This window comes from Carassius auratus, chromosome 36 (genome assembly GCF_003368295.1).
Source record: "Carassius auratus strain Wakin chromosome 36, ASM336829v1, whole genome shotgun sequence".
NCBI classification, from domain to species: Eukaryota; Metazoa; Chordata; class Actinopteri; order Cypriniformes; family Cyprinidae; genus Carassius; species Carassius auratus.
The window spans coordinates 20517453-20636879 of NC_039278.1; the positions used below are offsets into that span (position 1 = coordinate 20517453).

The following is a 119427-nucleotide window of genomic DNA, read 5'->3' on the forward strand; positions in this document are numbered from 1 at the left end:
AGGGCTCTATTGGTTCCATTGTTTTAGTTAGAAGTTCCCCCCTGCTCGGAATGCCTCCAGGCCCATATGCACCTGTATATCCTGCACACTCAGACTATGCCACTGGGGAGACAGATGTGCACTTTAGGTACTTTAGGTACTGTTATCATAATCATTACAACCTTAAAGCTTTCCTTGGGGAAGAATATGACAATCCAAATGATTATTAATGTACTTATTCATACGTACGCTTATCCATGCGTACGTTATCCAGACATTTATCTACACGTACGTTATCCAGACACAAAGTTTAAAAAATCACAAATTTCACCTCTTCTGGCATAACTTACTGCCTAACAGTGCGTTTTTAAATGCTGTTTAAATATTGAATGTGGAAAGCATGTGAATTCTGACCCATTTGGCCTTCCATAGAACACACCCTGAGCAGCTCTGACATCACTGTAGTTCAGTGAGAGACTCCGAGAAAGTGAAACTAACTTGATCAACAACATGGACACCTAAGACCATCGAACTCTTTAAACAACTGAATATTGAGTCGTTCAGAGACCCTTGTGAACACATCTGATACTCACAGGTAAGTGATAGAAATATAAGAGAGATTGTCTTGAACAGGTTTCTAATGGCAGTGGTCTGGTTTAGTAGGGTTTATGTCAGACTGGAATGAGTTGAACAGAAGCAGGGTTAAGCGTGTCAAATACTTAGATACTTTAGATGTTTACTGCACTGAAATGATATCAGAATTGTATTAACAGTATGTCATTAGATCGGACAAAGTTTGTTGTTTCTGTCATTTTGTCACGCAACATAAAGACAAACAGGTAAAACAGGAAGTAAATGACCTGCAGACAAACAGAACACAAACCTGCTTCACTGCAGCTGAAAATCACTTTAACATTACACAAGAACTTATGATCATATACTATATTTTGTGGAAAGATTCATCTAATTTTGGATAAGGAGATATATATGTTTGTTGGAAAATATAAAGCTTGTACTTTGTACTTTCTTTAAACAGCAGGTCATAGTTCAGATTGCTCAGTAAGTTTACGAGTCTCTCACTTTGTTTCAAACGAATGATTGTGTTTCCATCACTATCAGTTCTCACATTTTAACCAGTTAAACTATCATTTTTATTTAAAAGGCTTTAAGAGGGAAAGAACAATGGCAGAATCTTCACTAACAGCAAGAAAAACCAGGAGACAGAGTATTGAACATGAATATCCATTTAAGTCAATAACCCAGAAAAACACTTTGACTTTTAATTTATAATATTGAACATGTACAGTTCAGGAATGTAAAGTAGATCAAATAATTTATATTATACATATATTTATTTATTTAGGTAAGTGGTTATGTAATGAGCTTCACATTTAGGTTCTGATCAGCTTGTCTGGGTTCATTTTACAATAATAACCAGCTGACTGTACATGATCTCTTTATATTTGTCTCTAAACACTCTTTACATTCAACCAGCTTCATGAGGTGCATCATGGGATTCTTCATAAACAGTATTGAAGGAGTTCACACTAATCCTAAATAATGTCTCTTTCCAGTAATGTCATCCTCCATGAGTTCACTGTCTGAGGAGATTCAGTGCTCTGTATGTCTGGATGTGTTCACTGATCCAGTCTCGACTCCATGTGGACACAACTTCTGCAAGATCTGTCTGAATAAGTGCTGGGACAACAGCCAGACCTGCAGCTGTCCATACTGTAAAGAAACATTCAAGCAAAGACCTGATCTCAAGATTAATACCACACTCCGAGAGCTCGTAGATCACTATAAGAAGAAAAGTCCTGAGAAAACAACTGAAGTTCTGTGTGACATCTGTGAGGAAAGAAAGCTGAAAGCGCTGAAGTCGTGTCTGGTGTGTCAGAGCTCTTACTGTGAAACTCACCTGGAGCCTCATTTGAGAGTGACACGTTTGAAGAAACACAAACTGATGGATCCTGTGAGTAATCTGGAGGACTATATATGTCAGAAACACGAGAGACCTCTGGATCTGTTCTGTAGAGATGATCAGACATGTGTGTGTTCAATCTGCTCTGTGAAAGACCACAAGAACCACAACACTGTTCCTATAGAAGAGGAGAGTCAAGAGAAGAAGGTAGACGTTATTATTCTTTTAAAGGACTGATATCATGAGGAATCAGATTTTATTTCATATTGTGAGTTTGATCTGTTTTATGATAAATGTGTCTGTGTTGTTCTCTCTATAGACTGAACTGATGAAGACACAGAAAGACGTGCAGCTGATGATCCAGAACAGAATCAAGAAGATTCAAGACATCAAACACTCAGCAGAAGTCAGAAAAGTCAGTTTAAAATAATAGAATAAAAGTAGATAGTTAAGTTTGTGGAAAGACTGTTGGCTTTGAAAAGGCCTAGCTATAATGTTTAAGTAGTTTTAAGAAACTTAAAAATTTCAGTTTAAAGTAGTTTGAAAGTTTTGAAGGCAAAAAAATAAATAGATAAATAGACAGATAGACAAATATCTTTATATAAATAATGATTACCAAGTTACTATCATTTCATTAACATGTTTCCAGCATTATTATCATGTCACTAGCATGTTTCAAGCATGATAAGAAAGTGACTAGCATGTCATTAGCAAATTTCCAGCATGATTAGCAAGCAACTAGCATGTCGTTAGCATGACTAGCAAGTGACTAGCATGTCATTAGCATGATTAGCAAAGTGACTAACATATTTTTAGTATGATTAGCAAGTGACTAGCATGTTGTTAGCATTACTAACAAGTGGCTAGGATGTTGTTAGCATGACTAACAAGTGGCTAGCTTGTTGTTAGCATTACTAGCAAGTGACTAGCATTTCATTAGCATGATTAACAAGTGACTACCCTTACGAAAATTAACCATGGTTTTACTACAAATAAAACCAAAAAAACATGGTTACTGTAGTTAAACCATGGTAACCACAAATTAACCATGGTTTTGCTATATTAACCATAGTTTTACCATGGTATTTGTAGTAAATCTGTGGTTTTACAAATGGCAGTCAATACGCCAAAAAAACATTGGTTACTACAGTTTTACTATAATAAAACCATGGTTATTTTTCGTAAGGGTAGAATGTAATTAGCATGATAAGCAAGTGAATAGCATGTTGTTAGCATGATTGTCAAGTGACTAGCATGTTGCTAGCATGACTAGCAAAATGATTAGCATACTGTTAACATGACTAACAAGTGACAAGCATGTCATTAACATGATTAACAAGTGACTAGCATGTATTCTCAGTAGAGAGTTTTTAAGCTTTGCTATGGCAGTAGACAGCTAAAATACACCTTAAGTCTTATTGTATCAAATGTTAACCCCCTAAATGAAAGTCTATGGGGTTTTAGGTAGTTTTAATAGTCTGGTTTATGAAATCCATAAATCCAGTCTGCAACAGAAAAGGGAGAGAAAAGTCAGGAGAGTGTAATAACGGCCCGCCACATAGAGCTGCCTTGACCTGGGTAAAAGCCTGCTGACACGGCTCCGTCCACTGGACCGTATCTGGCACCTCCTTTTTAGTGAGGTCAGTCAAGGGGCTGGTGAGGTCCGAATAATTAGGAATAAACCGCCTATAATATCCTGCCAGCCCCAAGAACTGCCTCACCTCCTTTTTGGTCATGGGACGTGGGCAGGTCGCAATAGCGGCTGTCTTATCAATTTGGGGACGCACCTGTCCATGCCCCAAGTGGAAGCCCAGATACCTTACTTCCACTCGCCCAATCGCACACTTCTTTGGGTTGGTCGTGAGGCCCGCTCCTCTCAACGACCTCAGAACAGCCCTCAGATGCTGCATATGCCGCTGCCAATCATTACTGAATATAATGATATCATCCAGGTAGGCAGCCGCATATGCAGCATGGGGCCGCAAGATTCTATCCATGAGGCGCTGAAAGGTTGCAGGCGCCCCGAACAAGCCAAAGGGAAGAGTAACAAATTGGTGTAAACCAAACGGCGTTGTGAAAGCTGTTTTTTCTCGGGATAATGGAGACAAGGGGATCTGCCAATAACCCTTCGTTAAGTCCAATGTCGAATAAAAGCGAGCCGTGCCTAACCGATCAAGCAACTCGTCAACCCGCGGCATTGGATACGCGTCGAACTTCGACACAGCATTCACCTTGCAATAATCCACACAGAACCGGACTGAGCCGTCCGCTTTCGGAACTAAAACTATCGGGCTCGCCCAGTTACTGTTGGATTCTTCTATTACCCCCATGTCAAGCATAGCGCCTAATTCAGCCTGAACTACTTTTTTCTTGTGCTCAGGCAAGCGACACGGCCGGCTGCGAACTACCACGCCTGGCTCGGTCTCGATATGGTGCTGAATTAGGTTAGTACGGCCCGGTAGGGGCGAAAAGACATCGGCAAAATCTGCCTGTAACTTCGTTAAATCAGTGAGTTGGCACGGCGAGAGGTGATCTCCACCTGGAGCCAGGGCGAGGGATTGTGGTCTGAGATTCGCCTCTGGCCCGAGATCATCCTCCCCCCCCAATCACCGTTGCCAACATCACTGATTCCGCCTCATTCCATTTTTTAAGGAGATTGAGATGGTAAACCTGATGCGGAGCTCGAAGGGGGAAAACCCTGTGGAGGCTTGTGGGACCTCTCGCACTGCGAATAACAAGGGCTCTAGCCACCTATCCCAATTTTTGGCGTCTTCCTGAACGAACTTACGGATCATGGATTTAAGAGTGCGATTAAATCGTTCGACCAGGCCGTCCGTTTGTGGGTGATAGACGATCGTTCGAATCGACTTAATGCCCAACAATCTGTATAGTTCGCGTAGCGTACGTGACATAAACGCCGTGCCTTGATCAGTAAGGATTTCTTTCGGAACCCCCACCCGGGAGATAAGACGGAACAGGGCATCTACAACACTTTTAGCGGAAATGTTGCGGAGGGCCACTGCTTCAGGATATCGTGTTGCATAATCAACTATGACTAATGCAAAGCGATGTCCTCGTGCCGATCGCTCTAATGGCCCGATGAGGTCCATACCAATTCTTTCGAAGGGGGCCTGCATTAATGGGAGAGGGCACAATGGCGCTTTTGGGGCGGCCGGTGGGTTCACCAACTGACATTCCGGACAAGACGCGCACCACCTTTACACGTTGTCATGAATGCCCGGCCAGAAGAATCGGGTCATGAGGCGATTTAGTGTGGCTGCCTGTCCCAACTGGCCTGCCATAGGATTAGAATGAGCTGCATGGAAAAGCATTTCCCTGCGGCTCTTTGGAACTAACAACTGGGTTGTATTTACTTTTGTTTGAGCGTCTTGGGTCACTAGATACAACCGGTCTTTTAAAATGGCAAAATAGGGATAGGAGAGCGGAAGGGCCGGTCGGAGAGGCTGGCCATCGATGGTGCGGACCTGCTGGAACGCATGTCTTAGCGTCTCATCCTGAGACTGCTCCAGGGGAAAGTCATCGTGCTCCGAGAGAGTTAGTCTCCCGATTCCGCTCGGTTCCCCTGAAGCCGGCCTCAGCAGTCCTGGCTCAGTTTCCCCCACCTGCACCCGCGTGGTCTCCTTCCGTGCCTTATTTCCCCAAGAGGCATCCGCACATAACGACACCAATAAAACCGTAAACGCGGGCCAATTCGTCCCCAAAATTACTGGATGCCGGAGGTGGGGACTAACCGCCACCTCCACACTATGTTTTTGTCCCCGAAATTGAATCCAAATTGGGACGACCGGATATTCCACCACATCCCCGTGTACACACCGCACCTTAACCACGTGGCTTGTATCCAACGCCCCCGGTTGAACCAGGCTTTGATGGATTGAGGTTTGGTTGCATCCTGAATCCACCAAGGCCGGATATGTACCCCCCTTGATACTCATGGGTATTTGGTACTCGCCAGCCTGACCGGGGGTGGCCCGTGGGTCGTCCGGGACCCGGACCATCATCTCCACCTCCATCACTGGACACCTGTCCACGAAATGCTCCGGGTCCCCGCAACGCCAAAATGACAGCCCAGACCTACCCGCTGCCCCAATGGCAGGGAGTGGAGAGGGGAATTGGCGTGGAGAGAGCGGAGAGACGGAAGTACTGTCCCCTCCCGCAGCCCCGAGGCCCGCCCCCCTGGGTGGGGCCCTTGTATTCGCAAAGCGGCCTTGGTCCGTCCCGCTCCGCCCCCGGGGCGGGACACGAGGAGGGCCAGGTGGACGGGACCTAGGGAGAGGGACAGGGTGAGAGAGAGAAGGGGGAGAGAGAGAAGGGGAGTGAGAGTTAGTAGGTGGGGGTGTGCCGACCCCTGGGCACGCCACCATGTGGTCCTCCGCCAGGTGGATGGCCGATTCCAGCGACGCGGGGCGGTGGCACTGGACCCACTCGGCCGTCTTCTTGGGGAGCCGAGTGATGAACTGCTCCAGCACCACCAGATCGACGACACGCTCCACGTCACTTCCCTCGGCCAGTAGCCACTTGCAGCAGGAGTCCCGGAGCTGTTGGGCCAGGAGTCCCGGAGCTGTTGGGCCAACACGAAGGGTCTGCCGGCCTCGCCCAAGTCCAGGGAGCGGAAGCCTTGCCGGTGTTGTTCGGGCAATCGGCCGACCCGCTGGAGGATGGCCCTCTTCAGGTCGTCGAAGACCAGGAGGTTCGCCACCGGAAGTTGTTGTGCGGCCACCTGGGCCTCGCCGGAGAGCAGGGGAATGAGGCGCACCGGCCGCTGCTCACGGGGCCACCCGCAGGCTTCGGCCGCCTTCTCAAAAAGTTCCAGGAAGGCCTCCGGATCATCCTGGGCCCCCATCTTGTGCAGTGGCAGGTGCATGGCGGGCAGCCCGGCGGCCTCAGCGCGAACCTCCCGATCGAACCAGTCCCGGAACCTCTCGCGGTCCTCCTGCTGGGCCTGGACGATGGCCTGGAACCGTCGCTCCTGATTGGTCCTCAGATCCAGCAGCGCCTGGTGTTGCTCGTGGTGGAGGACCGCGAGGGAAGAGATGATGTCCGCAAGCGGCGTGGAGGACGGGCTTTGCATGGCGGCGGCGTCGGTCCGTCTTCCTTCCCGGGTTTCGGCACCAGTGTTGTGAGTTTGTGTGGGTAAGGAAGAGGACAAGGGGTCGGCTGGACTGCTGACGTATATTTATTTAACATAAAATAAAACAAACGTTTTCTAACACCATATGGTGACTTCTATTTTGCTGCGTTCACTCGGTGCTTTCGCTTTCCGGCTTCCGGTTTCCGGTCTCGGCTTCCGTCAGCAGTCCCACTCTCTCTCACTTGCTTCCATCTCTCCTGGCGTTTTATACCCTCTCCACGCCAATTACTAGAACAAGAAACAGGTGATAATAATTTCTGCCCAAACTACTCACTCACCGCTCGTCTCCTGATCCTCTCTCCCGCTGCAGACTTCGCTAAACCACGCCCCCCCTGCCACAATCCATAAGACCAGTCTGAAGCTCTGACCCGAGTTTGCCGGTTTTAGCTTGAAAGCTCTAGGAGGAGATACATTTTAAAATTTAGTCTCAGAAGAGGATTTCAGTAAGATCAACTTACTTTTTCAATAAATAATGAATGTAAATGTTTTTATTAAAGAAAATAAAGAGGCAAGAACTGACAGACATAACAATAACAAAATAAACAAACAATCAAACGAATGACAGATGAATATCAGACTCAAATATCCAGCAACAGCCAATAAAACAAGAACTAAAATGTCCAGGGCTTGTTCTGCGCTCGTCCAGGGTGCAGAGTGAAGTTTAATACTTCATTTGAGGGATTCTGAAAACACATGTAGCCTATGTATGTGAACAAAAATGTATGAGCAATAGTTACACAGATTCTTCTGTTAGCAAACACTGCTAATAATTTGTTTCCTGTCCTGGTTGAGCAGAGAAACACAGAGAAGGAGAAAGCAGTCCGTGTGGAGCTCTTGACTGATCTCATCCGCTCCATTGAGAGACATCAGACTGAACTGCTGGAGATGATGGAGGAGCAGCAGAAAGCAGCAGAGAAACAGGAGCAAGAGCTGATTGAAGAGCTGGAGCAGGAGATCACTGAGCTAAAGATGAGAAACACTGAGCTGGAGCAGCTCTCACACACTGAAGATCACCTCCACCTCCTACAGGTCAGTCAACATGATCTCTCTGATCAATCATAATGCAGGATATGACATGCTGAAGGATTTCTCCTCTCTCCTGCTGTAGATTCACTCATCCCTGTGCAGCTCTAGAAACACCAGGAACTGGCCTGAGATCAGTATGAAGACTCATGAGAGTCTGGAGACTCTGAGGAGAGCTCTGACTCAACTGAAGGACACTATAGATGAGAAACTCACACTAACTGGTACATCAATACACACTGATCAGATAGAAACATGATAGTGTACTCTGTTCTTTAAATATAAGCTTCAGATCTGATTGTTTTCTTGTCATTAGTCTCTACAGAGCTGAAGTGGATGCAGCAGTATGCAGGTACAGTGTGCTGTCTGCACTACACTAGTTTACATTCATACACTCACTGCTTCATTACTGCACTACAATCTGATTAAACACTGGGTTAACTAAAAACATCAGCATCACAGAATATCTTTATTCTCTGTTTTCTCAGTGGATGTGACTCTGGATCCTGATACAGCTCAACCTAATCTCATTCTGTCTGATGATGGAAAACAAGTGAGAGATGTAGACATTAGACAGAAACTCCCAGACAAACCAGAGAGATTTGATCCATGTCCCTGTGTCTTGGGAAAGGAGGGATTCTCCTCAGGGAGATTTTATTTTGAGGTGCAGGTGAAGGGAAAGACTGATTGGGTTTTAGGAGTGGCCAGAGAATCTATTAACAGGAAGGGACCGATCACACTGAGTCCCAGAGATGGATACTGGACTGTGATTCTGATGAATGGAGATGAATATAAAGCCTGTGCTAGTCCTCTCATCTCTCTGTCTCTGAGAGTGAAGCCACAGCGGGTCGGTGTGTTTGTGGATTATGAGGAGGGTCTGGTCTCCTTTTATGATGTGGAGTCCAGCTCTCATATCTACTCTTTCACTGCTCAGTCTTTCACTGAAAAACTCTATCCATTATTTTTTCCCATCCTTAAACTATGGAGGTAAAAAATCAATTCCACTGATCATCACACCTGTCAGTTATAATAAATGAATTTACTCAATTATCAAATGCAAGATTAAAATAATACATTTTATCATAAAAAATATGGAAACATTATGTGCTGCTATTTGTAATAATTTGCTTATCAGTTTTTAAAATCTAAAATGATCTTATCACATATTTTTTATGTATATATAATTATTGTTCAGTAAATTATATTTTGTTCAACTTTCATAAATATTCCTGCTATTTTTCTACCTGACAATGTGAAATTGCCATCTATGCAAAGTTGGTGCAATAAAATAACGTCATAGTTAACAATTACTTGTTTACACAGTTGGAAGCAGCAGGGGATGTGGATGGACAGATGTAACCTTGGGCCAGAGCCTCCTTGATGTATTCCTCCATGGCCTTCTCCTCCAGGATGGAAAGTGGATAGATCCTTCCTTTTGGCACTGGCTCACCCGGAAACAGATCAATGGCGTAGTCCCATGGCCAGTATGGAGGCAGTTTAGAGTCGCTCTTAGGGCAGATGATGTCGCTGAAGGGGGCGTAACACGAGGGAATATCCACTGACCGTTTCTCCATCAGGCTCTCAATGGAATTGGCGCAGACAGAAAGCTTTTCAGGTGAAGAGGATGGAACAGGAAATCCGGATAGGCATTCCAGGAAACAGTTGTCGCCCCACTTCAGGACTTCACCAGATTTCCAGGAGATGACTGGGTTGTGCTGCTCCAACCACGGGTGCACAAGGATCATGTCAGCGGTGGACTCCTCCAGAACCAGCAGATGATTCTTCTTTTTGTGGAGTATACCGATTTGCAATGTAAGTGGGCCGACCCGACGGCGGACCTGTCTTCTGCTTAGCGGTCGTCCAGTTATGGAGTGGATTTGATAAGCAGACGGCGTCACCGTGTTTGTAAGGTTAAGCTGATGGCACTGGAGATGAAGTTGCTGGAGATGAAGAATCAAGGAGTGCCTAAACTGGAATAGAAACATCAGCAGCAGTAAGTTTTACAATGGTGGTGAGTGGCTTCATTTGATTTGCGGAAGGGATAATGGCACTCACCATGGGATGAGGAGGATGAATGGGGCATGTGGAGAGAATATGCCTCGGAGATCCACAGTACAAACACAAGTTCCGGGCGAAGTTGTGTGGAAGCTGGCCCTGGTGTTCTTCGAGACACGAATGCATGCGCGTGGCGAAGCGGATGGAGAGTTGGATGAAGCATTCAAGCCCGATGGTATCCTTGTATGCAGCGAGATGCAACCGCACTTGTGGATCCAAACTGAAGGTAGGTGGTGATGAGGGCTTGTTCGTTCCACCCACTTACGGCAGCAAGAGTCCTGAACTTCAGAGCATAATCATTAACAGACATCTTGCCTTGTTTTAAATTATATAGTTTCTCACCAATCAACGAATCCCACACAGGTTTTCCAAAGACTTCTCTGAAGTGGTCTACAAAACTGGGGTAAGACTGAATGACAGGGTTATTTTGAGTCCACATAAAATCCGCCTATTGAGGAGCTTTACCTTGCAGTTGAGAGATGAGAAACACCACTTTGGATCTTTCGGTGGGGTATAAGTGCGGCTGCATCTCCAGGACCAGCGAAAATTGGAAAAGCAATCCCCTGCATTCCTCCGCCGAGCCAGAGAAGGTCGCTGGTTTGGCCATGGGACTGGTATGTACTGCCGGTGAAGAAGTGGTGAAGTTGTTACCGGAAGTGTCCGTAGGTAGTGGAGGTGATGGAGTGGCGGTGAGAGTTCACCGTAAGGCATCGACGAGGTCCTGGAAGGGGTCTGGTTGGCTCATGCTTGTGTAAGACGGTCTTGGTCCGGTCTTCTGTTACAGGACACAAGGGTCGGAGACAAGAGATGGCAGGTAATGGTTTTATTTACACAAGCAGATTTAAGATGAATGGCTACTGGGATACTGGGAAGGCATACTGTCCTTGGAGTTGAACTGAATGGTGATCCGAAAGGCGATGGTGGAGATGGTGATGAAGACAAGGGAAACACACATTCATGGTAGAGACAGGAGGGAACTTGGAGACGTTACCTAGAGACAGGTAAGTACAATGCTAGGAGTCCTTGAAGTAAGCAGGTAGGAGAGTCCTTGAACGGGACTAATAGATCGGTAGGGGTGTTGATGCTAATCCACCACGGGACTCCGGTAAGAAGTGTGACAGGAGACAGGGCACTGTTCCACTCTTTATCTGAAGTGTTTTAGGGTTCACAGCAGATGGCACAACATTACTCTAATTAGACTGGATATTGTACAAGTTATGGCCACAAAGTGTTAAATGTGGTCTTTCTGAAATAAACAGAATAAACAAACATCAGTTTACATCTGCTAAATATAAATTACAGACATGTAAACGAACTAACAACTTGCTACTGTCACATTATACATTAATCAACATTAACGGTAGTGAGCATACACATTTGAATCACGGTATATCTTAAATATAACAACATTATAAACAATGTAAAGTTCGCTTACACAAGCTGAATATTTAAACACAACAACGAAATTAACATAGCTGACCTATAATCAGGAATGATTAAATAAACTTACATTCAATCACGCACATTAACACCTGATGAAAATGGCGGAGCAATCGGCTATTGAAAATGAAAGTGAAACCGGAATAGCGGAACTCACATAAACTAGCGGCACACATTCATAATAATAGTCCTTCCACTATAAACACACATAGGGAATTTAGAACAGCCGCCCCCAGATTAGCATAGCTAATATGTCTAATGATAAATTCCCTAGTTGTTGGAGTCCGCTTCACCTCCGTCCGGAAGTGTCGGAAGTCTGACAAGTTTGGCCACAGGTCGTAGGTATAGGCGATCATTGACCTGTACTTGAGCTGACCTGACGTGTCCATCAGCACTGGGTATCAGTTTGACAACCCGACCAATTGGCCATTGGGCTCTGGGAAGCTGCGGGTCGATTATCATGACCACCGTGTTCTCAGCTAGATCTTGAGTTACCGCTGCCATTTCTGGCGAGTCTGGAGACCCGGTAGGTAGTGTCGTGTAAAGTAAGACCAGAAATGATCGATGATAGTCTGGGAATGACGCCAGCGACGCTTGGACAAGGGCTCAGGGGTGTAGACCACCTGGGGAAGCGAGGCGTCTCGCCGCCCCATGAGAAGCATATTTGGGGTAATTGGATCCAAGTCTGCCACGTCGGATGAAACGTATCCCAAGGGCTTGCTGTTCAGGATACCCTCTACTTCGATCAGTACAGTCTGTAGGACATCCTCAGGCACAGACTGACTCCCAATGACTACTCGCAGAGCAGACTTTACAGATCGGATCTCCCTTTCCCATGCGCCTCCGAAGTGGGGTGCAGCGGGAGGATTCATCTTAAAAGTGATCTGATAACTAGCCAGCTGCTCCTGCAGTCTGGGCTCCATCTCCTTGAAAGCTTCTCTCAGTTCGGTCTCGGCTCCCCGGAAGTTAGTACCCTGATCTGATATGATCTCAGATGGGGTTCCTCTGCGTGCTATGAAGCGCCTTAATGCCAGTAAGAATGCATCAGTGTCAATGCTGCTGAGCAGGTCAAGGTGAATGCATCTGGTTGTCAGGCACTTGAAGATGACACCCCATCGCTTCTCCGTCCGACGGCCAATCTTAACCATGAATGGCCCGAAGCAGTCGACTCCAGTAGAGAAGAAGGGGGGTTGGTACAATCTTAGGCGAGCTGAGGGTAAGTCAGACATAATAGGTAGAGTCGGCTTAGCTCTCCACTTCTGACATTCTATGCACTCTCTCTGGTGTCGTTTGATGGCTTGCCTGCCCCTTAGGATCCAGAAATGGCGACGTAGCTCTGCGAAGACCCTATCAGGTCCTGGATGGAGTAGACGCTCATCGAAGTGCTTAACGATGAGTTTGTCACCTGATGATGGGGATCTAGAACCACTGGGTGTATCTCGGTTTTGCTGAAGCCATCCAAGCGGCGTAGCCTACCTCCCACACGAATTAGACAGAACTCAGGGTCGAACTCGGGTGCAAGCGTGTTCAGACGGCTGGCTGTGGGCACCTGGTTCCCTGATTTTAAAGCCTTGAATTCCTCTGGGAAAGACTCCTCCTGACATTGACTCAAGATAAGAGCTTCTGCACGCCTGTATTCTAAGGATGCTTTACTAGTATCTTGGGCGGCCGCCCCATGGAGGGACCGGTAGGTCGCGTCGACTAAGGCACTCCAAGAGGTATACTGAGATGCATCAGGCATGTCTGGATTTCGATCGTCTGTGATTAATCCACAGAAAACAGCTTTCCTTGTTTCTGAGGTATCCTTTCGGGCCTCTGCAAGGGGCTTGACTGGCCAATGATCTGGCGGTTCACGGAGGAATCCTGGGCCTCGACTCCACATGTCAGAGTTAGCCAGCTCCTTGAGCGTTCTCCCTCTGGTAATATCGTCCGCCGGGTTATTTGAGGAGTCAACGTATCGCCAAGAGTGGAGCTCAGTCAACTCTTGTATTTCTGCCACTCTTGTCCCGACGAACACTTTGTATCTACAGGACTCAGACTGGATCCAGGTCAGTACTGTAGTTGAGTCAGTCCATAATGTCACTGTCTCTATGGCAATAGTTAGCTCCTGTTTGAGAAACTGTGCAAGCTGAGCGCTAGTCAATGCTGCACACAGCTCGAGACGTGGCATGGACAGTTGACGCTTGGGGGCTACCCTAGAGCGAGCCATGACAAAGGTAGTGTGGATCTTACCGTGTTGCTCTGCACGGAGATAAGCCACCGACCCATAGGCAACCTCGGATGCATCGCCAAACACATGAAGGCTTAATTTTGATTTCTCCACATCAAAGTCAGCAGGAAGATAGCACCTTGGAAGCGTGAGCTTATAGAGATCAGGCAGCTCCTTCTCCCATACGGTCCACTTCTCCAGCAGGTCTGCAGGAAGATTCGGATCATCCCAATCTCTCGGTTTGTTCCAGAGTCTCTGAACGAGAACCTTGGCATGGGTGGTGAAAGGAATGGAGAATCCTAGAGGGTCATATTGCGTTGCCAAGACCTTATAAATATACCTCATGGTCGGATGATCCTCTGCTAGTGTACGATGCCTGTAACCCAGGCTGTCTTCTAGGCAGTGCCACATTAAGCCAAGAGCCGGCTCCAATGGGTCTGAATGATTTTGCCGTAACCACAATTCGATGCTCTCTGAACGAGCCTTAGATGGGAGGTGCTGGACAACAGAAGGGATATTAGTGGCCCACTGTCTGATTTCAAAGCCCCCGGAGGCTAAGAGAGGCCTCATCTTGTCAATTAGTCGCTTGGCTTCCTCATCAGTGGGAAGGCTCTGTAGGCAGTTGTCCACGTAGAAGCTCCGCTCTATGGACTGCAACACTTCCTCATTCCCGAACTGCTGGCAGCGAACATGCATCTGCAGCGCAAAGGTGGCGCAGCAGGGGCTGCAGGTCGTCCCGAAAGGCAAGACTTGCCATTCATAGATGTCTGGCGGGTCCTTTCTGCGCATGTTCCTCCAGATGAACCTCAGAAGGGGTCTATCCTCTGGTAGGAGTCTCACTTGGTGGAACATACCACGTATATCCCCACTGATGGCGACCGCGTACTGCCGGAACCGCACAAGTACTCCTAGCAGTGAGGCACCGAGGGTAGGACCTGGAAGCAACTGTTGGTTCAGAGACACACCTTGGTAGGCAAAGGAACAATTGAAGACCAACCTGTATTTGCCATTATGCTGCACGAGGTGGTGTGGTATGAACCATGACTCCTCGTCTACCTGCTGGCCTTCTGATGGTACCCTGACAACATACCCTGAATCAAGGAGCTTCTGTATTTCAGCTTCGTACAACTTAGCCCTCTCAGGGTCTCTACTCAGGTGTTTCTCAGTGTTCCTGAGGCTGGACAAAACAGATTCCATAGTCCCCTTCAGCGGTGGAGCGTTTGGCGCACGAAGGAGTGGAGTAGCGTAGCGCCGGACTCCGTCAACTTCTACTCGTCGCGTCTTGGTCTCCAACATGTCTGCAGCCATCTGATCCTGTTTAGACCGAGTTATCACTTTCTCGCTGCGAGATGGAAGGACATCAAGCTGCCAGAGTCGTTCAACATGCTGATAGACAGGATCTCGCAGTGGTGTAAGAGAAGTGAACAAACACTGAGATGAAGGTATCTGATGTGGGAGCAATCCATCTGGTCCCTGGAGGACCCAACCGAGCTGCGTGCGTACAGCGACTGGTCCGCCCGCTGGTCCCAATCTGATGGGCTCCTTTGGGGTAATTAATGTAGGATAATCAGACCCAATTAAAATTAAGGGTTGGACCCTAGCAAAAGATGGAATGGGTATCCCTCTGAGATGGTGATAACATCGCTGGAGCCTCTTGATAGGGTAGGTTTGCTCGGTAAGCGTGAGGAGAGGCGCGGTGAAGATACCTGTAAGGCTGTGCTTCTCCTCTGGCCTTGACTGTGGGGAAAGCAGCAAGTCAATTGACTGCCCCTTCAATTCTGTGATGTCATGTCGGATGGTACGAAGGGCCATAATCTCTTCTCTTCCATCAATACCAAGTTGCTGGACAGCTGCAGGAAGGATGATACTCCGCTGAGCCCCATCATCCAAGATAGCGTAAGTTGAAATAGACCTCTTGCCTCTCCACAGAAGCACTGGAACTACTTTCAAGTACACACGACTCGTGAAACTAGGAGAAGTGAGATATGCACGCTCGTGAGAAGTTGTCAGCAGTACACTGCTAGGACCATCCTGGGCAATGGAATGCAGCACTCCGAGATGTATATTACCACAATCCCTGCAGGGCTTCTTCAGAGTACATTCCTCCCATTTATGACTTGTGCGTCCACATTTCCAGCATCTTTTCCCATCCTTTATCCACTTCAGAATCTGATCAGGTGAGCACTCAGTGATTTTGCTACACTGTGACAGGTAATGCTCCTGACTCTTACAGAACAGACACAAACGCTTCAGTCTCCTGGCCGATGACTGAGAATTAGCAGCATTGGTATGGACAGACTGCCCTGTGCTAGCTTCCATGGGCTGTTCACTTCCATGATAGACTGCAGTGGATCGAGTCTGGGGCTTGGGTACAGACTGGCGGTCCTTACGTGAGACCTGTACTCTCTCTGTCTGGTAGCGCTGCACCATCTTGGTAGATAAACGCTGCGCTTCCGCCTTGACCTTCAACTAGTCAGCAAGGTCATGCAGGTTATATGGATTTAGGCTGTCAGTGTGCAATCGGCCTCGTAAATGTAAATGCTCTATAAAGCTGTCTCGGTAGTGTTTGGGCAACTTACTGAGTAATCTATCGACATGCCCTGTACAAGAGAGCTCTCGGCCCTGTGGCCCCTCGAGTGACATCAGCATACCAACTAGTAAGTCAACATTGAGTGCAAAACTCTGAAAGGCCTTTGCATCACCAACTCTAATATCAGGTGAGTTCAGCAGGGCTGCGATCTCGCTCTGAGCCAGTTGATGAGGCTGGCCATACTGTCGTTGCAATGCTATCATAGCTGCCATATAGGGCGCAGGATGATGTCGGCATGCTTGGGCAATTAACCTAGCTTCCTCAAGAACCAACTGCTCCATCAGTACCCTGTATTTATAGTGCTCTGTAAGCTCGGTGTGAGGATTGAGAAGATTATCCAAGGCCATCTTCAGGTCTGTGAACTCCCTCTCACTATCGTTCACAAGCTTAGGCAAGGCTGGAATGGGAACTGGTTGTAGCTGGGGTGTAACTGGCAGAGGCTGGTAAACTGGAAAAGGAGGTGGTGGCTGGCGAACCACTAAAGGGGGATGCCCAGGCTGCAAAGGAGTGTGGACGGGAGGCTGAGCAGGGTGATACCCAGCAGTCTGTAGAGGAGGGCGATACGGGTCAGAGACAGCGAACGACTGCCGTGTGGCTTGGCTCGGCATGTGAGCCTGTAACTGATATACAGGGGGCACTAAAGGCCTATACGCTGTAGTGGTCAAAGGCAGCTTCACTGAAGTAACAGTATGTGGCAGTGATGAGGTAAGCTGACATGTAGAATCTACTGTGCTGAACAGAACCCCCTGCTGTGGCGTTACATGTGGTACAGATAAGGGGAGAGCACCACGATATGTCGAAGTAGTACCATATGCAGCAGGAAGGGTGCCTTGTGTTACGTGCCACAAAACTGACTGCTGAGAAATATCAATGTGGGCTGTCTGAGCTTGAAATGACTGGCCTAAATGCGGAAGCGGGACAGATGAGACTGCAGTAGCCTTTGGTCTGACTACAGGTGGTGACGTAGTTTGGGCTCGTACATCTACCTGGAATATGGGTGATGCAGCACCACTACTGAATGAATCACACTCGGATGGGCTGTGATACCCTGGAGGAGCTACTGAAGAGCTAAGATGACCGACAGATCTCTCAACATCCAACTGATGACTCATAGCGGATACTTCTCCATACTGCACCAGCGATAGATCACCCATGGGCAGCTGCTCCACAGTCGAGACTGGCTCAGCCTGTCCACTGAGGTCGAACTGTGCTGCTGGAGAATCCATCCTTGGTAGGTGGTATGAAGTTTCGTGAAGAACAGGGTCTGGTATGAGAGACTTCGGCAAAGCTACATCATAAGCTTGCAGACGTGTGGAAAGCTGACGTGCTCTCGCCTGTGTGCGAACACCGTGTGTCGTATCAGGGGAATGAAGTAGGCTCTGTTGCTCCATATCACCGAAGTGAATATAGCATCCGGCTCGAAGGACCAAAATGAACGGGACTAATAGATCGGTAGGGGTGTTGATGCTAATCCACCACGGGACTCCGGTAAGAAGTGTGACAGGAGACAGGGCACTGTTCCACTCTTTATCTGAAGTGTTTTAGGGTTCACAGCAGATGGCACAACATTACTCTAATTATACTGGATATTGTACAAGTTATGGCCACAAAGTGTTAAATGTGGTCTTTCTGAAATAAACAGAATAAACAAACATCAGTTTACATCTGCTAAATATAAATTACAGACATGTAAACGAACTAACAACTTGCTACTGTCACATTATACATTAATCAACATTAACGGTAGTGAGCATGCACATTTGAATCACGGTATATCTTAAATATAACAACATTATAAACAATGTAAAGTTCGCTTACACAAGCTGAATATTTAAACACAACAACGAAATTAACATAGCTGACCTATAATCAGGAATGATTAAATAAACTTACATTCAATCACGCACATTAACACCTGATGAAAATGGCGGAGCAATCGGCTATTGAAAATGAAAGTGAAACCGGAATAGCGGAACTCACATAAACTAGCGGCACACATTCATAATAATAGTCCTTCCACTATAAACACACATAGGGAATTTAGAACAGTCCTCTATGTGCAAACGAGACCGGACATTGGTGAAGCGTGAGTGAGTTTTATGAGAACTATTTTTTGGATTGGTGTGAGATAAAGATATGATGATAAAATGATAAAATTCTGTTGAAACTCCATCTAAAGTAATTATTGTAGGCAAAGAAGTTGAGAAGGTTCGTTCAAGATTCAAGATCTTTATTGTCATATGTACAACAGTACAATGAATTTTTTCCTTTGCTCACTCCCCTCGAGAATGGCAGGGCAAAACAAAGTCTATAAAAAATATAGAAAATACAATAAATGAAGTAAAAATATAAATAATAAGAGCTTAAAAAACTAAAGAGATGAAAGAAAGGAAAAGAGAACCCATATGTTAATAAAAGAAAGAAAAGTCAATAAAAAAAATTCTTCACAGAATAAATGTGCAGTGCAAGAAGCAATAAAATGACAAATTGTAAAGTGTCATGTGGTGATAAAGTGTCATGTGGTGATAAAGTGTCATGTGGTGATAAAGTGTCACTGTAAAGTCTAGTGTTTAAATTGTCAGTTAGATGTGTTATGAGTTTATGATGGTCCAGCAGGGTGCAGAGTGCCATTAAACAGGCTGAGTTTATCCTGATGAGACAGGTGGAAGTGGTAATGGGTTTTGACTATTTATCAGTCTAATGGCCTAGGGGTACAAACCACTGATGCACGGGTCAATGTATAAACAACCCGCACCCGACCGATGTTTTCATCAGCTGCTAAGATGAAGGTCTCGCCATGAATGCCAGAGAGAAATGCACATTTCATACGGATTACATAATCATATAGTAGCCTATTTATTTTGGTTTGAATATTTTCATTTAAAAGTAGACATTTCAAGCTTTCTGTAATATATTGCATACATTTATTTTTAAACCCACCGAATAAAAGATTAAGACACTACCTTACCCAAAATATCACCCAAGATTTCTACAGCTTTTTTCTTAGCTATTTCAGAATCTGGAAAAAAACGCTCGTCACTTCTGCTGCCCAAACTTTGTCAGTCTGTGGGTCATTTGGTTTATTGAAAAACAATTGCACTGATTTGCATGTTTCTTGATGATGTGCTTTTTGTATATGGTACTCACATGCACCATGTCGCTTCACCTCGTATTCTCCACCATGTCACACAGAAAAACTGCTTTTGCATTATAGGCAAAAAGCTCTCTTTTTTGCGTATGTTTTGAGTATGTTGCGGTCCATTCACTATTAAAAGTGCATCTTCTCTTTTTTGTTGGCCACGTCTGTTTAACCTGACCGAACAGCGGGCGCTCTCCAATTTGAGATTGTCTTTGTCTATCTTGGGTGATTCATCCCACACTTTGTATTTAGATTTGGAACTGCTCCCCTCAGGCAGGTGATACAGAGCGCCCAAGTGGAGGACTGAGAAAGCTTCTAGGTCTTTTGTTTCAAATGCAGTCCTGAGTGTAAATACTTATCTGAAATATAAAGGTGTACCGTTGTTTTTTAAATAGTGTATGAAGAACTATGTAGTGTACTGTAAATGCTCGAGGTTGTTTATGGTTGATCATTATGGCCAGTAAAGGGACAAATAAAGACATTACAACAACTACAACAACAATCTTATAAAACTATGAACAGGTTTAGTGCTTCCTTTTCAGTTTCTTTCTTGTATACTGACTGAGTTGCCTCTACATTTGATCAGCTTGAAGGACCAGGTTGCTCTTTATGGTCCATTTAAAAATGCTGGCCTGAGTTTGTGGATACAATAATGTTGCAAACCTGGAGTGAGAATCTTTGAGAATGTTTGAGTTTCTCTTTCACTTTTATGTTCTTGACCAAATCACTGAACCTCATATTGCACCAGGATGACTGTACTGTAAATCACTGTGATGTCTTCTTTCAACGTACTGAATTTGTGTGAAAAATTTGAATCCGATGCAAATTATGTATTGGAATATAATTCAAATTTTCTTAACCGTAAAGCAGCCACACATTAAAGCAATTTCTCTCTTTGTTCCTCCTGTCAGCAGTTCCACATAACAATAAAAAATCCAGCATCCTTGTGTTTTTTCATATACAGACCAGAATTTATATTTATATAATACTTGCGGTTAAGTAGAAATAAATGAGCAGAATCAGATTCATAACAGCTGAGTCTTTATTTTTGGAATTCAAGAGAAAATATAATTCATAAACAAGAATACTCATTCAGAGGAACATCACTAACAGTAGAATGAAATGAAAATACAGAAACGATTAGAATACAAAATCTGAATAGCTGCTCTTTTGGTCACTATAAGGCTGTAGTTTACTAAAGGTATAAACATGCATATCAACAAAATAGAATATACATAGAATTCAATAGGAGGTGCATCAGATTTAAAACCACTGTGTACACATTTTATTAAAATGTGAATATATGAACAATATCACACTCATAGTTGTGGATATCACTCTATATCAGTATAGCTGTAAACACAAGGCTGCAGTTAATCAGTGATGTTTATGTAGAGCAATATCTCAAGGCTATGAGTGTGATATTGCATTTATACAACATTTGATGGCACAAACTCTGTACTGTACAGTGTCATCATGTCTTCAGTCTCTTTGTCCTGATCCTTGATTCTGGAGCTTGTATTTTATCAATAGTATGTATAACATAATGGTTGTAATTTTGTAACCATCTATCAACAGCATGCATTGACATCTGCCTCTTCTCAGCCTGAGAGAGCTCTGAAAATATGACATTAAAATGTTAATGTGAGTTCAGAACAAAGATGCATTTTACATGTGCAAACTATTTTGTTAAATTTTGACAATGCTTCAATGATTTCTCTGTGGAACAAAAACACTCAGTTTCATCTGCTCCATTAGAATGACTTACCAAATGATGATTTTATGTCTTGCAAACTTTCCTGAACACCATCTATGATTATACTTTCCCATCTGTTGAACTCTCTCTGCAGAAGTGCTGTAATCGGCTCAGGAACTGAAAGACATGTCATCACTGCTCACACCACAGAATAATTCTCACCACAAACTGATGGAAATCCTGAATATCCACTTTTGGTTTTAATGTTTTTTTGTTTTGATTTGTTTTGTTTTGTTTTTGAGAACTGACAAGAATTACTTTTTTTAGTATAATTATTTTAAAACATAATTTAAAAATCTCACTTACTGTTGTCCTGAGGTGGAATAATGACTTCTTTTAGGGAATGAGGAGGTTTATTCTGAACTACAAATGAAACATAGTGTTGAGCATTTTAATCTATACAAATGAGAGAACATGAAAGTGAGTGAAAACTTACGGTTAAGAGGATTATTCATACTGCCACATTCATCCCAGTTTAGACATTCTTCCATGATATCCGTGCATAACTTTTCTATCTTCCTTCTTATCTCTTCAGTTTTTCTCTTAAACCCTTCATCTAGAAAGAGACAGACATCCTTCAGTCTGATCTCCATGTTCAGATCCTCCTGTTTGTCAGTTTTCTTATCACAGTTTTTCCTCGTGTTGAAGCAAAACAGACTGTTTTCTGCTGCCATCTCATCAATCTTCTGCAGCAGCTATGTGACTTGATCGCGATTGTTCTTGTCTGTGTTGTCAAAGACGTGGTATCTGTTTCTGCATTTCTCAATCAGCCACTGAAGAGCTTCACCTTCACTCTCAATGTGCTGCTCGACTGAGATGTCTTTAAATCTGTCACCCCAGGTGAACAGAACTATAGTGTGTTTCCAGACGTCATCTCCCAGGATAGACATATTTTGCTCAGTGATCCTCTTTTGTTCTTCCTGAAATGACGTATCTGCTGGGATCACGAGCAGCATGGAATGAGGGAACTTCTTACACTCTGAAACGCTTCCAAAGATTGCAGATCTAATGAAATCTGGGTTGAGTTCCGATGCAAAGTACTTCCACCAGCCTGGAGTATCCAAAACCGTCATCTTCCTTCCATCTACATCTCCAAAGCCTCTCTTACCCTCTCCGGTTCTTCCTCCTGTGGCAAATTCATCCCGGTTCAAGATGGTGTTTCCAGCTGAACTCTTTCCACCAAGAACCCATCCCAGCAAAACAACTCTGATCTCCTCAAGACGACGCACATACGCTGAAATAAAAGGACAGTCGTGATACAAAACTAAAGAAACTTCACCTATGGGACTGTTTACCCATAGTATTCAAAGACAGTTCTTGAACCTTGGGCCAACTTTTAGAGTAGAGAATTTTTTTATTTTTTTTTATTTAAAATAGTTAATAATTAAAGAAGAGTTATTTTTACAGTGTTTGTTCATCTGCAATACAGATGTTCCCTTTCAGTCAGTCACTCTCAATGTCACATCGGTGACCGACAAATTTGGATATCGCTTCGATAGAGCCAATGCACATTGGCATGCAATTATTGATTTCAGAGACAGCATATCTCCTATTCTAAGAAAATAATTTTACAATGTTATTTTTAATGATCAAGAACCATGTGCAAAGTAACAACTCTGTAGGATAGGGGTCTCCAAACTAGATCCTGGAGGTCCAATGCCCTGAAACGTTTAGCTTCAACTGACCGTAACACACCTATCTGGAAGTTTCTATTGTGTCTAGTAAGAGTTTGATTTGCTGGTTCAAGTGTGTATAATTAGGGAGCTAAACTCTAAAGGATCTTCCCAACTGTGGGATATTTTAACCCAATGATGCGAACCTGGCTTCTCTACCTTCAGGGGGGCTTAGTCCTTTTGCTTCTGCCACGATCTGGGGCTCATTCTGGCAGTCAGATGAGAACCCCGTCCAGAAGTAGTGTGGGTGGTTTGAGGATTACAGTGGTGGCACACCATGCAGGGAACCAACCCTCTGGGGACCATCACTCCTCTTGCTCCTTCGATCCAGTGGAGCAACCCATGGAATGTGCTGGGCCATATTCAAAGAGCGTACCAGCGGTATCCAGTAGATCTCCTCCCAACCAGATTTCGATCTCAGCATAGGAGGGAGAGCTGTCGGATGAAGATTCGGCCATGCTGCACCCTCCAAGATGGTGGTAAAGCCTGAATCAGATCTGGAGATGGCAGCTATGCTTTCCCAGGCCGCCGAGAGGGTAGAGCTCAAGTGGAAATCTCCACCACATCCCGAGCCCTCGAGGCTGGAAGACTGGTTTCTCGGGGTGGCTCGCGCTGGTTCTCAGCATCCCGCCCCAGTGCCTTTCTTCCTGGAAGTGCATGATGAGCTTACCAAGTCGTGGACAGCCAGAAACTGGCTGGTGGGCTCCTCCTCCCTCACCACCCTTGTCTGCAGTGCAGTGCACACTCTGAGTGACATCTCTGGCTGTGTCTGGCAGACATGAGGGACACAGACAAGGTTCGGTTCCTAAATGCCCCTGTGCCCTAGACCGGCAACTCTTCAGCGATGCGGTCGAGACCTTTGCCCAGCGGTTCTCGGCTGCCCAGAAACAGACTGAGGCAATCTAACACATCCTCCCTAGGCCCCCGCAATCTGCCCCCACTCCTGCGCTGCAACAGCCTCCAGTAAAGCAGTGGCATGGAGACGGGAACCCGGCGGACCGTCCCACTTGTCCAGACCCCTGCGAAACTTGGCGGCAAACGGAAGAGCAAGAGTCCTTGAGACAGGAGACCCAGAGATGGAGGGATCTGCTCTTTGGGGGATGGCAAAACACACCACTCCCTCCCCCTGAGGAGGGCCGGGTGGATAATCTTTTGTTTCCTTTTTTCCTGCCATTGGCCTCACGGCCACACTCTGGCCTGCTCACAAAACACCCAACTTGGGTCCCTGTGTTCCACCCCGGTGCCCTCTGCGGGTATGGCTGTGGTTCTAGTAGTCCCGCTTGTACAGTTTCTAAGTGCCTGGTCAGTGCTACCCAGCCCATCTCAGAGGCTTCTGCAGACCATCAGCATCAGCTATGCAATTCAGTTCACCCGGTATCCCCCCAAGTGGGTGTCCGCTTCACTACAATAAAAGTAGCTGATGGCCCTGTTCTGTGGGCAGAGATCACAGTCCTACTGTCGAAGAACGTAATAGAGCTGGTCCCTCCAGCCAATATGAGGATGGGGTTTTACAGCCCTTAATTCATTATACCCAAGAAAGGTGGTGGATTACAGCCAATCTTGGATCGGTGAGCTTTGAACAGGGCCGCTCATCAGCTACCGTTCAAGAAGTTGATGCAGAAATGCATCTTAGTTCGTCCACGAGATTGGTTTGAAGTGATCAACCTGAAGGACGCATACTTCCATGTGTCGATCCTTTCACGCCACAGACTTTTTCTGCAGTTTGCATTCGAAGGATGGGCATATCAGTACAAGGTCTTGTCCCTCCCCGTGTCTTCATGAAAATCACAGAGGTGGCTTTTATTCCCCTCAGAGAGCAACGTATTTGCATTCTAGCACAGTCTCAAGATCAGTTGTGCGAGCACAGGGACCTGGTGCTCCGGCACCTCAGCCTGTTGGGCCTTCAGGTCAACTGGGAAGAGAGCAAAATCTCCTCGATGCAGAGGATCTCTTTTTTCGGTATGAGGTTGAATTCATTCAAACAGACAGCACGCTTCACTGAGGAACATGTGTGGTCAGTGCTAGCCTGCTTGCATATGTTCAAGGGCAGGACAGTGGTCCCACTGAAACTTTTTCAGATGCTCCTTGGGCATATGGTGGCAGCAGTTGCACTTACACCAGTCTGCCTGTTACATATGAGACCGCTACAGCACTGGCTTTATGGCCAATACCCGAGGTGGGCCAGGAAGGGCAGCACTCACTGGGTGAAAGTTACAGTCAAACCTCACCCTGTGGTCAGATTTTGTGTTCCTCCGGGCAGGGGTGCCCCTAGAGCAGGTCTCCAGGCATACTGTGGTTTACACAGATGCCTCCACCACCAGCTGGTGCAGACTCAGGAGTTTGGATGGGCCCTCAGCTGCACAGGCACATCAATGGCCTGGAGTTGTTAGCAGTGTGCCTTGCCTTGAACCATTTCAGACGTCCCTTACGAGGTAATTTTAATTCTATGCAAAAGAAACTTTTGTGGTCAATAGTGTCGAATGCAGCACTAATATCCAATAGCACAACCACGATCAGATGATAAGAGCAGGTAATTTGTAACTCTAAGGAGAGCAGTCTCAGTACCATTACATGTTCTAAATCTTGACTGGAAATCCTCACATATACCATTTTTCTCTAAGAAGAAATATAATTGTGATGATACTACCTTTTCTAGTATCTTGAAGAGAAAAGGGAGATTCAAGATCGGCCTATAATTAACTAGTTCTTTGAGGTCATTTTGTGTTTTATTCTTTTTTTTTATTTTATTTATTTTTTTGATGAGAGGCTTAATAACAGACAGTTTGAAGGTTTTGGGGACATATCCTAAAGACAATGAGGAATTAGTAATAGTCAGAAGAGGACCTATGACTTCTGGAAGCACCTCTTTTAGAAGCTTATATGGAATAGTGTTTATACAATTATTCCTCTTCCTATAGTAGATAATGAGTGGAACTGTTCCTCGGGGGATATATAGTGCACTGTCTGATGAGATACTGTAGCTGATGGCTGCATGGTAACAATTTTATCTCTAATAGTATCGATCTTAGAAGTAAAGTAGTTCATAAAGTCATTATTGCTGTGATGTTTTTTGTTTAGCCACTGTATTGAATAAATACCTGGAGTTATGTTTTTTTTTTCTAAAAGAGACAAAAATGTATCAGATCTAGCAGTTTTTAATGCTTTTCTGTAGGTTTCTTTCCCACCAAGCAATACAAAATACCTTTAGTTTTGTTTTCCTCCAGCTGCGCTTCATGCTCATTTTACCTCAGTGTCCAACTTAACCTTCCTTAAGTGTAAAGGAACAACTGTATTTAAAATGATAGAAAAGAGAGAGTCCATAGTTTTTGTCACATCATAAAGTTGTTCTGAGGATTTGGATATGTCAAGGAATTGGGATACTACAGCAGAGCCATTTCGAGCTAAAGTTTCTTTCATTGAAAACTCTGCTCCTACTTGCACTGGCCTCCATCAAGAGGGTAGGGAACCTGCACACATTTTTGGTCAATGTGTACTCGATGGCGCCGCACATGGCTGCTTCAGTGCTTGGCTCTCCAGTGTTTGTGCTGTTTTTGTTCGCTTTTCCTGTTTTTTGTTTAACAAACACGATCAGTTTCACCAGGGATGAACTGCTGAACATTCGGCAGAACACACCACAAGATGTTTTTCAGGATTTAAATTATTCAGACGTTTTACTGAACGTTGTTATCGGAAGAGCGGTGGCGCTGGTCAAGCGCTTCAGGACGCGCAGACGGGGGAAGCGAGCGGGAGCGCTCGTCAGACTCAGGAAGCGCGGATTTCGAACGCCGTTGCCTAGCATCCATCTCGCAAATCTTCGCTCTCTACCCAACAAAACAGACGAACTCCTTCTGCTCTCTCGGACAAATAAGGATTTCTCTCACTCTGCTGCTCTGTGTTTCACGGAAACCTGGCTGAATGACGCCATACCGGACAGCGCGCTCCATCTGCCGGGCTTTCAGCTGTTCAGAGCGGATCGCGAATCAGAATCAACTGGGAAATCGCGCGGCGGCGGGACATGCTTTTACATCAATGAACGGTGGTGTACAGATGTAACTGTGTTAAAGAAGATGTGCTGTCCTGATCTAGAAATGCAGTTTGTCAACTGCAAGCCGTTCTATTCGCCGCGGGAGTTTCATTCGTTCATTCTGGTCAGTGTTTACATCCCTCCGCAAGCGCATGTGAGCTCAGCTTTACAGAAACTTGCTGATCAGATCACAGACACAGAACAACAACACTCGGACTCTGCTTTAATCATTCTTGGGGACTTTAACAAAGCCAATCTCTCCCGTGAACTGCCAAAATACAGACAGCATGTTACGTGTCCCACCAGAGACAGTAATATATTGGATCACTGTTACACCACAATAAAGGACGCATATCACTCTGTTCCACGAGCAGTTTTGGGACGTTCTGATCACTGTCTGGTTCATCTTATACCGTCCTACAAGCAAAAACTTAAATGTGCTAAACCTGTAGTAAGGACTGTGAAGAGATGGACCAGCGAAACAGAGCCGGATTTACAATCTTGTTTTGACCTCACTGATTGGAGTGTTTTTGAAGCTACCACCGATCTGGACGAACTCACAGAGACCATAACATCCTATATTAGTTTCTGTGAGGATATATGCATTCCTACCAGGACTTATTTAACATTCAACAATGATAAGCCATGGTTTACAGTAAAACTCAGACATCTTTGTCAGGCCAAAGAGGATGCCTACAGAAATGGGAACAGGGTCTTGTACAATCAGGTCAGGAACACACTGAACAAAGAGATCAGAGCGGCAAAAAAGACCTACGCTAAAAAGTTGGAAGACCAGTTTACCTCCAACGACTCAACTTCAGTGTGGAGAGGTCTAAGAGCCATCACAAACTACAAGACACCATCCCCTTGCACTTAGGCTAATCAACGACTTGCTAACGACCTGAACGAGTTTTATTGCAGATTTGAAACCCCCAACACTCATTCTGACCATCTCCCTACACAACCATTAACACATCCTGCAATCCCACCCTCCTCACATCTGTGAAGATGATGTGTGCCAGGTCTTCAAGAAGAACAAAAGAAGAAAAGCACCAGGCCCAGATGGTGTTACACCAGCCTGTCTGAAAATCTGTGCTGACCAGCTAGTCCCCATCTTTTCACAGATCTTCAACAGATCCCTGGAGTTGTGTGAAGTGCCTTCCTGCTTCAAACGCTCCACCATCATCCCCATCCCAAAGAAACCCTAGATAGCAGAACTTAACGACTACAGACCTGTGGCTCTAACGTCTCTTGTCATGAAGTCATCTGAAAAACTGGTTCTGGCTTATCTGAAGGACATCACTGGACCCTTACTGGACCCCCTGCAGTTTGCTTACCAAGCAAACAGATCCATGGATGATGCAATCAACATGGGATTGCACTTCATCCTGCAACATCTGGACAAAACAGGGACTTATGTGAGGATCCTATTTGTGGACTTTAGTTCGGCATTCAACACCATCATCCCAACAGCCCTTCAGACCAAACTGACCCAGCTCTCTGTTCCTAGCTCTATCTGTCAGTGGATCACCAGCTTTCTGACAGATAGGGAACAGTTAGTGAGACTGGGGAAAAAAACATCAAACAGCTGCTCCACCAACACTGGTGCCCATCAGGGATGTGTTCTCTCCCCTCTGCTTTTCTCCCTGTACACCAACGACTGCACCTCTAAAGACCCCTCTGTCAAGCTCCTAAAGTTTGCAGATGACACTACAGTCATCGGCCTCATCCAGGACGGTGATGAGTCTGCTTACAGACAAGAGGTTGAGCAGCTGTCTGTCTGGTGCAGTCTTAACAACCTGGAGTTGAACACGCTCAAAACAGTGGAGATGAAAGTGCAGGAAACCCACCTGCACTTTCCCCACTCACCATCATGAACAGCACTGTGACTACAGTGGAGTCATTCAGATTCCTGGGAACCACCATCTCTCAGGACCTGAAGTGGGACAATCACATTGACTCCATTGTGAAAAAGGCCCAGCAAAGGTTGTATTTCCTTCGCCAGCTGAGGAAGTTTAACTTGCCACAGGAGCTGCTGAAACAGTTCTACTCAGCCGTCATTGAGTCTGTCCTCTGTACTTCAATAACTGTCTGGTTTGGTTCAGCAACAAAATCAGACATCAGAAGACTACAGAGAACTGTTCGGACTGCTGAAAGGATTATTGGTGCTCCCCTGCCCACCCTTCAAGAACTGTATACATCCAGAGTGAGGAAAAGGGCTCAGAAAATCACTCTGGATCCCTCACAGCCAAGTCACCCCATCTTTTAACTTTTGCCATCTGGCCGGCAAACACCAGAACAGCAAGGCACAAGAACAGTTTCTTTCCCCAGGCAATCTACCTCATGAACAGTTAAATGTTCCCTACTTAATGTTCCCGGCTTATAAACGTGCAATATCCTTATATTTATTTGTTAACCCTCCATCCTAGAACATTCCTGCATCTCACTCAATCCTATCCCATTATCATTTATAGCACAATTGTTTATACACTTATTTATTTGCCAATTTGTAAATCTCTCGACCTGATCTCTCTCTCTCTCTCTCTTTTTTTTTTTTTTTGTCTGTGTGTTTTTGTCTCTGTGTACTGGAAGCTTATGTCACTAAAACAAATTCCTTGTATGCGTAAGCATACTTGGCAATAAAGCTCTTTCTGATTCTGATTCTGATTCTGATGATTCATGACTAGAGTCTGGACCGACTAACTCCAAGGTAATCAGAAGAGAAGGGAAATACTGTCTCCAAGCAAAGGATGTCCCACTGGATTGTGGATGCCATATCACTCAACTAGAAGTGTTGCATCCTCCTGGGTGTTGGCTTGTGGCGCCTCGCTGACAGATATTTGTAGAGCTGTGGGCTTCACTAGATTCTATAGCCTTCATGTAGAGCTGGTATCCTCCTGTGTTCTTACCTAGTGTAGTGTAAACGAGAGGCCCCGGTTAGTTGCTAAAACTGCTCCAAAGTGTCCGTACTGTTGCCCCTTTTGATGTTCTTCATCATCCTAGGCAGCTGGATGCGGCAGAACATCATGCACCGGGACTTCATGATTAATCCGTGAGAATCGTGGAAGGCTGGGTTCCATATTGAAGCCCAAGCAGTATTCGTATGTGTATAGTCCATGGTATAGCCTTAGAGGCCGTGTTTCTCTGGTAGACTTCTGCCTTCCCAAGAGTGTTTTGATCACCTCAGATTTCTCCATAAACACCTAAATGGATGCTCTGTGTATTTGCTTCCGAAAACTCCTTCTGGAAGGATAGGGCTTCCACAGCATCCCTGTTCTGAGTGGAATACGTTTTCTCAGTGTTATCCATTCTCACTCAGTGAGGTAGTGCTTTGACAGTGGTGAGTGGAAATACATGTTTCGAGCCCCAGTCTACACCAAATAGGGATGCAGGTGGCTCGCACAGGGCACTGGAAGGGGTAGCACCCATGGCGATTTGGTAGGGATCCCAATTCGTCGGTAACTGACGAGACTTTGAGACTGACCGACTGAAAGGGAACATCTCAGTTAGATATGGTAACCCTCGTTCCCTGAAGGAGGGAACAGAGACGTCATTTCCGGTTGTCACGTTTGCTGTACCGCCGCTGAACAGCTGGGTCACCGGCTCGGCCCCTCAGCGAAAACCTGTATTCACTCGAAGTGGATTGTTCTCTCCAGTCGATATCACAATTCTTTGGTCATTGACGTGAAATCTCCATTCTCTCCTTCAGGGTAAGAGGGTTACCATACGTAACCAAGACATTTCCTATCAGATGTCAAATAGACATTTTGAAGATGTCTTTAAGACATTTATGATGTAAAATGGACATCTTGGAGACGTCTATCAGATATCTGCACACAGCAGATGCTTTCAAGATGAAGAAATCTTTAAAAGACATCTTGCAGACGTATTTATGATATCTGGGTGTTTTAATGTATTTAAAAGAATAAATATGAAAGAAAGAAGAACAGTAAAATAGCAAGGTGTAATCAATTTGAACTATTTACAAATATATATATATATATTTAAATATGCATACATTAACATTTGCAAAAGACAGTTCATTGGTCAAAGATTTCCATCACGAGTTAACAGACCACAACAACAAAAAAGTTGTGCAGTACAGAGGTGGCCAGTCAATTAGACTGCTGTCACTTTAAGAGCTGTAAACATCTGATGTACTTTGCAGGCACATATCATTTTATCTCTCAACAGTTCCAACCGTAAATTTAAATGTAAACCCTGTGTGTTTCTGACAGTATTAAAGCAACCAGATGTGAAATATAACTTATTTACCATCATATCGCACACCCCTACCATAACCGCACCTTCATCTTACCTTTTTCTTGAACTTTTGAACTTTTGTACTTTTGCACACATCTAATAAACTTATCCTTTTATCTCTCAACTGTTCCAGCCGTGTTAATATGTAAACCCCTGTGTGTCTGACAGTATTAGTGAAATCAGATGTGAAAGATAACTTGTTTATTGTCAAACTGCAATCTCCTCCCATTACCGAACCTTCATCTTACCTTTTTCTTGAACTTTGGACCGCTCCTTCTGTACTCTGGATTTTCTAGAATTTGCTCTGGTCTGAATTTCCTCCCACTGCTCATTGACTTTCTTTAATTTTTCCTGGTCAATGTTAAAGTGCTTGACTTTATTCTTGTTGACAATTCCTTCAATTTTCTTGAACAGCTCTTTTACTTGGGTTCGATCATGATGGTTTGAGTTATTAAAAACATGATATTTATGTTCACATTTTTCAATAAGCCTCTTGAGCGCTGAGCCCTCCTCCTGAATACGCTGCTCTATGTGTTTGGGTTTAATTAAATCTCCTCTTGTGAAGATGACGAGGGTGTAAGTCCAGACATTGGGTCCCAGCAGCTCCACATAGTCCTCCAGAAACCTCCTGTCAGCATCAGTAAATGCAGAATCAGCCCGAATCACAATCAGAACTGCATGAGGTCCGGGTGAAATCATGGAAATCCTGCGGACCAGCTGCTGTTTGGAGATATTGGATAAATCATTCAGACTGAAGGTTTTACACCAGCCAGGCGTTTCAACAAGACTGATTCTCCTGCCATCAATAAACCCCTCTCTCTTCACATCCTCATCTCCTTCAGCTTCTGTTTCACTGCTTTCCAATATAGTGTTGATCACCGATGTTTTCCCAGAGTATTGCCTTCCGATCAAAACTGCTCTTAACTCTGAGACAAAATGAGAAAATAAAAGTAAAATAAATAAACAAATACATAAAATTAAGAACTGGAAGTTTACCAGAAATATTACAGTCCAACTTTGGGTCAAATATGAAATAACCCAACTGTTGAGATAAATTTTTACTTCAAATCTTTAACTCAAAGGTTAGGTAAGTCCATATTTGACAAATATTATATATTATATATATATATATATATATATATATATTATATATATATATATATATATATTATATATATATATATATATATATATATATATATATATATATATATATATATATATATACATGCAAATATACTCACCCGTTTGATTATTTTCTTGTTGTTTGGACATTTTCCCTTGCACTAACAGGTCTAGATGCATGAAAGAGAATTAAAAAAAGAATATTTAAAAATCATAGGACAAGACCAAAGAGGTACAAATTATGAATAATTTTAAATTAAAGAGAACAAAGTGAATAATAGGCAAGGGGTGTAGAATTTAGTTGAGATTACATCAATATCCAGCAACTACTAAATTGTTCCAAGCCATAAATTTGAACAAAACATTAAATATATGTGTATGTGTTTTGTGTTCAGCGCTTCTCCTGTTTGCTCTTTTTATATTGACGATCACTCTATATAGACTCTAAAATTTGGAGTAACTCAATAATCTGTTTTTAAATCTCTTATTTAAGGAGAGAACTATAGTTAGTCAGACATCACTTGTAATGATTTTCTGTATAGGCTGTAGAGTTTAGTTTAGTGATGATATGACATGTTCTTAACAAAATCAGCCACTACATTGTCCATATAATCCCAATAATTTTGATCAATCAATTAAATATCTGTTGTCTGCTGTTACGTCCTCAACAATGCCACGATCAATCCTAACATCTTTGATAATATGCATAAAGAAACAAACAAAAAGAGTCTAAATAAAACCGGGGGGAAAAATTACTTTCATTTTTGAATCGATTAATTCTGTAAATATATCAGCTGGTTGATGGATTTTCTTCTTTTTATTTAGTCTATGTAATATTTGTTATTATATATTTGTTATCTTTATATTATTAGGCATCATTAAAAATAAAACAGACAGTATTACATCCTACCTGCTTATCTTTTCTTTTGCAAAGAGCTCAGATCAAATCTCCTAAAGCGCTGCTTTCTGCTGTCTAAGGTCAATGCTGATGAATTTATAAAATCGTAGGATCATGTTCAGGGTAAACTAAAAGGTGTGGTGTGGGATAAAATGCCAGCTTACATAAGTATGATTCATATAATAGAACACTAGAGGAGTGAAAGCGCCCCTCTTTGGTCACATGAGAAATCACAGAAATGACAAATGATTGTTCCTTTCATCTTTTCAGCCAACTATTGTCAGTTATTTCCAAGTTAATACATCTTTTTTTATGTAATTTATAATTTGTGACCTTACTTTTTTTCGTGCTCATTCATTTTATATGTTCATTTCCACTGGTGTTATTTATTTGGTGCTCATTACACTGATCATTTCTGCCCTTAATGAAGAAAAAAGTAAAAGTTTTCTGTGAATTCGCCTAAAATGCTTAATGTTTTTCAAAACCCATATTTTTTTTTTTTTTTTTTTTTTTTGAAAAGCAAAATTACATTATTACATTACAGTAACATGTTAATATTTCTGTTTTTAACAGCGTTGTATATCTCCGGCATGTTCTACCCTCGCGCGAGTGTGACGTCATCACGCCCGAAGTTCTCGATCACACGAACACTTCAAAGTTCAAACCTCGGCTTCCTGCAGAACAACGCTTTGCAGATTCAGACCTGCTTCCTCTCGCTCGCTCAAACACACTGTGATTCTCACCTCCTCGTCAGTTCTCAGTCGTTTCTCTTGGTTTATCACGTCTCTTCTCTTTGGTGTGTGTGTGTGTGTGTGTGTGTGTGTGTGTGTCTGTCTGTCTGTTTCTGCTGACAAGGGTACTTTCATTGTTTTTTATTTTTTAGTTATCGGGCGAATCCCGTGAATGAGAACATATGCAGGTCACATTTAACACCAAAAATAACACAAGTTATAATATTTTTAAATGTAGCAAATGATGCCTAAACCTTCATTTAGGTTATGTTAGGTTTTACTTTCCTGTTTTTCTCCATCACAGTGAGGAACAGGGAGAAGACAACAGACAGCAGCTCTTTCAGACAAACGGGTGAGAAAACAGGGAGGGGTACAGAAATGTTCAAAAATGTTTGATCATCAGATTATTATACATCTTTAAAAGTATGCTGTGATTTTTTTATGAGTTTTATTTAATGAGGATTACTCAATTAAAAATTTTCAAATGTATTTCAATATATATATTGCAGTTTCAGATGAGCAGGTAAGAATAAAACATTTCTGATAGGGAATAGTTTTTGATATGACAAACTAAATGTACAATTTTCTTTACTGTACACAATATACTAGGGAGCTATTTGGTGTGTAACAGTGTTGTAACGTCCGTTTCAGAATGAACCTAATGTTGGAGACAAACTGAGCACAGAAAACAGAGAAGATTCAGAAATCATCACTTGCTTAAATCCTGCACATCCTGATCCCAAGTTTATAAAAGTACAGACGAGAGCAAACTATGTGCTACACTTTCAGCAAACATGGTTTCAGATGTTCCTATGAATGCATTACTGTACCACATTAAAAGGGGTTTTATGCTTTTATTGTGCAAAAATCCTCTCAAAGAAGACAATGCTTGTCTCTAAGATGGATCCTGTCTTTGTGAGTACTGGTTTTAGAAACTGGAAAAAGGCAGTTGAAAAGTTTACAGCCCATGCTAAAAGCCAATCCCACTGCCATGCAACAACTGTGTATGCTCAGGAAACTGCCATTTCTTGTGTTCAGTCTGTCTTGAAAGACAAAAGAGATGGAGATGCCTTTCAAAGTCTTTTTGAGCAAGCAAATGTGATTGTGGATTCTCTAAATCTAGAGTCTATCAAAGTTCCAGAACCAAGGCGACTTCCTAAGCGTTTTAGCACAGATCCAAGCACATACAAGCCAAAAACTGCAAGAGAGTATTACAGAGTTGAGTTTTATCAGGAGCTTGATGTCATTTTCATCAGGAAGATCTGCTGACCTTACAGAAACTAGAGGACACTCTGCTCACTGGACAAACTGATTCAGTGTGTTGTGAGTATCCTGAGATCAGTTCAGTTACCAATGTTTAGGCATAACTACCAATTTGGATCCAGTTTGGAGGCAGCAAACATTCTTAAAGGTTTGTCAGTGGAAGTCCGTGGCCTTTTCAGTGAAGTGGAAACTCTGGTCAGGTTGCTTCTGGTTGTGTGTTAGGAATCAGGACAGCATTTAGTAAAATTGAAACAATTTGGAAATCTTTAGGATAAGCAATGCACATGGATTATATAAAACTAGTTACTGTCAGTACATCATAGTGAAATGAAATTGTTAATGAAAAGTCTATTCAGTGACTAACATGGAGTGTCCAAATATATTCACAGTTACAATTTAAATAAAATAATACAGTGATAATATATGCTAATTTTAATCTGAGCACATATTAATTTACTGGTAATAGTTAATCAACACATCTCTAAAGAAAGAAATAACTAGATTAGACCTCATTTCTGAAAACTAGATAATTGTATGATCAGCAGATGTCTATTATTTCAGAGTTCAGGTTTTGTTTTGTTCATGTCATACAGATGCTTATTACAAGAGCAGTTTCTTGTAGGCTACGCTACATGTTCAGATTAATAGTCTATATATTGATAAATAATTAATATGTTTATACATTTGCCTATTTGAAAATGTTTTGAATCTGGTCTACCCAGACACATTTTAATGTTCAAGTGTTATGTCTATTAAAATAAGTCTGTAACTATATAGTAGTCTACTTTTCATGAGTTGATATCTACAGAACTGAAGCCTTATGATCACAGTCGTAGAAGCTAATGTTTGGAAATTATGTTTAAAGTTTTCAAGTCCATCATTATTAGTAGCACGCAAGCACCCAATAATCACCTTCGTGCTTTGTTACAGAGTTTTAACCTTCTGTCAATTTTATGATAAAATACAAACAATAAACGTCTGTTTAACGCTTTTGTAATTTGTAGTGAAATAATTCGTTCAGTAGCTGCATATGAATCAGTGATATTTTCCTCTTTAATATTTGCATCACGAAATAAACATGAATTTTTGAATATATGTTGAAAAAAAAATCTGAACAATTTAATACAAACAAATTTCTAATGAATCGATAAATCAGAGTTAGTTCAAAAAAGTTAAAAGAATTATGGATGCCACATACTTTTTTAAACTTCACAATATAACATAATTTTATTATCGTAATTTTTACTTTATTCTTAAAATATTATGATGTTAATCTTATTTACTCGGTTATTTTTCAGCGTGGCACAAAAATGCTGCATTATATGCTATTGCATGCAAACACAATTTTAGCACAGCAGCCAAAGAACAAACAAACAATAATAAAAAATAAAAAAAAACCGAGGCGGGATATTTGTCTTCTGAGTCAATGTTGCAAAAATGAATTTGACGGACTTGCCATCTCCTCATTGTACGTGCCTTTAGAGAGAAATGCATCTTTAGGATTACATAATGAAAGTGTTTTTGTTTGTTGAGTTATTTCGTTTTAAAATAGTAATTTAAAACGCAAAAAGCATTCTATAGATATATTTATCATGTCGGTGAAGCGCTCCTGCTCAAGACCAAGACAGAAATCGCATCCTGGGCCGGTTTCCTGATAACGATTGATCTTAGCACTTAAGAGTCTTTTCTACAAGTAATTTCACAGCCATCCGTTATTGTTTCACGTGCGTTTCCTAACAATGCACTTAACACAGTCGCACGTAGCTGTGCTTTAAGTGCTGCTTAGAAGTCGCTGTCCGTTTGTCAAGTGCTGAAATCTCACCTTATAGAATGGCTCTTCATTGTAATAAACGATCCTTTATTGACGTAAACTTAATGCTGCGTTCCAGACAGACAACTTGGATATAATAACTATAATACAATACAATATTATAGTGTATAATATTATGCTTATTATGTTAGGTTAAAAAAATGTAAGCCTGAATGCACTGTAAATCGCTTTGGATAAAAGAGTCTGCTAAATGCATACTTTTATTAAAATGTATTTATTTATATACAGGAGTAGGCTATAGAGACAGAGAGAGAGAGATGTTATTTCAGGGTCCAATACTTAGCTGGTTTTCGTGCACTTCAGCAAGTAATTGACATACCCCTCCCCGCCCGCCCCACCCAGTCTTTGAAGAACTTCTTTTTTTGTGTATTTCTGTTCTTTCTGTCTTTATTAATTATTTAATTGATCAATGAATAAAAAATAAAGAAAACTAGTCATAAAGTGTACAATAAAGCACAATCAAATCCTTATATTATAATCACATTGCTCTTGAATCAAGTTAAAAGGTGTAATCTGCAGATTGTCATGTGATCACATAAATCTGTCTTCGATGCACTTAGGGCTTTATGATTACTCCAGAGCACTCGTAGATCTACGATGATTTTCAAGTGCTACTTAAGTTAAGATGCTTTTGGGAAACAGACCGTAATATTAAGATCAGTCGTACGATCGTTTTTACGAACTTCTTAGGCTTACGAAACTTTTGGGAAACGCAACCCTGATTGTTTTCCTTATTTTACATAAAGCATAAGGTTTTATTTGATATTGTGAGTGCACACAAATACAAGTAGACCCTTTGCAGTTCTCTGAATGATGCATAGGCTACTCTTACATTTATGACGTCGTATTTTTTAATTTTTACTGTCATTAAAAAATTAAAAATAAATGCGAGCTGACGCCTCCATGTCCTGCAAAGCGCTCACTCTCCGCACAAACGATTGGATATGTGCCTAACAGCGCTTATTTATCTAGGTTAAATGTTTAAATTAGTGCTGTGGAATGCATGAACTGTGTATTATGTCTGTATTAAGTCGTGTTGTTTTGAGAAGAATACAATTGATCAAACATAATTCTCAACTCACTGTCTTCCGTTTGCTCGTTCCTTTAACAAACAAAAACTTGAATTAACCAAACACAAAATGTTACAAACATATTTCTAAATTAACTTAAGAAACAAAAATAAATACTAGATTAGATTAGATTAGAAAGCAGAGTTCAGTAAGGAGACAGCTGTAGGGAAAAAGCTGTTCCTGAATCTGCTGGTCCTTGTCTGGAGGCTCCTGAAGCAGGAGTTTAAACAGTCGGTGGTCAGGGTGAGAGGAGTCCTGAGAATACTGCAAGCTCGACGTAGACAGCGTTTTCTCTAGATGTCCTCAAGAGCAGGAAGTGATGTCCCTGTGATGCGTTTGGCAGTTTTCACCACCCTCTGCAGTGCCTTGCGTTCAGCCACTGAGCAGTTCCCATACCAGACTGTGATGCAACTGGTCAGGATGCTCTCGATCGCACACCAGTAGAAGTTCACCAGGATGGTTGAAGACAGCTGGTTCTTCTTCAGTGTCCTGAGGAAGAAGAGGCGCTGGTGAGCCTTCTTGACCAGGCTGGAGGTGTTTGTGGTCCAGGACAGGTCCTCCGAAATGGTGGTTCCCAGGAACTTGAAGCTGGAGACACTTTCAACAACCATCCCGTTAGTGTGGATGGGATCGTGCGTGCTTCCTTTCTTCTTCCTGAAGTCTACAATGAGCTCCTTTGTTTTACTGGTGTTAAGGGACAGGTTGTTGTCAGTGCACCATGTGGGCAGGTGCTGTACCTCCTCCCTGTAGACAGTGTCATCGTTGTCTCTGATGAGGCCAATCACCGTGGGTGTAAAGGGAGTAGAGGAATGGGCTCAGCACACAGCCCTGTGGTACTCCGGTGTTAACTGTGATCATAAGATGTAGGACAAGGGCTGGGCCCATGCAGAGGAGACAGATGTGTACTTTAGGTACTGTTATAATGATCATTACAACCTTAAAGCCTTCCTTGGGGAAGAATAGGACAATCCAAATTATTATTAATGTACTTATTCATGCGTACGTTATCCAGACGTTTATCCACATGTACGTTATCCAGACACAAAGTTAAAAAAAATCACAAATTTCACCTCTTCTGGCACAACTTACTGCCTAACAGTGCTTATTTAAATGCTGTTTAAATATTGAATGTGGAAAGCATGCGAATTCTGACCCATTTGGCTTTCCATAGAACACACCCTGAGCAGCTCTTACATCACTGTAGTTCAGTGAGAGACTCCGAGAAAGTGAAACTAACTTGATCAACAACATGGACGCCAGAAACCATCGAACTCTTTAAACAACAGAATATTGAGTCGTTCAGAGACACTTGTGAACACATCTGATACTCACAGGTAAGTAATAGAAATATAAGAGAGATTGTCCTGAACAGTTTTCTAATGACAGTGGTCTGGTTTAGTAGGGTTTATGTCAGACTGGAATGAGTTGAACAGAAGCAGGGTTAAGCGTGTCAAATACTCAGATACTTTAGATGTTTACTGCGCTGAAATAATATCAGAATTGTATTAACAGTATGTCAATAGACTGAACAAAGTTTGTTGTTTCTGTCATTTTGTCACGCGACATAAAGACAAACAGATAAAACAGGAAGTAAATGACCTGCAGACAAACTGAACACAAACCTGCTTCACTGCAGCTGAAAATCACTTTACCATTACACAATAACTTATGATCATATACTATATTTTGTGGAAAGATTAATCTAATTTTGGATAAGGAGATATATATGTTTTTTGGAAAATATAAAGCTTGTACTTTGTACTTTCTTTAAACAGCAGGTCATAGTTCAGATTGCTCAGTAAGTTTACGAGTCTCTCACTTTGTTTCAAACGAATGATTGAGTTTCCATCACTATCAGTTCTCACATTTTAACCAGTTAAACTATCATTTTTCTTTAAAAGGTTTTAAGAGGAAAAGAACAATGGCCGAATCTTCACTAACAGCAAGAAAAACCAGGAGAGGGAGTATTGAAGATTATCCTCCATGTAAGTCAATAACCCAGAAAAACACTTTGACTTTTCTTTTATAATATTGAATATGTACAGTTCAGGAATGTAAAGCAGATCAAATAATTTCATCTTAACAAGAATTATTAATTATTTATTTAGGTAAGTGGTTATGTAATGAGCTTCACATTTAATAATTTTACAATAATAACCAGCTGACTGTACATGATCTCTTTATATTTGTCTCTAAACACTCTTTACATTCACCAGCTTCATGAGGTGCATCATGGGATTCTTCATAAACAGTATTGAAGGAGTTCACACTAATCCTAAATAATGTCTCTTTCCAGTAATGTCATCCTCCATGAGTCCACTGTCTAAGGATATTCAGTGCTCTGTATGTCTGGATGTGTTCACTGATCCAGTCTCGACTCCATGTGGACACAACTTCTGCAAGATCTGTCTGAATAAGTGCTGGGACAACAGCCAGACCTGCAGCTGTCCATACTGTAAAGAAACATTCAAGCAAAGACCTGATCTCAAGATTAATACCACACTCCGAGAGCTCGTAGATCACTGTAAGAAGAAAAGTCTTGAGAAAACAACTGAAGTTCTGTGTGACTTCTGTGAGGAAAGAAAGCTGAAAGCGCTGAAGTCGTGTCTGGTGTGTCAGAGCTCTTACTGTGAAACTCACCTGGAGCCTCATTTGAGAGTGACACGTTTGAAGAAACACAAACTGATGGATCCTGTGAGTAATCTGGAGGACTATATATGTCAGAAACACGAGAGACCTCTGGATCTGTTCTGTAGAGATGATCAGACATGTGTGTGTTCATTCTGCACCGAGACAGACCACAAGAACCACAACACTGTTCCTATAGAAGAGGAGAGTCAAGAGAAGAAGGTAGACGTTATTATTCTTTTAAAGGACTGATATCATGAGGAATCAGATTTTATTTCATATTGTGAGTTTAATCTGTGTTATGATAAATGTGTCTGTGTTGTTCTCTCTATAGACTGAACTGATGAAGACACAGAAAGACGTGCAGCTGATGATCCAGAACAGAATCAAGAAGATTGAAGACATCAAACACTCAGCAGAAGTCAGAAAAGTGAGTTTAAAATAATAGAATTAAAAATATATAAATATTTACTATTGCAACAAACTTCAATGTTTAGAAACATTGAGAAGACATAACAATAACAAAATAAAGAAACAATCAAACGAATGACAGATGACTATCAGACTAAAATATACAGCAACAGCCAATAAAACAAGAACTAAAATGTCCAGGGCTTGTTCTGCTCTCGTCCAGGGTGCAGAGTGAAGTTTAATTCTGCATTTGAGGGATTCTGAAAACACATGTAGCCTTTGTGTGTGAATAAAAACGTATGAGCAATAGTTACACAGATTCTTCTGTTAGCAAACACTGCTAATAATGTGTTGCTTGTCCTGGTTGAGCAGAGAAACACAGAGAGGGAGAAAGCAGTCCGTGTGGAGCTCTTCACTGATCTCATCCGCTCCATTGAGAGACATCAGACTGAACTGCTGGAGATGATGGAGGAGCAGCAGAAAGCAGCAGAGAAACAGGAGCAAGAGCTGATTGAAGAGCTGGAGCAGGAGATCACTGAGCTAAAGATGAGAAACACTGAGCTGGAGCAGCTCTCACACACTGAAGATCACCTCCACCTCCTACAGGTCAGTCAACATGATCTCTCTGATCAATCATAATGCAGGATATGACATGCTGAAGGATTTCTCCTCTCTCCTGCTGTAGATTCACTCATCCCTGTGCAGCTCTAGAAACACCAGGAACTGGCCTGAGATCAGTATGAAGACTCATGAGAGTCTGGAGACTCTGAGGAGAGCTCTGACTCAACTGAAGGACACTATAGATGAGAAACTCACACTAACTGGTACATCAATACACACTGATCAGATAGAAACATGATAGTGTACTCTATTCTTTAAATATAAGCTTCAGATCTCATTGTTTTCTTGTCATGTGTCTCTACAGAGCTGAAGTGGATGCAGCAGTATGCAGGTACAGTGTGCTGTCTGCACTACACTAGTTTACATTCATACACTCACTGCTTCATTACTGCACTACAATCTGATTAAACACTGGGTTAACTAAAAACATCAGCATCACAGAATATCTGTATTCTCTGTTTTCTCAGTGGACGTGACTCTGGATCCTGATACAGCTCATCCATATCTCATTCTGTCTGATGATGGAAAACAAGTGAGACATGGAGACATTGATCAGAAACTCACAGACAAACCAGAGAGATTTGATACATGTGTTGACGTCTTGGGAAAGGAGGGATTCTCCTCAGGGAGATTTTATTTTGAGGTGCAGGTGAAGGGAAAGACTAAATGGACTTTAGGAGTGGCCAGAGAATCCATTAACAGGAAGGGAAAGATCACACTGAGTCCCAGAGATGGATACTGGACTGTGATTCTGAGGAATGGAGATGAATATGAAGCCTGTGAGGATCCTCTCGTCTCTCTGTCTCTGAGAGTGAAGCCGCAGCGGATCGGTGTGTTTGTGGATTATGAGGAGGGTCTGGTCTCCTTTTTATGATGTGGAGTCCAGCTCTCATATCTACTCTTTCACTGCTCAGTCTTTCACTGAAAAACTCTATCCATTATTTAGTCCATGCCTTAATGATGGAGGTAAAAACTCAAGTCCACTGATCATCACACCTGTCCGTTATAATAAATGAATTTACTCAGTTATCAAATGAAAATGAAAGATTAAAATAATACATTTTGTAATAAAAACCTGGAAACATTATGTGCTGCTATTTCTTATCATTTGCTTTTCAGTTTTTAAAATCTAAATGATCTAATCACATATTTTTTATGTATATATAATTCTTGTTCAGTAAATGATATTTTGTTCAACTTTTCATAAATATTCCTGCTATTTTTCTTCCTGATAATGTGAAATTGCCATCTGTGCAAAGTTGGTGCAATAAAATAATGTAATAGTTAACAATCACTTGTTTACACCGATAGATAGATAGATAGATAGATAGATAGATATATTATGTACCATAATTCTTAACTGTAGCATTTGTTATAATAAGACTAGTCTCTAAATCTTTACCAGGACAGTAATAAATATACAGGACCCATATAAGGAAATTCCGCTCCATCTAACGTCACACAGAGCCATACTCGAAAAAAAACTTTCAGAAACTTGTGACAAACCGGAAGGAGTACTTTTGGAACAAAATACTCCTTCAAACGTACAACTTAATTTTTGAAACTTTGTCCATGTTTAGCATGGGAATCCAACTCTTTAACAGTGTAAAAAACTCAGTATGCATGAAATAGCAGTTCACCCCCCTTTAAATGACACACTATAGGGAAAAACAGACAGATCAGCCCGGGGACATGACATTACCCCCCTCCCCAGGAGCGCCCCCTGGCGCTCCAGGGAAGGAACCACCACGCTGCCGGTTGAAGTCCTCGATCAGCGACCGATCCAGAATATCCCGAGCCGGGACCCAACTCCTCTCATCCGGACCATATCCCTCCCAGTCCACCAGATACTGAAATACCCGACCTCGACGTCTGACATTCAGCAACCTCCTGACAGTGAAGGCAGGGGAACCATCCACTAGACGGGCAGGGGGAGGGGGAGGGTTAGTAGCAGATGGGTTAAGGCAAGAATGAAACACAGGCTTGACCCGAGAAACATGAAAGACTGGGTGTACCCGACCAAGTATGGGAGGTAACTTGAGCTTTACCGCCACCGGACTCAATACCTTGGTGATCTGATATGGCCCCATGAACCTGGGGGCTAACTTGCTAAAAGCCACCCGGAGAGGAAGGTCCTTGGTTGATAGCCATACTCTCTGACCACATACGTAGGGGGGGGGGGGGGCAGGAATATGGTGACGGTCAGCCGCTGCTTTGGTTCGTCTGGAAACCCGAGCCAAGGTTTCCTCAGCCCTCCTCCAGGTGCGGTGACACCTGCGGACGAAGGCTAAGGCAGACGGAACAGCAGCATCGGGCTCCTCTGAGGGGAACATAGGAGGTTGAAAACCAATCAAGCACTGGAATGGAGACATACCTGTGGCCGCCACTGGCAAGGAGTTATGGGCATATTCAATCCAGGATAACTGTTGGCTCCAAGAACTCGGATTATGGGACGTCAGGCAGCGGAGAGCTTGTTCCAGAACCTGGTTTGCCCGCTCAGACTGCCCGTTGGTCTGAGGGTGAAAACCTGACGACAGACTCGTAGAGGCCCTGATCTGTCGACAGAACTCCTTCCAGAACCGGAAGACAAAATGTGGCCCCCTATCAGAAACCACGTCCACCGGAAGGCCATGAATCCGGAAGATGTGGTCAAACACCACTTGAGCTGTCTCCTTAGCTGAAGGCAGTTTGGGAAGGGGGATGAAATGGGCTGCTTTAGAGAAGCGATCAACCACCGTCAATACTACGGTGTTACCCCTCGATGGTGGAAGACCAGTGAAAAAGTCAAGGGCTATGTGTGACCAGGGGCGGGAGGGGATGGGTAAGGGGTGTAGCAGACCAACAGGAGGCTGATTAGAACTCTTGTTCTGGGCGCAAATCGGGCAGGCAAACACAAACTGCCTGACGTCCTGGGCCATGGATGGCAACCAAAATCGCTGGCGGATGGCAGCCAGAGATCTCCGAACCCCAGGATGACAGACTAACTTGGATGAATGCCCCCACTGGAGGACTTTAGGGCGCAGCACAGCCGCCACGAAAAGTCTACCCTCTGGGCACTCCCTTGGCACCTCTCTCTCTCGTATGGCTTCCAGCACTCTCCTCTCCACGTCCCAGGAGAGGGACCCCACCACAATTTCTTTAGGGATAATGGTTTCAGTTGATGCACCGGTTCTCTAAGTATCCCTGTAAAGACGGGAGAGGGCATAAGGTTTTATATTTTTGAAGCCTGGGCGATACGAGAGAGAGAAGTTGAACCCGCAAAAGAAGAGTGCCCATCGGGCCTGGCGTGAACTCACCCTCTTGGCCGAACGGACGTATTCCAAATTCTTATGGTCCGTCCAAACCAAGAAGGGCTGTGCCGACCCCTCAAACCAGTGACGCCACTCACCCAAGGCCAGTCTGACCGCCAACAGCTCCCGGTTCCCTACGTCATAATTCCGTTCTGCTGGGCTCAGGCGGTGAGAGTAGTAGGCACAGGGATGTACCTTCCCATCTCTGGGGGATCTCTGAGAAAGGAACGCACCTACTCCAATCTCAGAAGCATCAACCTCCACAATAAACTGACGTTCAGGGTATGGAAATGAAAGAACAGGAGCAGAAATGAATAGGGACTTTAGGTCATTAAAGGCCTCGTGAGCCTTCAAATTCCACCTAAACGGTACCTTAGTGGAGGTAAGAGCTGTCAAGGGTGCAGCAACCTGACTAAAGTTTCTGATGAAAGGCCTGTAGAAGTTGGCAAATCCCAGAAACCGCTGCAGTGCCTAGCGTGAGTCTGGAGGTGGCCACTCGGCTACGGCCCTAACCTTAGCGGGATCTGCTTTGATTCCCTCCGCCAAAATGATATAGCCCAGGAAGGGAACTGACTTGGAGTGGAAAAGGCACTTCTCCGCTTTAACATATAGCTGGTTCTCCAGCAGCTGTTGTAGCACCTGGCGCACGTGTTGTTAGATTATTATTATCTTGTTATTGGTTATCATCACCTGCTCTGCATCATGATAATCACTCCTTCTCTATTTAGTCTCCTCATGTGTGCTGTCTGTTGTCAGATCGTCGTGTTCAATTCAATTCAATTCAAGTTTATTTGTATAGCGCTTTTTACAATACAAATCGTTACAAAGCAACTTTACAGAAAATTATGTTTCTACAATATTTAGTAGTAGCTAGTAGTTTGTGCACTTTTGACAGGATTTAAAAAAAATAAAAAAAATAATAATAATATTACAAGACGTAGTCAGCTAGACGATGAACTATCAATATTATTAATTAATAGTTATTATATGATGCAGTCACACAATGCTCGTTTTCACTCAATATCCTGTTAATCTTGAGTACCTATAGAGTAGTACTGCATCCTTCATAACTCCAAAAAGTCTTTAGTTTTATTATATTCATAAGAGAAAGATAGTCTGTACCGATTTTTCCCGGAAAAACACGAGCGCCTAGAGGCGTGACGTGTGGGCGGAGCTAAAGAATCACGAGCGCCAGTAGGATTTTGTGTTGAGCGCGTCTGGAAGCTTTTTTTTTTTTTTAAGCTGTACATGTGGAAAGTGCAGTTTGATAACAACATCGCATGTTGTTTACTTGATGTGCTTACGCACTGATAGCTAAGTTAACAACACAGAGATATTTGAAGCAGTTTTACTCATGCAGTTTGATGACAACATCGCATGTTGTTTACTTGATGTGCTTACACGCCAATAGCTAAGTTAATAACACAGAGATATTTGAAGCAGTTTTACTCACCGCCTGCGGTTCCAACACACGATCGTGACCCTTTTTCGTTGGGATTGCATTATCCTTAAGAAATAAACGATGTGCAAATCCAACGTCAACCTGGGCTTTGTTTGTAAAACAAGCATCTTCGAAATGCAGGGAACAAACACAAACACTTTCACAACTCCGTTGATGCTCTGTAAAAATAAACTCCATCCACTGGTCCCTTAATGCTCTTTTGGTAATCTGTGCAGGGTTGTCTTGCCCTGGCAACCAAAAACACACTCCTTTTGTGACATTTGTTGACGCTCTCGCTCTGATCAGTGAAGTCTGTTGTGCTCTCAGTGCTCTGCTATACGGGAGCGCGCGCTCTTCCGGCAGAAGTGCCTCAGGACCCATATAAGGAAATTCCACTCCATCTAACGTCACACAGAGCCATACTCGAAAAAAACTTTCCGAAACTTGTTACAAACCGGAAGGAGTATTTTTGGAACAGAAATACTCCTTCAAACGTACAACTTAATTTTTGAAACTTTGTCCATGTTTAGCATGGGAATCCAACTCTTTAACAGTGTAAAAAACTCAGTATGCATGAAATAGCAGTTCACCCCCCCTTTAAGGAAGAACCTTGGCAGTTCATTGTTGAGCTGAAAAAAAAAAGTTTAAGTGAAACAGAAATGTTATAGAGGTTTTAGTTTATGACAACATTTTTATTATAGAAAATATTTTATAAAACATGTTAAACTTATATCTTAAACTGATATCTTAAAAAATGAGCTTTCAGGATTTGTTTAGGTGCAGTATCTAACTTTGTCCATCAGATGTCAGCAAAGCTCAAGACTATTTTTTGTCATATTAGTGAAGTGTTTAATGGTTGTGGAGTAATTAAATGCACAATGTCTATTACAATAACACACACAGTGTATGTAATGTGTTTGTGTACACTATATATATGTATACACACGTGCACAAACTCAGACTTACCTCATTTATCATATAAAGTCCAGCACAGCAGGATCATCATGTAACAGGTTCGGCAAGGCTAGGATTTCTCAGAAGATAATAAAAGAAAAAAAGACCAGAAAAACATTTCAGTTATTTCAATGTCAAATAAATAAATACTTACATCGTGCTGCTCTGTGAACCCTTTGAGATTTTAAGAGAACTCATGTAAGTTATACTGGATGCTCTGAGAGAAAATTATATATAAAAAATGGTTTAATGTAAGTTATGTGTAAATTACACATGGGTGTGTAAGTATTTAAAAAGACATAAACAAAAACAAATAGTTCAGAAAAGTAAAAGAAGAGAGTTACAATGACTTAGTAGTAAAGCTGACTAAAAATGATTGTTTGTGCTCTTGTGATTGTAGTCGCCATTTCGTACCACAAATTTAATAAATCTAAATATTACTCTTGTACTGATTGTTAAAATTAGCGTGTTGAGCCATATTTAATTCAATAATATTTTTCAGGGGAAACTATCCACCTTCAAATGATATAACATTTAGTCTATTTCAATAAAACTGTTTTTAGTTATTGCAGTATTTAAGTTATACAACGATATATATTTAAAATCACACAAAGGCAGATAAAGGTGCAATCTGAAGGGGAAAATATATTTTTCTGTTCTTTTCAGTGAACTATGGTCAGTTATTTCCAAGTTAATGATAATTTTTATATGTGACCTTAACTGTTTTGTGTGCTCATTCATTTTATATGTTCATTTCCACTGCTGTTATTTATTTGGTGCTCATAACACTGAACATTTCTGCCCTTAATGAAGAAAAAAGTCAAAGTTTTCTGTGAATTCCCCTAAAACGTTTTTCAAAACCCATATTTTTCTGAAAAACAAAATTACATTATTAATCTTTATTAATTATTTTAGCAAAGTTTTATAGGCTACTCATGAAACAAAAATAACTCAAAAGAAAACATCATAAATGATATTTTTAAATAAAATGTTTTGATCTTTTCATAAATTGATTTTTTAATATATTTAATACAGTGTTCCATAAGAATGAGTCTTAGTTAAAACTCCTAACTGATCATGCTTGACTGTAACAAAGCTGCTCATTGTTTCAAAACCTTTATATTTTTTAAATGTTATCTTTTTTTTTTTTTTTTTTTTAATTTTTTTTTACATGTAACGTTAATCCAAATAATGTAATGCAATTGAAACATTTGGTTTAATTACCAAATTCTTTTTTACATTTAAAAATATAACTGCAGGATAACTGCAGTGTCCATACCATGCATTACATCTCAACAGTGTAAGGTGTAGAATTTATTTTGTCATTGTGGAAAAAACAAAGAAACAAAAACATTCTGTTTAAACTCTGTGTTACAGAAAGTCAAAGTCTGGCCAGAAGTTACATCTCAGTGACTTGGTGACCGCATCTCTCTGAAAACACAAAGCATCACTTTCCTGTAGCTTTTCTTTCTATGCATCAAGATGTGTTCTTCATTGTGTCTGACGATTTTTGACTAAAGTTTGTTTGTGGGTGGATGTGTGGATTTATGTTCATACTTTATAGATGGACATTTACAACAGTGAGGTGATATAGGATATTTCATTTAAGCCATTCGTGGACAAATCTCCCCTTTATATTAATTTAATTAGGCCATAGCCTACAGGATAACAAGCGTTATGACCGCACACATAAGGCTAGCCACAAAGAACCGGTTAAAGTAGTGATTATGAATGTGACTAAATTAGCAAGGAGACATTTAATTGTTTAGTAATAAACTGGTGTTTTCTGTGTCGCTGCTGAGATGAAGTTGACCATGTGGACTCGCCACCAGAGAGAAATGCACATTTCATATGGATTACATAATCAGAGTAGCCTATTTATTTTGGTTTGAATATTTCCGTTTAAAAGTAGACATTTCAAGCTTCCTGTAATGTATAGTCTATATTTCTCAAATCTGTGAGACACAAGCAGAGTTTCGTCGCCCTCCAGTTCATGTGCAATGCAAGCATGCTGGAGCCTTATTACATTATCTGCTATATATTTGCTTCTTATTTATTAAATACGGGCAATTGATTGATAAAACATTGATCAAAATTAAGATACAATTTATACAAAACGAAAAATCTTTTAATTAAACTTAATGACGTCCTCAAAATCATGTTTTGCCAAAAACAGCGCCGTTACTCCCCAGTTTTCTTTGCTGCCTCCATCTCTACTCTCTTAGAAAAAAAAGGGTTCATTGGGTTCTATATAGAACCATAGGGTTCTTAACTCAACTACAAAGAACCTTTTATGCTAAAAAAGGTTATATAATGACAAGAAAGAACCCTTTTGGGACAAAGGTTCTTTAGGCTATTATTCATTCATATATTACATTATTCTGCAACATTTTGTATTTGTAATTACATTATTGTTTGTAGTAACTGATTTTTGGAGAAAAACTGAAATGACACTCTTCGTGTGATATTAATTAACTACATAAAATGATATAAATATATACATTTTCTAACCCCCATATCTTGAATTTTGTGATCTTTCACATGAATTCATAAATGCATTTGAATACACCGAATAATGAAGTGAAAGAACGCACTCAAAATGCACACGCTGCCACACGCACTAGTATGAGTTCATCATGTAACTTTACATTAGCCTAGATTCGTGCAATTTTTAGGCACGATCTGTTTAGTTTTTGAATACACTTGATAATGTTAAAAGGTACATCATTAAAACAAAAATACGCGTTCACATATCACACCTACACACGCGTGGAAAACGTAGGCCTAATTAGAACTAGCTACTAAATTAGTTAAAAATGCCTATCCATATACAGCTATGATTCCCGAACCCCAAACTGACTCAAATGATTCGCGAACCAGCTCCGAACTCCCGAGATGACTCAAATGATTGACGATCCGAACTCCCAAACTGACTCAAATGATTCGCGAACCTGCTTTGAACTCCCGAACTGATTCAAATGATTCGCAATCCCGCTATGAACTCCCGAACTGATTCAAATGATTCGCGAAACCGCTATGAACTCCCGAACTGATTCAAATGATTCGTGAACCCTCTACGAACTCCTGCACTGGGGTGCGTTTCCCAAAAGCATCGTTAGCCAACTATGGTCGCAAGCTCCGTCATTACCAACGTAGTTCAACGATTCGGTGTTTCCCGAAACCATAGTTCAAACGAACATTCGCAAACTGCATCACAAACTTCTGTCGTTGGAATGACAGCTCTCCACCTGTGGTTAGAGGCATAGTTCGTCATTAGTTTGCTGTGTCGACATCACTGATTGCGCCGCACCTGGGCTGTGTTCTATTCAGAGTTATCGACCCTGTGCCCTATTCCTTTAGAAGATTTCACCATTCACTTTGAGTGACTTAAAAGACTTAAAGTTGTGGTTTAAGTTTATCACATAAATCGCCTTTTTATTATTATTACAAATTCAGTTTGAAACTTTATAGAAGCGTGGCCCTCGCGGTTATTCTCCCTTCGAAGTGCCCTCTGAAAGCATTAATCTTGCCGATTAGAACGCAGCCATTGTTTAGTTTGTGCAAAGAAACGGTGAGTTTGTCAAGTGGGTTATCTTTGTTTAATTTTAATTTTAAAACATTCCAAAATACATATGTCTCATATAACAATATTGGTAAAACAGTGTGTTAGAGGTTTTCACTTATATAAAATGTTAGCACTCAGATTACAGTAGGCCTATTTTTATAGTAAATTAATTTTTAATTTTAAATGAATGTACCTAAATAAAGTAACAAAAATGTTTATAAATAAGTGAGTGATTTTGTTGTTTTTACAGAATTAGAATATAGAATACTCTCTACAAATGTGTTTGTGTGTGAATACATACACAAATATTTAACAGAAATTATGTCAGCTTAAACAAATGGTTTAAACTGCAGTGGTGGCTGGATGCTACACAGGTGTCAGGACGTATGGGCGAAGAAGACATGTCTCCAGCAGCCAGCTATCACCAAAGCCATGCACCCTCTTCAGATACCTGCAAACTGCAGAAGTGTCCCAGACAAAACAGCCATGTGTGCTTCCATCACCCACCCATCAGGCCGTCACCCACCACCTCCATACATTTCCAACAGCATAATAATGCAGTGTAGCTAACAACTGAATTTGAACTGATACCCCATCAGTCTTGTTTGCTTCCCTCTTACGTGCCACAGACCGCTGTTTTGTCACACTTGCGAAGTCCCTCCACTTATTCCTGACTTTCTCTGGGCTTTGTCCATATCCATAGCCAGCATCATTTATTTTTTGAGTGATTTCTGCCCAGATTTTATTTTTGTCAGCTTTTGTAATGCTATTTTTCAGCTTTGAAAATAGCTGGACTTTACTATTTTCCACCACCTTCTCGAAAAGAACTGCAATTTCAAGCATTTAAAATTTCGTGTCATTTTCATTAACACGTCAGAATGGCAAGAAGACATAAATATAAAGATTGAGCAAAATAAGCAATCCACAACAGTTCATCACAGTTTTTCAAAACCCATCTTTTTTCAATTGTGGATAAGTAGCCTATCAATAATATTACATAAGAAATAGTATTTATCTGAAATTGTGAAATTATTGACAGTGGGATCAGAAAAAAGCATATTTTTAACTCCGTGTGTGTATAATGTATTGCAGAACAAATTAATGATTCGTTATTACACTGAAAAAAATGTTATGTTGAATTTACTTAATTGTATTACATCAAGGGGTTGCACAAAATAAATGTATCTAAATCCAGATATATTTTTTAAGTTGAGTAAACTTATATTTTATAAGTTGAGTTTACTTATATTTTATAAATTGGATGTACTTATATTTTATACAATGAGTTTATTAATCTCTTTCAGTAGTTTCAGATTAATTATATTCATAATTTTAGCTAAACTATTTTGAGTAAGATTTACTCAAATTAATTGTGCAACCAAATCAATTTAATCGTTTAATTTCTACATATTAAAATTAATTTTAATCCAGTATTTTTTTTAAATCTATTTTATCTTTCAATAATATTCAGACAAATAAAGCAAATCCAATATTTTCAACTCTAACTTTACTTTTCTTATCCAAGAGATTTTTGCTCTCCCACACAAGAGTGTCTGTAATGTAACTCAATATTCACCATTTCTCAGAGACCTCAATACATGGTACACCACACACAATGGTGGTAACAATCAGTGAATAGTGTTTGAGTATAAATGGGTCATTTTGAGTAGAAAATGAACTTCAGGCGTCACTTCCCTGTTGTTTTCATGATGGCCATAGCCAGGCTTTGAAAATTAGTGAGGTCCAGGGGGGTTCTATAATAACCCCTATAAATACAACTAATTATATAGTCTAACACTTGAAAAGAGACAGAAATGTAGATAATTTTGGAGGGATGCTCATTTTTAAATCATACCCTATTTATTGCAAAAAGGTGCGCTTTTTTTCAGGTCAGAGCAACTGTCCCTCAAAGGCAGACACTATAAACATATGAACATCATTTACACTAGTGCAGTGGACAGTAAAGTGCATAGAAAATATTTCAGAAGATACCTACAGATGTTTTGCCGCTGGTTTTGGCAGCTCTCCAGCTCTGACAAAGGCAATGGCTTGCTTGGAGGGTCGGGAGCACTTGGCCCACTCAACTCCTGTAGCAATGGCTTCCGCAATGGCCTTCAGTACCTGGTTATGCCTCCACCTGTACCTTCCCTCTCCCAGTGCCTTTGAGCAGCAACTCAAAATGTGCTCTAGGGTTCCGCGCTTAGAACACAGTGAGCATGCTGGAGACTCCACTTTGCCCCATATGTGAAGGTTTGATGGACTGGGAAGCACATCATATACCGCTTCAATGAGAAAACTGATCTGCTGTGGCTCTGCCTTCCACAGCTCCACCCATGTCCCTTTCCTTTCGATCTCGGTCTCCCATCGTGTCCAGGCACCCTGTTGCCTCATTCCTACTGTCCTGCAGGTTCGCTCTTCCTCAACCACTGCTCTCACCTCCTCCTGGACTAGGCAGGGCTTATTCTTCCCTTTGATGGTGTCAATGTGGGGAGTTGAAAAGCAACCCAGTTCAGCCCTCCCTATTGTTACCACCCCCACCAGCCTCTTGTGGTGTAATCTTGCCTCTGCTTGTTGAACAGCCTCGTCAGCCTTCCACTTTCGACCAGTCCTCACTTCAATCCCAGCCATTGCTGCTTTTGGGTCACTAGACTCTATATAGCAACACTTCCCTAGCCTTTGTAACCTTGAACTCCTCTTCCAAGGACTTAAGCGGCAGTTGCAATTTGTTGCAGTGCCCATAGAGTGCAATGCAACTTAGACTTATTGGAAGCCCCAGCCATCTTCTGAGGTGGCTACTGACCTTCCTCTCTAATGTTTCCACGGTCGAGATTGGCACTTCATAGACTTGTAATGGCCACAGGATTCTGGGAAGAATGCCATGTTGGTACAGCCAAGCTTTGAACTTCCCTAGCCATCTGTCCAGCTCAGTGCAGGTTGGCTGGATGGATGAGGAGTCCATCAAGGTGCTGTCAAACTCCTTGCCTAAGCTCTTCACCGACTTCTCTGTGATTGTCTGAATTTTTTCACCAGCTACGCTGAACCGGAAGTTATCATCCACCTTTCCTCTTCTCAGCACCATTGATCTTGACTTGGCTGGTTTACAATGCATCCTTGCCCACTCCATTAGTTTTTTGAGACCCTTAACAATCCACCGGCAGCCTGGGACTGATTCTATGGTGACCGTGAGGTCATCCATAAATGCTCTGATTGGTGGTATAAATGCTCTACTTCTTGGAGTTCTCCTTCGGAATCCAGAGCCCTTCCGCAACTCTCCACTGTTCAGGGATCCTGCCCCTCCTCCAGATAACACGCAGGATTTTCCACAGGCGCAGCAGGAGTTTAGGACAGTTCTTGTACACTTTGTACGAAGTGCCGCTTGGTCCTGAAGCGGAACTAGCTTGCGCTTTCCCGACAACCTCTCGAACCTCCTTCAGCTGCAGCTCTGATGTTGAATTGCACACTTGGCCCAGGAGGGTCTATCAGAGTGCTGCACTCCCCCAACTCTTGCTCTCTTACTGGGTCGCTGTATGTTTCCTTCAGGTGGTGATCAATCTCCTCCTGAGAGCAAACCAGTTTGCCGCTACGCTTCTGTGCTAGCAGCTCCTTAGTGAACTTAAAGGGGTTGGCAATGAATGCGGCTCTCTTTTGGGCTCTTTCACAACGGTGCCTCCGATGCCACTCTGCTTGACGGAGGATCCTGATCTTGTTTTTCGCAGGATGCTCATCAAATGACCCAGGCCAATGCAATCCTCCTTTCCTGCCTGCCTGTATTGTCGCTTCAGGGTCTTCGTCTCCTGTCTGATGTTATGGATTCTCACCTCGCGTTGGTTATTTGACTGAGATCCTCTGGAGCCTCCTTAATTCACCTCTTCACCGAACTGTTCGGATGCAATGCTGATGATGATCGTTGTCATGGCATGTAGTTTCCTGTCAACTTCTCCCCTTGTGGTGGTCTCCAGGATTCGATCGACATCACTATCAAACTGATTCCACAATGAGGTTATGTTAGACGCAGGCCACTTGATCCACCTCCTTTCAGACTTGATGCTAGAGGGAGTCATTTGCAACACTTGGAGGTTCCGGGCACTGTGGCTCCTCCTGCGTCTTCAGTGTCCTGAGGAAGAAGAGGCGCTGGTAAGTGTTCTTGGCCAGACTGGAGGTGTGTGTGGTCAAGGACAGGTCCTCCGAGATGGTAGTCCCAGGAACTTGAAGCTGGAAACATGTTCAACAACCATCCCGTTAATGTGGATGGGATCGTGTGTGCTTCCTTTCTTCTTCCTGAAGTCTACGATGAGTTCCTTTGTCTTGCTGGTGTTAAGGAGCGGGTTATTGTCAGCGCACCATGTGGGCAGGTACTGTACCTCCTCCCAGTAGGCAGTGTCATCGTTGTTTCTGATGAGGCCAATCACCGTGGTGTCATCTGCAAACTTGATGATGGAGTTGGATCCATGCACAGGCTTGCAGTCGTGGGTGTAGAGGGAGTAGATGAATGGGCTCAGCACACAGCCCTGTGGTACTCTGGTGTTAAGTGTGATCATAAGATGTTGGACAAGGGCCGGCCCCATGCAGGGCTCTATTGGTTCCCTTGTTTTAATTAGAATTTCCCCCCAGCTCGGAATGCTTCCAAACTGCCCAGGCCCATATGTACCTGCATATCCTGCACACCCAGACTATGCCACTGGGGAGACCGATGTGTACTTTATGTACTGTTATCATGATCATTACCACTTTAAAGCCTTCCTTGGGGAAGAATAGGACCATCCAAATGATTATTAATATACTTATTTATATGTACGCTTATCCACACGTACATTATCCAGACATTTATCCACACGTACATTATCCAGACGTTTATTCACACGTACGTTATCCAGACACAAACTAAAACAAAATGCACAAATTTCACCTCATCTGGCATAACTTATCACCTAACAGTGCTTATTTGAACGGTGTTTAAATATTGAAATGGTGGTGAAAAGCATGCGAATTCTGAACCATTTGGCTTTCCATAGAATATACCCTGAGCAGCTCTGACATCACTGTAGTTCAGTGAGAGACTACAAGAAAGTGAAACTTACTTGATCAACAACATGGACGCCAGAAACCATCGAACTCTTTAAACAACAGAATATTGAGTCATTCAGAGACCCTTGTGAACACATCTGATACTCACAGGTAAGTGATAGAAATATAAGAGAGATTGTCCTGAGCAGGTTTCTAATGGCTGTGGTCTGGTTTAGTAGGGTTTATGTTAGACTGGAATGAGTTGAACAGAAGTAGGTTTAAGCGTGTCAAATACTCAGATACTTTAGTTGTTTACTGCACTAAAATGATATCAGAATTGTATTAACAGTATGTCAATAGACTGAACAAAGTTTGTTGTTTCTGTCATTTTGTCACGCGACATAAAGACAAACAGATAAAACAGGAAGTAAATGACCTGCAGACAAACTGAACACAAACCTGCTTCACTGCAGCTGAAAATCACTTTTACATTACACAATAACTTATGATCATATAATATATTTTGTGGAAAGATTAATCTAATTTTTGATAAGGAGATGTATATGTTTGTTGGGAAATATAAAGCTTGTACGTTGTACTTTCTTTAAACAGCAGGTCATAGTTCAGATTGTTCAGTAAGTTTACGAGTCTCTCACTTTGTTTCAAACGAATGATTGTGTTTCCATCACTATCAGTTCTCACATTTTAACCAGTTAAACTATAATTTTTCTTTAAAATGCTTTAAGAGGGAAAGAACAATGGCAGAATCTTCACTAACAGCAAGAAAAGACAGGAGACGGAGTAAAGAATATGATCCTCCATGTAAGTCAATAACCCAGAAAAACACTTTGACTTTTCTTTTATAATATTGAATATGTACAGTTCAGGAATGTAAAGTAGATCAAATAATTTAATCTTCACAAGAATAAATCTTGTACATATATTTATTTATTTATTTAGGTAAGTGGTTATGTAATTAGCTTCACATTTAGGTTCTGATCAGCTTGTCTGGGTTCATTTTACAATAATAACCAGCTGACTGTACATGATCTCTTTATCAATCAATCAATCACCTTTATTTATATAGTGCTTTAAACAAAATACATTGCGCCAAAGCACTGAACAACATTCATTTGGAAAACAGTGTCTCAATAATGCAAAATGATAGTTAAAGGCAGTTCATCATTGAATTCAGTTATTTCATCTCGGTTCAGTTGAAATAGTGTCTGTTTTAATTTGCAATCAAGTCAATGATATCGCTGTAGATGAAGTGACCCCAACTAAGCAAGCCAGAGGCGACAGCGGCAAGGAACCGAAACTCCATCGGTGACAGAATGGAGAAAAAAACCTTGGGAGAAACCAGGCTCAGTTGGGGGGCCAGTTCTCCTCTGACCAGACGAAACCAGTAGTTCAATTCCAGGCTGCAGCAAAGTCAGATTGTGCAGAAGAATCATCTGTTTCCTGTGGTCTTGTCCTGGTGCTCATCTGAGACAAGGTCTTTACAGGGGCTCTGTATCTGGGGCTCTAGTTGTCCTGGTCTCCGCTGTCTTTCAGGGCAGTAGAGGTCCTTTCTAGGTGCTGATCCACCATCTGGTCTGGATACGTACTGGATCCGGGTGACTGCAGTGACCCTCTGATCTGGACACAGACTGGATCTGGTGGCCACGGTGACCTCGGAACAAGAGAGAAACAGACAAATATTAGCGTAGATGCCATTCTTCTAATGATGTAGAAAGTACGGTGTTATGTGAAGTGTTCCGGTTCCAGTTTACCTAATTAATGCAGCCTAAAAATCCTTTAACGGATTTGGATATTAAAAGCATATTAGTATGTTATGTGTATGCCAGGTTAAAGAGATGGGTCTTTAATCTAGATTTAAACTGCAAGAGTGTGTCTGCCTCCCAAACAATGTTAGGTAGGTTATTCCAGAGTTTAGGCGCCAAATAGGAAAAGGATCTGCCGCCCGCAGTTGATTTTGATATTCTAGGTATTATCAAATTGCCTGAGTTTTGAGAACGTAGCGGACGTAGAGGAGTATAATGTAAAAGGAGCTCATCCAAATACTGAGGTGCTAAACCATTCAGGGCTTTATAAGTAATAAGCAATATTTTAAAATCTATACGATGTTTGATAGGGAGCCAGTGCAGTGTGGACAGGACCGGGCTAATATGGTCATACTTCCTGGTTCTAGTAAGAACTCTTGCTGCTGCATTTTGGACTAGCTGTAGTTTGTTTACCAAGCGTGCAGAACAACCACCCAATAAAGCATTAAAATAGTCTAACCTTGAAGTCATAAATGCATGGATTAACATTTCTGCATTTGACATTGAGAGAATAGGCCGTAATTTAGATATATTTTTGAGATGGAAAAATGCAGTTTTACAAATGCTAAAAACGTGGCTTTCTAAGGAAAGATTGCGTTCAAGTAGCACACCTAGGTTCCTAACTGATGACGAAGAATTGACAGAGCAACCATCAAGTCTTAGACAGTGTTCTAGGTTATTACAAGCAGAGTTTTTAGGCCCTATGATTAACACCTCTGTTTTTTTCTGAATTTAGCAGTAAGAAATTACTCGTCATCCAATTTTTTATATCGACTATGCATTCCATTAGTTTTTCAAATTGGTGTGTTTCACCGGGCTGCGAGGAAATATAGAGCTGCGTATCATCAGCATAACAGTGAAAGCTAACACCATGTTTCCTGATGATATCTCCCAAGGATAACATATAAAGCGTGAAGAGTAGCGGCCCTAGAACTGAGCCTTGAGGTACTCCATACTGCACTTGTGATCGATATGATACATCTTCATTCACTGCTACGAACTGATGGCGGTCGTATAAGTACGATTTAAACCATGCTAATGCACTTCCACTGATGCCAACAAAGTGTTCAAGTCTATGCAAAAGAATGTTGTGGTCAATTGTGTCAAACGCAGCACTAAGATACAATAAAACTAATAGATACACCCACGATAAAGATACACCCACGATCAGATGATAAGAGCAGATCATTTGTAACTCTAAGGAGAGCAGTTTCAGTACTATGATACGGTCTAAATCCTGACTGGAAATCCTCACATATACCATTTTTCTCTAAGAAGGAATATAATTGTGAGGATACCACCTTTTCTAGTATCTTGGACAGAAAAGGGAGATTCGAGATCGGTCTATAATTAACTAGTTCTCTGGGGTCAAGTTGTGGCTTTTTTATGAGAGGCTTAATAACAGCCAGTTTGAAGGTTTTGGGGACATATCCTAATGACAATGAGGAATTAATAATAGTCAGAAGAGGACCTATGACTTCTGGAAGCACCTCTTTTAAGAGCTTAGATGGTATAGGGTCTAACATACATGTTGCAAGTTTAGATGATTTAACAAGTTTATACAATTCTTCCTCTCCTATAGTAGAGAATGAGTGGAACTGTTCCTCAGGGGATCTATAGTGCACTGTCTGATGTGATACTGTAGCTGACGGTTGAATGGTTGCAATTTTATCTCTAATAGTATCGATTTTAGAAGTAAAGTAGTTCATAAAGTCATTACTGCTGTGGTGTCGGGAAATGTCAACACTTGTTGAGGCTTTATTTTTGAGTTTCTTCAGCACTCTTTGTCTCTAAACACTCTTTACATTCAACCAGCTTCATGAGGTGCATCATGGGATTATTCATAAACCGTATTGAAGGAGTTCACATTAATCCTAAATAATGTCTCTTTCCAGTCATGTTATCCTCCATGAGTTCACTGTCTGAGGAGATTCAGTGCTCTGTATGTCTGGATGTGTTCACTGATCCAGTCTCGACTCCATGTGGACACAACTTCTGCAAGATCTGTCTGAATAAGTGCTGGGACAAGAGCCAGACCTACAGCTGTCCATACTGTAAAGAAACATTTAAGCAAAGACCTGATCTCAAGATTAATACCACACTCCGAGAGCTCGTAGATCACTGTAAGAAGAAAAGTCTTGAGAAAACAACTGAAGTTCTGTGTGACATCTGTGAGGAAAGAAAGCTGAAAGCGCTGAAGTCGTGTCTGGTGTGTCAGAGCTCTTACTGTGAAACTCACCTGGAGCCTCATTTGAGAGTGACACGTTTGAAGAAACACAAACTGATGGATCCTGTGAGTAATCTGGAGGACTATATATGTCAGAAACACGAGAGACCTCTGGATCTGTTCTGTAGAGATGATCAGACGTGTGTGTGTTCATTCTGCACTGAGACAGACCACAAGAACCACAACACTGTTCCTATAGAAGAGGAGAGTCAAGAGAAGAAGGTAGACGTTATTATTCTGTTAAAGGACTGATATCATGAGGAATCAGATTTTATTTCATATTGTGAGTTTGATCTGTGTTATGATAAATGTGTCTGTGTTGTTCTCTCTATAGACTGAACTGATGAAGACACAGAAAGACGTGCAGCTGATGATCCAGAACAGAATCAAGAAGATTCAAGACATCAAACACTCAGCAGAAGTCAGAAAAGTGAGTTTAAAATAAAAGAATAAAAAATATATAAATATTTACTATTGCAACCAACTTCAATGTTTAGAAACATTGAGAAGACATAACAATAACAAAATAAACAAACAATCAAACGAATGACAGATGACTATCAGACTAAAATATACAGCAACAGCCAATAAAACAAGAACTAAAATGTCCAGGGCTTGTTCTGCTCTCGTCCAGGGTGCAGAGTGAAGTTTAATACTTCTTTTGAGGGATTCTGAAAACACATGTAGCCTATGTATGTGAACAAAAATGTATGAGCAATAATTACACAGATTCTTCTGTTAGCAAACACTGCTAATAATTTGTTGCCTGTCCTGGTTGAGCAGAGAAACACAGAGAAGGAGAAAGCAGTCCGTGTGGAGCTCTTCACTGATCTCATCCGCTCCATTGAGAGACATCAGACTGAACTGCTGGAGATGATGGAGGAGCAGCAGAAAGCAGCAGAGAAACAGGAGCAAGGGCTGATTGAAGAGCTGGAGCAGGAGATCACTGAGCTAAAGATGAGGAACACTGAGCTGGAGCAGCTCTCACACACTGAAGATCACCTCCACCTCCTACAGGTCAGTCAACATGATCTCTCTGATCAATCATAATGCAGGATATGACATGCTGAAGGATTTCTCCTCTCTCCTGCTGTAGATTCACTCATCCCTGTGCAGCTCTACAAACACCAGGAACTGGCCTGAGATCAGTATGAAGACTCATGAGAGTCTGGAGACTCTGAGGAGAGCTCTGACTCAACTGAAGGACACTATAGATGAGAAACTCACACTAACTGGTACATCAATACACACTGATCAGATAGAAACATGATAGTGTACTCTGTTCTTTAAATATAAGCTTCAGATCTGATTGTTTTATTGTCATTAGTCTCTACTGAGCTGAAGTGGATGCAGCAGTATGCAGGTACAGTGTGCTGTCTGCACTACACTAGTTTACATTCATACACTCACTGCTTCATTACTGCACTACAATCTGATTAAACACTGAGTTAACTAAAAACATCAGCATCACAGAATATCTGTATTCTCTGTTTTCTCAGTGGACGTGACTCTGGATCCTGATACAGCTCATCCTGATCTCATTCTGTCTGATGATGGAAAACAAGTGAGAGATGAAGACATTACACAGAAACTCCCAGACAAACCAGAGAGATTTGATTACTGTGTCTATGTCCTGGGAAAGGAGGGATTCTCCTCAGGGAGATTTTATTTTGAGGTGCAGGTGAAGGGAAAGACTGATTGGGATTTAGGAGTGGCCAGAGAATCCATTAACAGGAAGGGACGGATCAAACTGAGACCCAGAGATGGATACTGGACTGTGGCTCTGAGGAATGGAGATGAATATAAAGCCAGTGATGATCCTTCTGTCTCTCTGTCTCTGAGAGTGAAGCCGCAGCGGGTCGGTGTGTTTGTGGATTATGAAGAGGGTCTGGTCTCCTTTTATGATGTGGAGTCCAGCTCTCATATCTACTCTTTCACTGCTCAGTCTTTCACTGAAAAACTATATCCATTATTTAGCCCATGCACTAATGATGGAGGTAAAAACTCAAGCCCACTGATCATCGCACCTGTCAGTTATAATAAATAAATTTACTAAAGTATCAAATGCAAGATTAAAATACATTTTATAATAAAAAAAAAATCTGGAAACATTGTGCTGCTATTTTTTATAATTTGTTTTTAAAATCTAAATGATCTTATCACATATTTTTTCATGTATATATAATTCTTATTCAGTAAATTATATTTTGTTCAACTTTTCATGAATATTCCTGCTATTTTTCTTCCTGATAATGTGAAATTGCCATCTATGCAAAGTTGGTGCAATAAAATAATGTCATAGTTAACAATTACGTCCATAGGCTTACTGTTAATTTATGTCCAATAGTTCAGAGGAGAGCAATAAAAGCGTTAGTCGATAGGCTGAGTGGTACGTCAATCAAACTGTTGACTGGTGCACGAATGCCTCCTCAAGAATCTCAAATTGGAGGAGACTTCGGTCTCTGCAGAGCAAAAGTGGGCGTTTATCACCATGTGGGTGTTTTGAAACTGTTGGGTGTTTCTGAATCATGCAATCTAAACGATCCCCCTTACCCAACACCACCCCTAAACCTAACGTCACTATTACATCAACTAATCAGGTATCATGGTGTAAAAACACCTTGATCTCGTAACTCCCATTACTTTCCTGCAGAGACCTGTACTTGCTTGGAGAGCGCGCGCGCGCTGTTCAGTCAGGTTAAGCAGACGTGGCCATGACAAAGAGATGATTCACTTTTAATAGCGAATGGACCGCAAAATACTCTTGGTTAAGACCTGTAGATGGCGAAGCAGAGAGAGTGTTTTGCATTTTATGCAAAAGCATTTTTTCTGTGGGACATGGTTGAGAATACAACGTGAAGCGACATGTTGCATGTGAGTACCACAGAAAAAAAGCAAATCATCAAGAAACATGCAAATCAGTGCAATCGTTTTTCAATAAACAAAATAAAAAAAATATAAATAGGTTACTCTCTGATTATGTAATCCATATTGTTACGTGCTAGCTTTATTTTTCTTTAAAGTCTAGGGGAACTAGGCATAGCAGTAACAAAGTTTTGGAGAGAGAGAGCACAGGTCCTTCTTATCTCTAGTCCCAGTAACACACATCCCAAAACTAGTAAACTTAGAAAAAGTATTTATTGAATCAAAAGAAAAAGGATAAGCTAGCACGTAACAAGTGGGGGCTCGTTCTTTCATGTGAAAGTGTACCGCGTTGTATTGTAAGTATCTGCTCGTTTTTTTTCCATTCTGTTTGGCTGTTTTCTTTTTGGTGAGGAAAGGCTCCTGTGGTAGTGAGAATTATGGAATTTGATTTGTTGTCATTTACTCTTTCTCCTACCATAGACGTTTTTGAGGGCTGCAGAAGGGCAGATTTGCTGTTGATTGCAGACTTCTTTAATGTTGAGGTTCCAAGGCAGGGTACAAAAAAAGTAATTAAAGATTACTTGCGGGGGAAAGTTGGTTGATGATGGAGTTTTACCAGATTACTCTGCTGTCAGTACTGAGGAACAACCTGGGAACACAGCAGAGGCTGTGTCAGGTGAGGTTTTTCCTCAGCTGGCAGCTGAGTCTCTGAGTGAAGCTATGTCAAGCTGAAGGAGTTAGATCTTGAGATAAAAAGGCAGGATTGTGAAGAGCAAAAAATCAGGCTTCGTATTATAGAGGCACAACAGAAAGGGACATTAAGATGCGTCAATTATTATGCGTCGATTTGCGTGCTCAGGAGTTGAATCAAAAAGCGATTCCTATGCCTCGCTCTAGACTCCCTTCTGCTGTATCGCCCGTCGCTTCACCTGCTGTTTTTGTACTTCAAGTTACGGATAATGCGACTTCTGATACAGATTTTGATGTTGGCAGGTATCTTAAACTTGTACCACCGTTTAGAGAAGCGGAAGTGGATTCGTATTTTGTTGCTTTTGAACGGATTGCTACAAAATTGCAGTGGCCGAAAGATGTGTGGGCTCTACTATTGCAGTGCAGTCTTTCTGGTAAAGCGCAAGAGGTTTGCTCTCCTTTACCAATAGATCAGTCCCTTGATTATGATATAGTGAAATCTGTCGTTTTACGAGCGTTCGAGTTAGTGCCTGAGGCATACCGTCAAAAATTTTGGTCACATTTGAAAACAGCCAAACAGACATTTGTTGAGTTCGCAAGGGAGAAGAAAACCCTTTTCGAGAAATGGTGTCTTTCCAGTGGGATCATGACTTTTGATCAGCTTCAAGAGCTGCTCTTGCTGGAGGACTTCAAACGCTCTATTCCAGAGAATGTTGTTGTCCATTTAAATGAGCAGAAAGTTGCAAACCTTTTCGATGCTGCGGTTTTTGCCGATGAGTTTGTGTTGACCCATCGGACTGTGTTTTCCCCCGCACGTCGTGTTAATGTGCTCCCATCCACTTACGAAGTATCTGATAGGGAAGCAACACGGGTTTTCTCATGCATTGGCAAAGGTGAGACTCAAGTGCACGCCGTAGGAATGCTTCAATTGATAAACGAGTTTGTTTTTACTGTCTCGACAGCAGTCATTTAATTTCTGACTGTAAGGCGTGGAAGCAAAAGAACTTTTCCAAATCTAAAAGTGTTGCACTCGTACACCCCGTATGTGAGGAAAGCCATATGACCGCTCTGTCCTATCAACCTTTCTTACTGACTGGTTCAGTGTCTTTCTCAGTTGACTCTGAGTGTAAACCTGTCACCATTTTGCGAGACACTGGGTCAGTTCAGTCGTTTATCTTAGAAGAATTATTGCCTCGGTCTACCGAGTCTACTTATTCTGGTACAGACGTGCTTATACGTGGAATTGGAATGCAGTGTATAAATGTTCCTCTTCACAATGTCTACTTGAAATCAGACCTTGTAACCGGTACTGTAAAACTTGGTGTACGTTCTCAGTTACCTGTCGAGGGAGTGGGTGTGATTTTAGGAAATGACTTAGCTGGCGGCGAAGTTTTTCCCCGACCAATTGTGGTCCATACCCCTAAATTGTGTGATCAACCTGACCTAGACCGTCAATTTCCTGCAGCTTTCCCTGTGTGCGCTGTGACACGTGCCCAGTCGGCTAAATTCGGAGACATGGTGGATCTCTCAGAATCGTTTTTGGTGTCGCATGATGAACTTGTGGAGGATAAGAAGGTAGAGGCAGAAGTTTGCCCTATTTCAGAGAACGCAGTTACAGTTCCTTTAAAAGTTGGTAGGGAACAATTGGCTGTTGCACAGAAGTTAGACCTTTCATTGGTGAAATGCATTGAAGCTGCTGTCCCCCTGAGCCAAGTGTCTAATGCTAAGGTAGTTTATTTCTTTGAAGATACAGTGCTCATGCGTAAGTGGAGGCATGAAACTCACAAGGATTCACATGAATCGAACCAAATTGTATTGCCAGCTGATTATCGAGAGCAGGTGTTAAAACTGGGTCATGAACATGTGCTATCAGGGCATTTGGGTGTCACAAAAACCTTTCGTCGAGTTTCCCGGTACTTTTATTGGCCTGGATTAAAATCAGATGTGTCTAAGTTTTGTAGATCGTGTCCTGTATGCCAATTGGCTGGGAAGCCCAATACAAATATACCAGTTGCCCCTTTGCAGCCAATACCAGTTACGAGAGAACCTTTTGAGCGACTCCTTGTCGATTGAGTTGGTCCTGTACCAAAATCCAAGTCAGGACACGAATACATTTTGACCATCATGTGTACCTTGCTGAATTAGGGATTAAACATCAGCTCTCAAGTGCGTACCACCCTGAGTCGCAGGGCGCACTTGAAAGATTTCATCAAACTATCCATGTTGCGCTCTTATTTCTTAGCCAGAGGGAAGGATTGGGCTGAGGGTCTTCCATACCTTCTGTTTGCTGTCCGTGAAGCAGTGCAAGAGAGTATTGGGTTTAGCCCCGCTGACCTTGTTTTTGGGCACACTGTGCGTGGTCCTTTGAAGTTGCTAAGTGAGCAATTATTAGCTAAAGCCTCATCTCCTGTGACTTGACTATGTCAGCACTGTTCGTGAGTGATTGCATAAGGCCTGCGAACTTGCTTGAGAACACTTGGTTATAGCCCAGTCAAAAATGAAGACCCGCTATGATAAGAGAAGCATGAGTCGTAGTTTTCAACGGGGAGATAGTGTTCTTGTTCTCTTACCTGATCCGGGTTCTGTGATCCAAGCTAAATTCTCAGGTCCTTATGAAGTCAAAGAGAAGCTCAGTGACACCAATTATGTCATTCACACTCCTGATCGCAGGCGAAAGACCCGTGTATGCCATATAAATATGTTGAAGCAGTATATTGTGCGTGGTGAGAAATGTGTTTCTTCCCTTGTTCCATCTGTGGCTGTTGCTACTGCTGGTGTGATTCCAGAGGATGAACCTGTTGGGAAGGATGTGCAAGTTGTAGCTAAATGGCTTCAAAACTCTGCCATATTGAGTGACCTGCAGAGCTTTCTTGTACACCTGACAAAAGAACAGAGTGAGCAGATTATTCGAATGGTTCAGGACTATCCTTCAATCTTTTCTGACGTGCCCGGTAGAACAACCATGTTAAAACATGATATTGTGTGTGAATCTCTTCCAGTTAAGCAACATCCTTATAGAGTAAACTCTAAAAAGCGTGACATAATGAGATCTGAGGTGGAGTACATGCTGCAGCATAGAATAGCAGTGCACAGTCAAAGTCCATGGAGTTCGCCCTGTTTGTTAGTGCCCAAATCCGACGGCTCTTATCGTTTCTGTACCGACTATCGTAAGGTTAATTCCTTAACGAAACCTGACTCTTTCCCTCTGCCTAGACTGGAAGACTGTGTTGATAGGGTAGGCTCTGCTAGGTTTGTTACTAAATTAGACCTGTTAAAGGTTTATTGGCAAGTCCCCCTAACTTCAAGGGCATCTGAGATCTCTGCGTTTGTCACCCCTGAACACTTCCTGCAATATGAGGTGTTAGCTTTCGGCAGGAGAAAAGCCCCTGCCACCTTCCAGCACCTTATGCAGGTGGTTTTTACAGGAGTGCCAAATTGCGATGCGTACTTAGATGAATTGGTCATCTATTCAAAAACTTGGGAAGATCACGTCAAAACTTTGAAGTTAGTATTCAGTCGCCTGGCGGCTGCCTCCTTAACCTTAAGTCCTTGCCAAATGTGAGATAGGAAAAGCTGTGGTAACCTACCTGGGGAAACAAGTTGGCCAGGGTTGTGTCAAGCCAGTTGAGGCCAAGGTTGCTGCCATACTTGAGTTTCCTACACCCCGTAACAAGCGTGAGTTACGCCGATTCTTGGGTATGAGTGGGTACTATCGGGGATTTTGTTGTAATTTCTCCACTGTTGTGTCACCCCTCACAGACCTTCTCAGTACTACAAAGACTTTTAAGTGGAACCCTGAGTGTGATCATGCTTTTAAGGCCGCAAAAGATCTTCTTTGCTATGCTCCAGTGTTGTCTGCCCCTAACTTTGATCTGCCTTTCAAACTCCAAGTGGATGCCAGTGGTACTGGTGCTGGGGGAGTTCTGCTGCAGGAGGACTCCCATGGAATTGACCACCCTATCTGCTACTTCTACAAAAAGTTCTCGAAATGCCAGCAACGCTATAGCACAATTGAAAAAGAGGCCCTTGCTTTGCTTCTAGCTCTTCAGCATTTCAAGGTTTATTTGGGAAGTAGTGCCATACCTATCAACGTGTACACTGACCATAACCCACTGATTTTTCTCTCCCGCATGTCCAACTCCTACCAGCGTTTGATGCGCTGGGCCTTAATTATCCAGGAGTATAACCTTAACCTCCAACACATCCGTGGAAAAGACAATGTGGTGGCGGATGCACTTTCTAGAACTGCAGATGTGGAGACTTAAGTGGGTTGGTTAACCAAGTCAGGTTTGAACTGCACTTCTATTGGTGTTCTAGGAGTAGTTTATTTTACAATCTGTGGGTTGTAAAAATTTAATGTTGGGGGTGTTGCGTCCTAAGACGTATTTTATTTGTAATCATTTAATGTGCTTTGTGGTGTGTTTTTTGTTTCTCCTCATGTCTACTGCCACCATGTTCATGCTGGTGACTGGGATCACCTGTCGTTGATTTGCTGCCCATTAACCTCAGCTCCATTGATTGGCTGCAGTCGGGAGAATGTCAGCATATAAAGCCAGCACCATCTCACAACAACGAGAGAGAGAGAGAGGGTTGCAGATGCCAGCTTGCCACATGGACTTCTTCTCCTCTTGTTTCAGATAGCTTCATCCTGTTATGTTGTTGAAACCTGTTAACTATTGGGGCAATTGTAGATATAGTTGGAGACTTATGGTTTTGTTTAGAACTTAAGATTTTCTTTTAAGGAAACCTGTAGGGAGGTGGGTGCCATTTTGGTTTGAATCTGCTTTTCTCCTGGTTATGGGTAGTTAGGGAGAAAGGGACATTTATTTGTTATTTATTTACTCTTTGTTTCAATGTTTAGGTAAGTTATGGTTAAAACTGAGTTAGAAACCTTTGTTTTTTGTTGGCCTTTGCCCCCTCCTGAAGTTTGTTTCCTCTTATCCTTTTTCTTTTGATTCAATAAATACTTTTTCTAAGTTTACTACTTTTGGGATATGTGTTTCTGGGACTAGAGATAAGAAGGACCTGTGCTCTCTCTCTCTCCAAAACTTTGTTACTGCTATGCCTAGTTCCCCTAGACTTTAAGAAAAATAAAGCTAGCACGTAACAGTTATGATCATCAACTGTTCTTAATGGACATCAATAAGCTGGATTTAACTGGTTTGTCTTCATTCTACAAGTCAATGTTGAGAGGGTGGACTCTTTTAAACATTTGCAGAGATCTAAACGGTGAACAGAGTCAGTGGTTATTGGAAGAATCCTTGATCTTTAACCCAAAAAATCAATGTGGATGTTCTAAAATCAGCGTCTGTAAGGAATGCTTTATGGTCTGCAAATATTGTAAAAATGAGACACTTAATGTCTGATGATGGATGGATCTCGGCAGATACTCTGGCTACCAAGCTTGGAATAAGATCAGTCCGAGTTGTGCAAAGGCTGTTGAACCATCTCTCTATATATTTATACATATTAGGCTATAGTATATATTTATTTCATGTTCAAAGGAAAATTAGCCTAAACTGCTTAAGAATGCCTTCTTCAAACATTAAACGAAAAAAATAAAAAATAAAAATCCTCTAACAAAATAGACCCATTTTAAATATTTAGCAAAATAAATAATAAAAAATAAACGGAATTAAAAAAATATATATATTGTAGAATAGTCTGAGCAGGAATACGCATGTCGTTCATTGATGAGGGCTTCAGATGAATTCATCTCTGCGCATTTATGCGACCGTCATTACTGAAAGGCCTCTCCAATGGTGCGCTGGGAGCTGGAATGGAGAGTAACCTACATGGCGTGTTACTTTGCTTCATCTCGGAATCTCTTGATATCGCCTTTTCCACCTCTGGATCTCTCGCTATCTCGGAATGGAGTTACACGTCGCTGTCCATGGTTTCATCAGCATCCTCCCATTCCGCAAAGTCTATTTTATTTCATTTTAGTCTATTATAAATAAAGGTTTATCTGATTTTAGTAATCTTATTTTGCTAGATATTTCCACTTTGCGGGAGTCCCGCAAATAACTTTAGTTTCCCGCAATCCGCACACAATAATATCCCACGTCCGCATTCACCGATCAAATATTGTCCCGCGACGCACTCGGTTGCACTGGGTCCCGCAGGAATGCAGGTCTCTGAGTGTTGAATGCACATGCACCAATGGCTGGAAAAAATAGGCCCTTTTTGCGCTGCGTCATCAGGCCCAATTTGGTCTTAATCCGGCCCTGAAGGTGGTGCATTGCCATTGAGACTTGACTGTTCACAGCTGAGCAGACATTTCACTCGCTGCTTCAGAGTCACATTTGCGTATGATGTAGGCTACTGCTGGAATTCCTGATTGGTTGACAGCAAATGTCAAATATTAAACGGAACGATAAAATAACGTTATTAACCGGTTTATGTCCATTTCAAATTTTCGATTCTGTTCGGAACTAAAAAAAAATAATTTCGTTCGTTTCCGGTTTTCGTTTTCGTTCCTTGAACCGGTTCAGAGCCCTGATTATAATATAAGGATTTGATTGTGTTTTATTGCACACTTTATAACTCGTTTTCTTTGCTTTTTTAATTACTGTATAAATTACTTAATTAAAAAAGGAAGGTAAATTAGAAATACACATTTAAATTAAATGACTGAAAAAAAAAGACTATATAACTCAACAATAACTTGTTGAAGTGCACAAATCCCAGCTATGTATTGGACCCAGAAATAACGTATCTCTCTCTCTCTCTCTCTCTCTCTATACTCTATATAAATGAATAAATGTAAGTAAATTTATGCATTTAGCAGATGCTTTTATCCAAAGCGACTTACAGTGCATTAGGGCTAACATTTTTTCCCTAACATAATATATAAGTATGCAAAGTATATTGTATATTATTATGTAAATTATAATATTGTACACTATAATATAATATTGTTTTATGGTTATTATATCCAAGTTGTCTGTCTGGAACGCAGTATTAGGTTAACTTCAATAAATAATTGTATTCTACAATGAAGAATCATTCTATAATGTGACATTTCAGCACTTGACAAACGGACAGCGACTCCTGAGCAGCACTTAAAGCACAGCTAAGTGCGACTGTGTTAAGTGCATTGTTAGGAAACACAGGTGAAACAATAACGCACGATTGTAAGATTACTCGTAGAAAAGGCTCTTCAGGTCTAAGATCAATAGTTATTGAGAAACGCAGCCCAGAATAAAGAATGGCTTGACAGAAACCGCACTGAGGCAGAGACTGAAAAGCTTTCTTTTGTGTAAGCATAAATTTTGCAACCTACCAGTGAAACACTTAGTTTATCTCGTAAATATTAATTAAATTTTCACCTGAACTCACAACTACCTACTAACCAGCCTAGGCCGGGTTTCTCGATAACGATTGATCTCAGCGATTAAGAGCGTTTTCTCGAATAACCCCAATAACGCTCATTCTTAACGTGCTAAGAAGACTCGAAAGAAATATCTTACCAAAGTTGTTAATGTTCCTAAGTGTGTTCCCCGAAGTGTCCCTTAGGAAGCTTCTTAACACGCTGTCTCTTACGTCCGACGTAACAAGAGCGCTGTCCCGAGTGAGGGTGCTGAATTAGTTGGCATCGATTGCTCATGAATCGATTTTCCACTTCACGCGAAGGTGCAATACAGCGTTAAGAAAGACAACACGTTCTATGCAAATGATACATTCCTCAAATTATAACAGTAACATTTATTTTAACATCGTTTAAGTTATCAGTAGAATATAGACTATACATTTAATTATCAAATGGTCAGTAATATGTTCACACGATATGTTGTGACAGTTAGACGAACCGGGGATCCCTCGCTAATCATCCACCCTCATTATCCCGTTGTGCCACTTGTGCCGCTTTTTGACATGGGTTTAACGACTTATAAAATTATATAATACACTTTTATATTAATGTATTGATTGCAATTTGTTTATGTTTTTAATAAAAAAACAAACTATCTACAATGAACAGAGAGAGAGCGAATTAGATACAAAATATGCTGGGGAGGCAACGTAAAAAAGGGCACCAAGCTTCTAGTCAGAGAACTTAAAGTATTGCTGGACCTTGCCACCGGGTCAGATATCACACCCCTGTGGTCCACTATAACCTGCACGTTATTGCCGCGTATCCCTTTCGTGATATGTATGCCTGATCAATCACTGATGGATTGGCGATAGGGATGAGTGTGCCACCAGGATGTAATCCCCGGCATGGCGCAGAAGGGCGTTAGTGACAGTGTGAACGCACCTCCACACCTAGGTCTTGATTAGACCGTAGCCCTCTCCCACGACCTCGATTAAGCTCCCTGTAGCAAAAAAATAAATAAAATAAAAATAAAAGTAGCGCTGGGCTTCAGGGCTTAAAGCAGAATTCCGCCGCGTTATCCTGATAAGCGCAGGTCTGGGAAGGTCCAGCAGCTACATAATGAGTTGTCTTGGGAGGCGATTTTTTTTTAATATAGCCACGTCGGGCAAAATGTGAAAAGGGCTTAAGTTTTGCCGAATAAAAATATTGACATGGACTCTGTCCGGCTCCGTCTTTGATTCAATACAAGGACACGTTGGATCGCTGCTATGGTCGCTTACTGGACACCACCATGCTTACCCATTTATAGATCTTAGCCATTTAGAGCCAAATTGTTTGCCAGATTTTAATTATCAAAAAATTGATTGCCAATTCGCTTTAATTACATTACGAAAAAGCCTAATTACCATATTAGTTCTGATCACACAGATCTAGTCAACTTCATAAATATGCCTGTATCCATTGCGAACATAATTTATTATGAATCTTAAAAATAACAGAAAATCATTGTTGAGCCACAACATTGACAACATACCATAGTTTGACTTGTACTGCACTGCGCTGGTTTCTAAAGACTGCTGTACAGAGTCTTGAGCTCAAACAACCTTACGAAAGTGTGACTTACAGAAAATATACTTACGAACGTGTCGGGAATCGTGCCATAAAGTTAAGAGAGAGGTTAAGGAATAGGTTAAGAACTGCTTAGCGATAAGAACGTTTTGGGGAACCGGGCCCTGACTTTTGAACGAATTGCATGAATGAACGCTAGAAGTGTCTAACTCATTAAAACAGTGAAATGCATACTGGCGGTTTCAATACTTCATTTCTTTCTTTTGATAATCTCTACTATGTTAGAATTTTATGAATGATGATTATACACAAATGTCATAACGTTATGAGGTGTATACTCTCTTAACATGTTTTTATAACAGATTCGAGGTAAATGTAGCAGCAGGGTAGAAAAGTCAGCAGAGAGAGAGAATGAGCAGGTGATCAGGTAAAGAAGATGCCATTAATCAATAAAATTAAATAGGAAACAGTATAGAAAAACAGCAGCTTTGTAAAGTTAGGTTTTACATTCCTGCTTTTCTCCATCACAGTGAGGAACAGGGAGAAGACAACAGACAGCAGCTCTTTCAGACAAACGGGTAAGAAAACAGAGAAATGTTCAAAAATGTTTGATAATCAGATTATTATACATCTTTAAAAGTATGCTGTGATTTTTATGAGTTTTATTTAATGAGGATTACTTGGTCAATTAAAATAGAATTTTAAATAGAGAATTTTAAATAGATATTAAGAACAGATTGTATACAGTGCGGTTTAATAATTTGTTAGTTTTTGGTGTTTTAGTTGTCTTAGTGGTTTTGTTCTTATATGAGATGATTCAGATCCAATGTGAAAGTAGCAGCAGATTAAACCAATCAAAAGAAGGACAGGAAGAACATCTGATCAGGTAATGACATACAAACACTAATGAAAAGTTCATTCAGTCAATAAAACTGGCTAAAACTGTAATATGTGTACATCACAGTGAGGGACAGGGTGAGGACAATAGTCAAACAGCAGTTTCAGATGAGCAGGTAAGAATAAAACATTTCTGATAGGGAACAGTTTTTGATATGACAAACTAAATGTACAATTTTCTTTACTGTACACAATATACTAGGGAGCTATTTGGTGTGTAACAGTGTTGTAATGTCCGTTTCAGAATGAGCCTAATGTTAGAGACCAGCTGAGCACAGAAAACAGAGACAGAGAAGATTCAGAAATCATCACTTGCTTAATTCCTGCACATCCTGATCCCAAGTTTATAAAAGTACAGACGAGAGCAAACTATGTGCTACACTTTCAGAAAAAAATGGTTTCAGATGTTCCCATGACTGCATTACAGTACCACATTAAAAGGGGTTTTATGCTTTTATTGTTCAAAAATCCTCTCAAAGAAGACAATGCTTGTCTCTAAGATGGATCCTGTCTTTGTGAGTACTGGTTTTAGAAACTGGAGAAAGGCAGATGAAAAGTTTACAGCCCATGCTAAAAGCCAATCCCACTGCCATGCGACAACTGTGTATGCTCAGGAAACAAACAGCATTGCATCACAGCTTTCCTTACTTGTTTCTAAATGTCAAACAGTAATGCTCCTAGTGCTCCACCGCCAATGGCTTGCACCAACAATTTCTCAACGGCCAGATCTTACTGGGTCTTGTGTTGGCAGGAGCTGTGACTGGAGAATTGAAGTGTTTGAATGCTTCTCTCCAAAGACACAGACTATCTCTGGCATGAAAGCTGCCATTTCTTGTGTTCAGTCTGTCTTGAAAGACAAAAGAGATGGAGATGCCTTTCAAAGTGTTTTTGAGCAAGCAAATGTGATTGTGGATTCTCTAAATCTAGAGCCTATCAAAGTTCCAGAACCAAGGTGACTTCCTAAGCGTTTTAGCACAGATGCAAGCACATACAAGCCAAAACCTGCAACAGAGTATTACAGAGTTGAGTTTTATCAGGAGCTTGATGTCATTTTCATCAGGAAGATCTGCTGACCTTACAGAAACTAGAGGACACTCTGCTCACTGGACAAACTGATTCAGTGTGTTGTGAGTATCCTGAGATCAACAGACAGTTGCTTGCAGTTCAGTTTCCAATGTTTAGGCATAATTGGATCCAGTTTGGAGGCAGCAAACATTCTTAAATGTTTGTCAGTGGAAGTCCGTGGCCTTTTCAGTGAAGTGGAAACTCTGGTCAGGTTGCTTCTGGTTGTACCAGTGTCATCTTCTGGAGCAGAAAGGAGCTTTAGCGGCCTTAGAAGGTTAAAAACTTGGCTACGCTCAAGTACGTCACAAGAGACCGAATCATGTGGCAGTTTGTCATGTCCACCAAGACAACTTGGATCTCTTAGACATCAAGTTGGTTTGCCAAGAATTTGTTGTTGGTTGTGAGAGACGCAAGCAGATATTTGGAGCTTTAATTTAAACTGTGTAATCATTATCACTGTTCTGTGCCTTTGAGTAAGTGGTGTATCTAAATTTCATGTTTACAGTTGTTCAAGAGCCGATGTGTTTCCCTTTAAAAAAAATTTAAATGCATTTAAGGTGGAATGTAAAAAACATATAGATGGATAGATAAATAGATAGATAGATATGATATAAGATATAAGATAGATATTCCAACATGACAATGCCAGACCACATACTGCATCAATTAAAACATCTTCTGCGTAGAAGAAGGATCCGGTACTGAAATGACCAGCCTGCAGTCCAGATCTTTCACTCATAGAAAACATTTGATGCATCATAAAGAGGAAGATGTGACAAAGAAGACCTAAGACAGTTGAGCAACTAGAAGCCTGTTTTAGACAAGAATGGGACAACATTCCTATTCCTAAACTTGAGACACTTGTCTCCTCAGTCCCCAGACGTTTGCAGACTGTTATAAAAAGAAGAGGGGATGCCACACAGTGCTAAACATGGCCTTGTCCCAATTTTTTTGAGATTAGTTGATATAATACAATTTTAAATCAACTTATTTTTCCCTTAAAATTATACATTTTCTCAGTTTAAACATTTGATATGTCATCAATGTTGTATTCTGGATAAAATATTGAAATTTGAAACTTCCACATCATTGCATTCTGTTGTTATTCACAATTTGTACAGTGTCTCAACTTTTTTGGAATCGGGTTTATAGTTGTGAGAAAGGAGTAAATTGTTTCATGAATTGTGTGTCAGGAATCAAATCAAATTGAAACAACTGGGAAATTTTTGGGATAAGCAATGCACATGGATTATATAAAACTATACTGTCAGTACATCACAGTGAAATGAAATTGGTATATGTTTATTTTCAGAGGTGTGGAAATAGATTTTTAAAAATAAGCTTTAAATAGTCCTTTTCCTTATAATGTGGCTCTCTCTAGTGGACAACATTAATATATATATATATATAAGCACTTTTTATAAATAACTTTTCTTTTCAAGCAATATCACCTAAACATATATTGAAAATCAAAGTCTATTCAGTGACTAACATGGAGTGTCCAAATATATTCACAGTTACAGTTTAAATAAAATAATACAGTGATAATATATGCTAATTTTAATCTGAGCACATATGAATTTACTGGTAATAGTTAATCAGCACATCTCTAAAGAAAGAAATCACTAGATTAGACCTCATTTCTGAAAACTAGATAATTGTATGATCAACAGATGTCTATTATTTCAGAGTTCAGGTTTTGTTTTGTTCATGTCATACAGATGGTTATTACAAGAGCAGTGTCTTGTAGGCTACGCTACATGTTCAGATTAATAGTCTATATATTGATAAATAATTAATACGTTTATACATGCCTATTTGAAAATGTTTTTCATGTGTTGATATCTACAGAACTGAAGCCTTATGATCACAGTCGTAGAAGCTAATGCTTGGAAATTATGTTTAAAGTTTTCAAGTCCATCATTATTAGTAGCACGCAAGCACCCAATAATCACCTTCGTGCTTTGTTACAAAGTTTTAGCCTTCTGTCAATTTTATGATAAAATACAAACAATAAACGTTTGTTTAACGCTTTTTAATTTGCAGTGAGATAATTCGTTCAGCAGCTCCATATGAATCAATTATATTTTCCTCTTTAATATTTGCAGCACGAAATAAACATGAATATTTTAATGCATGTTGAAAAAAAATCGGAAGAATTATGCCTCAGACTTTTTTTAACTTCATAACATAACATGATTTCATTATTGTAATTTTGACTTTATTCTTAAAATATTATTACGTTAATCTTTAGTTTTTCGGTTATTTTTCAGCGTGGCACAAAAATGCTGCCTTATATGCTATTGAATGCAAACACAATTTTAGCACAGCGGCACAAAAATAAACAAACAAACAGTGTTGGGTGTAACGCGTTACAGTAATAATATTACTTTTTTCAGTAACTAGTAGTGTAAGGCATTACTCGTCTGAAAATGGTAATATTATTACAGTTTTCCCAAGCTAGTTACTTGCGTTACATTTGCCAGTAGCACCTTCATCACACACACAAGGCACACAACACAGAGAACAGAAGGGAAGGGAAGGAGGGCGTGAATGGAATGGAACAGTGATTGGTCTGGGTTTGGCACGAGGTATCATTTACCATGACTGATTGGTCGACAGCCGGCAGCAGAGCGGCACGCTCAGACAGATGGGGAAAAATGGAAGCGTCAACAACGGCAAGCTCTTTTTCAGAGGAAGGTTCCCAGCAACAGAAAGCTAGTTTCGACGGGTGGAATTCAGCAATTATTTTATAGGAGTCCTCCGATCACGATCGGCCGCTTAATGCGCATCTCAGTTCTCTAATCAGCGGTTTATTCCATCAGGTGCGTGAACCATATGTTCATACAACCGTGCCAATAAACGCTGAAAATGAACTGGATTTGCGCATCTTCTCAGTTAATAACGGCTCTGTGTAGTAACAGCTGCTCTATGTGAAATCACGCACCTGATGGAATTAACCGCTGATTAGAGAACAGGTGTACTGACGAGCAGTAATATAAGTGAGTTGTGTAAACAGTGATTTATGTGACTTCAATTATTTCTTATTAAACTGAAATCGAAAAGTAAAAAGTATTTTTTTGGAAAAACCACATCCTAGTGTTAGTCTTCATATGCTGATGAATAGTGTTAACACGGATATAGAAAAATAAGGAGTGCAAGAGATTGATTCCTAATGTCAGTTTATTTTTAATTAATACTATAGTAGTTCGGTTCCCTTTACATCTTTAACTACCCGTTAATTTATCAATTGAATGGGTGACCTATCCTCATTAATAGAGCAAACATTTGTCCCCCCTGAGAGAATTGGCATGAGCCGCCACTGATAAAGACCCTAAAGAACACTCCCCCTTTGTATGTTCTCCCTCCATCTGATGCATCTCAGGCAATCATAGAGTAATTAAGAAAAAAAGATGTAACTAGTAATATAACTAGTAATATAACTAGTTACTTTCTCCAGGGAGTAATAAAGTAAAGTAAGGCATTACTATTTTTGAGAGTAATATGTAATATGTAATATATTACTTTTTTGAGTAACTAGCCCCAACACTGCAAACAAACAATAAATAAATAAATAATAAAAAAAAAGGAAAAAAAGAAGTCAATTTTACAAAAATGAATTTGACGAAGGATAACATAATGAAAGAGTTTTTGTTTGTTGAGTTATTTCGTTTTAAATAGTAATAGTAAAAAACAAAAACAAAGCGCTCCTCCTCAAGACCAAGAAGACAGAAAGTGCATCCTGGGCCGGTTTCTCGATAACGATTAATCTTCGAGCTTAAGAGCGTTTTCTACGAGTAATTTTAAGATTGTTCGTTATTGTTTCACTTGCGTTTCCCAACAATGCACTTAACACAGTCGCACGTAGCTGTGCTTTAAGTTCTGCTTAGGAGTCGCTGTCCGTTTGTCCAGTGCTGAAATGTCACATTATAGAACTCTTCATTGTAGTACACGATCGTTTATTGCCATTAACTTAATGGTGTGTTCCAGACAGACAACATGGATATAATAACTATAATACAATACAATATTATATTATATTATAGTGTATAATATTATACTTTACATAAGAGACCTGCGCGGGAGGGATTTTCCGTCCCGCTCCCGCCCACTCCCGCAGCATTACAATGAGTCCGTGCTGCTTCAGCACCACATACATAACGCTCACGGACTGCAGACGCACTGCAGACGGATTATATGTGAAACAGTCGTGAAAACCCTCTCCGGTGGTGCGCTAGCTGTAAATGCAAAGTAAATGGCGTGTTACTTTGCTTAATCTCGGAAATTCGTCTTTTGCACCACTGGAGGACATCATCCGGTCTGTGTGCTTCTAATCCATCCAATTTGACCTTTAAATATCTCGCCATTTCGGAATCGAATTACACGTCGCTGTATATGGTATCATCAGCATCCTCTCATTCTGCAAAGTCTATTTTATTTTATTTTATTTTAAATAAAGGTTTATTTGTTTCTAGTTATTTTATTTTGTTAGATATTTCCACTTTGCGGGAATCCCGCAAATAATTTTATTTTCCCGCAACCCGCACATAATAGCTAATATCTTGCTGCCCGCGTCCGCATTCATCCGTCAAATATTGTCGTTCCGCGGGAGTGCAGGGGGGTATTCCAGAAAGCTTGGTTAACTTACCATTTGATAAACTATAACCTCTGGGTTGATTTACCCCAAACAGGCATACCATGAGTATGTCGGTTCCAAAACACCTGAGAAGAGTTAGTTTAATCAACCTCTGACTGGTTACCCAGAGTTAATGCGCGTGCACAGTGCATGTATAAAGACATTTTCAATGGATCGCCGATTTCACGAGTCACCATGGAAACTCAAAGCGAAAAAAAGAGAGCGGCGTATTTCACAGAGGCGGAGTTGGAAGTTTTAATGCATGCTTATGAGGAGTTTAAGCCAATAATATTAAAAAGAAGCAATACAGCTGCATCGGCTAAAGCAAGAGAGTTGGCTTGGCAAAAAATAACGGACAGAGTAAATGCGTGAGTGTATTAAATTACAAATTTGGTATTGGCTCCCGTTTTATTGAAATGCAAAATAATGAAGTATGACTTATACATCCTTTTGAATATGTTAAATCACTATGAAAGCATTTACTTTTCCTGCCATTTATTTCTTTAGCTTGAAATAATAATGTATATTTCTTATTTAATAAGGTGTAATCCTTCTGGAGCCACAAGAACTTTAAGCCAAGTCAAAATGAAACACAAAAACATTCTGCAAAAAGGTAATATTTGATTACACAATTACTGAACTATTATTATAACAGGATTTAGTATATTCATTCTGTCATGCAGCTAACAGAAAGAAGACTGAAGCCCGTCTAACTGGCGGGGGGCCACCACCACCTCCCCTCACCCCATCTGAGGAGCTGGCTCTGTCCCTTAATAAAGGGCGACCAGTGGTTGCTGGCATTCCAGGGGGCAGTTCATCACACATACTATGCACCACAAGTGATGGTGAAAAAAGGGTGACATGTAAGTTTACCTCTATGATTTGTTTTTATTTTTTGTCCTGATAAATTACTATCTCTGTCACTTAAGGCTTTTTGAACAAGATTAATTTTTTATGTAGGCTTACTTTATTTAACTGCATATGATGTATTATTTTCTTTGATAATATTGAGAATTTAACGGGTTGTGTGTTCTTATAGATACTGATGGACGGATTGTATTATTGGACTCTCCAGAAAGAACACAGTCTGTCACAGTTGTAAGTGATTTGTTTTTTTTTTTTTTTGCCAAATAATGTATACTTGAATATTTGTCTTGTAGGATGAAGATGATGATGACGATGAAGAGACCACATCTGCTGTGACAGAAGTGGACAATGCTGGTAGATCCACTGAGGTATGATGCATACCATTATGATGTGTGGCCCCTTTTTGCATTAGAGTAACAAACTGTCATTGTCCTTTCTCAGTACATACCTAGGGATTTGCCCACAGATGAGGGTCCTTCAGCCTCAGCACACAATCTAAGCAGGGTAAGAATTTGTGTCCATGTGTCCATATTTGAATTTTATTGTCTGACCAAACAATCTCATTTATTACATTTTTCCACCTTAGTTGCCAGCAAAGGAGCTGTATAAGGTCCATCTTCAAAAACAAATAAGAAAAAGTGACATGGAGATGGACCTTATACAGCTTCAAATGGAAGAGAAAAGGCTCCTCATTAAAAAAGCAGCACTTGAAATAGAATTACTTGAGAATTGCCTTAAGGTGAGAACTTGTCTGAATATTAATCTGTTGCATGTTAAAAGTGGTCTGTCTGTCTGTCTGTCTGTGTCTGTCTCTATCTATCAATCTATCTGTATGTATGTATGTATGTATGTATGTATGTATGTGTAAAGCAATATAAAAAAAAAACATTTTAATGAATTTTACTTTTATTGTTTTTCAGGAAATGAAGAAATAAACTGCCTGGCAGACCAGTGCAAAAAAAAACTAATAAAAGTAATTTTGACAAATCCTGTCTCTCAAAAGTCTTCCGTCTCTGTTGGCCTCTAAAATCTGTCGGTGTTCCTCTGGGCCATCTTCCTCAATACAAGGAGGGTGGCTCTCTCCTCTTATAGTGGCAATATTGTGAAGCACAACACAAGCCACAATAATGTCGCATGCCCTCTCTGGACTAACCCGGAGCCCACGCAGACACTGAAACCGAGATTTGAGGATCCCTATAGTCATCTCCACCTTGGCCCGTGTTCGGCTGTGAGCCAGGTTAAACTGTGTCTGTGGTCCAGGCTCAGGTTCAGGGTAGGGTGTCATTAAATAGGGCAGACAAGGGTATCCTCTGTCCCCCAGCAAGTAACCATTGTACTGTCCTGTAATGATTGAAGTGTACAACACAAATATAGTAAAAACGAAAAAACAAAAATTGTATAAAGCAAATCATACCCTGCTGAAATGTCTGGCATAATAATGACTCGCGGAAAATTCTGGCATCATGCACAGATCCTGGCCATTTTGCCTCGACATTGGTGATGATTTGGGTTGCCTCACATATTACCTATAGTTAGTGGAAAAAGTAATGACTTTGATGATTTTAAGAAGGGGAAAAAATCAAGTTGTTACCTGCACATTGATACTATGAATAGATTTCATATTAACATAGTCTCCCTCATTTATTGATGGAGCTTTGAATGTGAGTGCCATCAATGCACCCAATTACATTTGGAAACCCTGAAACAGAAAGTTTTGGAAGTATGAAGTGTGTGCATAATGAATACATGTATAGATATTAATAATATGACTACATATTAAATATGCGTTATATATTTTACTACAAAGGACAAACCTGCCACTCTGTGGAATTCGTCTTTAATAACAAGCAAAGGTTTATGGCCAGGGAACTGTACAAACGTGGGTAACAACTGTTTAAGTGCCAGACACACTGTACGAACGGCTCTACACACAGTTGCCTTTCCCACATGCTCTGAATCGCCCACACTGTACAAAAAATGTCCAGACGCAAAAAACCTAAGTGCTAAGCGCAGAGCCGCGGTTTGTCACATTTGCGATATGCGGTTTTAAAAGACGTGTTAAATAAACTAATGAATCTTTTGAAAAACGATAACGCTCTTTTAAATATTCATTAGGGTATGCAAACACATCAATACACGGTCTTATAACCCTCTCCCGACGAAAAAAACCTTGTATAATTTGTGCTTCTACGTCCACAGGATCCTCGTCAAAAGGGCACGCCATGCTCACCAACCTTCTGAAACGAAGTTACACTGAAACATAACCTGCTCTCGAGCAGGTTATCTTCAGAGAATCAGTTGCTATGGTTACATACATACCCAGAAAGTTACCTCTGTTTTTGGAACCGAACGTTGAGGTTATCCACGAACTTACCCTTAAACATACCGAGGTATGTCACATAACCTGCTTTTTGGAATACCCCCCAGGTCTCTACTCTACATAATAAATATACTTTATATATTTATATATTATGTTAGGTTAAAAATGTTAGCCAGAATGCACTGTAAATCTCTTTGGAAAAAAAACATCTGCTAAATGCATGCATTTATTAAAATGTATTTATTTATATAGAGAAAGAGAGAGAGACTTATTTCCAGGTCCAATACTTAGCTGGTTTTCGTGCACTTCAGCAAGTCATTGACATATCAACTTGAATCAAGTTAAAGGTGTAATCTGCCGAGTGTCCTGCAGGTGACTGCATAAATCCATCTTCTAGTGATGCACTTAGGGCTTTACGATTACTCCAGAGCACTCGTAGATGTACTATGATTTTCAAGTGCTACTTAAGTTACGTAAAAACGTAAAAATACGCTTTTGGGAAACAGATCGTAATATTAAAGATCAGTCGTTCGATCGTTTTTACGAACTTAGGCTTACGAAACTTTTGGGAAACTCAACCCTGATTGTTTTCCTTATTTTACAAAAGCATAAGATTTTGTTGATGTTGTGAGTGCACACAAATGCAATTAGACCATTTGCAGTTCCGAATGATGCATAGGCTACTCTTACATTTATTAGCAAAAATGACATCATATTTTTAACTGTCATTAAAAAAAAAAAAAAAAAAAAAATGCAAGCTGACGCCTCCATGTCCTGCAAAGCGCTCACTCTCCTCACAAACGATGCGATATGTACGGTGGCCGAGACAGCTCAACACACAGCAACTTAAGAAAACACATAGGCTACAAATTGAAAAAAACATTAGCAAATTGAGAAATTATCTTCATGGGTTTGACAACACAAGTGTTGCAAATCATCACAACACCTGCATAAACGAAACGAGCTGCGAATCATCACAACACCTGCATAAACGAAACGAGCTGCGAATCATCACAACACCTGCATAATAAAACACATAGGCTACAAATTGAAAAAAACATTAGCAAATTGAGAAATTATCTTCATCAGTTTGACAACACAAGTGTTGCAAATCATCATGACACATGCATATAACGAAACGCGCTGCAAATCATCACAACACCTACATAAAGGAAACGAGCTGCAAATCATCACAACACCTGCATATAACGAACCCGACTTAGGAACCGACTTAGATTTGTTTATCGTAAAGTGGCTACTTGTCAGTGGAGTTGTTGGTGAACTGAACTTTTTTTTTTTTTTTTTTTTAATGGTGTTAACCATGATTCCTTTATCTTTTGGATATTATTAGCATAAAATAAGCTGAATAATTACATGATTACATGTAAAACTTTACTTAAGATGGCAACTTTAATATTCTCAACTAAATCTAATTTCAAGGTTAATAAAAATAAATTTGCAATGCTTCATTAATTGTTTCTTAATGTGTATGTGCTTTGAGGATTTGCAGCATTACTTAAAGGAGCGTTGCGTAGGTTCTGAAATTTCTAACCGTTAGAGGAACTGCAGCCAGTCTCATGCTGGTTCTCAGTGCGCACGCTCTTACTAGCACAACCACATCCACCAGGGTTGCCGCAGCAACCACTAACACCGGTCGCTCTCTCTTTTTGCCACACTAGATAGTTTTTTTTTTTTTTTTTTTTTTTACTTACGATGAGTGTCCGTGGTTGTCTGAATTGTGCTGCCGGAGGCTGGTCGCTTCTTTCCATCCACAGAGTCCATCTGAAAACACTATTGCCGCTGCTTTCTATAATGGATGGCGTGCCATATGGTTGTAAGCCCAAGTAGACGAGAACGCGCATGACATCACATTTTGTGAATTTTCGCACCAATTCGGGCCCGACTCCTCCACACACAATTCAGCCTACAGGCTGATAGAGGAAACCGTGGTGAACAGTCTAGGTGTCATTCTTTGTTTTACATCATGGTTAGCTCATACATGTACAAATGAAAACTCTATCTTAAAGATTTTTTAGGTAAAAACCTCCACATAGCTCCTTTAATTTACATGTGTTGTGATGATTTGCAGCGCGTTTCATTATATGCATGTGTTGTGAAGTATTTGCAGTGCGTTTCATTGTATGCATGTGTTGTGATGATTTGCAGTGCGTTTTGCAATATGCATGTGTTGTGAAGTATTTGCAGCGCATTTCGTTATATGCATGTGTTGTGATGATTTTGTCATGATTCTGCCTTCATGTCCTGACTTTCCTCTAGTCTTGAGGCAGGATCATGACAGACCCGTGTTTTGTGTACAAGCACATGGCCTTGTCTTTGGGCCATGTGCTTGTGTTGTCTCGTTCCCTTGCCCCCTAGTTATCCTAGTTGTCGTGATTGCCTTACCTGTGCCACCTGTTGTGTCTTGATTAGTTTTCCTATTTATATCCCCTAGTGTGCTCTGTCTTTTGTCGGTTCATTGTTTCCACATATGTGTTTCTACATGTTAGCTTGTGAGATATTGTACCATTGTTACCCATTGAAGAAGTCTTTGTATTTCCTGTGAGTGTTTTGTCTGTAGTTAGTGTTCTAGTGTTTAGAGTTTATTTATCGTGTCAACCCAGTCCTGTTAAGTTATTTAGTCTCTGCCCTAGTCGTTGTTTTCCCCCTCGTGGGTTTTCTTTTCCCCTTTTTGTATTTAATAAACCATTGTGTTGTACTTCCTGTCTGCGATTTGAGTTCATCCCTACCCTCCACATAACAGATTTGCAGGGCGTTTCGTTGTATGCAAGTGTTGTGAGGATTTGTAGCCCATTTCGTTATATGCATGTGTTGTGATGATTTGCAACACTTGTGTTGTCAAACTGACGAAGATGTTTTCTTCACTTGCTGATGTTTTTTCAATTTGCATGTGTTTTCTTAAGTTGCAGCGTGTTGAGCTGTCTCGGCCACCGTAGATATGCGCCTAAGGGCGCTCAATTATCTAGGTTAAATGTTTAAATTAGTGCTATGGAATGCTTGAACTGTGTATTATGTCTTTTTATTTTAGGCAAGTCATGTTGGTTTGAGAAGAATACAATTAATCAAACATAATGCTCAACTCACTGCTGTTTCCTCGTTAGATTCAACTTAATTGTCATTGCATGTAAGGTATACAAGGCAAAGAAATACAGTTAGCATTTAACCAGAATTACAATAAGCAATAAACACAGAATATGTATACTATGAACATACTAATCAAGATGGATTATATAAAAGTGTATGTACATTATAGGCACAAACTATGAACATGTGGACATCATTTACACTAGTGCAATGGACAGTAAAGTGCATGGAAAATATTACATTTTGCAAACGGATTACTCAGTGTTTCTGGATGAACATACAGTAGTGCAAGTAATAAGTTTACTTTTTTTTTTTATTTTATTTTTTGTAAATCAGATGTATTGAGGAGGAGTCTGTGTGTGTGGTGTGTGTGATGGGGTGGGGGGGGGGTCAGAGGGTAGAATTCAGTAAGGAGACAGCTGTGTGGAAAAAGCTGTTCCTGAATCTGCTGGTCCTTACCCAGAGGCTCCTGATATGCCTCCCGGAGGGCAGGATGTTAAACAGTCTGTGGTCAGGGTGAGAGGAGTCCTTGAGAATGCTGCAAGCTCGAAGTAGACAGTGTTTCCTCTGGGAGTCCTCAGTAGCAGGAAGTGATGTCCCTGTGCAGTGCCTTGCAGCAACTGAGCAATTCCCATACCAGACTGTGATGCAACTGGTCAGGATGCTCTCGATCGCACACCGGTAGAAGTTCACCAAGATGGCTGAAGACAGCTGGTTCTTCATCAGTGTTCTGATGAAGAAGAGGCGCTGGTGAGCCTTCATGACCAGGCTGGAGGTGTTTGTGGTCCAGGACAAGTCATCCAAGATGGTGGTTGCCAGTAACTTCAAGCTGGAGACAACCATCCCGTTAGTGTGGATGGGGTCATGCTTGCTTCCTTTCTTCTTCCTGAAGTCTACAATGAGCTCCTTTGTCTTGCTGGCGTTAAGGAGCAGGTTATTGTCAGCGCACCATGTGGCCAGGTGCTGTACCTCCTCCCTGTAGGCAGTGTCATCATTGTTTCTGATGAGGCCAATCACCGTGGTGTCATCTACAAACTTGATGATGGAGTTGGATCCATACACATGCTTGCAGTCGTGGGCGTAAAGGGAGTAATGGAATGGGCTTAGCACACAGCCCTGTGGTACTCGGGCGTTAAGTGTGATCATAAGATATTGAACAGGGGCTGGGCCCATGCAGGGCTCTATTGGTTCCCTTGTTTTAATTAGAAGTTCCCCCCAACTCGGCATGCCTCCAAACTGCCTGGGCCCATATGCACCTGCATATCCTGCACACCCAGACTATGCCACTGGGGAGACAGATGTGTCCTTTAGGTACTGTTATCATGATCATTTCCACCTTAAAGCCTTCCTTGGGGCAAAATAGGACAAAACCAAATTATTATGAATGTACTTATTCACACGTACACTTATCCACGCGTACGTTATCCAGATGTTTATCCACACATAGGTTATCCAGATCCAAAGTAAAAAAACAATGCACAAATTACACCTCATATAAATCACACCTCATAAGTGCATGTTACAATATCATATTAATGAGCTATTCCGAACACCATATGGTGGCATCTGGCATAATTTATTGCCTAACGGTGCTTATTTAACGCCTGGCGGCGTTATGAAAACGGCGTTTAAATATTGATATGGTGGTGAAAAGCACACTAATTCTGACCCATTTGGCTTTCCATAGAATACACCCTGAGCAGCTCTGACATCACTGTAGTTCAGTGACAGACTCAGAGAAAGAGAAACTAACTTGATCAACAACATGGACACCTAAAACTATCGAACTCTTTAAACAAAAGAATATCGATTCGTTCAGAGACCCTTGTGAACACATCTGATACTCACAGGTAAGTGATAGAAGTATAAGAGAGATTGTCCTGAACAGGTTTCTAATGGCAGTGGTCTGGTTTAGTAGGGTTTATGTCAGACTGGAATGAGTTGAACAGAAGCAGGTTTAAGCGTGTAAAATACTTTAGATGTTTACTGCGCTGAAATGATATCAGAATTGTATTAACAGTATGTCATTAGATTGAACAAAGTTTGGTGTTTCTGTCATTTTGTCACGCGACATAAAGACAAACAGATAAAACAGGAAGTAAATGACCTGCAGACAAACTAAACACAAACCTGCTTCACTGCAGCTGAAAATCACTTTTACATTACACAATAACTTAGGATCATATAATATATTTTGTGTAAAGATTGAATATATATATATATGATAGAATATGAAATATGAAAAATATGAAAATATAAAGCTTGTACTTTGTACTTTCTTTGAAAACAGCAGGTCATAGTTCAGATTGCTCAGTAAGTTTACGAGTCTCTCACTTTGTTTCAAATGAATGATTGTGTTTCCATCACTATCAGTTCTACCAGAAAGACTCGGAGAAGATATTGTAACAATTCATCCATTTATTTATGACCCAGCATCTATATGGTTGTATTTGGCGTAGGCCCCATCCTTAAATAGCTGTCCGAAGGTACAGATTCAGTATTTCCTGCCTGAAGATGAAGGCAGGGGTGCAGCCGACCCCCAAAAACTAGTGGAAGAATAATTCCATTGGAATAGAGCCTACCCACAGAAAGGAAAAATTAATATACTTACCGGCTGTCTATCTTGACGTACCTAAAATAAAAAGAAGAAATAAAATAGATAGCAATCAACAAGCATGATAGACATGAAAACTTCAGTACTCGTGGTTTGACAGTTTATAATAGGGTTCCATTTATTATTATTATTTTTTAAATAACATGTGACAAGTCACGCTGAGAGAAGTGTAAGTCAGAGATAGAAAGACCACGGACAGGATCAAAACGTTTAGATGCTGAAGTGAATTCGCCTGGGCGAAAAATCCATAGAAAGCAGTTAAGAACACTGCTTCTAGCAGAATATTAGAGTATATGGAAAAAAGGCCATTGCAAAGGGAAAGGATTAATCTATGCAAGAGAGGCAGAGAGAAAGGCAACCTTTTGTCGGGGGAATTCGTAGAGGATTTAGCGAAGCCTTTGAGCAGTAATCGAGCGGAAGAATCAGTGAAGAGACTTGGAAAATCGGGATTAAAATATTTAGCATAAAATTGAATTTCAGCGAGCAATCTGCAAATTGAGGAGATTTTTAAATTGAGATTTTCGAAATTAAAAATGAGGAACGAGCAAACAGTGGTAACCAGAATAGGAAATAAAGGAATCTAGAAGGAATAGCAAAACATTAGAAAAAAAGACCAAGCTGAAGTGTAAGCTTTGAAAGTTGAAGGAGGAACTCCTTTAGACATATAATGCCTAGCTGATCTTTGCAAATCGTCTAATTTAACATAGATGCAGATAGGGGAGGGCAGGGTGTTGGTTCTGTATTGGCTGAAGGGCAAAGCCGTCTGAAAACGAAAGCGGGAGAGTGCGTCAGCAGTAACGTTGCAATGCCCTGGTATATGAGCAGCTTTAATAATAAATTGAAAGTGACTGATTGCCAGATAAACGTCTCAAAAATGACATGATCGTTTGGCACGATGACCTGCCTTTATTGATTATGGCAACACTGGCTTCGATATCGCAAAACAGCAAAATACGTTTCCTTGACCACTCTGAACCCCAGATTACACTGGCAACAACTAGAGAATAAATCTCGTAGAGCGCAGAAGACACAGAACCTGATTCTTTCTTGCCCTCGAAAAAACCCACCGAAGCCGATAGATGGGGCGGCATCGGTAAATAAATGTAGGTCTGCAGAGGATTCAAAGGCGTCATTGTAAAAGAAGGAAATACAGAAACGACCTGATCCTTAGGAGATTCTCTTGTGACAAGGAAGCTTGCATTTTGACTGTGTCAAGAGAAATGCTTAAGAATTCTAACAAAGTAGAAGGGCCTAATGTTTTTCCCGAATTAGGGCTTTCCCTCGGGGTGCAGGTTTGTACCGGCGTGGACAAACAGATTTCGGGTGTGGATCCTTGTAAACACTACAAATATGAGCAAATTTGCAATTAAGGAAAGAACAAATGGCCTCATTAAATTGAAAACAAAGAGCTTTGTTATTGAATTCTGCCACAGTAGAGCGACCTCTGGAGTTTGAAGAGATTCTTACATTTTCAGGACAGTGGACAGCGGCTGGATCGTTACTAGCAAACGCTTTAGGGCAAAATGAAGCCTTGTGACCGTTAGCGCTGCAAATGGCGCAAGTTAAGCTTTTTTGGCCTTCGAAATGGCGGACGAGCAGTTCGGTGTCGGTAACTGACCAGTCTAGTCTTGAATTAGAAAGTGAGATAAAGGAGGCAGATTTCGCTGAGAAGGACTTGTGGTACTCGTACACAGTCAACCATTTTCCTGTCGGCAGCAGGCGAAGGAAGCAGTAAGGTAGCAAGATTGATGTCCTTACCTTGGATGATATTGCTTCTTAAATGGTTAGACACTGTTGCGGCAACTGGTGGGGCAAAACGCCTACCGAATGATTGTGCTGGAGTTGCTGTGGCTGTTCTTTTTGCGGGAACGGGTGAAGATGATTTAGCCGTTCTTTTCCTTCCGGTCTGTTTTGTCTGTGTTGCCAATGAAGACCACTGAGCCCATGAAGAAGTGCGGCACTGTAAACGCGAACTTCGACGAGCAGTAACAGGAGATGGCAGGACGATTTCATTTGTCAGAATCGGAATAATCGCAAATATATTGCGAGTCTTGAGATATTTTTTGGTCGGCAACTGAATGCAAGCAACTGAGTGAAGCTTTCAGCATCTGAAAACTCAGACAAGTGTAAGCACAGGTTCTTTTATACTTCTATTATTAGAACGTGATTGGACAATTGAGAAGGTAATAGGTGACTCTAACAATCGAGTCTTCCTGGCAGAACTTATTCTAAAGCTTTCATTTGTCACATTTTAACCAGTTTAATATAAATTGATTTAGCGGTCTAAAAAAAAGTCTAAAAAAGAAAAACTATAATTTTTCTTTAAAAGGCTTTGAGAGGGAAATAACAATGGCAGAATCTTCACTAACAGCAAGAAAAACCAGGAGACGGAGTAAAGAACATGATCCTCCATGTAAGTCAATAACCCAGAAAAACACTTTGACTTTAACTTTTCTTTTATAACATTGAATATGAACAGTTCAGGAATGTAAAACTGATCAAATAATTTCATCTTAACAAGAATAAATCTTGTGTATATATATATATATATATATATATATATATATGTATGTAAGTGGTCATGTAATGAGCTTCACATTTAGGTTCTGATCAGCTTGTCTGGGTTCATTTTACAATAATAACCAGCTGACTGTACATGATCTCTTTATATCTGAGTTTCTTCAGCACTCTTTGTCTCTAAACACTCTTTACATTCAACCAGCTTCATGAGGTGCATCATGGGATTCTTCATAAACAGTATTGAAGGAGTTCACACTAATCCTAAATAATGTCTCTTTCCAGTAATGTCATCCTCCATGAGTTCACTGTCTGAGGAGATTCAGTGCTCTGTATGTCTGGGTGTGTTCACTGATCCAGTCACGACTCCATGTGGACACAACTTCTGCAAGATCTGTCTGAATAAATGCTGGGACAACAGCCAGACCTGCAGCTGTCCAAACTGTAACGAAACATTCAAGCAAAGACCTGATCTCAAGATTAATACCACACTCCGAGAGCTCGTAGATCACTGTAAGACGAAAAGTCCTGAGAAAAAGCCTGAAGTTCTGTGTGATATCTGTGAGGAAAGAAAGCTGAAAGCGCTGAAGTCGTGTCTGGTGTGTCAGAGCTCTTACTGTGAAACTCACCTGGAGCCTCATTTGAGAGTGACACGTTTGAAGAAACACAAACTGATGGATCCTGTGAGTAATCTGGAGGACTATATATGTCAGAAACATGAGAAAACTCTGGATCTGTTCTGTAGAGATGATCAGACATGTGTGTGTTCAATCTGCTCTGTGAAAGACCACAGGAACCACAACACTGTTCCTATAGAAGAGGAGAGTCAAGAGAAGAAGGTAGACGTTATTATTCTTTTAAAGGACTGATATCATGAGGAATCAGATTTTATTTCATTTTGTGAAATAAAAGTTCATTATGAAAACACATTGTGAGTTTAATCTGTTATGATAAATGTGTCTGTGTTGTTCTCTCTATAGACTGAACTGATGAAGATACAGAAAGACGTGCAGCTGATGATCCAGAACAGAATCAAGAAGATTCAAGACATCAAACACTCCGCAGAAGTCAGAAAAGTGAGTTTAAAATAATAAAATAAAATAAATGTAAATATTTATTACTGCAACAAACTTCAATGTTGAGGAAAGAAAGAGCCAAGACATAAAAATATCAAAATAAACAATCAAATGAATGACAGATGACTATTGTAATGATGAAACAGAGACGTTCGGATCCATGTGCAGAACTTTAATGATGAGGATGGTCAGACAGGCAATGATCAGTAACGGCGTCAGGTATGTAGGGATAACCAGAATCGATAACAGAAACAAGCAGATGTCAGGGGCAAGCAGCACAGAATCAGAGTCAGTATAAACAATCCAAAGGTCAGGTACAGAAGGAACAAACACAAGGTAAACGCTCGGAAATGTCAAACTGGCTAAACAAGACTTTGCAGAGAGTGAGAGTACTGCTTTTATGTGTGTGTAAATGAGGTGCAGGTGTGGCAAGGAAATTGGCTGATGAATGATGTGCAGGTGTGGCAGGGTGATTGTGATGCAGTGACTCATGGGGAATGTAGTTTGGGTTGGTGCAACACATGAGAGGTGCTAGAGTCCGAGTGACGTCTGGTGGTTGATGTGGAATAGTCCTGATTGGAGTGCCCTCTACTGAAGTTCATGGGCACTCCATCTAATGATCGTGACAACTATCACACTAAAATGTACAGTAACAGCCAATAAAACAAGAACTAAAATGTCCAGTGCCTCTCGTCCAGGGTGCAGATTGAAATTTATTACTTCATTTGAGGGAATCTGAAAACACATGTAGCCTATGTATGTGAACAAAAAATGTATGAGCAATAGTAACAGATTTCCCTTCAGGAACTCAAGCTGCATTGAAACGCTTTGGGGGAATGCCTTTTGCATGAGCGACTCTGAATATCATGTGTAATCTGTCCAATGGAAGGGTGTGACGTCACAGACGGGATGACGTAGCGACCAGGAAGCTATAAAAGCATGTGCCCCGCAGCTGGCTTCAGCTTTGTATCTTTCAGCAACAGCTCTGTGTGTGCATATAAAAAGTCTGTCCTGTCAGTCTTATTTATTGTATTATGTCCCTATTGGCTCCTCTAAAGCAGCAATAGCATGTCAAAGAGCAAAGCAAAGACAAGGCATCTGAAAGGCGAATCCAGATCGTGTTTCAGATTGTGTGTTCCTCCCTGCCCTTGCTACATCACGAGTGGGGATACACACAGTCATGTGCGTGGTCTGCCTAGGGTCGGAGTATGTTCAGTCGGCTCTCGAGGGTAACGGCTACCCACATTGTGAGAGCTTGCAAATGTGGACCCATCGATTCTGGAGGGCTGGTGGATCTGTTAGGGGAAAAATTGACAGGCGAGTCCTTATCTCCTTCCTCATCTGCCAGATCTGGCGTCCAATCCCTGGGTTCGGAAGCAGGCTCTGTGGTTTCTTCCCCCGAGGGTGAGGAATCGACACCTTTCTTTCTCTGAGGAGGCTGATGTGGAGACTGTCATCTGAGATTCATCACTCCAATCGTCACAGTATGAGGAGCTATTAAAGGTGGTTACTCACACAGTAGCCAGATTAAACATCGACTGGCCCGTCGAGAAACATTCTGAACTGCAGAGAAGTTAAACGAGCGCTTCTGTGGGCGAGGCACGACCCCCAGAGCCGTCATTTCTTTCCTGATCTCCATGATGAAATAGCATGATCATGGAATCACCCTTAATTTGTTAATAATAATAATCATTTGGACTTCCGGTTTTTGGAGAGGACGTTGGCGCACGTTTGGCTGCCACTTCTCCTGCCGTATTTTAGTTGTTTGTTATTTTAATTAATTTTAAACTCTTCTGAATAATTTTAAACAATTTTGAGTCTGAACTTGATGCTGGACTTCCACATATTTACCTTGTCTGAGCCAGCGTTTTAAAGTGTTTCCCCCTGATCTGTCTGCTGCTGGTCACATTTGTGTGCCATGATTCACCTTCACTGTAACGACTCTTGGATGTCATCATGCGACTTCATATGATCACCTGGATTATTGCCGGACTGAACTTCTGAACTTCACCATGGTAAGGTACTCTCTCTCTCTGATCTCTTGTCCTTGGGACACCTTGACCATCCAGATATCAGCGTCATGCAAACTTTGCATTCCATGCAGCTCCTCCGCCAGCCTAGTTATAATCATAGAGGCTCTCGTCTGAGTCGCTCTACTGCCAGTGCTGGAGTCACTGCACTTTGGTCGAACCTCAGGCACTCACTGCATCGTACATCTGGTTGCCGTGGAATCGGCCATGGTAACTGTGACGAGTGGGGTGGGGCCGAGGGACGTGGGAATGAGGAGTGAGGCCGGTGTAGTGATTGGAAATGAGCAACACCTGCAACCCACCACTGGTCTCGAGTCCCACGTTGGAGATGGAAGAATATAAAACTGGAGCGACGACAGTGAAGGACGAGAGAGGACCAGGCCTGGGCTTTTTTTTATGTTTTGCTTTTTATTCTTTTATATTACGTTTTGTGGTTATTTTGTGATTATTAAAGTTTCATTTTGATTGTGTGTCGGTTCCCGCCTCCTTCTTCCCGTAGTTATGGAGATTTTATTATTACAGTGGTGCCGAAACCCGGGAGAAGGAGGGACGCGCTGCTGAAGATCCCTCGTCGCTGTGGTGAATCCGTGGTGCCATCGAGCTGGCGAAGAGTGTGTCGCCATGGAAGCTCGAGGCGGTAGGCTGGAGCGAGTTGCCGGGGATGGGCGAGCTCACTGCCGGCCGCCCGCGATGTGGAGGGGCAGCTGCCATCCGTGAGGGAGCGGAGGAGTCGGCGCCGTTCACCAGGGGGCCGGAGCCTGGTGCCATCCACCGGAACAAGGAGGAGCAGGGAACAGGGGACTCCTGTCGGCTGCCCAAAACCGGAGGAGCCATCGCCGTCCACCGGGCGGCGGAGGAGTGTCGTGCCGTCCGCCACGGGCCGTCCAGTGCCACCACCAGGCACCGCGGAGGAGATCACCCAGCAGTGTGTCTGGGAATCGGAATTTATTTTGTATTTTTTCTCTCTCCCCTCTAGTCTCTGTCACTCCTCCTTCCATCTCCTTTTCTCTCGCCTCGTCTGTCCTACCCCCAGGTTCCCGCAGGTCCCCGTGAGCGTAGAGTAGATAGTAGATCACAGTCTCGAGGGTACCCCCTGCCTGCGAGGGGTAATGGGGGTATGTGACGAGTGGGGCGGGGCCAAGGGACGTGGGAACGAGGAGTGAGGCCAGTGTAGTGATTGGAAATGAGCTACACCTGCGACCCACCACCGGTCTCGAGTCCCACGTAGGAGATGGAAGGATATAAAACTGGAGTGACGACAGTGAAGGACGAGAGAGGACCAGGCCTGGGCTTTTATTTATGTTTTGCTTTTTATTTGTGCTCATCAGTCGTCCGTGAGGGGCTGATGCGCTGTTTTGTGTTTATTTTGTGATTATTAAAGTTTCATTTTGATTGTGCACCGGTTCCCGCCTCCTTCTTCCCGTAGTTATGGAGATTTTATTATTACAGTAACCTACGCTATCCTGAGGTTCTCTCTCAAAAACTCATGGCGAATGTGTGCTTTAGCACTACGCGACTTGCTCACTTCAACACAAGGTCAATAGACAATTAAACGGCACTTATCACTGACACTGTCCTTGACAGGAAAATTGACATTCTCTGTCTCAGTGAAACTTGGCATAAAGACAATGACTATCTTAATTTGAACATGTGTGCCCCATCTGGATATAAATATATTGACGTGCCTCGAGCTTCTGGTAAGGGTGGTGGCTTGGCCCTTGGCCTTGGCAAATATATCAATTGATGTTATTGATGCTCCTACTGTTTCATCATTTGAATGTCTGGTTTTTAAAGTCAATGGTGCTTAACCTGTTCTTGTGCTGCTCATTTATCGTCCACCAAATTCTAATCCTTTATTTTTTCCTGGGTTTAATGAGTTGCTGACACTTCTTAGTCTACTCTGTCCATCTATGGTCTTGACTGGTGATGTCAATTTCCATATTGATAATCCAAACTGTGTCAAAACTGCTACCTTTTTGGACATTTTAGATGGTTTTGACTTAACAGCATGTTACTTTTCCGACCCATAGGCTGGGCCACATATTGGATGTGGTGTGTTCCGCTGGTGTTTGTATCCAATCTCTGGATAGTATTGACATGAGTATAAGTGAGCATAGACTTATTACTTTTGACATAAATGTTATGTCTTCACGATCCATTTCTGAGCGCACTTTTTTTGTATCATCAAATTTCGTAACATCAAGCACATGGACTTCACTCTTTTTTGGACTTTTGTCTCTGGGCTTCCCATTACTAACTCAGTGGAGCATTATAATTCCATGCTTTCCAAACTTTTGGATGAGTTCGCACCCGTGCAAGAACGGCTTGTTACTTTTAGGAAACCCTGTCCATGGTTCACCCTGGATTTACATTTAATGAAAGCTGCCGGAAGACAATTAGAAAGGCAGTACATAAAAATCTGGCCTAACGGTGCACAGGCTTCTTTACACTGAACAACAGTCTGCTTGCCATTCTGCTTTGAATACTGCATGTAAGAGCTACTATTCAAGCATCATTGGTAACGCTGCAACAAATTCTAAATCACTGTTTAAGACTGTTGACAATCTTCTCAAACCAACTAAGGCTGTTGTTCATTCCTCTATTGACCAGTGTAATAAGTTTCTTCATTATTTCACCGGTAAGGTTAAGGGTATATATAGCACTTTAAATACCATCACTCCTCTTGAGCTAGTTAATATCCAGCCTTCAAACTTACCAACTACTACCTTTTCAAACTTTGAAATGGTCAGAGATGATTTATTTATTTATACTTATTTATTATAAGTACAGTGAAGTCCATGAACTCTACAACCAGTATTCTAAATCCGGTTCCCTGCTCGGTAATTATGAACACCCTTGCATCAATCTGCCCTTTTATGACTTCAATTGTGAACTTGTCATTAACTTCTGGAATTGTTCCTCCAGAACTAAAAATAGCTACCATTGCACCAGTCCCTAAGAATACTGGTTGTAATGTTTCTGATTTATCCAATTACAGGCCGATTTCTAACCTCCCATTCTTGGCTAAAGTTCTTGAGAGCGTTGTGGCTGTTCAGTTAAATAATCACCTAGCTCTGAACAATCTCTTTGAACCTTTTCCATCTGGGTTCAGAAGAGGGCAAAGTACTGAAACTGCTTTAATTAGGGTCATAAATGATCATCTTATCGCGGCGGATTCCGGTGCATGCATTATTTTGGACTTGTTAGACCTCAGTGCTGCTTTTGACAATATGTCACTCTCTTCTGCTTGACAGGCTGGAAAATTGGTTGGGTCTTTCTGGAGCTGTCCTCAATTGGTTTCGGTCTTATTTAACGAATCGTACCCAGTTCGTTGCATTGGGTAACTACAATTCAGAAACCGTGCCTGTTCGACAGGGAGTTCCTCAGTGTTCAGTATTGTGTCCAATATTATTTAACATTTATATGCTTCCACTTGGGCAGATCATTAGGAAACATGGTCTTGGGTATCACTGCTATGCGGATGATACACAGATTTACATCACCACTAGTCCTGATGTCCATTGCTCATTAATAGCTTTGCATGGTTGTTTAGCAGAGATCAGTATCTGGATGCATAACAACTTTCTGAAGCTGAATGGCTCCAAAACTGAACTGATGCAGATTGGTACAATGGCAGCTACTCGTAAGGCCGAGCAGATCAGTTTGATTGTTGATTCCTGTACGGTAATCCCCACTTCACAGGTGCGAAATCTTGGTGACATTTTTGATCCACAATTATAATTTGTAGCACACATCAAACACATCTCTAAAACTGCATTTTTCCACCTGAGAAACATAGCTCGACTTAGACTTTTTCTCTATTTTGCAGACACAGAAAGGTTTATACATGCCTTCATAACAACTAGGTTAGATTACTGTAATGCCTTGTTCTCTGGCCTTCCAGCTAAATCGTTGAGCAAGCTTCAGTATAAAAAAAAATCTGCCGCTCGTGTGCTCACTTGTACTTCTCCTCGTGAAAACATTAAACCGGTTCTTTCACAATTACACTGGTTTCCAGTAAACTCGAGAATTGATTTAAAAATTATTATTTTAACATACAAGGCATTTCATGGGACTGCACCTGAGTATCTTTGTGACCTCATCAGTCCTTATACTCCATCACGCTCTCTTCACTCTACTAACTCTCTTTCACTTCACCAGCCATCATGTAAGCTAAAGACCATGGGGGAAAGAGCTTTTTCATACAAAGCCCCTAAGATATGGAATGTGTTTCCTCTGCTCGTCAGAAATGCACCAACGTTGGGTTATTTTAAAAAGTTGATTAAGACACATTTATTTAAGACTGTCTTTCTCTAATGAATTGTTGTATTGCTTTTGGTCTTTTTGTTTTATTTTATTTATTACTTTATTACTGTAGCACTTTGGGTTTAAGAAAAGCGCATTACAAATAAAAAATGTATTATTATTATTCGACCTGGCTCTTTGGCCCTGTGTCCCAAAACTACGGCAATGTGGCGGGGCTGGGAGAACGTGGTTATAGAATGATGACATGGGTAGAGCAGATCAGGGCTTGAAAATGAAAAAAAATTCAATCGGTTCACTCCGAGCAGAATTAATATTCTAACAATTCTGTTCCTCCGTTTCTATGATATTATTACCATTCCGAAACCGGTTCGGGTGGAAGTTAATACCGGTTAATAACGTAATTATTATTATTTCTAAACAATAATAAATATAATTTTCCTAATAATAATATGTAATACATTAAAACTTCCTAATTACAGGAAGAAGATGGCGGGAACCTGCGGACATTCAAATAAAGACTTTAATAATAAAAATAAACACCGCTGCCGCTCATTTCCAATCACTCCACCGGCCTTGCTCCACTCCCATGGCTCTCGGCCCCGCTCCACTCGTCACATACTCCCATCAGCCCTCGCAGGCTGGGGGTACTCCCTCCGGGGGGGACCGCTCAAGGTGACCTGTGGGAAGAGGCAAGAGAAAAGGAGATGGAAGGATGAGGAGCAACAGAGACAAGAGAGAGAAAAAAATAAAATACAATTGTTTCTGGTTCCCAGACATGCTGCCGCTCTGCCCTCCACCAGCTGGGTGATCTCCTCCGCGGTGCCTAGCGGTGGCACTGGACCGCCTTCAGCAGACGGCACAACACTCCTCCGCCACCCGGTGGACACCGACGGCTCCTCCGGTTTTGGGCAGCCGGCAGGAGTCCCCTGTTCCCTGCTCCTCCCCATTCAGGCGGATGGCAGCGGATTCACCACAGCGGTGAGGCATCTTTGGCAGCGCGTCCCTCCTTCCTCCTGGGTTTCGGCACCAGTGTAATAGAGTACAAACTTCATAATCATCGGGAAGAAAGAGATGGGAACCGGCAGACAATCAAATGACAACTTTAATTATAAAATAAACACAAAACAGCACGACAGTCGCGGACGACTGCCGATCTCTTCCGTGGGACTCGAGGCTGCTGAGTCGAGCAGGTGTCGTTTATTTCCAATCACTCCACCGGCCTCGCTCCACTCCCACGGCTCTCGGCCCCGCCCCACTCATCACATAATATAATAATAATAAAGTACAGCGTTTTCTTTACTCAAAAAGAAAAGGAAAAAATAGAGATCTAATGTAAGCCAATAATAGATTTTAGATTTTTTTAGATTCAGTTTACAAACATTGTGAAAACAGTTATTAGTTTATCTCCAAAACAAATCCTCTAAAGTTTAGGCTATAAAAACGTAAATCCAAAAAAACTAATTAAGGTGAAGCTGATGCCTACCTCTCTCATTCGGCACGAATCCAGATGTTTCCATGTTCCCGGTGTATCTGGATGCTAAAATATTTATTTATTATATAGTGTTTGTACATTCATCGACATAAAACATCATCCTTCACATCGGCTTTATTAGCTTTATTAGAACACAACATTTTGTACAACGGAGAAGTGTAACTTTTTATTTGTTTCTTTAACTCTATTTTATTTTGATAATGAACAGGCTTCAATATGGCAAAATGATGTTGTTTGTGCACGTAAGGCGTTTTACAGAAGCAAGACATTATTCAAAGCTGTCAAGCTTTTGCAAAATAAAGAAAACTACTCTCTGCTGTTTCGTTTTCTTTTCCGAAAACTTTTGAACGTGTCACAATTAACCGTCATTTTGCAAATTTTTTTCTTTCGTTGCGTTAATCTGTTAATATGATTTAAGGGAAATATGTTGAATATATATGCCTATATGCCTTTTTATGTTATCCTATAGTTTTTCTGTTTTCTCCATTCACAGAAGTGCTGCAGGTGTGTGTGATCTGTTGAATTCATCTCACACTATCCTCAGATAAACTCTAAGGGCGGTGGATTGCCATTGTGACTTGCCTATGATGAGTTCACAACTGAGCAGACACTTCACTCCCTGGCTCCAGCGTCACATTTGCATAGGACATACTACAGGAATTTGTGATTGGTTGACAACAAATTTCAAATATTAAATGGAACGGTAAAATAACCTTATTAACCAGTTAATGGCCATTTCAAATTTTTGATTCTGTTCGGAAGTATAAAATTTCATTTAGTTTCTGGTTCTGTTCCTGTCTAAATTTCGTTCGCTTCCTGTTTTCGTTTTCATTCCTTGAATCGGTTCAGAGCCCTGAAGCAGACGCTTGCGAGCTATCTATCCCCCGGCTCAGCATCATCTTTAAAGGCTCCGGTGTTACCCACCAAGCCACTTAAAACAACATCAGCTTTGGTGGGCAAAGGGTATGTGGCAGAAGGTCAGGTTGGGGCAATGTCTTCACACCATGGCAGTCCTCCAAGCCTACAAAGCAGATCTGCTAACAGATATTGACGAGGGAGAGGAGATCAAGTCCGTTGTTTTTTCTGAACTTAGGCGGACTGCTGATCTCTCCCTCCGCACCACCATGGAGACCACTTGCGCTATTGGGTGGTCTATGGCAGCCTTGGTGGCCACGGAGAGGCATTTGTTGTTGACCCTGTCCGAGATAAAAGAGAAGGACAAGGTCTTTCTTGGACACCTTCCTTCAGCCTTCAGGTTCCAGGAGGCATGCAATCAAGTGGCAGCATTCCAAAGTTTTCTCGCTCATCGCTCTTGTGAAGCATCAGGGCGGGAGATGTCCCTTCCACATACCAGCTCCTCTTACCGCGAAAGCTCTGGGTCGGGTACTTCCAAGCCCAAATCAGATCTTCGGGCAGTCATTGAAGCCAGGAAGTCCTCGGAAAAGAAGTCCTGATGCGAGGGGCTCAGGACTTCAGAGGGCGGCCCCTACTGGGGTAGAGCAGAGTCCACCTCATCCTATGGTGTCCGTCTCCCCACAGTGCCCTCGGGAGGTCGGCCTGCCAACCCTGCCAGAGTTTCAGGGTGCAGTGGCTTCCGGCAAGCGCTGCTCTCAGTTATTTTTGCCCACAAGTGTAGTGTAACTGGGAGGCTCGACACCCCTTTGGGGGTCTCAAAAACAGTTAGATCATAGAAAAATGGATCTAGCTGCCTCAGTAACACCAGAGGTCAGTCTCGAGAGACTGATTCTCTTAGTAAATTATTTAGCAGCATGGAAACTACTGCCAAATGTATCTCAATGGGTCTTGCACACAGTAGAAAAAGACTACCGCATTCAGTTTGGCGCTCCACCGCCGACATTCAATGGGGTTATCCCGACGTTAGTCAGTCCCGAGCAGGCTCTGGTTATTGAACAAGATGTGAATACCCTATTAAGGAAGGAGGCCATGGAGGTGGCCCCTCGGGTTTTACAGGTTTTTTACAGGGACAGGGTTTTACAGACGATATTTTATAGTTTGTGGGATTTAAATCCTGCCATGATTCAAAACTGAAAATAAAGTTCTGAAAGGTTGAAACTAAGTGTTTGAAAACTCAAAATCTTACAAAAAAAGTTTAGCAAGATCGAAAAATAAGATTTGCAAGCTTGCAAAATGTAAAAAAAAAAAAAAAAAAATCTCTGCAAACATTAAGTTGCTTTTTAGATTTCCTTCTTCAGAACTGCAACATTTTTTTTTTACGATGTTGTGCAAAGAATTTTTTTTGGATTTTCAAATTTGTCACTGTTCTCCCACTGTATTAGTTTGTTTTCCAGGTTTGAAACCTTGTAAATAGTGATCTGAAAACTGGTGTGTGAATAGGTGAAAAAAAAGTTTTGAAACTCTGAAAACTGAAGTTCGAAAGGGCGAGGCTTATTACATTACATTACATTAGCATTCCTATTGCAGACAATTTTTCTAAGAGCAGAGTTTACCACACACACTTTGCGGAGATACACCCACACAGTTGCGAGCTTGCGACTCACGTGATTTGTGGCAGCGTTGTCACGCAGCTCTGCTCTGAAACTCTGAAACTCAGACTGAGTGAAAATGAAGCTTCGCAACCTCGCAACTAAAAAAAAAGCCTGGAGGGATGGCCTTCTGCTCTTGGCCAATGCTTTGCTGTCTGCTGACGTACAGTCCAATCCCAAGTTGTATTTCCTGGAAAGGTGGGATTGACCGACTGCTCCGCCAATGACAAAAGCGCACAGGATACGCAAACAGAGGATGCAACGATTTCTGGCCTCAAGGCGGTCCCGTCTAGGATGGTGTGTGGCCTGGTTCTAAAATAAGGTTACCGACTTGTCGCTGGAATTCACCATACAATTGCCAGTAGCCACTGAGTTTACCAATGATAGGCCGGAGGTACATCAGTATACACACTCACCTCACTTTCCTCAAGCAGTGGACCACTGACTCTTTCTTCATGTAGTGAGCGAATATTACAATTAAAGTGACTTCTATAGTGCATCCAAAAGAATATTTAAATATTATATTTAAATATTCAGAAAGGTGTACAGTGTGTTTTTTACTTTCATTAAAATATTTCAGTACAATTATAAATAATTGCCTATTACAAATTGAATGCATGGTTAACTTTTTTCTGCAATCACTATAGGCTATATGTATTGAGACATTTTTAAATCTATATTTTGTAAAAATAATAAAAAATAAACCTGAATTATAATCTAAACATCTGTATTTTCATATATTATATAAGTAGTATATATAAAATATAAGTATATATATATATAACATAAATATGTTGTTTAAAACATATGATAAACTATTTGTTCTCCACCACATCACTAAAATTTATACTGTGTGTGTGTGAAAGAGAGTGCTTTCTGCATTGAGGATATTCTGTAGTCTCAGACCTTCGTTTGGGTAAATCTTTACTGGATTGTCTGTACTCAATCCTTATCCATCTTCAAGAATCAGCTTAATGAGCATCTCTTCCAAATTTATTAGACCCTCTAACTTTAACACTCACTATTCTAAAAAAAAAAGAATAATGTTAAGCTTTCTAATCTTTTGTATTCTATCGGTTTTCTTTTATTATACAACCCTCTAACCTAATGGTTAGAGGGTTGGGCTCCCAATCGAAGGGTTGTGAGTTCTAGTCTCGGGCCGGACGGAATTGTGGGTGGGGGGAGTACATGAACAGCTCTCTCTCCACCTTCAATACCACGACTTAGGTGTCCTTGAGCAAGGCATCGAACCCCCAACTGCTCCCCGGGCGCCGCAGCATAAATGGCTGCCCACTGCTCCGGGTGCTCACAGTGTGTGTGTGTGTTCACTGCTCTGTGTGTGTGCATTTCGGATGGGTTAAATGCAGAGCACAAATTCTGAGTATGGGTCACCATACTTGGCTGAATGTCACTTCACTTCACTTCACTCACTCACTTCACTCATTAACAAAGGCAAAAAAAGACCTCTAACACTAGCTTGCTCTATTCTTTTTCTGTTCTATAGGTTTTCTTTTTTCTTTATTATATTATTTAAAAGCCTTTGTTACGTGTAAACTTACCGAGACTTGTTATACTGTAGCACTTGTACATCATTGCTCTTTTGTTGTTTTTTATTGTTTCTATTGTCTGTTTGTGACAGATTGAGAGAGAATAGAGCTGACATTTTGAGTCACAGACTTTGCAAAAACCCAACAAAAACACGTTCTGAGAGTCCAAAAGCATTCACTGCGCAATGAAGCCTGTTGGAATTAAATACAGTTAGAATGTCCTTATAATTTAAGCCATGAAAAAAAATTTTTGTGCTGTAAATTCATTTATTCTTTGCTGAAATTTCTGCGTTTTAATGGAGAGAGCAGGTCATGGCTGCTTAGCAACAGTAGATGCCTTTAGGAGTGCAACTGCCTGAGCGCTTTGGAAAGAAGGAGAAAGCGACGCGTTTTCCACGCGTTTTTAGGCGTGACATGTGAATGGCCCTTAACACGGTGTTTTGTTCATTGAATTCATCAGATTTTCAACGAATCAAGTGAGCCAGTGATTCAACAGTCCATTCAAATGGACTCTCTTGTTTCCTTTCTAATAGAATCAGCCGTTTTGAACGAAAAGTTTGATTTGAACGATTCAATAAATACTTAAACCTTGGTTTTGCTCTCACCTACTGGCGGTTTTATTGTCATCATTATTTATCCATGACAGGCCTAAACCAGACAAGGTGCCAGCACTAGCCTACTACCAGCACAACAACAACAACAACAACAAAAAAAACACATTTAGCTAAATATTTACCAAAATTCATCATTTTCAGGCCCCAGAAGGAAAAAGGCTCATAAATAACAGTTAATTTAATAAGGCAAATTTTTCAATAAAACCTTTTTAAAAATTATGATTTTGTAATTTGTTATCATTATGTGAAATTAGCTACAGGACTAACCCCTCGCCCCCCGAAAAAGAAACTGAGTTGAGGAAAGTGAGTCTTTCGCTGCGTCAGGTGTGTATACTGATGCACCGCCGGCCTATCAGTGGTAAACTCAGTGGCTAATAGGAATGGGCTAGTTGCATATCTCCACCATCTTGGATTTCCGGTCTTGTGAGTGTGTGCGTAGATATTTCTGGTTGTGCTAAACATCAGTGCTGAGAACCGGAGAATTCCAATGAATACCTTCTATATGTTTACAGGATTAATAATATCACTTCAAATGCAAATAAGATATACACCTCTATTATTACAATACTATAAATGTTAACTGAGCCAGTGGATTTGAAACTTGTGTATGTTTGGGTCTGGTGAATGAATTTAATACAGTTGTTCCCTACTGATCACGAAATGAAAGTTGAACTCATGGTGTGTATACACAGCTACATAATGTATTTTTATCTTACCAATTATATAAATGTACCAATTACTTATTTCTCGAAAATGTTTGTATTACATTGATTTTTTTTAAATGAAATATTTACCTCATGAGACGTGGGCTGCGATTTATCTTCATAAGTATCCATTTCTGAATTGTGCACACACATCAGTTTGTTTTATCATTATTTTCACAACATATTTTATTATTTTACACAATTAACTAATACATGACTAATTTTAATATCTGTTTTATCAGATAATTAATGCAAAAGAATAACAATATACCTGCGCTGCTCGGATAATGATTTATGTCAGTCAGATAATGATTTATGCTTCAGATCTTTCACAAAACAAATAAACATTTATAAAAACACACATGAATGCAAACAGCGATCTTTTAATTAATGCAAACCTACCATAATTACATTATGTTTAATTGTAAAGCTACGATTGACAGTCAATCAATCAATCAATCACCTTTATTTATATAGTGCTTTAAACAAAATACATTGCGTCAAAGCACTGAACAACATTCATTTGGAAAACAGTGTCTCAATAATGCAAAATGATAGTTAAAGGCAGTTCATCATTGAATTCAGTTATGTCATCTCTGTTCAGTTTAAATAGTGTCTGTGCATTTATTTGCAATCAAGTCAATGATATCGCTGTAGATGAAGTGACCCCAACTAAGCAAGCCAGAGGCGACAGCGGCAAGGAACCGAAACTCCATCGGTGACAGAATGGAGAAAAAAACCTTGGGAGAAACCAGGCTCAGTTGGGGGGCCAGTTCTCCTCTGACCAGACAAAACCAGTAGTTCAATTCCAGGCTGCAGCAAAGTCAGATTGTGCAGAAGAATCATCTATTTCCTGTGGTCTTGTCCTGGTGCTCCTCTGAGACAAGGTCTTTACAGGGGATCTGTATCTGGGGCTCTAGTTGTCCTGGTCTCCACTGTCTTTCTGGGCAGTAGAGGTCCTTTCTAGGCTCTGATCCACCATCTGGTCTGGATACGTACTGGATCCGGGTGACTGCAGTGACCCTCTGATCTGGATACAGACTGGATCTGGTGGCCACGGTGACCTCGGAACAAGAGAGAAACAGACAAATATTAGCGTAGATGCCATTCTTCTAATGATGTAGCAAGTACATAGGGTGTTATGTGAAGTGTTTCCGGTTCCGGTTTACCTAATTAATGCAGCCTAAAAATCCTTTAACGGATTTGGATATTAAAAGCATATTAGTATGTTATGTGTATGCCAGGTTAAAGAGATGGGACTTTAATCTAGATTTAAACTGCAAGAGTGTGTCTGCATCCCGAACGATGTAAGGTAGGTTATTCCAGAGTTTAGGCGCCAAATAGGAAAAGGATCTGCTGCCCACAGTTGATTTTGATATTCTAGGTATTATCAAATTGCCTGAGTTTTGAGAACGTAGAGGAGTATAATGTAAAAGGAGCTCATTCAAATACTGAGGTGCTAAACCATTCAGGGCTTTATAAGTAATAAGCAATATTTTAAGATCTATACGATGTTTGATAGGGAGCCAGTGCAGTGTGGACAGGACCGGGCTAATATGGTCATACTTCCTGGTTCTAGTAAGAACTCTTGCTGCTGCATTTTGGACTAGCTGTAGTTTGTTTACCAAGCGTGCAGAACAACCACCCAATAAAGCACTACAATAGTCTAACCTTGAAGTCATAAATGCATGGATTAACATTTCTGCATTTGACATTGAGAGCATAGGCCGTAATTTAGATATATTTTTGAGATGGAAAAATGCAGTTTTACAAATGCTAGAAACGTGGCTTTCTAAGGAAAGATTGCGATCAAGTAGCACACCTAGGTTCCTAACTGATGACGAAGAATTGACAGAGCAACCATCAAGTCTTAGACAGTGTTCTAGGTTATTACAAGTAGAGTTTTTAGGCCCTATGATTAACACCTCTGTTTTTTCTGAATTTAGCAGTAAGAAATTACTCGTCATCCAATTTTTTATATCAACTATGCATTCCATTAGTTTTTCAAATTGGTGTGTTTCACCGGGCTGCGAGGAAATATAGAGCTGAGTATCATCAGCATAAAAGTGAAAGCTAACACCATGTTTCCTGATGATATCTCCCAAGGGTAACATATAAAGCGTGAAGAGTAGTGGCCCTAGTACTGAGCCTTGAGGTACTCCATACTGCACCTGTGATCGATATGATACATCTTCATTCACTGCTACGAACTGATGGCGGTCATATAAGTACGATTTAAACCATGCTAATGCACTTCCACTGATGCCAACAAAGTGTTCAAGTCAATGCAAAAGAATGCTGTGGTCAATTGTGTCAAACGCAGCACTAAGATCCAATAAAACTAATAGAGAGATACACCCACGATCAGATGATAAGAGCAGATCATTTGTAACTCTAAGGAGAGCAGTCTCAGTACTATGATACGGTCTAAATCCTGACTGGAAATCCTCACATATACCATTTTTCTCTAAGAAGGAATATAATTGTGAGGATACCACCTTTTCTAGTATCTTGGAAAGAAAAGGGAGATTTGAGATTGGTCTATAATTAACAAGTTCTTTGACCAGTTCTTTGGGGTCAAGTTGTGGTTTTTTTATGAGAGGCTTAATAACAGCCAGTTTGAAGGTTTTGGGGACATATCCTAATGACAATGAGGAATTAATAATAGTCAGAAGAGGACCTATGACTTCTGGAAGCACCTCTTTTAGGAGCTTAGATGGTATAGGGTCTAACATACATGTTGTTGTTTTAGATGATTTAACAAGTTTATACAATTCTTCCTCTCCTATAGTACAGAATGAGTGGAACTGTTCCTCAGGGGGTTTATAGTGCACTGTCTGATGTGATACTGTAGCTGACGGCTGAATGGTTGCAGTTTCATCTCTAATAGTATCGATTTTAGAAGTAAAGTAGTTCATAAAGTCATTACTGTTGTGGTGTTGGGAAATGTCAACACTTGTTGAGGCTTTATTTTTCGTTAATTTAGCCACTGTATTAAATAAATAAGTCAGAAACAGTCAGAAACATTGATCATACATAACAGTCAGAACAAAACCAGCTCTTCGAAAATGAAAAGTATTGCATATTTGAGTGGTTTGTGTTTGAAAGAAGAAACCCCTGTGGACTGATTAACCTGATGTCGGCACTGATCTGCATAATCAACAGAAAAATAAAGCAATCTCCGCATTGTATCTTGATTAATTTCCACATAGAAGTACACAAAAATGTAGGGAGGATGTTTCCCCGTGTCTTTAATATACCAATATCCGCTGTTAAATAAAAAAATCATTGATTATATACATCTAGCCAAGTTTTATATGTAAGTTTCCCTTATAGTAAATGCGAGAGTCGCAAGACCGGAAGTAACTATGCATACACTCGCATCGCTGAAGCTCACCGGCACCATCTTGTGCACCTAGCCCATTGTATGGTGAATTCCAGTGACAAGTCTGTAACCTTTTTTAAATTTTAGGACCGTTTATTTTGCGTATCCTGTGCACTTTTGTCATTGGCGGAGCAGTCGGTCAATCCCACCTTTCCAGTAAATACGACTTGTGATTGGAATGTACGTCAGCAGACAGCAAAGCATTGGCCAAGAGCAGAAGGCCCTCCCTCCAGGCTTTTTTTTTAGTTGCGGGGTTGCGAAGCTTCATTTTCACTCAGTCTGAGTTTCAGATTTTCAGAGTTACAGAGCAGAGCTGCCACAAATCACGTGAGTCGTAAGCTCCCAACTGTGTGGGCGTATCTCCGCAAAGTGTGTGTTGTAAACTCGGCTCTGAAAAAATTGTCTGCAATAGGAGTGCAAATGTAATGTAATGTAATACGTTTCGCCCTTTCGAACCTCATTTTTCAGAGTTTCAAAACTTTTTTTCACCTATTCGCACACCAGTTTTCAGATCACTATTTACAAGGTTTCAAATCTTGAAAACAAACTATACACTGGGAGAACAGTGACAAATTCGAAACTCTGAAAAAATGATTGCACAACACCATTTCAAAGAGAAACTGAATTACTCTATAATGAAAGTAACTTGTTACCAGGTAAAGTAACTATTTGCGTTACTGTAAAAAAAAAAAAAAAGTTGCTATATGTCAAATATATATATATATATATATATATATATTTTTTTTTTTTTTTTGGAGCAGTTTTCACAAGTCAGTTAAAATGAGTACAACAGACAGGTGTTCGTACATAACTTTCATTATTTATTGCACGTCAACAGACAGCAAGAGTTTTATCCTGCACTTCCAAGCATCATTTTTGTAAGAAAAGTGTTTTTAGCTTTGTAGATGCGTGTGTCACACATTACATGTACACATTACATGCACGTTCTTGCCTTTGACCTTGACTTTGAAAATGCCAACTTTTCATCGGATTGCTCCTGACTCGCCATCTCTGCTGATGCTGCGAATCTCGCGTGTGTTTGTGTGTTTGACGCCGTTGGCGTAAAAACACTGGCTCTGATTGTCTACCATAAAACACATGACTCTGCCTTAGCCAATCATAATAATTATCTCATTATTAACCCACCTCCTCACTCGCTGTATGAGCCAGGGGTGCGTTCGGATTACATAGTTTATTAAATCAATGCATAGTAACGCACTGCATTTAACGTCCAGTAATGTTAACGGCGTTATAACGACAGGAAAAGTAATTAGTTAGATTACCTCGTTACTGAAAAAATAACGTCGTTACCTAACGCCGTTCTTTTAAACGCTGTTATTCCAAACAATGTTTATAGCTGAACCGCTCTGCTATGAAGCTGAAATTCAAACAGCTTGAAACAGCTTGACCGTGTTAATTGCCTAGTTGGTACAGTTCTGGAGTTTCTACAAGCCAGGTTCTCTGCAGGGTTAACCCACTCCACCTTAAAGGTTTACGTGACTGCCATTGCGGCTTACCATGTCCCCCTTCTAGTGACATGAGACAATTCAATCAAAATATTTCAGATAGACATCTGACCCTTAAAACTGCTTTGCTACAGGCTATTACTTCTCTAAAATGAGTTGGAAATCTACAGACTCTTTTGGTGGCCCCTACCTACCTAGACCTTGCGCCCGGCATGGCCAAAGTGTTCTTATACCCTCGAGCGGGTTATGTTCCTAAAGTTCCCTCTGTCACACCACAACCTATAATGCCGCAGGCTTTCTGCCCTCCTCCCTTTTGGGAGCCAGAACAGGAAAAGCTAAATTGTATATGTCTAGTTCAAGCGCTGGACACATACATACACAGAGCTGCCTTGTGGAAAAATTGCTTGTGTGGTACGGTCACCCCAAGAGGGGCTTTCCTGTATCTAAGCAGACCCTTAGTCATTGGATAGTCGAGGCTATCAACGTTACCTATGAGTCCTCTGGTCTTCCCCCCGCCTTTGGGAGTCAAGGCTCACTCTACATGGGGTATGATGGCCTCAAAGGCCTTCTTAGCAGGTGTCGCCCTACTGGATATCTGCAACACTGCGGAATGGTCCACACCCTCCACATTTGTCAGATTTTACGATCTAGATCTGAGAGCCACTACTGGTTCTTCTGTCCTCTTGCCTTAGATGTGCTCTTCGGATACACACTAGGCAGGGATTTGAAAGTCTGGTGGCGTGGGCACATCGTTACCCATAGCGTTTTGACGCAGCTCGAGTTCCTGAACAGGAACGTCTCATGAATGTAGTCATGGTTCCTCGAGGGAACGAGACACTGCATCTTGATGCCATACACGCGACACCCCTGCCAACGCATGTCCCCTACTCGAAAGCTGAAGCCAGCTACGCAGCACATGCTTTAATTGCTTCCTGTTTTCTACGTCACCCTGCCTGTGACGTCATGCCCTTCCATTTGACAGATTACACATGATATTCAGAGTTGCTCACACCAAAGGCGTTCCCCCAAAGTGTTTTAATGTAGCGTCTCGTTCCCTCGAGGAGCCATGGCTACATGCTTAACCTTGAGACATTCTTCTGTTAGCAAACACTGCTAATAATTTGTTGCCTGTCCTGGTTGACCAGAGAAACACAGATAAAGAGAAAGCAGTCCGTGTGGAGCTCTTCACTGATCTCATCCGCTCCATTGAGAGACATCAGACTGAACTGCTGGAGATGATGGAGGAGCAGCAGAAAGCAGCAGAGAAACAGGAGCAAGAGCTGATTGAAGAGCTGGAGCAGGAGATCACTGAGCTAAAGATGAGAAACACTGAGCTGGAGCAGCTCTCACACACTGAAGATCACCTCCACCTCCTACAGGTCAGTAAACATGATTACTCTGATCAATCATAATGCAGGATATGACATGCTGAAGGATTTCTCCTCTCTCCTGCTGTAGATTCACTCATCACTGTGCAGCCCTAGAAACACCAGGAACTGGCCTGAGATAAGTATGAAGACTCATGAGAGTCTGGAGACTCTGAGGAGAGCTCTGACTCAACTGAAGGACACTATAGATGAGAAACTCACACTAACTGGTACATCAATACACACTGATTAGATAGAAACACGATAGTGTACTCCGTTCTTTAAATATAAGCTTCAGATCTGATTAGGTTTTATTGTGCTGTGTCTCTACAGAGCTGAAGTGGATGCAGCAGTATGCAGGTACAGTGTGCTGTCTGCACTACACTAGTTTACATTCACACACTCACTGCTTCATTACTGCACTACAATCTGATTAAACACTGGGTTAACTAAAAACATCAGCATCACAGAATATCTGTATTCCCTGTTTTTTCAGTGGATGTGACTCTGGATCCTGATACAGCTCAACCTAAACTTATTCTGTCTGATGATGGAAAACAAGTGAGACATGGAGACATTAGACAGAAACTCCCAGACAAACCAGAGAGATTTGATCCATGTGCCTGTGTCTTGGGAAAGGAGGGATTCTCCTCAGGGAGATTTTATTTTGAGGTGCAGGTGAAGGGAAAGACTGAATGGGATTTAGGAGTGGCCAGAGAATCCATTAACAGGAAGGGAAAGATCACAGTGGGACCCAGTGATGGATACTGGACTGTGGCTCTGAGGAATGGAGATGAATATAAAGCTTGTGCTGGTCCTTCTGTCTCTCTGTCTCTAAAAGAGAAGCCACAGCGGGTCGGTGTGTTTGTGGATTGTGAGGAGGGTATGGTCTCCTTTTATGATGTAGAGTCCAGCTCTCATATCTACTCTTTCACTGCTCAGTCTTTCACTGAAAAACTCTATCCATATTTTAACCCATGTACTAATGATGGAGGTAAAAACTCGAACCCACTGATCATCACACCTGTCAGTTATAATAAATGAATTTACTCGATTATCAAATGCAAGATTCAAATAATGAATTTTATAATTAAAAATCTGGAAACATTATGTGCTGCTATTTTTTATCATTTGTTTTTCAGTTTTTAAAATCTAAATGATCTTATCACATATTTCTAATGTAAATATAATGTTTGTTCAATAAATGATTTAGTTTTTCAACTTTTCATAAATGTTCTATATTTTTCTTTTTTTTTGTTAAAGTTGTGTTAAAAAAATCACTGGTCGTGGTTTTGGGCTTATTTTAAAAAACATGTTTGAACATTAGAATCCTGCTGAAGTCAAGCGTCCACAGTAACACAGAATCTATATAGAGATGAAGACATTTGTATACAGTAGATAAATAGATACCAGCTAACAGAATATTGTTACAATAACGTTCTCCAAATATTCAGTGTTGGTTCAAGGTTTCAATCATTCTGTCAACTTAATTTTGATTGAAAATTCAACATTCTAGCAACATTGACGTGTAACATCCCAAAAACATAAAAATGTCCAGTTGCCTTAATGTTAGTAGAATGTTATTTAAAGGTTAGTATGATGTTCCTGAAACATTCAATCATTCAAACACCTGCTGTGAACAAGCACTGAAAGAAAGAGAAATAAGAAAAACTATTTCCTTCAGCCACAGCCTTAGATGAACTGAAGATACAAGACCTTAAATCTCTCAAGATCTGATTAAACAACTCCACAAACAGCATTACCAGCTTCACTTACACTTTGAGAATAAACCGAGCTTTAGATGTTGACATCCTATTGAAAATGTTTCATTTAAAGTTACCAACATGGAGATAAGTGTTTGATTTAGCTGGGTTCTTGGCCATTGACTTTTGTTAGGTTGATCTTTTGCAGCAATTGCAGATCTTTTTAGAAAACCTTTATGTTTTAGTGAAAGACAAATGACTTCTTTAAAGAGGTTTAAGTAACTCAACCAATGTGAAAAGAAGTAACTTGTGATAATATTGTTTCACTTCAGATGCTGAATGTTGATGATTTGGAGTGTATGATTTTTGTGTTCACTGTGTGCACTTCGGATGGGTTAAATGCAGAGCACAAATTCTGAGTATGGGTCACCATTCTTGGCTGAATGTCACGTCACTTTCACTTTTTTTCACTTTCATTGTTATTTTTTTTGTTTAAAACATGTTTTGCATCATTAATACACTCACAGACATCAACATTAGGCATACAAAACACAACAATGGTGACATACTTCATACCACCATACGAAACACATTCAAGGTTCCCAGCATGCATTTCTGCAATTGTTTTTGGATTGTCCCCATTGTTGAGGTTTGTATGATGAGTGCTGATGTCTAAGTGTGATGTTTTAAACGTTTTAATCTCTGAACCTGCACCCCGACGTGGGTGTCCTCAACACCACTCAGTTCGCACAATCATCGAAGACAGATCACTTTTTTTCAATGTAATATCAGTACATATCAAGACACTAAGAATGAAAGCGCAGTACATACCAGATTTGTCTTCTTCAGGTGTATGTATGCAGCGCTCAGAAATAGCACAGGTCAGACCAACAGAAAATGAAACATTTAAAAGCACAAGCAAATACAGAGAGAGTAAGTCTAGCGCTGAGTTAACACTGCTGTGAATGCATGTGGTGTTGTTCAGTATATGACTGAGGCTCCAGAACTGCAGCTGATTGAATGTGCACTGCAGCACCACACCATATTTCTTCAAAAGCAGATTGTGGAGACATTTTTATCAACCACGATCAAAAATCATTATATCGCACACCCCTACTACAACATGTCACATATAAATCTATAGGAACAATTATATTCCATTAACATATTATCTAATAGAAATTCTATAGGTTAGAATACATTTTACACAATTAACAAGCCTACAATAAAACGTGATAAGTTCTAGTAAAGGTGGTCATTAGTAGTTTAAAAAGATTTGAATAAATTTGCTATTTCAAGACTGTTTTCTCCACTTTTCATCAGTTTATTTGCCTTTTTTAGATACTGTTAGACTTTGTGTTCAGTATTCCGGTGAGGGAGTGCGCTGTGAAGGGTGGTGTTGGAGCCTGGCATGTCTGTGACCAGGAGATCACTGACAATGAGCTTTTCGGGAAGTATTGCGTTGGATTCTTCAGGGCTTTCTTTGGGTGCGTAGCAACGGGACAGGGCATCTGCCTTGACGTTCCTGGGTCCGGGATGATAGGAGATCGTGAAGTTGAAACGGGTAAAGAACAGCGCCCACCGTTCTTCTCGAGGATTGAGTCTCTTGGATTGAGTCTCTTGGCCATCTGAAGATACTCCAAGTTTTTATGATTGGGAAGTACCAGAAATGGATAGCTCCCACCAACCAATGCCTCAAATCCTCGAGCGCTAGCTTGTTGGCCCGAAGTTCACAGTTCCCGATGTCATAGTTGGCCTCTGCCGGGTTGAGCTTGCGGGAGAAGAAGGCACATGGGTGGAGTCTGCTGGGATTCCCCTGCTGCTGGGAGAGTACCGCTCCAACTCCGGTGGTGGATGCATCGACTTCCACGGTGAAGGGCTTGTCGGGGTCAAGATGAACCAGGAGCAGAGCGGTAGTAAAAGCTTCTTTCAATTTGTTGAAGGCTTCAGTGGCTGCAGGGGTCCAGGACAGAGACTTGGGCTTATTCCGGAGGAGGCTGGTAAGAGGACAGACAATAGAACTGTAATTTTGTATGAAACAGTGATAGAAGCTGGAGAAACCGAGGAAATGTTGGAGTTCTTTGATGGTTGAGGGAGTTGGCCAGTTTCTGACGGCATCCACCTTCCCCTCATCCATCTGGATGCCACTGTTGTCGATGATGTATCCAAGTAACTGCACTGAGGGCTGATGGAAGGAGCATTTTTACGCTTTCAGGTAGAGTTGGTATTCCCTCAACGTGGCGACGATGTTCGGTCAAGCTCCGGGAGTAGATTAGGATGTTACCAATGTATACCAGGACAAACTTGTGGAGGAATTCCTGGAGCACCTCATGGATGAAATCCTGGAATATGGAGGGGGCATTGATTAGGCCATATGGTATCAGCAGATATTCATAGTGCCCTGTAGGTGTGATGAAAGCTGTCTTCCACTCGTCCCCCTCATGTATCCGGATGAGGTTGTACGCACTGCGGAGGTCCAAGTTGGTGAAAGCAGTGGCACCACAGAGATGTTCCAACGCTGCTGGGATGAGAGGAAGGGGATATCTGAATTTGACGGTGATGTTGTTGAGGGATCGGTAGTCGATGCATGGCCGCAAGCCTCTGTCTTTTTCTCCACAAAGAAGAAGCTGGAAGCAGCAGGGGATGTGGATGGATGGATGTAACCTTGTGCCAGAGCCTCCTCGATGTATTCCTCCATGGCCTTCTCCTCCGGGATGGAAAGTGGATAGATCCTTCCTTTTGGTACTGGCTCACCAGGAAGCAGATCAATGGTGCAGTCCCATGGCCAGTGAGGAGGCAGCGTAGAGGCTCTCTTAGGGCAGAAGACGTCGCTGAAGAGGGCGTAACGTGAGGGAATATCCACTGACCGTTTCTCCATCAGGTTCTCAATGGAAGTGGCGCAGACAGAAAGCTGTTCAGAAGGTGAAGAGGATGGAACAGGAAATCCGGATAGGCATTCCAGGAAACAGTTGTCGCCCCACTTCAGGACTTCACCAGATTTCCAGGAGATGACTGGGTTGTGCTGCTCCAACCACGGGTGCCCAAGGATCACGTCAGCGGTTGACTCCTCCAGAACCAGCAAATTAATCTTCTCTTTGTGGAGTATACTGATTTGCAATGTAAGTGGGCCGACTAGCAACAGCAGAAGCCTAATACGATGGAAGTTGAGGATTACATGCTGAAAAAGCACATTAAGGGGGAAGCATACACCCCTAGCAGCAGCAGCAGCCTAATACGATGGCAGTTGTATATCATTCAATTTAAGTCTAACATGCTGAAAAATCGCATTAAGGTGGGGGGTGGGAGCGTCACCCAAAGTTAAGCAATTGAGGATGTGCAACAATTATGTTCTTAGATTTCTTAAGCAGCTGTGATTGTAAAGGGGGAAGCATACGCCCCTAGCAGCAGCAGTCTAATATGATGGCAGTATTATCCAATTTTATGCATCTACCATGCTGCAAAAATTCACAAAGGGGGAAGTGTCACCCCAAGTTAAGCAAATGAGTATGTGCAACAAGCATGTTTCTTGAAAATGCTTAAATCTCATGCCAATCCCGAGTACCCACAGAGCAGTACGAATCCCCATCTCCAAAAGTCCCCAGCCTGGTCATATCTGCAAAACAAAAATACAGCTTCGATTCTCTCTGGAAAAACCAAGCTCCTGTAGGCATGTTGTGGGTGGAGCTATAATACTGATTTGTGTTGTTTCCATAACATATTCACTTATGTGCTGATTTCCAACAAAAGACAAAAATCTGATGCAGTTGTACTTACCTGACTGGGGTCTTCCACCATGTTTTAATAGCAAACGATGTGCAAATCCAGCATCAACCTGGTCTTGTTTATAAAACATTCATTACTGAAATGACGAAAACAACACTTGCTACACTCCATTGCTGCCCCTGAAAAGCAACTGCATCCATGGTCCATGTAATGCTAGGTTTTTTTGAGAAGCTGAATGTGGTAAACTTTCCCCTCACATCCAAAACACACTTATTTGGAGACATTCTCAAACAATCCTATGCAGCGCTGCAAACAATTTCCTGATGAAGCGCGTTTACGGATGAGGTCTCGCTCTCCTCTGGTCGAGATGTGCATGGCCGTGCTTTCCCAAGAGAAATGCTCATAAGGAGTTCCACCATCATCTACGTCAGAGATCCATCATCGAAAAATACCGAAACTTGTACCACCCAGAAATAAGATTTCTCCACTCATCCGAATTGGCCATGTTTAGCATGAAAATCCATCTCTTTAACACTGAACAACTCTGAATCCAGGAAACAGCATTGTAGCCACCCTTTAAGCAAACGTGTGATACATATGACCCCTTGCTGCGGCTTGAGGAACACGTAATATGCATTAATGCTGTAGATTGCATAATGGAGGGTGGTAGTCCAGCAGAGGAAGCATGCACCCTTCGGAAACTTAGAATGGTGTCCAGTATGAATGGAAATGCTCCATAGAAACACCTCCGTCAGAATAAAAATGCCTAAACCTAAATGGTAATCTGTTGAGAGGTAGGATAACCTTCTAGAACCAACTAAATGAAATCCTGCCATGTAACCATGTTAAACTGATAACTTGTACCCAAGTTATCGCATCAATAGTCGGTCATCAGAATGGGAAAGTGATGTCGGCAACGCTGTGCATTCAGTGATTAGTAGAAACTGACAATACAGTGGAGACTGGGAAATCGTGGACAAAAGTAATAAAACTCCAGTTATACAATAACACACATTAGAATGGAATCTGTAATCTCATGACCAGAGCTGAAAGCTGATGTAATAAGTGAAGCACAATTAGCTGCTTTTCAGCTTAGAAACAACACTATGGCTGCATCTGAAACTTAGGCAGATGACTTGCTGGCTGCTGTCTAATCATTCAATGACTTTGCAGGCAGCGTTTGTTTTTTTTGTTTTTTTTGTTTTTTTTCCAAAGGCACCTCATGCAACGGATTTCAGACAGGCTTCTGAGGCAGAGTAATGGTTTAATGATCTACATCGAAATATAGAGGCTTTGATTATAACTAAGTGGATATTTCATTACTGCAATATTAATTTCTTGCTTGAAATTACATAAGTGGAAAACGTTGTTCAGAAACATACATTTACACACAAACTGACCACTGACCGCAACTCTCAGACGCCATCTTTCTTTTTTGGCCAGCTGTCACAGAATGGAACGCATGGGATTGTGGAATATCAAAGGCAGCGAAGGATACATCTATGCTGCCTTCAAAACCGGCGAGATGAAGTCATCTCAGGAGACAGGAAATTAAGCTGACATTGATATCGGACTTGCCTTGAAGCCTTCCTACCTTGGAATGCGACCTCCGAAGGCAGCATTTTTTATTTTTCGTATGCAGCTTATGATAGTGAATAGCTCAATGAAAACACTTGACCAAAATTTGCCTGTTATTGTATGAATTATTACAGATTCATAAACCCATTTGTAAATGTTGTAAGATAGCTCATTGCAAGCACTTTGCATTCATAAGCTGCCCCCTTGTGCTTCATGTTTTAACAAAACTTGGAGAGAATAATGTATTTTACCATTAAAATTTACCCTTTTTTATATCATAATACAATTCATTTCAGAGCTGCATTAAAGAAGGTCTTAGGCAGTTATTTCCCTTTGCTGAATTGACATGCCTTGGGGTTTCCCAGTTTTCCCTCTTCATGTCATTAACATTATTCTGGATGTTTTCAGCCAGCAACATTACAGAACCTTTAAAGGGGGGGTGAAATGCTCGTTTTCACTCAATATCCTGTTAATCTTGAGTACCTATAGAGTAGTACTGCATCCTTCATAACTCCAAAAAGTCTTTAGTTTTATTATATTCATAAGAGAAAGATAATCTGTAACGATTTTTCCCGGAAAAACACGACCTGCTGGAGGCGTGACGTGTGGGCGGAGCTAAAGAATCACGAGCGCCAATAGGCTTTTGTGTTGAGAGCATGTGGAAACTGTGACATTACCGTGAGGGAAAAACCATCATCCAAAACAAACCATGGCTTACAGTCAGATTCAGCCGTTTATTTATGATCCAGAATCAGATCCCGAGGCTGAAACTGAACGAGAGCAGAAGCAGCAACTACTCGCTCTGAGCGGGGCTCAAACCCGGGTCTCTGGCATGGGAGGGGACGCACTAACAAGGAGGCAGAGATATTGTAAGCAGTTTTACTCACCGTCTGTGGTTCAAACACACGATCGTGACCCTTTTTCGTTGGGATTGCATCATCCTTAAGAAATAAACGATGTGCAAATCCATCGTCAAACTGGGCCTTGTTTGTAAAACAAGCATCTTCGAAATGCAGGGAACAAACACAAACACTTGCACAACTCCGTTGATGCTCTGTAAAAATAAACTCCATCCACTGGTTCCTTAATGCTGTTTTTTTGGTAATCTGTGCAGGGTTGTCTTGCCCTGGCAACCAAAAACACACTTCTTTTGTGACATTTGGCGACGCTCTCGCTCTGATCAGTGAAGTCTGTTGTGCTCTCAGTGCTCTGCTATACGGGAGCGCGCGCTCTTCCGGCAGAAGTGCCTTAGGACCCATATAAGGAAATTCCGCTCCATCTAACGTCACACAGAGCCATACTCGAAAAAAAAACTTTTCCGAAACTTGTGACAAACCGTAAGGAGTATTTTGGGAACAAAAATACTCCTTCAAACATACAACTTAATTTTTGAAACTTTGTCCATGTTT

At 41.3% G+C, this 119427-nt stretch overlaps 4 protein-coding genes, 1 long non-coding RNA gene and 1 pseudogene across 17 annotated transcripts; 5 read left to right on the forward strand and 1 right to left on the reverse strand.

Moving 5' to 3' along the window:
* The first annotated feature begins 452 nt into the window (after positions 1–452).
* On the forward strand, positions 453–62416 carry LOC113055595 (E3 ubiquitin-protein ligase TRIM39-like). 10 transcript variants are annotated; one of them, XR_003277542.1, is made up of 11 exons: positions 453–574; positions 1142–1225; positions 1554–2107; positions 2220–2315; positions 7848–8081; positions 8161–8299; positions 8392–8427; positions 8564–9062; positions 9399–10356; positions 10465–10533; positions 10603–10694. XR_003277542.1 is itself a non-coding variant. In XM_026222007.1 (10 exons), the coding sequence occupies exons 3-10, from the start codon at positions 1162–1164 to the stop codon at positions 9454–9456; spliced, it is 1680 nt and encodes a 559-aa protein (XP_026077792.1). In that variant the 5' UTR covers positions 459–574; positions 1016–1038; positions 1142–1161; the 3' UTR covers positions 9457–9663. The 10 variants fall into 10 exon arrangements, 8 of the variants coding, with proteins under 8 accessions (XP_026077796.1, XP_026077795.1, XP_026077798.1 ...); XR_003277541.1 differs by lacking the exon at positions 10603–10694 and having other exon boundaries at positions 10465–10555; XM_026222007.1 differs by lacking the exons at positions 10465–10533; positions 10603–10694 and adding an exon at positions 1016–1038 and having other exon boundaries at positions 459–574; positions 9399–9663.
* On the reverse strand, positions 21810–33327 carry LOC113055599 (GTPase IMAP family member 4-like). The gene is made up of 4 exons (XM_026222021.1): positions 33260–33327; positions 32469–32519; positions 31473–32150; positions 21810–22498 (listed from the first exon to the last, which is right to left on the reverse strand). Exons 2-4 carry the CDS (start codon positions 32497–32499, stop codon positions 21960–21962), a joined length of 1248 nt encoding a protein of 415 aa, XP_026077806.1. The 5' UTR covers positions 32500–32519; positions 33260–33327; the 3' UTR covers positions 21810–21959.
* LOC113055612 (uncharacterized) lies at positions 33458–34758 on the forward strand. The gene is made up of 3 exons (XR_003277546.1): positions 33458–34166; positions 34283–34330; positions 34630–34758. It is a non-coding gene; the product is annotated as an uncharacterized LOC113055612 (long non-coding RNA).
* On the forward strand, positions 39343–42889 carry LOC113055606 (E3 ubiquitin-protein ligase TRIM39-like; annotated as a pseudogene).
* A 16711-nt stretch (positions 62417–79127) lies between the features above and the next one.
* On the forward strand, positions 79128–80964 carry LOC113055602 (uncharacterized). 2 transcript variants are annotated; one of them, XM_026222026.1, is made up of 8 exons: positions 79128–79511; positions 79686–79756; positions 79827–80006; positions 80183–80241; positions 80304–80378; positions 80452–80514; positions 80597–80749; positions 80931–80964. In XM_026222026.1, the coding sequence occupies exons 1-8, from the start codon at positions 79294–79296 to the stop codon at positions 80943–80945; spliced, it is 834 nt and encodes a 277-aa protein (XP_026077811.1). In that variant the 5' UTR covers positions 79128–79293; the 3' UTR covers positions 80946–80964. The 2 variants fall into 2 exon arrangements, with proteins under 2 accessions (XP_026077811.1, XP_026077812.1); XM_026222027.1 differs by lacking the exon at positions 80597–80749 and having other exon boundaries at positions 80931–80958.
* A 6207-nt stretch (positions 80965–87171) lies between these two features.
* LOC113055596 (E3 ubiquitin-protein ligase TRIM39-like) lies at positions 87172–112137 on the forward strand. 3 transcript variants are annotated; one of them, XM_026222016.1, is made up of 8 exons: positions 87172–87282; positions 90376–90459; positions 90849–91402; positions 91544–91639; positions 110793–111026; positions 111106–111244; positions 111339–111374; positions 111511–112137. In XM_026222016.1, the coding sequence occupies exons 2-8, from the start codon at positions 90396–90398 to the stop codon at positions 112056–112058; spliced, it is 1671 nt and encodes a 556-aa protein (XP_026077801.1). In that variant the 5' UTR covers positions 87172–87282; positions 90376–90395; the 3' UTR covers positions 112059–112137. The 3 variants fall into 3 exon arrangements, with proteins under 3 accessions (XP_026077801.1, XP_026077802.1, XP_026077803.1); XM_026222017.1 differs by having other exon boundaries at positions 111348–111374; XM_026222018.1 differs by lacking the exon at positions 90376–90459 and having other exon boundaries at positions 111511–112136.
* The last annotated feature ends 7290 nt before the right edge of the window (positions 112138–119427 follow it).

Coding starts and splice junctions, on each gene's coding strand:
- LOC113055595 (XM_026222007.1), top strand. CDS start 1,162: ATGGCAGAATCTTCACTAACAGCAAGAAAAACCAGGAGACAGAGTATT. Junction 1,226..1,553: donor TATTGAACATGAATATCCAT/TTAAGTCAATAA, acceptor GTCTCTTTCCAG/TAATGTCATCCTCCATGAGT. Junction 8,300..8,391: donor TGAGAAACTCACACTAACTG/GTACATCAATAC, acceptor TCTTGTCATTAG/TCTCTACAGAGCTGAAGTGG.
- LOC113055599 (XM_026222021.1), bottom strand. CDS start 32,499: ATGTCCAAACAACAAGAAAATAATCAAACGG. Junction 32,151..32,468: donor ACAAGAAAATAATCAAACGG/GTGAGTATATTT, acceptor ATTTTGTCTCAG/AGTTAAGAGCAGTTTTGATC. Junction 22,499..31,472: donor GTCCAAAGTTCAAGAAAAAG/GTAAGATGAAGG, acceptor CTTTTATTTCAG/CGTATGTGCGTCGTCTTGAG.
- LOC113055602 (XM_026222026.1), top strand. CDS start 79,294: ATGTATAAAGACATTTTCAATGGATCGCCGATTTCACGAGTCACCATG. Junction 80,007..80,182: donor TGGTGAAAAAAGGGTGACAT/GTAAGTTTACCT, acceptor GTGTTCTTATAG/ATACTGATGGACGGATTGTA. Junction 80,242..80,303: donor GAACACAGTCTGTCACAGTT/GTAAGTGATTTG, acceptor TTTGTCTTGTAG/GATGAAGATGATGATGACGA.
- LOC113055596 (XM_026222016.1), top strand. CDS start 90,396: ATGGCAGAATCTTCACTAACAGCAAGAAAAACCAGGAGACGGAGTAAA. Junction 91,403..91,543: donor AGGAGAGTCAAGAGAAGAAG/GTAGACGTTATT, acceptor TTCTCTCTATAG/ACTGAACTGATGAAGATACA. Junction 111,245..111,338: donor TGAGAAACTCACACTAACTG/GTACATCAATAC, acceptor TATTGTGCTGTG/TCTCTACAGAGCTGAAGTGG.